This window comes from Aquila chrysaetos, chromosome 24, assembly GCF_900496995.4.
Source record: "Aquila chrysaetos chrysaetos chromosome 24, bAquChr1.4, whole genome shotgun sequence".
In the NCBI taxonomy this organism is placed as follows: Eukaryota; Metazoa; Chordata; class Aves; order Accipitriformes; family Accipitridae; genus Aquila; species Aquila chrysaetos.
In genome coordinates this window covers 2,619,426-2,756,891 of record NC_044027.1, presented here as the reverse complement: position 1 = coordinate 2,756,891, position 137,466 = coordinate 2,619,426, and the positions used below count along the sequence as shown (strand labels likewise).

General features: G+C 50.4%; 8 protein-coding genes across 17 annotated transcripts in view; 1 reads left to right on the top strand and 7 right to left on the bottom strand.

Moving 5' to 3' along the window:
- Positions 1-9,017, bottom strand: part of RAB29 (RAB29, member RAS oncogene family) — a 9,792-nt gene extending 775 nt beyond the window's left edge. Inside the window, exons 1-5 of the mRNA XM_030000699.2 lie at positions 8,839-9,017; positions 6,688-6,759; positions 4,755-4,936; positions 3,475-3,596; positions 1-2,788 (exon numbers count right to left, since the gene is read on the bottom strand). The exon at positions 1-2,788 is cut by the window's left edge and continues 775 nt beyond it. Of these exons, the coding sequence (XP_029856559.1) occupies positions 2,671-2,788; positions 3,475-3,596; positions 4,755-4,936; positions 6,688-6,759; positions 8,839-9,010 (666 nt within the window). The 5' untranslated portion in view covers positions 9,011-9,017 and the 3' untranslated portion in view covers positions 1-2,670. The remainder of the gene's footprint in view (positions 2,789-3,474; positions 3,597-4,754; positions 4,937-6,687; positions 6,760-8,838) is intronic.
- A 2,191-nt stretch (positions 9,018-11,208) lies between these two features.
- SLC41A1 (solute carrier family 41 member 1) lies at positions 11,209-33,901 on the bottom strand. Of its 8 annotated transcripts, none has more exons than XM_030000575.2 (12): positions 33,660-33,901; positions 32,411-32,492; positions 31,254-32,018; positions 25,430-25,537; positions 21,193-21,264; positions 20,729-20,873; positions 20,485-20,631; positions 19,567-19,714; positions 18,849-18,928; positions 17,895-18,029; positions 16,722-16,870; positions 11,209-15,017 (listed from the first exon to the last, which is right to left on the bottom strand). In XM_030000575.2, exons 3-12 carry the CDS (start codon positions 31,629-31,631, stop codon positions 14,832-14,834), a joined length of 1,548 nt encoding a protein of 515 aa, XP_029856435.1. In that variant the 5' UTR covers positions 31,632-32,018; positions 32,411-32,492; positions 33,660-33,901; the 3' UTR covers positions 11,209-14,831. The 8 variants fall into 8 exon arrangements, with proteins under 8 accessions (XP_029856435.1, XP_029856437.1, XP_040975828.1 ...); XM_030000577.2 differs by having other exon boundaries at positions 31,254-32,015; XM_041119894.1 differs by lacking the exon at positions 33,660-33,901 and adding an exon at positions 33,286-33,333 and having other exon boundaries at positions 32,167-32,492.
- Positions 33,902-40,539: 6,638 nt separating this feature from the next.
- On the bottom strand, positions 40,540-53,213 carry PM20D1 (peptidase M20 domain containing 1). 2 transcript variants are annotated; one of them, XM_030000246.2, is made up of 13 exons: positions 52,988-53,213; positions 51,482-51,568; positions 50,647-50,879; positions 49,122-49,208; positions 48,188-48,321; positions 47,626-47,745; positions 46,773-46,848; positions 46,478-46,539; positions 46,152-46,230; positions 44,986-45,057; positions 43,921-44,089; positions 43,108-43,207; positions 40,540-42,279 (listed from the first exon to the last, which is right to left on the bottom strand). In XM_030000246.2, the coding sequence occupies exons 1-13, from the start codon at positions 53,196-53,198 to the stop codon at positions 42,150-42,152; spliced, it is 1,560 nt and encodes a 519-aa protein (XP_029856106.1). In that variant the 5' UTR covers positions 53,199-53,213; the 3' UTR covers positions 40,540-42,149. The 2 variants fall into 2 exon arrangements, with proteins under 2 accessions (XP_029856106.1, XP_040975794.1); XM_041119860.1 differs by lacking the exon at positions 52,988-53,213 and adding an exon at positions 51,007-51,362.
- An 843-nt stretch (positions 53,214-54,056) lies between these two features.
- On the bottom strand, positions 54,057-78,129 carry SLC26A9 (solute carrier family 26 member 9). Its single transcript, XM_030000245.1, has 21 exons — positions 77,768-78,129; positions 70,406-70,532; positions 69,235-69,374; positions 68,793-68,903; positions 68,311-68,486; positions 67,698-67,862; positions 66,955-67,107; positions 66,471-66,553; positions 66,039-66,186; positions 65,213-65,326; positions 64,680-64,757; positions 64,245-64,340; positions 61,862-61,968; positions 61,221-61,290; positions 60,886-60,978; positions 60,313-60,429; positions 59,414-59,731; positions 59,129-59,183; positions 58,585-58,730; positions 57,714-57,791; positions 54,057-57,083 (listed from the first exon to the last, which is right to left on the bottom strand). The coding sequence occupies exons 2-21, from the start codon at positions 70,528-70,530 to the stop codon at positions 57,036-57,038; spliced, it is 2,421 nt and encodes an 806-aa protein (XP_029856105.1). The 5' UTR covers positions 70,531-70,532; positions 77,768-78,129; the 3' UTR covers positions 54,057-57,035.
- RHEX (regulator of hemoglobinization and erythroid cell expansion) lies at positions 74,719-111,363 on the top strand. Its single transcript, XM_030000252.2, has 6 exons — positions 74,719-74,879; positions 106,250-106,352; positions 107,536-107,624; positions 108,508-108,615; positions 109,000-109,061; positions 109,357-111,363. Exons 1-6 carry the CDS (start codon positions 74,828-74,830, stop codon positions 109,558-109,560), a joined length of 618 nt encoding a protein of 205 aa, XP_029856112.1. The 5' UTR covers positions 74,719-74,827; the 3' UTR covers positions 109,561-111,363.
- Positions 88,421-94,217, bottom strand: RAB7B (RAB7B, member RAS oncogene family). The gene is made up of 6 exons (XM_030000251.2): positions 92,165-94,217; positions 91,013-91,074; positions 90,735-90,861; positions 90,234-90,449; positions 89,707-89,832; positions 88,421-89,209 (listed from the first exon to the last, which is right to left on the bottom strand). The coding sequence occupies exons 1-6, from the start codon at positions 92,336-92,338 to the stop codon at positions 89,129-89,131; spliced, it is 786 nt and encodes a 261-aa protein (XP_029856111.1). The 5' UTR covers positions 92,339-94,217; the 3' UTR covers positions 88,421-89,128.
- On the bottom strand, positions 95,902-100,887 carry CTSE (cathepsin E). 2 transcript variants are annotated; one of them, XM_030000249.2, is made up of 9 exons: positions 100,411-100,887; positions 99,598-99,754; positions 98,722-98,839; positions 97,641-97,759; positions 97,349-97,548; positions 96,965-97,087; positions 96,730-96,871; positions 96,523-96,621; positions 95,902-96,331 (listed from the first exon to the last, which is right to left on the bottom strand). In XM_030000249.2, exons 1-9 carry the CDS (start codon positions 100,467-100,469, stop codon positions 96,167-96,169), a joined length of 1,182 nt encoding a protein of 393 aa, XP_029856109.1. In that variant the 5' UTR covers positions 100,470-100,887; the 3' UTR covers positions 95,902-96,166. The 2 variants fall into 2 exon arrangements, with proteins under 2 accessions (XP_029856109.1, XP_029856107.1); XM_030000247.1 differs by lacking the exon at positions 100,411-100,887 and having other exon boundaries at positions 99,598-99,903.
- Positions 111,364-111,820: 457 nt separating the features above from the next.
- AVPR1B (arginine vasopressin receptor 1B) lies at positions 111,821-115,632 on the bottom strand. Its single transcript, XM_030000343.2, has 2 exons — positions 113,879-115,632; positions 111,821-112,959 (listed from the first exon to the last, which is right to left on the bottom strand). Exons 1-2 carry the CDS (start codon positions 114,855-114,857, stop codon positions 112,652-112,654), a joined length of 1,287 nt encoding a protein of 428 aa, XP_029856203.1. The 5' UTR covers positions 114,858-115,632; the 3' UTR covers positions 111,821-112,651.
- Between the last annotated feature and the right edge of the window lie 21,834 nt (positions 115,633-137,466).

The window sequence follows — 137,466 nt, the reverse complement described above, 5'->3', positions numbered from 1 at the left end:
TGGGGCTTTTGAATCTGTTTGTTTTGCAGGACTAAATCAAGGGGGTTTTTTTGTTTTGTTTTGTCTTGCTTTTTTAAGCACCTTATGTGCCACAGAGCAAGCTCTGAAAAAACACATCTGCACAGTAAAATCGTTTTCCTGTCTGGCTGGGTTTTTATACCAATCTCAAGCAATGACTGTTTCTGTAGTGCAGGCTTGTTTTTTGACACTTGTCTACTGTGTCTATTAAGATGTTAATAAGCAGTAAGCAGTGTGGAAAAAAAAAAAAAACCAAGGCACATACCGGTAGCGGAAACCACCAGGCAGAACAGAAATTATGTATAATAGAAGAAAACCTTCAAAGATCGGCCTTTGGCTTTTTGTTTGTTTCTGAGAGGCACTTATGAAAAAAGAGGTCCAGATTAAGAGGTCCAGGCACCAAAGAGGCACTGGTACCTCTCAAACTGACATGCAAAAGGTATAAAGATGCCCTCCTGCAAGATGCACGGCCTGGCAGCTAGGCCATCGAAACAGGAATCAGAAATTTTCCTTTCAGGGCCAGGCTCTTACTGACTTGAGTAGTTAGTTGGTCCTGGGCAGAGATTTCCACTGCGTGCCTCGGTTTCTCCATCTGTTAAGGACAGCTCTAACACTTGACCTCTTTGCTGAAATGCTTTGAAGTACATATACAGAAATCAATAAATAACACAGGAATCTTAATGGTTTCATGACAGATCCTTTAAAAAAATCAGACCCTTCTCCCCATGTTCCATAAAGAAGTAGAAATATTTATAGGATTAAAAAAAATATTCTTTTTCTTTTTAAACACAATGTTTAGGAAGTAAAATTCAAGACAACAGTTCAATTTTGTTGCTAACCAGTTCTACATGTTTCACACGTTTCTACAGTGAATCCAGCGGTGCAGAAAAGGGTATATTTAAGCGCCTGTAAAACCGAATTTGGCAATATTTGCACAACAGAATCCTAGCCCAGACATTTTAGCTTTTAATTAAAACAGTGGAACACAACACTAGTTCTAAATTTCTTAGCCCTTACTTTTACTTATCAATCATTTTCAACTCCAGAGAATGAAAACTCAGAATTTGTTGTGCTTAGTGAAGGCAGTCGGTTCCTCTTCTTACCACCTTCTCCCTCCATAGACAGTATAAAGTAAGGAAAGACCAACAGAAGGAATACTTTGCCAAAGAAAAGCCATCCTAATTCAGCAGGAATTGGGACAAACCAATTTATACTCCTGTTTCCAAATGAAACTACTCAAGAAGGGAAAAACATTATTGACGACCACTTGTTCAAATCCTAACCTGAAACACAGGCAAGACAATTCCATAGCATAGCACGCTTATATAAAATGCATACAACGCTATATAACTCCAGCCCTACAGACCGCGTTTCCTGTTAACTCTCCTGAGATAACTATCTAGTACGATTTTACCAATTTTTTTGTTGTTGTTGGCAAGAACCGTTCTCAACGAGTACCTGGGGATATGCTAGGAAAGCAGGCACCAAAAGGCAAGCGGGGAGCAGTTCTCTTCATTTCCTTTTGTCCTGCAAAGTCTTCTCCTTTGCTTCCCCCTTGCACCACTAAAACCAGCAGGTGGGCTTTCAGAGAGCTGCCTTTCCTGCACCATCCCTGCTACCAAATTCACTCATCGCTACAGAATAATTGTGGGAAGGCAATTCATCGGCAGTTGCAAAGCTATTCGAGATGGTAGGATACGGCGTGTTCTAAAAGTGAAAAGGACTGTTGTTCTGTCATACAAAGGAGTTTACAACCTATTCCTCATTCAGCTCTCCGTGCCCTAATAAAGTGAACAGCAGAACAGAATACGCAAGATTGTGCTAGACAGAGGGTGAGTGAGAAGGAACAAACAGAAGGCAACTGGGCAATTCTTGACAAAAATTTGAGGTCTCTGCTGTTAAGCACCACAGTCAGTACACGCGGAAGTAAGGGCTGTGCTACACCATTTCTCAAATTCACACTGATAATTTTATAGGTCTGGTTACGTGGGACACCATGATAATCCACATCTGGCTTCACATCTTAAGGACAGTTAGTGGGAATGATGAGGTGTGTTGGTCTCTCCAGGACACATGAGCAGACGTATGTAGTTCCAGAGCATGAAGTAAAGAGTTTGCTGTAATCCCATGCTGGGAATCCACAGGCACAGAGAGACCGCTTGAACTCTGTGTGTGTCAAAGAAAGGTCAGTGTGACACTTCGGACTGGTGCCTCTGTGTATGGTGGGTGCAGGCAGTGGGGAATAAAAGGTGCAACAATATTAAAAATATACCTTCGACATCCTTCGCCCTGCCTGAGACAGGCCATCACATGTCAGAAGATGAAGTGCTCAAAATTTAAAAAAATATTCATCCAAGCCATCTGCTTGAACACGGACCGTGCTACATTACTAGCAGCAGAGCTCCCAGTTGCTACTACACTAGAAGAAAGAGGAATCTTCTCCCTCCTCTCTTCTTTCCACTCCTCGCTCCAAGTCATTGTAGCAATGCTCTATTGAGAATGAATATGCGCTAAACAGAAGACAGTTCACGATCATGTAAAAAAAACCCAAACAACCCCAAAACAGTGACAGCCAGTTTAGGAGAAAATGATGATGGTAATAATAAAAGGACATTGCTGCTAGACCCAAGGCAGATGGTGTGGTCAGTGCATCTAACAGCAAGCCCAGCCTGGCGGGGTTGTCTCTTTTATGTTAATATAATCCCCACTCCCGGCAGCAGAGGAACTTCCATCACCACTGGATGAGGACATCATCTTTTCAATCAGGACTCTAGAAGACAAGCATATGTGAGTTTGTTTTGGTTTTTTTAAACAAGTAACATCGGGCCACACGGTTTTTCAGCAGTACAAAAAAGAAATAGCAATTCATTCTAGAAGGACACAAAACTCCAGAACTTTCATGACTCAACGCTCAGGTTAAGGAACCTCACAGCACTGACAACAGCATTACTGCTATTACCTGGCAGCATCAGAAGACTCTGCAGTGACCAGATAACTAACAACACATACAGCAACCACCTCACCTCGGGTCCAGTTTAGGACTGGGACACAGCAACAAGCTTCCTAGGTACCAACTGCCCAACCTCAATATCAGGTGCAAATACCTAGTCTAATACCTTTCAGAAAAGGCCAAATTCTCCATCAGAGGATTGGTGCATCAGAGGAGAATTTCTAATATCTTTGCACAAGAAGTCCCATCCTCCTGGTAGAGGCCAGCATACGAAAAAACATCCCTGGTATTGTTCAAAGAATTTCTGTTTCCAAAAGCATGTCAGAGCTTAACAAAGGAGAGAAAAAACTTCTGACCTTTCAGAATTCAGTTTCCCTTCGGGAGATTTACTTGCATGTTATTGCTGCTATTTGTTACTTACTGACAGCATCTCCCTTCACCTCAAAGATGGCTGTGTCTGAAAGAGGGAATTAACTCTTAGCTGTATCACCAGTCATTGTGCCTACCTCATGGACTCATTAATGTTCTTGTTTTCCTTGACAGATGTCTCCACCCAACCAGAAAAGCCGTTTTCTTTGCTGAACCGATCCACTTCATCTCTTGTCACTGCCCATGGGGAAAGGTCGCACTGTAAAACAGGAACCAGTCATTTTAAGTTTAGCCTTTTAATTTTTAAGCTGGGAGGGGAATTCTCCCTCTCAGCCATTTTCTGCCTGTGTGCAGGCAGGCAGGCAGCAGGTAAGCTCAGCCCTTCACATCTCCCAGATTGCAAGCTGATAGAGAGTTCTTCGGGCAAGGTTCTTAATGGGATGTTGCAAGCAGCAATATATCTATCTCATCTGAGATACTGACACACCTCAGTCAAGCATGCATGGAATGGAGGTTCATCCAGCACAGGACAAGAAAGCATCGTCACTCATCCAAAATCTGCCCGGCCTCTCAGCAGCAAGGAAACGTGCTACCGGTGCGGTGCCACCGCGGCGGCCACGCTGATGCCAACGGGACGTACGAAGAGGCAGTGAGGAAACCTGTCCCGTAACAGCTTGCCATAGTGTGACTGCCGTGCGTACAGTCACACAGATTTCCCTAATGCAGGCGAAAATGTTACCTTAAAACAGCTATCGGGGGAAAGCGTTATTTGGGAAGAAGTGGAGAAGAAAAGCCACTCTCCTGCCCACCCATCACGTTTTTGAGTCGTCTCCAGTTTTAGGCTCTCTCAAACCAGGCAAGTCTCAAACTGAATCTGGAAAGGGCTGCTGAGCCAACGTTGGCATGTGAAGAACGTAAAGGTAGTTTTTGAATGAAAGAAAAATAAATCATTAAAAGACAGCAACCAATCTACACAGTGAAACTTGACGCTGCATCCAAATGAAAACTAGACATCCCTCTGGCAGCTCTGAACCTTTACCTGCAGCATCATACACAACCTTCCCAGGCTACTGCAAGTTAAAGGCCCAAAAAGAAAAAGAAAAGCTTTATAATCCAGCAGATACAGAGCTCGAGCTCCGACAGCACAGCACAAGGCACTGCCTCCTAGGGCAGAGCAGTTGTTAACTTCTCCTAAGTGCCATCCACGCATTAAGTCCTACCAGTGTCCTAGTTACAGAGGAGAATCCTTGCTAGAGAAAGAAAATCCAAGGAGAGTTAAGGGAAGGATTAAAAAGACCACAGGCTATGGGACAACTCTAGGCGAGGCTTAGTGCTAAGGGCGTCTCCTTCCATCTTGCACTCCCCTGCACACACGTGCACACATACAAACACACAGAGCGTGTCTAGGGCTGCTCACTTTGTTAGCCAGCAGTAGGCAAGGCACAGGGTTCCCATCTGGCAGCACAAGCTTGCTGTCCAAATCCTGCTTCCACTTCTGGCTGTTGCTGAACGTGCTGATGTTGGTGACATCAAACATGATAATGCAGGCTGACGCTTCCCTGTAGTACAGCCGGGTCATAGACGTGAAGCGTTCCTGCCCTTCAGGATCAAAAGGAAAAAAATTTTACCCCCCAGAGTTACCATTTTTAGATTCGTTCACGCAAATAACATGCTTATCACGGTACATCGTTTTCTAAGTTGACACTAAGAATATCCACTTAAATAATGAGGAAATACAGGCACTGAGATGCGTCCTGCCTGGGGTACCTCAGCAATGCAGCGACAGAACTGGAACAGACTGGGCAGCTCTTAATCCTGACCCAGACACTCAGATGACCCAGAAATACTTGCAGTCCTCCCAGTGTAACAATTTAAATTTAGTGTCCCCGACCACACATCCACCTCCCCCTGAGCACAAAACCACCAGCAGCAGGGTACCCGGCCACCACCAGCCGTCCCCGCTCCGGCAGGACCGTGCCACCAGCACTGACACGTGCTGCTGCCTGCTGCGGGCACAGCGCTACAGACCAGGCTCTCCGGAGAGAAAAAAATCAATACTAAACAGAAAGCATCACAACTCACATACGCTGTTATTACTGTTTACACCTTACGGCCTGCCTGTACTACCAAAACTGCATCCAGAGAGTAACTCCGCCACGCTGCTGCGTGGTTTGATTGTACTTGTGTAGACGGGGACACATCGCAGAGCAGTCACATCGCATCACACAGGTCAGGGGCAGGGCGAAAACCAGCGTTTCTGACACCGGAGAGATTTCACTATGGGCTCCCATGCAGCCCTGTAGCTGGTCAACAGGCTTTTTGCTCTGAAGCCACTGAGAACTGAGCACTTGAGTTACCTCAAGCCATCCGACTGCCTTTGCACACCTCTGAGGTGGCAGGGACTGTCGGTGCGTGCGTCCCCTTCTGCTTGGGGCACGCCAAAAACACCGTGACCAGCGCGGCTCCTCTGCTTTCCAAATCTTAAACGCCTTTTTGGGGCTGAAACTGAAGTTAGTCTCTTGCTGCAATCCTCTTGCTGCAAACTTCTCCTTCCTGTTTTCTTTTTAAGGATTCCAGACACACATGTCTGAGCAGCGAAACCAGGGGAAACCACAACCCTGTTTTCAGCACCCTTCTAGATCCAGAGGTGCCATTTTAGAGACGCTACTGCACCAACCTGTCCTCCGTCTTCTGGTGCTAGGGAGATTCGGGAACCACGTTTCTCTGCGCCTCTCCAGGGAGTGGGTGCTCCTCGCTCCACTTCATCACGTATAACACTGAACCCCGGAGTGTGCCCCACTCCCGGCCCAGCCCCACCACCTCGGGGGCACCCAACGCTCTCCTCTTGCCATGACTGCTCCCGGGGGATCTGGTCACTGAGCAGCCAGATCGCAATCCTGATCCCGGCAGCCAGAGCAGCGCGAGGTCAGCGGAACTGCTCCGCGCAAGGTTCAGGCATTCCTGGCTATCATGCCAGAAATCAGGGTTTTAACAGAAGACTTGGAGCTGAGAAGTTACATATCCAGATAAAAATGAGCCTCTTTCACCATTCACTCTGCTCTGGCTTTGAAATTGAAAAGAAAGGCTCGATAGGATTTATCATCTGCGCTGCTGCATTCTTTGCAGATGGACTTTTGATTAAATATTTAAATTACTACTGCAAACGAGAGACAGCACTACAAACCAGAGCAGTCCTACCCCTTGATTCGACAGGCTTTTAGGATTTATTTTTGTAGCAGACTCCTACTGAAAGAAAAAAAAGGAGGAAAGGAGGAAAGGAGGAAAGGGGCCAAGACATTGAGAGCTTTAAATTCCACTACTGACCAGCTTTGTGGTTCATGTGAACATACCTGCAATGTCCCAGAGCTGAAGTCGTACCGTCTCCGATTCCGACCACTGGACCACTTTCAGAGCAAAATCCACTAGAGAATCCCCAAAAAAAGAAAGGAAACATACTTAGGGGCATTCTGCACCATGGGACTTGCTCCTCTGCAGCCTCTCACCATTTCCCAGTGCAGGCCAACCCAGCAAACGCTTTCACATCCATGGCAGTTTGTACTGGACCATCACCCACGCCAGCACAGACCACACACAGAGCAGGAGGGGCTGCAAGGGCTGACTCCTCTCTTCCATTGCAGAAAGCTGCAAAATAAGTGTTAAAACCAGAGGGCTCCACACACTCACTGCTCCGCACCCTGCAGAGAGGACGACCACAGGCACACAAAATGCCTTCAGATAAGCAGAAGTCAACCGCATTATCAGCATCTCACCCCTCCCCGGGATGCTACGCTGGGCTTGTCCCTTCCAGAACTTCAGATTAGAGAGCTAAATAACACAACGAATGGAGCAGCATTTCTCCCTGTTTCGCAAAGCCCAGCCTGGCAGGTCTGCTGTCAAAGCCCTTGCAAATGGTGGCAGAGATGCTGCTCTGAAACTCTGGGAAGGAAGAGAGCAAGGTGGAATATTTCCAGCAAACTCAGCACTGGGTGGACTCCACTCCCCCAAATCACGGGGCTTTTCAAAATCCTGGACCACCAGGGTCTGTAACCATCCCATACACAACTCCCTGCTTGCGGCAGGGAGCTCAGACACCCATTCTTGATCTCTGGAGTTGTAACACCAGCCCTAGAGACACTAACCAAGAGCTAAGGAAGCAGAAATTAAAATGCTCAGGACTAAGAATTCCTCCAGCACGTAACCCTTAACAACCACGGGCAGATGAAAGGATACTGGAAACCTTATTGCCTGGAGAGCTTTAAGGAAAGCTTCCCTTGCCTGACTCTAAATGCCAGTAAAATGCTGGATTTGCTGCTGTTGCCTGTCTTTGCTCTGCGCTGCCTAAACCATTCAGTCGCTGGTACGTGGAGCTCCGTGTCTCCTTCACAGCCACCGCTTACCACCACCTACACCTCAGCTGTCACCAGCGCAGAGAGTCGAAAGGGGAAACACTGCGTTTTTCTCAGATTACGATGCATCAAGTTTTCACTGCAGGGGGAAAACTGTCCAGCTATGCTGCCAGCCATGCTCAGCAGGGCTGGAACTTATTGAATCCAGGAACTAATTAAAAAAAAATTAAAAAGAAAAAGAAAAACATCTGCAACTCTTACTGCTGGGAGTGACAGTGTGGGCACAGCCCAAGCACTCTGCCCCAGTGGGATGTGGCTCTCCAGTGTTTTCAACTTCTAATTCATCCCCTCTCCATTCACGAATAAGAAAATTCAAACAGCTGTGCTCGGCCCCCACTATTTTGGGTCCTCAGGGAGATTTACTGGGTAAAGCCTTGGCACCTCCTGCTCTTTGGAGGTTATTCATTTACACTGATGTTAAACAAAAAACAACCGATCCCACTCAATCTTGTTCCCAGCCTCCTTGTTACAAAGCTGTTGGTTCCCCCATCATCTTCCCAGAGCCCTGCCGATACTTCAGCACTGGTTTCATGCTGTTAAATAAACACCAAAACAACACTGCTGTTGTTTTTGCTAGGAAGAGCCGAGGCTGTAACCTCCAACTCTCCAGGTTAAACCTCCCGGGGGTGGTGGCTGTTTCCAGGGGGGAGGGATGGGGGACCCCGAACCAGCCGTGAGGAGGGACAGGAGTCACTGGTTTGTCCCCGGGGGCTCACTGAACACGGGCTGCGAGCACACCCGGCGCTACAGGAGCCGCAAAATAAGAGTAACTACCGACGGGCGGTTGTTCCTTCTCCAAATTCTTGCCTCCCCGTCCGCAGGGAGCGAGAGGAGCGACTTTCCCACGACAGCCTGCGAGCCAGGGGTGCTTAAGGCTCACAAACGCCATAGTTCCACCGGCGCTTTGAGCCCGACGAGGACCCCGCTGCTCTTCGGCGGAGAAGACAACCCGCGGCCCAGACCGCCCCGGCCAGCGCTCGGCTTGCAAACCGGACGACAGCCCCGCCGGCCCTCGGTGCCGGCCCTCCGGAGGGACCCGCCGGGACCGGGACCCGCCGGGACCGGCACCCGCCGCCCCCGCGGAGCCCCGCTCACCTCCCACCGTGGACTTGTAGTGCCGGTTGAAGCTGTCGTTGGCGTACCGCTGCACCAGCGACGTCTTCCCCACCGTGGCGTCCCCCACCACCAGCACCTTGAACATACGATCGCGCTGCCCCATCCCGATCCCGGCCCCGGCCCCGGCCCCGGCGCCGCCCGGCGCGGTCATGTGAGGGTCAGGTGGAGGCGGCGGCGGAACCGCTGTCTGCCGGCGGGGCTGCCGGGACCTGTAGTCCGCCCCGACGGGACCTGCCCCTGCCCGCCCCGCCCCGCGAACCCCCGCACCCCCGGGCTCTGCCCCGCCAACCCCCGCACCCTGTGCTCTGCACCCCCGGGCTCTGCCCCCTGCACCCCCGGGCACCCCTGCACCCCCGGGCTCTGCCCCGCCAACCCCCGCACCCTGTGCTCTGCACCCCCGGGCTCTGCCCCGCCAACCCCCGCACCCTGTGCTCTGCACCCCCGGGCTCTGCCCCCCGCACCCCCGGGCACCGCCCCGCGAACCCCCGCACCCTGTGCTCTGCACCCCCGGGCTCTGCCCCCCGCACCCCCGGGCACCCCTGCACCCCCGGGCTCTGCCCCGCCAACCCCCGCACCCTGTGCTCTGCACCCCCGGGCTCTGCCCCGCGAACCCCCGCACCCTGTGCTCTGCACCCCCGGGCTCTGCCCCCTGCACCCCCAGGCCATGTCCCCTGCACCCCCGGGCTCTGCCCCGCGAACCCCCGCACCCTGTGCTCTGCACCCCCGGGCTCTGCCCCCCGCACCCCCGGGCACCCCTGCACCCCCGGGCTCTGCCCCGCGAACCCCCGCACCCTGTGCTCTGCACCCCCGGGCTCTGCCCCCCGCACCCCCGGGCCATGTGCCCTGCACCCCCGGGCTCTGGCCCGTGAACCCCTGCACCCCCGGGCTCTGGCTCCTGCATCCCCGGGCTCCACCCTGTGAACCCCTGCACCCCTGCATCCTGTGCTTTTCACCCCCAGGCTTTGCCCCATGAACCTCTGCACCCCTGCACCCTGTGCTCTGCACCCCCGGGCTCTGCCCCGCCAACCCCCGCACCCTGTGCTCTGCACCCCCGGGCTCTGCCCCCCGCACCCCCGGGCCATGTGCCCTGCACCCCCGGGCTCTGGCCCGTGAACCCCTGCACCCCCGGGCTCTGGCTCCTGCATCCCCGGGCTCCACCCTGTGAACCCCTGCACCCCTGCATCCTGTGCTTTTCACCCCCGGGCTTTGCCCCATGAACCTCTGCACCCCTGCACCCTGTGCTCTGCACCCCCAGGCTCTGCCCCATGCACCCCTGCATCCCTCGGCCCTGCCCTGTGCACCCCCGGGCTCTGCCCAGTGAACCTCTGCACCCCCAGGCCCTGCCCCATGCACCCCTGCACCCCCAGGCCATGTCCCGTGCTCCCCCAGGCCCTGCTCTGTGCACCCCCAGGCTCTGCCCCCTGCACCCCCGGGCTCTGCCCCTTTGCAACCAGCAGACAAATAAAAAGAATCCACAACGTGCCCACACGTAGATACATACTTTTTAAAGCAATGCTACACCACTGTTGGGGATTCCGTCAGGGTCTTCAGTTAATGCCAAAATGTTTCCCTCCGTCCTACCTGTTCAGTAGCTTCGCCCAACACTCTTTTTCCCCAGCCAGAAAAGGAAAACACAACCCTCCCCGCATTCCCCAGGAGACCAAGATATCAAATGACCCACCCCGCGCATCAGCACTCTGATATTAGCGTGTGTGGGAAACGACCTGCAACTTCGGGTAGCACAGCCCAGGGCCGCAGGAGAAGTTGGAGCCAACAAGGCCTCGGTGGCTGCGCCCCAGTCCCTGGCGCTGCTGGGGCTTTGTTTTAGGACTCTCCGACAAGATCCTTGTTTGGGTGAGCAGCCAGAAGGCACAGCCCTACAGGAAAACAGCCCACAACAGCAAATCCCGCAGCTGGGGAGGGTGGGAGTCCTTCGACAGCCACTAATTCCTGCAAATTCAGGGGCTTAGTACGCCCCCAAAAGCGTGCAAAACCCTTTTGTCTTTGCATACCTTAACGAACAGTCAGAGGCAGAGAGGCCACACATAAGCCAGGGCAGGGCTTCTGTACACAGCAAGCGGCCGAGAACAAACACCCGCGGTTCCTGCTGGGAGCCCCCACGCAGCTACCTGGATCCAAGCAAGGGCACAGCCGAAGCCAACCTGCTAATCTGTCATTTACACAAATCACAGTTTGCTGCGTGCACAGCAATTTATTTGATTTTCTTAACTCTCATTCCACTGCGCATCAAAAGAGTTTCAGTGTAAGCTAAAATAAGCTGCAAGATGTGAGAGAGAGACCTTTAACCACGTAGAGAGGCGTTTTGAAGGAAAGACACCATAGTCCACATAAATAAATGTCATCTTTATTTAACCAAATATAATTTATCAGTTAAGTTGACATCTGTCAATTCAGTTATAGGAACTATAAATAATTAAGACAGTCTTTTTCCTTTAATAAAAAGAGTAAACCAGTATTTTTCATTTGCAGTCAGCTGTATAGTAGGCATGCATTTGAGTGCAACTGGTGGGAAAAGTTTTTGACCATCCATATTCTTCAATTTTAAATTAGTTTCTTCCCTGACCTATTCCCCCACCATACCTTAGACCTTATATAAATGTACGGACACCACCAGCCCAGCAGCACGACAGCTCTCAATCACCTCTGGGTCTCTTCATTTTACAGGAGACCACAAATGGTAGATTCTTCCTCTGGGGAATCTTTTCTTGGGAAACTAAATAGTGATGTGACACCTAAAAGACCAGGAGAGTTTCTCATATATATACATAAAAGCTTAAGTGTTAATGGAAGGAAGTCTCATATCTATTCCTCAACATTAGGCAGAGAAATCAGGTGAGCAGCAGAGAATACTCCAGAAGTCCCTGGGCTGAGACTTCAGTACAGCAGGGTGTGAAGGTTGGGGTTTGGTTTTTTGTTTTGTTTTGGGTTTTTTTTGTTTTTTTTTTTCTCTTGAACAGAGCTTTGGCCAAATGAGATCTGCGAGAAGTCACGTCACTAGGGTGGAGAGCATGAGGTTCAGAGCTACAGCCATAAAGGACATGTTGCAAAGATGGGAAAGGGGAAAGCAAGCCTGATGTTACATTAGCAAGAGAGAAAGGGGAAAGCCGTCTCAAAAATATAATCACCTGCTCTTCTGAGGGTGTGAGAGCAAGCAGCCTGACTGGGCAAGGATTCCATCTCGACCTCCTGAACACTACAAACAGCTTAGGCAGTAGGAGAAGAACCCAGTATACACCCACTGAAGCAGGAAAGGATTCTTCTACAGCTTCAGAGAGGTCCTTGAGCAGGCAAGAGCCTGACTGCTGTTTGGTTTGGATACATCTGCTCCCGTGGCTTTCCAGAACTGGTTTCACACTCCCTAATCCTGACCTTCCTTTCCAACACGCTCGTCTCCAGGGTAGGGACGAGCTCTGCAACCGGGTCTCTGGGTTGGGACAGCGTGCAATCCCCCACTAACTTTGGTCTTGACTTGGACCATAAGGGGTGCATTAGCTCTCTTTTCTGGGGAGTGGCAGGAACCGTTCCTAACAAATTGCTCCTTACCCTAAAAGCAAAACCGCCTGCACTTAGGCAGGGCTTTGCAGAGCTCAGCTAGTTCAGGCATTGTCCAGAGTAACAAACAGATCTCCCAACCTGGCCTTATTTCAGATGAAGATCAGCATTCCCAGCACCACATCACACCATTTTCCAGCTGAGCAGAGATGCCCAGCGTTGCTGGGACAGAAAGCCAAAAGGAGAAGACAAGCATTGGTTTGTATGAGAAATACAGAAGTTAACCTGAAGGAGGAAATTAGGCCAACCAAGGATGGTCGTGTTCTGCTATGAGGAACACACTTAAAGCAAGAGGAAAAGCAGACAACCACAAATCCAGCAGCTTTCAGGTTATGTTCTAGAGCTGCAAATAAGCAGGACAGGCAGTGTCCAGACCAGGGGCAGAACTGCATCACTCCGGGCCTGCACGGCTAACTAAAATGAGAGCTTTTCTGTCATTTCAGGATCAGGATGCAAGGTGCTACTATGCTGAATACTGTAGGCATTCCCCCAGCATTTGGGAAGATACTGGCAGCTCCCCAAGCTTTGCGCAGTGCAGCACTGAAATTAGGCTCCATGGCATATACTGTATTTTCTCCATCCTTGACAGATGTTAAGAGCTTTCCCCCCATGCACACTTATGCATTCAATTTATATTCATGCATTAGAGCCTGTTTAATAGCGCAGTCTGCTTGAGCACATCATTTAAAACTTGGTGTAACTGGGTGAAGTTTCCAAGTCGATAAGACCTGCTTACATCAAACGCCACTCAGTTTACTGAATTGATTTATATCCAAATGGGAAAACTAAAAAGCGTTGAGTGCTGACAGTGTTCAGGAAGATCATTTACAAACGCCTTAGTCACACAGCCAGAACAGGTTTTCTCTCATTATGCCACTGCAGACTGCATGAGAGTCCTTCCAACACACTCTAGCAGCAGAAGAGAAGGCATCTTGGCCACCACCGAGCTGAACAGCACAAAAAAGCAGAGGGGAAAGAAACAGAGCAGGGAACCCTGCACTCGTGGTGCTTGGCCAGTGCCTGCAGCTGAGCTGTAACCCTGATGCCAGATTTTACACGCCTTCTAAAGGGCAAGCGGGTTCCTTTGCTACAGTCCCGTACAGAGAGCTGCACTTAGAACCAGGACTTCAGAAATCTGTCTGCGCCCACTGACCTGTCTTCCAGCTGGCGCCTACACAGACAGAGAAATCCAGTGGCTGAACATGGATGTCCTTTTCTAAAAGACACCAAGAGCTTAAATGCTCCCAAGTTTGAAATGCCTCAGGCTCGACTGGGAGAGGTATTGGGCGACTTCTTCCCAGCTGCAGTGGACCCGTCAGCAGCACTCAGCAACTGAAAGAAAATCTTAACACGCAAAATAGGACCTATTTTTCCATCCACCCCTCCAGGAAAGAAAAATCAACTGCACTGAGCAGGCTGCCATGAAAATAGTGCTGTGCCCATACCAGCACGAAGGAGAGGCTTGCACACAGCTTCCCTGACGGCTCCAGCAGATCCTCCAGCAGAGCACTGGCAGGCAGAAGGGGAGAAGGAAGGACGGGGAGAGCTCATGGCCTCTTCAGACAAAGCGCGGAGCGTATCCCTTTGCACGCAGCAGTAGCTGAACTCAGTTCACGACGAGAGGCAGAACAAGCAGTCTGCAGTTTGAGATGCTGCCGGACGGTTGGCAAAAGGGAGCCTAAATCTGTCAGCAGAGACCAGCCTGCTCACGGCCAGATTTCGGGGCTCTGCAATCCTCAAACCCAAGATCACTCACTTTCCTTGTGCGCACACAGGAATGGGTGCCGAGGCATAGAGGACCCTTCCTCGCCATCTTCGCTAATCCCTCTACCAGAGACTCGCGTGTTTTGGATGCTAGGCACAGGAGGGGGATTCAGAGAGTGAACACAAGGGAGGAGGGCGACAGGGCAGAGAAGACAGGAGATACCCCATGCCCTCATCCATGAGGTTGTACTTTGCTAGAAGGTGCCTGTTCAGTAAAATAAATCTGAACCTTACCTCCAGTATTTAAAACGCTTATGAAGCGAAAAAAGCAGCCCTTCACCTCTAGTGACCGGGACAGGGTGGGCTCCCTGCATGATCTGACTGATCAGTATCTTCACTGTAACCTTGGTTCAGACATAACTACTATGAAATTGCACTTGGTGATTGTCTCGTTACACTTATTTTGTCCTTCCTAAAACTAGATTTATTTTCTGTACAAACTTGGCTTGAAATATAAACCACATAAAATTCCCATTGAAAATAATGAGAATCCAGTATCAAAGATGAAGTCTCAAGAGAGACAGGGTGGCAGGAGAAAGCAAAGAAGAGCAAGGGTGGAGGAAAAGAAACAACAACAACAAAATGAAAGGAGGAGGAGGAGGAGGAGAGCTGTAAGGGGGAGGCAGCAGGGAGAGCTAGTCTCCCACATCGGAGTCCCGGTCACCGATGAGCCAGAGGATGTGAAAGCTGAGGGCGAGGAGACCTGTTCCAATCAGGTCCCCCAGAGCTGTCAAGTATGGGATGGAGAAGTTGTCAGGATCGAGGTCCCTGCCCCACATCCAGTGCACCATCCAGTCAGCAATGTACAGAAGAATGAGAACCTGGGAGGCAGGAAGAAAAGAGCCACATCAGCCACAAAATCCTGACCGCTGCAATCCCAGTCTTCATAGAGCATCAGCTGGGGCAACTGCAGCTGGGCAGGTCAGGCTCAGAGAGGCACAACCTCATCCCGAGGAACAGAGCTGGTGGGAGGTCAGATCCATCTTGCTGAGCGCTGCACTCCAGGCATTTAATGCGGGCTGCATCCCCAAAGCAACAAGTACAGCACAAAGAGGAACCTGGCGAGTTTCAGTGGGCCCCTGGGCATCCAAATCCCCTGTATCCCTGACAGCCTCTGCCCTATCCTTCTTTAGCTTCACATATCACCGTCAAATTTAGGCTTAGAAGGGAGAACACTGGCATCCAAACACCAAGAAGTCTAGATTTTGCATCTCAGTTTTCAGATCTAACCAGAACAAGCTTGAAGACATATGGGGCAAAGAGGGGACTCGGAAGCACGCCGGATGCTCGGGCAGGGACAGCAATGCCTGGCTTCCAGAAATAAAAGAGCAACTGCCCAGCAGCTGAAACTACCAGAGTGTGATGTTCTCCCCCATCTGCTTCAATGCAGTGAGAGGCTCATATCATTATCTGAAGACAGAAGAAATCTGCACTGGATCCTCTCAAGCCTTAGATCTCGGACAAGGTTTGAAGTGGCCACAGGCCTGTTGCTAATGCCTCTGGTGTCTCCAGGGCTGGGAGAGTCTCGCTCAGGACACAGCGGAGCTCAGGACCACAAGAGTCAGCACATGGCGGTCCCTCTGCTGCCAGCTCTTGCTCCGGTGCTCCAAGCCTGCAGGCTGCTCATAGCAGTGGCTTTGCAGAGTGGCTGTGAGCGGAAGCCCCCTCCAAGTGCCCAAGCACCCAGCAGGAGTTCACAACCTAAATTTAGCCTCCTGGATGACAGCACTCTGCTCTTGCCTCTGATGGATGCTCTGACTCATTTCCTTACGCTGGCTTCAGTTGTTGATTTTCGGGGACACTGAAACCAGGCACAGCTTCCACAAGCGGAGGGGGTGAGCAGGGGGGAGTGTAGCTGGGCTTAGTAGTAAACTGCCTAACCAGAGTGTCTCTCCGTGCCCTCCAATGCAGGCAGCCAGACTCCTGCAATTGGCCACTGGATTTCTGTAGCATGAATACCCTGGTCTGTGCATGACCCTCAGAACAGCCATCGCTACGGGCTCACACAGCTCCTGCGAGGAGACCGGGAGCCCCGTGCGGCAGAGCTGGCAGGTCTCTACCCTGCAGGGGAGGCAGGGAAAGGGCAGGACAAGCCACACAAGGCATGGGGTCCCTGCAAATTCCACATCCTGTTTTCTTCACCAGCAGTTTTAAGATTGCTAAAGCACCTTACAGGATAGATTAACACACACAAGGTAAACACTTCTGCTGTCAGAAGGACTTAAAAGAGACAAAAGACAGATTAAAAACTTGCCAAGAATGGTAGGAAGCAAAAATTGTGTGTACAGGTATCAACAAAAAGATTTATGCAGTTTGGTACTGGCTCATTTGACAAATAAAAATCTACCTGGCATACCTCTCCCCAGCACATAAATCTCTTACCTAGGGATAGGGCCTATCGCTCTGCCTTCAGCAACTGCCTTCTACAACTTAACTGGCTGAATACGTCCCCACTGCAGATGACATGGCAGCATCCCCTTATTCCAGCCTGAGGGGTTACAGCCCCTGGAAGGGCTCCAGCTTACCTGGAGAAGCGCAGCTGTCATGTAGAAGACTATGAAAATCAGGGTGAGCGTAGTATGTCCGCCTTGCATGGAGCTGATGGTGTAAAGAAAAACCAAGTGTCCAGGCACCACCAGAAGAAAAAGCACACGAGCAGAGCGGGAATTCACGTCTGCAAGGAAACAAAGATGGAGTTCAGGCTTAAGATTAGGCTTGAACACACAGGAGCTCTGCAACCTTCCTGGGCTCCAGGGGACAAGGCAGCACAACTATGGTCAAATCAGAAGTAGTGACGAGCACACTGAACCCTCATCCCCACACTGCAGATTTAGGCTGGAAGGCAGCACCCTGAACGATGATCCAGCTGTCAGGACACCCAAGGACTCTTTGCACCAAGCTCAGTAGGAGAGCTTAATTCTGTACCCAAAGCAAAAGCTGTTCTCAGACCTCAGCTGCCAAAAGGACTCATGTCCCACCTCTGACAGTGCTCAGTACAGAGCTGTCAAGAATTTACCGTGAGCATTGAATTTCCTCGGAGCTCTGTCTCAACTTTGTCTGGTGATCAGTTTTCTAACAGATCACCACCACATTGGAGACCTCTTGCCCCTCCTTGCTCTTCAGGGACAGCCTTGGCCCAGAAGGCCAGGAGCCAGGCTGCAAGCTATCAAGCCTCTCTAGGAAGTCTGGAGAGTAATAACCTCTGCCCACACTCTGTGCTGGAATGCAAGTTTGGGCTGTGCTCTGCCACACAACTGCCACAAATAAAAGAGCTGCTAGGAAGCCTTTGTAAGTGAGAAGCTTTCTGTAACGGCAGCTCTGTAAGCCCAGCAGAGCTGCAACACTCGAGCAGCCTCGAGGCAGGCTTCAGTATCCTGGACACATCTGGAAAAGATTTAGAGGGTGGAGGATTTACAGTATTAGACAGTCAGGGCACAGGACTTCTGCACCATGTTTTCTTCATCCAGCAGGGCTATGTCCTCTCACACAGTGGCTTTACTAAAGGTCTGACCGTCTCTAGAGGGCAGGGCAGGCCAGAGGACCAGCCACATCCGTGAGCTAACAGCTGCCTCTGAGCAGACTTCAGCCACCGTTTCCTGTGACAGCGCTCCAGCGACTGTCACAGACAAGTTCAGCCAGGCAACTGCAGCAGCTGCTGCTGGCAGAAGTCAATATATTTCAACACCCGACTTGGTTACCTGAGCTGAAGAAAGTGCTGCAAGGGCTGGGGCACTTGCGAGGGGCTGTTTCAGAGCTCTCTCCAGGCATCCCACTCATGTGCAGGTAAGTGGAGATGCGACTAGCCTGCACTGCCACCAGGTTGCCACCCACACCTGCAGATAAGGAGAGAGCAGTAAGATGATGTCTCAAACACTTTAAAGGAAAGGGCTATTTTCAACAGCCAGCAGATCTGGAATTGCCAGGTGCTGCAATAATGTAGGACAGTCTATTTTTGACCTGAATTCCACTTTTGCAGGATGTAAAGAGTTGAGACAAAGCACACCGTTCTATGGTTTCCCCTTAGGCCCCTTGGTAAGATAGATGCAATTCTATTACTGCAGCTTTCATTGGAAGAAATACGTGAAACAAAAAAATGATGAGTCAGTCACCAAAACAGACACAGGAAGTTTAAAACTACTATTTTTTGCATGAGGAATAATGAAACTGTGGAACCCACTAGCACAAGATACACTGGCTGAGAATTAACTCTGTTTATTGCAAAAAGTAATAAAAAAAACATTTCCCTGGTTCATTAGGCAGAAAGGAGGCCCAAGCTTTATACCAGAAGCAATTAGATTTCCTGACTCTGAGTTGCAAATCCAAATCTTTACATCGCCAGGTGCCACAAGGCACATATATTGGAAGATGGGGGTCTTCCACCAGCCAGGAGGAATCAGGAAATGAGGACAGTTTTTGTTGGAAAACATGTCTTTTAGGCAATAACGAACATCCCAGGCCAGTCACCCTCTGGTGAAAGGCTGGCACCAGGGGGAGCCACGCTGCTGTAAAGCTTGAGTCAAACCCCCATGTCTCACTGACAATCAAAAGGGAATTAAGTCTCCTTAAACTGCCTGAAATAAAGCATACGGGACAAGTCCACTGTTTGCCAAGAGTCTCCAAGAGCTGCAATACCAGAGTGGAAAGGAACTCACCATTAATAACGGGTGTGAAGACAGCCATCCCAGCAAAGTTTGGATCTGAGACTGTTCTGTCCAAAATTAAACCCCCAACACTGCAGAGGGAAGAATGAAGAGGTCAGTGCTGAAAGCTCATTAGCAAATACTCAGACAAAGCACTGAGGGTTCTCGCTGCTGCAGTGTGTGCACCCAAGGGTGATATATACACCTATTAACATGCACCTATGGTTGCGGTTGTTGCACATGATTTTAAGCCTCAATATTTGATAACAGAAGACAGTTTTAGCACGGTCTTTTCTCATTGCTGCCAAAAAAAAATCAGAGACTAAATCCTCTCATGTACAGTGCACTGCAATGCAATAATCAAAAGCAATCCTGCCCTTCAGAGGGCAGAGAGGGGTCCTGTGCAGAAGACTGATAAACGGGATCTGTGTTTCCTCCGTGGCCATGCCAGAGTCTCCCTGTGCAGCAGCTGGGACATTGCTAAGGCCCTGGATTCCAGCAGTCAAGTGCTTAATCACTCCTCTGCCTTGGGACCTAGAACCCCATTGACTTCATCTAGAAAACACAAAATGACCTCCAGTTTCCTGGCAGTCCGGACCATGGAAGCAGAAGAGGTTTGGATCTCTCTTGGTCTGGAATCTACCAAGGGCTAAGAGATTGAAAGGGCTGGGGGAAAGGGTGCGTCGTCTGCCTGTGTTTGGGGGAGAGGAACTCTTCCATGCCTTCCTACCTGCTAATAGCCATTGCGATAATGACTGGCTCCCAGCCAGAGTACAGCACCTCCCGTGTTGCTGCATTCTTCTTGGCAATGATGATCCAGATGGGCAGCAGAGCTATGAAGAAGGCGCATACCAAAGGATTCACGTAGGCTTTGCTCTCTGAAGGGGAAATAAGCAGAGGCAACAGATCAAGGACACATCCCACTGCAGTGAGGTGGGGTGCTACTTCAGCTGAGTTCATCAAGCCTGCCTACAGACTGCTGTCACCCCTGGAGTCAGAAACTCCAGTAAGGGCAGGCAAACTAGAGCAGACCAGCCTCAGCTCTGCAAGACATGGCATTTCCTTCTCCTGGTATACTCACAGGGGCTTTATCAACAGATCAGAGTGAGATCTCTTCAATTTCAACTGCTCATTCCCACTTCCCACTCCTGGGGAAGACCTCCCAGCCTTGCTTCACCTTTGGCTGAACCTGGCTGAGTCACATCCCCTGCATCCCAGCCGCCAGGGAAGGAAGATGGAGGGGAGGGAGGAGGAAGTCTAGAGTCTACAGCTGCAGCTCTGCACTGAGGGTCCCCAGCTGGTGCTGACAGTACAAAAGATGAGATCCAAAGCTGCCTTCTCCCACTGCTTCAGCCACAGTCAAGCCCCTGGCACTTGGAAGAGGACAACCTCTCCCTTACCACTTTACCTGGTGAGAAGGAAGTATGCAGATCACTGCCAAGACTGTCTGCAGCTACAAGGCAGTAAGAACGTCCGTTTCCTCCCCTTATCAGTTCTGACTAGGTCTCACTAACTGAGGTAGCTTCCAGGCCAGGCATCCTATATACCCCGAGAACAGAAAGGGTAAAGGAAGAGGGTGAAATGAGAGGGAGACGCAGCAGCACATGGAAGGACCAGAGAGAGACAAAGGCCTTTTGTTGCTTCTCACCCAGCTCTTTGTATAAACCCCAGCTGATTCCTGAAAGCAGAGCCAGAGTGATGAGATCCCCCAGGCTGGCAGCAATTGGTGTGGCGACGTTATCGGGATTGATCCCCATCTTTCTGGATCCAATGATGACCCCAATCATAATCATGCCTACAGCCAAAAAGAGGAAGAAGACAGGATGAGGCCAAGGGGAGCCCAGCATTTTAGGAAGAGTTGCATGGAGGGTGTGCGGGGTCTTATCTCTCACCCAGAACAAGGGAAGCAATGAAAGCAGTAGCCACACTGCTGGCACAAAGCAGGACAGCATGGTCAATGCTGAAGTGCCCATCTGGGATCCATCCGAACACTACGGCTGCAATCGAGGCCAGGAAGCCAACCACAGTAGCCTGAACCTGAAAATAAAAACTAGACAGTCACCAAGAGGATTAGAAAGCAAAATGGTCCGAGGGTGAGGAAAGAGGGAAACACCACCCAGGATACCATTTCAGGTGGATTAGCATCCAGCAGGGAAACATCAAGTCTAACCTATAGGGCAAACCGTTATGGTAAGGTGACTCTGGGACAAAAAGGTGCCATTTGCCTCCCCGTTAGACATGCAATACTGACAGTTGATAGCAAACACCAGGCATTTAAACCTTCTGACACTTGTCACAGTTGGGCTTGCACCAGTTACCAATATTTCCACTTTCTTCTCCTTTCGCTTTTTCTTACCTGTATCAGAGCCATGTTCCCTGTTATCATCCTCCAGAGCTCTTTGGGTGTATCCATTTGGCCAATATTAGCCTGCAAGAGGACATCACAACATCATTAAAGACTGACAGCATTTTGCACTTGCTAACAGTCCAATTCCTGCCTTCCAGCTATGCAAGTTTGTGCCAGGAGCACGAGAGAATAATGACTTCAAATCCTTAGCTCTTATGGGAGAGCAATTCAGTAGAAAAGGCGCACGTGTCTGTGTGTGCACATATGTGTGTACAGCTGGGGCACAGCTCTGCAGTAACACTCCAGTCTGTGACATGCAGTTCTGTGAATGTCGCTTGGGCTATACACCCTGGGTAACTATGGTGCCTCTTCCAACAGTTACTCTGGTCGTGTACTCCAGAACACCAAAGCTGTTCCCAGTTTCAGCTTCAGCACCTTCTCCTTCCCAGCTGCAGGAACAGGCTGACACCCTCCTACGCAGCAGGAGTGGAGCCAGACCCACTACAGAGGGAGTTTTGAAGGGAGTGTAAAGGGGAATCGACGTCAATAGAACGTCTGATGAAAATCTTGCAAAAGCAACAAGATATACTTTGTCCCCATGCACAGTCACGCACTGCTGCTTATTTACTCATGGAATTCACTCCACTGGTGAACAAGCCAAGCCTGGCTCAGGCCCATTTGGGTCATGCTGCCCCTCAGGTCAGCCAGCCGGGAGGGAAATAGGGGTGTACCGACTCTCAGGTCAGCTCTGTGCCCCAGCTCCAGTACAGACCAAGGCCAGAGTAGCATCATGCGGGCAGAGGAAGCTGGCAGCAAGAACGACTGTTTCAGTCAAAAGCTGAGTAAACAAGGCTAATGGCACGTGGAGACCTACTGAGTAGCGGGAAGCAGTCGTGGCACACGGGTCATCTGGCACCACTACAACTGCGGGAGATGCTAATCAGACTAACCAGAAGAGATGGAAAGTTGCTTGAATTCCCTGGCATACAATCCAAAATAACCCAGCAGAATCACTGCAGGTTGCTGGTTACGGCAGAGCATAGAGGTTCTCCTCTTCCCTAGCACCTTCTAGGTCTTTATGGAAAGTTGGAATAATGGATAAGCAGAGAGTGTAAGCTTATATCCAATCTTGTATTATTAGAAGCTGATAAACACAAAGAGGAAACAAGGGAGAGGCTCAAACAATCTGAAGTGGTAAATGCATGTTGGAGTTACTGGCTGACAGCATCAAACTCAAACTTCTGTACAATAATACAGCAGCAATTTCTTCCTCTCAGGTTTCCTTGCTGGTCTCCGCAAAAACCACAAAAGTCATCGATCAACTAATCCTTCTGCTCTCCTTACTGCATGCGCTTGATAGAACTGCCAGCTCTTTTCAACCAGCATTGAGATGCACCCATCTCTGGAGTGAATTATTCTGGTCAGTTTAGTGGAGAGGAGGAAGGAATGGGGAAAAACCAACAAAAAGTTGACTGGAGTAGCACTGAGCACATCCAGCACAGGAATTTGAGCTCCATGTGAAGCCTGACCTTAAAATTCCAGCCACATGGCAATTAGGTTGGGATTAACATAACCTAGCTGTAGTCACTGGCAACAGGATTTTAATCCTTTAACTAATGGGAGAGTTTTGCTTCTTAATTGTGAAAGGAATTTCTGAGGTGCCTTAATGCAGCACTAATTAGAAAACCACAGTCTGAGAAACCATTCCAGGCTGCTTTCCTGTGGAGAGAGCACGAGACCCACACCGTGAAGCCCTGGTCAGAGGGGAGCTCCCTCTGCACGCCTGCACGTGGGTCCCTCACGCTGAGGGAAAAACAGGGCAAGTGAAAAAAAAAAAAGAATAAAAAAAAAATAAAAGAAGGAAAGCCCAAGAAATCGTCCTATCCCACCATGCACAGATACAAGGAGGTAGAGTGCAAGGCTAGGGGATTCGTGTAGAGGCAGCACAGCCTTCTTTCTTCCCAGGGCACAGGAAAGTAGAGGACAAAGCCTAGGTGTTGGCCCACGAGGCTAATGACACCCCACAGTCATCAGCTCAGGGGCAGGAGGAGGCACCAGGATACCAAGCTGGTGCAAGGGCAGCAGCCGCTTGGCACAGACGGGCAGGTGAGCCGGACGGGCGTTCTCTGTGCCAGTTTCCTCGTGATGCTGCTGCAGCCACCAGAGCAGATAGGGGAAAGTTTTGTGTTCCTGTGACTTTCTGCACAGTCTCATTTCTCTGCCAAGCCTGCCCCAACATTGCTCCATGCCAGCCCCATAAGGGAAGAGGACGGAGAAGTGCCGTGTTGCCTTAGTCCCAGGAGAGCCAAGCACTCACCCCGATAAGCCCATGCTCAGAAAGTGCAAGCTGGCCAAGGCCAAGAGGGAGAACGGCCTGTGTCTGGGACAGCAAGGATCCTGACATGATCCGAACAATAGAGAGGGAATAAAACAAAGGGATTTGTTTCCCAGAAAGAAGGGGCAAACAATGCTCAGCCTGCAACACAAGCTGCAGTGCTCAGGCTCTGCCCCTGCAAGCCCTGGCACCGGAGCACAGCTGGGCCAGGGGCAGCACGAAGCCTCCCGGCAGCTTTGTCCTCCCCAGCAGTGCCTGGGGAGAGAAGACCAGCACGGAGGGCAAGCAGCCACAGCCCACTTCTTGCCAGGTAAGGCTGGCACAGCCATCCCCCACGCAGCTCAGTGCCCGGCTCCTTCAGAGAACAAAGAGCGAGGGCTGAATCCAGGAAGGAGGCAGTCCCCACAGTCGGCAGGAATCGGCAGGCAGGGGCTGAGGTGCAGAGACCAAGCCAAGGGCTAGTCCAGGGAAATGCTGTTTGCCTTTCTGCTCCCCAGGGATTGCAGGGACAACCTCAGACCCTACAGAATACGATGCTCATGTGCCACTGGTTCAGTGGATGAGAGCAGCACCCCTTAGGGCACATGCAGGGAGCTACTGCATGAGGGACAAGAGGGGCTGCTGGTGACAAAGGCTGCAGGAGCAGCTCAAGATGTTGGCTCTGCCACCATTCAGGAATGCACCAGAAACCTTGGGCCTCAGAGGCCAACAAGAAGCTACCGAGGAGCAGAGAGTCACAGCTGGCATCACCCCATTGCTCAAGATGGAAGAACAAGAGAGGACCCAGGAGAGCAGATATGCAGACCTTTTCAACACTCTCCTGTCCTTCTCCTGCAGTGAAAGGAAGGCTGAGAGGAAGGGAGCATGCTAAGCAGCAGCTCTCCGCTAGCTATGCTTGCTGCTACCACCCAGGCAAATAGTTCTCCATCCCTACATGTCAGTGAGCACTTCCCGAGTAGCTCTCTTGGGCCAAGGCGCATCACCTTGTTTGCATTGTCAAGGCCAAGACCAGGCTGCTTGCTGCAAGGGCTCTCTCTTCCAGCAATTCACAGCATAGAGACAGTCGAGTTAAAAGCTTGACAGCAGGCAGCTAGCACCTTGCAGATATAAGATTCAAATCTATATGTACTCCTGTCATGGGAAACACAGAAACATCAGGCAGTCACTTGCTATCATGCTTGAGCAGAAGATGCTTTGCAGAAGGACGGAGCATTATTGTCCCTGTTAGGAGAGGATGTCAGTCTCTCTCCAGCGCTGCTCAGCTACAGAGACAGACTGCTGTGTTATAGAAACATTTAAACACAAAGCAATTCATTTACAGCTGGACTAACACAGTATTCTTAGGAGCTAACAGAGCCTGCCCCCGTCTCTCACAGGGAGCTCACTGTTTCACAGGAATTGGACTGAATTCTAGCAAGAGAAATGCCCAGCCATGCCTCTCCATCAACTTCAAGAGGCTGTCAATCCACCTGCTAGCTCTCATTGCAAGGTCCCCTCTGTTTTAGCCTTTGCCGTACAATTCTCTGCAGGCTCTCTCATCTCCTAGCTCTTCTGAACCTGGCTTGTTTTAGCCTGCTTTGATGACATGCTTGCACCCAGCTTCCTCATGAAGAAAACTGGATCCAGGAACATTAAACTGCCAAAGCCAGCTCACACACCGTGCCTCCAGGCCCGCGAGCAGCTATGACAAGGAAGTGAACTGTCAGCAAAGCTTAAGGACTATTAAGCCTTCAAATCTGATCAGTCCAGTGGAATGAAGACACCTTCCTAGCACACTAAACTCCAGGCTCTGGTTTCTGTGGTCACAAACTGAAAGATTTTTGTCTGCCCAGCCACCACACACACATATGCCTTCCCACCCCTTCCCAAAACAGGTATCCCGCTCCCTCCCTCAACTCCCTGGATACTCACAGCTGTCGACAGGCGAGATGCCAGAGTCATCTCTAGGTTCCCCTTCAGGCCCAGTAATGCAGGTACTAAGATAAATACCTCAGTCACATATTTGAATACGTCCCAGTGCTGTAAGATTAAAACAAAGACAGACCATTAAAAAATAATCATGGCTGTTAGAAACCCTTGCTTTGGACTGAGTGCCACTTACTTATCCGCCTTTGCAACCTGGCACTGCCAGTGTGCGGCTCTGAGCAGAGACAACCCAGTTCCCCTTCTGGTGCCACGCTTTGAATTTTGCAGCAATTTTACTGTTTTTGACATTCATGTAGTAGTGACCACATGTTCCTGCTGAGCTTAAAAACCGGATCTCAGCCTGCAACTTTCAGTTAAAAATCCCCCAAAGATTAACCACTGACAAAATGTTTACGCATACAGAGGCCAAAATAGGGAAAGATGAAGAGACTTTGCCCAATACTTGCAGTTTTTGGCAGAAACGAGTACTGAAGTTCGGTCAGTCTCAGCTGAGAGCCATTCCCTACACTTACGTCTTACAAATACATTTTGGAGCAGGGCACTGCTGCTCCCTGATCCTGCCAGCTCCAAAAAGCAGCACACTGTGGCCTCCGTTCCCCCCTACCTCACCGAGGAGATGTGTGCCCTCCCTCACCTGGCACCTACATTACTCAGGTATTTACTAACTATTCTAGCTCTACAAACAAGTCAGCTCCCTTGGGCATGAGGCAGAAGAGGCAGCCATGGTTATTTAGGAAAAAACGAAGAGTAATTGCAGGGTAAGCAGTCTTATAGGAGAACAGTTGGCTTCCACGAAAACACAAAACCACCCCAAAAAACCCTTACAACCGCATTTAAAAAAAACCCTGCAATCTACACAAACCTCATTGCCCGATTCTTTATTTTCATGAATGTTTTGCAAGAAGGCCCTGTGTCCAAAATAACTCCTGCTTCCCACATTGCCTGACTGCCATACTGCTTAAAGGACACCGAGCACGGCTGGAATTGCACTCTCAACAGCAGGCTGCTGCGCTGAACGCGGTAACAATCACGGCTCTCGCAGCTTTCTTCCTGCAAGTGTTACCTGCAACAGGCTCCATCTCTCACAGCACTCTCCTTGGCAGTGTCAGACCATCAGGCTAACTAGCCAACAGGACAGTATTTCTTTCTAGGACAAGGAACACTATCGGCCAACACCTTACAGCAAATACGAGTCACTCTACCTGCATGACTAATACCTTCCTGTGGGGAAGGACTTCAGTTATTTTTGTTTATTTTTCCATCCTTTGTGCTGCTTGCCTTCACCACAGAGCCAACAAATTCCAGTTTCCTGCCAGGTCCTCTGCAATACCACATTCAAGCTGCACTCGCTTGAAAAAACATTTGAGAGAAAACTGTCATCACAGGAGGCAGGTAAGTGCTTGAGACAGATGAACCGGGACCATTTTTCCTCCAAGGGAAAAAAACTGTTTTCCAGTCAATAAAAATCCCCTTAACATTTCTGACGGCTTGGTAAGACAAGCTAGCCATGCTCTCCAGCTCCCAGGTGCACAGATGAAAGCTGCTCAGCTATTTCAGGCACAGCCACAACCCTTTCTCTGCTCGAGGACAAGGCTCCTGAGGATACCCCGTTTCCAGACTCTCCCAATGCAATGAACACTCCTTTCCCAGCCGCTGTGATAGACAGCGCCTAAGGAAACCACCACGGTCCTTGCAGCCCCTGCTCCAACCACCCTGCACCCAGCTAAACTGAGCTCCTGACTTAGAAGACTTTTCCACCTCAGCCAGAGGCACTCTGAAAGGGTACGGCTCTGCATGACTCTCCGAGCAGGGGCACATTTTAGTTCAGTGCTGCCCTGCTCAGCAGGGCAGGAGGGAGAATCAGTCTGAAATACTGCATCCGACACAGTGGCACATCAGGCTGTGCTTCCTTTAAGGTCACGCCTAGGAACAGGCAAGCTCAGCTCTCCTCAGTCTATTTTTAGGCAGGCATTATGATTATTTTGCTGCTTGTTGTACCAGTGAATCCTTTGCTACAACTTCCCTTAGCAGCATCTAGAATTCAATCAGCAAGCAACATGCTCCCACTTCCCGCAGGACAAGCTGGGTGTCACCAGAATCACTTAATGAAAGGAACATCGTCATTAGTCAGACCGCAGGCTGGAAGCGCTGTGCAAAAGTTTCCTGGCTCTTTCTGTCTCCAGAGATCACAGAAGCAGGATCAGGCAATAGCTAGCACAAGTTCACAGCTCTCCCTCACCTTGTCCCAACCCTGGCTTTGTAAATTAACCTTTAAAGGAGGCTGCACTGCAAGCCGGTGCCAGAAGCTGCTGTAACTGGAGCCTGCTAAAGCAGCTCCCTGAGCAAGACAGGGGTGTTCCTGGAGAAAGGAATAAAAGCCATCTTTGGGGAAGGAAAACAAGGACATTTCTGCAGACATCAGCAGCTTGCTCACTGCAAAGAGCAGGACCCATGGGCTCCTGCCAACTTTCTTAATATAAGATGTTATACAACACTGGTCTACAGGCATTTAGTACGTCTCGAAGGACTCCCTGGCTCCTGCAGAGAAGAAAGCTGCCTGCAGAGACGTGTGCCCACGATGTGGCTCCAAGGGGAGAACCTGAGCCAGGCTGTTTGGGGAAGACAAAAAAGGGAGAGAGAAGAGGAAATATGAGTTTAAGTTCAGGACATCGAGCTGTTAAAAATCCCTTTCCCCCCTGCAACAGCCCCTCTGAGAAGCACAGAAATAAGCTGTTTTCAGGGCCGAGGAGGGACGCTAACACAGCACAGATTGTCCGGTCTGCTCCATGCAAAGGGGAACACACTGCACTGGGGAGCAAGGGGGTTCCCAGCTGGCTTTCAGCAGAGCTGTGGAAGAGAATTACAGGGAGAGGCACTTCGCCTCCAGCACCTCCTCCCTGCCCTCTGGGGATGGGGAGCAGAGAGACTATAAGCAATCTAGGTTTAACTTATTTCAGCTTCATTTTCTACTAAGCCTGCGGTCCATTTGAACAGAAATCTACCCAGATACCAGAGCCACCAAACCCCAGTCTCTCCCATGCAGCACTGGAGGGGCAAGATTGGACTCTAGCCTGCCAGAGGTTCTGGAAGAAACATCAAACCTCAGGTGGTGTTTTGCAGTTTCCTCCAGGCTTGCTGCCTTTCAGAAGCTTTGCACCTGCAGACAAGAGATATTTCCAGGATAACAGCTGCCTCTCAGCTGCTGTCATTTTCAGTCACCGTGTACAAAGTTAAGGCTTACAAGAGTCATGAGTAACAGCATGGTTTCACTCAGATTATAGCGGGACGGTGATTCATGACAGCTCAGAGGGGAGGGATGCACTATAGGTTGGAGCTATGACTGCCTTGGTGTGGCTGCTTCACATATTGCACTTCTCCCAGCACCGCCCCTCCAAAATGGCAAGGAACAAGCGGTCTTAACAGGAGAGCTACAGCTCCAGGGCTGGCACTCCCCACTGGCCCCGGCTAAGACCCACCCCAGAGGGATGCTAACACCAGAGGTGGTCAAGCAGCGGAAACGAGCAGACTCCCTCCTCCATACGAAATACTGTCCATCCCATCCAAAGAATCTCCAGGGAGCAGACAAGTCTGGAAAACAACAATTGAGGCTCTGCTGGGAGAGGGGACTGTGCCAATAGTCCTCTACTGTACACAAAAAAGCAGCTGGTATGCTCACATGTCACCTGGCCCAAAGGCCTTTGCAATCCCAGAGGGAGCAGAGGCAAATTCTCCTCCCAGGAGGCAAATTCATAGGGATGCATTAATGGGACAGCATGGCCAAAGGCCAGGGCTGCTTGTTTTCACAGTGGGGAGACCAATTACAGCTGGCTGATTAGTCCATTTATCCAAAACGGAGGAAATTGAGTGTATGGAGCCCTCCATCTATCGCAAACCATGGCTGCATCCAAAGCAATGGGACTCCAGTCCGCCCCAGTGCACCAGCTACCCACTCCACATGCTTCCCTCTTTTCATCCAAGGCTTTGAGTCGCTGGGAAGCCAGTTATCAAGATCAGCTCCCCAGACTCTGCAGGCAAGCAAGCTGAGACCACACACTTCCCATCTCACTTTTCCACCCTACAGCATTTAGATGCCTCATTTAATCCCAAGGCTAAAGGGAGTTAGAGGAGTTGGCAGAACAAGCTGCATAGCCACATGCTGAGCTGCTGTGGGACAGAGGAATTATGAAGCTTTATTTCTAAAGGCCATGGAAAAAAAAAAAAAAAAAAAAAAGGGCAGGAGAACACAGCACTAGCTGCAGTATCCCACTCCTGCCCCACTCCTCCCCAGGCAGAAGGGCTGTTCCTCCTCCGGGAAAGGCTTTAGGTTGGGTTCAAATCACTGGCTCTGGGAAATTGCCAGAATATCCACACACAAGTTTACAGGGACCTTGCGAAAGGATACATGCTTGAAATGTCTTTCTTTTTAAGAGAATTATGCCAGTAAATCTCTCCCGGGTTAATTTAGCACAGCCAGCCTTTCCTGTTTTGAGTCACTTCACAGCTCTCTCAACACGTTGCATCAAGAGAAACCATAAGGATGACCAGCGTGCAAAGGCATGCAGGGAAGTAGCCATTAGGGGCAAGAAAGCAAGAGAAGTGTCTGCTTGACCACCCACAAATACAAAAAAAGCCTGACTTACCCTATTGGCACACAGCTCGGGTGGAGATGATCGTAACTGCCAGCAATATAGACAAGTGACTGGCATTTGAGTCTTTCTACACCAACACTGTGAGGGCTTGTTTACCCCACTTAAGCAAACAGAGGAGCTTCAAGCAGAGCATTTTTGGTTGACCACAGCTCCAAAATGGCTGCCTCCTCCATCCAAATAGTTTCATAAACCTACACTGCACAGATGATTGAGTTTTGTGCCTCAGTCACTGTTTTGGGCTGGGCATCAAGACAACTCTGCGCAGTCTGTCTTTCAGAGCAAAGGAGAAGAAGTTAAGCAGCTGATATGCTGCCAGAGACACACATGCTTGGAAAACACACGCTAGAGACCGGCGCAGGAGCCACCGTTTGCAAAGTCATATTTCTCACATAAAAACCTAATCAAGCTGCACGGCTGCTGGGTTCCCACAGTGTCATATACCATGAGACCCCGAATGATAGATCATGTCTGGTAACACGTCAGTTTTCATCCAGAGGTAACAGCCAGCTCTCTGGCTGGCCTTTCCTAAGGATCACCTCCACACATGTCTCAGGAGGAACCACCCTGTTAACCCAGTCACCCCTGGCCATTTCAAGAGCACGAGAAGGCAGCGTAGGGGCCACTCAGCCAGCCTTCAACCTTTGGAGGGAGCCACAATGCAAGTGTCCCACACACACTGTGACAGGCAAATCATTGACCTGGCTGGCACGAGCCCAGCATGCTGGAACAGTGCAGCAAACATCGAAGATGGAAAAGGGACACAGGACCCGTGGAACTAGCAACTGGAGCTGGGATGTCTACAGCCACCATCAGGGAAGTGCTTTATTTCCAGCCGTGATGCACAGAGCGGTCTCAATTCCCAGGCAGGTGCTTTGGCTGCAGCAGGTATGCCAGCTGCAACCTCCTCCTGAGCCGGAGCTGGGCAGCTGCGGTGCAGGGGTGCCTGCAGCCTCTCCTCCCCTCACTCCAGACATCACTGAGGTCTCCCCCTGTCTCCCCCTACCCCAACCAGCATACGAGGTAACTGGTCTCCTCCCCTCACAGTTGCTATCTGCTGAAATAGCCTTGGCATTTGAGTCCCTCCTGGCTTGGGATCAAGCCATGGTCTACAGAGACAGGATTCAGAACCCAGTGCTATGCTAGGGAAGTATCAGTCCTACCTGCACAATGTCCAGCACCATTCCAGCAGCAACTGTCCCAAAGCCTGCCAGGAGGAAGGGAAAGAGGACTTGCAGCCCGATGGAAAAGGAGGTCTCCTTGAGGGGCGAGGCTGGCTCAGGGCCTCGGTCTGTGCTGGTGTCATCACTTTCATTGCTCTGGCTGCCATTTTCCAGCAGGGCATCTTCTTCTCGCACCCCTTTAGCATTGGCACGGGACTCCAACACCACCACTTCTACCGTGTCACCATCAGGTCCCAGGAAATCTGAGGGCTCCACCAGCTGCCCCCGGTCTGGACTGGTGAGACAGTCCACAGGCACAATGGGCAGCACAGCCCCATTGGCCTGGTGGGTGTCCTTCTGCTCTGACTTGGAAGACATGCTGCAGAGAGGCTATCCTGACCCTTGGGTTGGTGTGCCTACAGCCAGCAGCTGTTCCAGAAGAGATCTTCTGCCAGGAGCTTATACAAATGGCCTTTCCGGCATCTAGAGGCAACCTCTCCTATCCCTGCTCGCCTGCCTTTGAGTGCAGAGACTGTTCCTGCAGCAGAGATCCCCATCAAGCAAAGTCCAGGAACAGAGGACACCAATCACTGAGCTAGCAGGGAATACTGCAGGAACTGGGAACTACAGCAAATTCACTCTAGTTCTTCTCCCTTCCAGCACTGTGAGGTACAGCAGCCACCGAGACAGGATCCAAGCCTTTCTTCTTTGATGTATGACAGTTTAGTGCATCTTTCTCCAGGTCTTCTTCCAGCAGCACGACTGCTGTGATGGGGCACACAAGGCAGAGAGAAAAACAGATGAAGTAAAGACCACTGAGTAACACAGAAGCTTAAAGGGATGAGGAAGCAGAGAGTAGGTATGAGAGGGACTGGCTTTTAGAGGTGATACAATCCAGAAAAGCTCTTCTTACTACCAAGGCTTTGTCACTTTCTCCAGTGGCACTGTCCCTCTGCAGAATCTGAGTCTGAAGGCTCCTGTGGGCTTTTGCTCTCTTTCAGCCTGTTTTGTGCTCTCTGCCAAAAGAGCCAGCAATACCAGCAAGCTCCAAGTGTCACTGTCGTCCTCCTCTTCCAGAAGAATTTCTCACCTTACAGCACGAGGCAACGAGAGTTCTTATTTAAAGTAACAGCAAGTTCCCAGTTAAGGTTACTTACTGAGCTGAGCAGGCTGTAGGGTGGGAGCTGGCATTTAGAAAGCCTTAGATTTAACGTCACTCTCCAAGAACTCGTCTTTCACCTGAAATATACAGGAGGAAAACAGACATTCTATTGGGTCTTGTGGCAGTCAGCGTAATGGCTCATTCATTCAACAGTATTTTCATCCAATGTATGCTGAAGGTACGGCCTTCAACGTACAGCCGTTAGCTGTACTATCTCTTGACTCTTTAAACCTTCTCTCACAACCCTTCGGAGGGGCTGTATCAGAGGACGTTTCGGGAAGAGCAGCTCTCTGCTCCCCGTGCCCCAGAAGCAAGCACCCAGGAGGGACCCCCAAGCCGCAGGACAAGGGCACCCTGCCCGGAGGCCAAAGCCCCGCACGGAGCCACCGGCTACAACCGCGGCAGCCGGCGCTGCCTCCCGTGAGCCCAGCGCAGAGCCGGAGGAGGCCTGCGGACGGAGCGCGGCCCGGGGCTCTCCCCGCCTCTCCCGGTGCCGCAGGGCTGGAGGTGCCGCAGAGCCCCGCAGCCCCGTGGAGCTGGGCGAGCGCGGGGCCAGCGGGCGGCCCGCACTCCCCTAGCCCCGCTAGCCACCACCTCTAGACCGGACCCGGCCGAGGCCCGGCCCCGCCGGCGGGGACAGCGGCCGCGGGGAAGCGCAGCCCCGAGCAGAGCGGAGATGCCCCGAGCAGAGCGGAGATGCCCCGAGCAGAGCGGAGATGCCCCGGCCGGCCGGCCCGACCGGCCCCCTCCCTGCGGCAGGGGTCTGTCGCGGATCCCCCGCTAAACCCTGCTGCGGCCCCGGACCCCCCCACGGTCCCGCCACGGCCACCACCCGCCCGGTGCACCGGGCATCTCACCACCGCTGCGCACTCGCGGCGCTGCCCGCTCCGCTCCGCTCTGCCCCGCCGCGCTGCGCTGCTGCCCCGCACCGCCCTGACATCACCGCCCGCCAATGATGGCCCTGCCCAGCGCTCTGCGCGCCTCCCCCATTGGCCAGGCCAGCGTGGCGTCAAGCCTGACCCCGCCCCGGCGAGGAGCTCACTGCCCACGCAGCCGTGGGTGGGCCGGGAGGTCCCGCCCCTTCGCAGCGCGGAGGCGTGGCCGGGGGCGGTCACGTGTCGCTGAGCCCACATGGAGCCGGCGGGGCGGCCGCCATCCCGCCCCGTCTCCTTCCCTCTCTCCCTCCGCCGGGCTCGGAGCCCTCCCCGGGGCTTCACCTGCTCCCGGGGCACCCCGACCCTCACCTGGGGTTCGGTATTGGAAGGAAAGGCTCCCACTTCCTTCTCCCCGCCGTCCGCCCGCTCTCGCTCTGCTGAGCTGGGGGAGCCACTCGGCGGTGGGGCATGGCGGTGCCCCCGAGGTCTGGTTCTCCTCACCTGGGGAGAGGGGGTTCACAGGTCACAGAGCGTTCCCCGGGCCAGGCCGGGCAGGGGTGCGCTGCCATCCCACCCCCAGAGGTGTTTGGATAGGTCCCCTATCCAGGGAAAGGCGGCTGGACTGACGCTCAACCCCTCTGCAGGAGAAGGCTACTTCCAACCGTACCAATCCCTTGGGTCAGCTTAAAATAACGATGAAATAGCAACCCAATGGCATTTCATCATTTTAACTCTGTAAATTATTAATTAAGCGCAGCTTTGGTACATTGTCTTACCATTTTGGGACTGAGGCCCAGGAGCACCGATACGGTACAAGCAGTACCTGCTGGCTTTCAGGCCTCTGTGCCAGACTCAAAGCCTTCGCTGATGTAGTTCAGCAAAGAAAATCGGGAATACTGTCACATTACTCGCTTCACATCTGTTTACGCCAAGTCCCACAACAAATACAAACATAAAAGGCAGTAACTCCTGCTACAGAGGTCAGTGCCTCATTGCTCTGTAGAACTCTGTATTCTTGAATGAAACCAACTCTTCTGATTCAGGTTTTCCTTGTATTTCCTTTTTTTTCTTTTCTTTTTTTTGCATGACTGGAACTTTTGACCAGTTGTTGTTTCTCCTTCCTGCTTTTCCTTTCCTCCCAGGAAACAGTCAACAGCAAGTTATTACCCAGAATGATTACGTGATCCCCAGCTCCATGCCTTGGAGACAGGTCTTGAGCCAATAACGGTCGCTGTGACACAAGCATGCGTGCGAGGGGAAGAGGGAGGGCAGCGCAGGAACTGCATTCCCCCACAGATACACTGAGTCAAGTGTGACTAGAGCTGGTGACTTCATTTCTTAAAATAAGGAAAGGAAGGTAGTCGTGGTCAATGGCAGCAAGAGACCCACTGTGATTGAGTCCCCTCTGAAGATGTGGGCTGTGCTACTTCATTTCTTTCTGCTCATATTAAAAATTGAGCATGGGGAGCTTTCTTTCCTGAAATACTTGTTGCTTTGGAAGAAAAGGATGACTAGCACACTTGAAGCAGAGCGGGATATACAATTATATAAAGCAGCACAAAGATAGCTCAGATAAACCCACTTAGGTCTTCTAATTTTTCAGGCACAAAAACCTTTGCAAATGTGTCTCTACTAAGAAAGCTGAATTTCTTGAGCAGGTGAGCAGTGCTGCTTTCACTGTGATAAAGTAACTGGCAAAGTGCACTGGGTTTTGTATGTAACTGCTGCTACACAGTCTACTTGAACCCAGTATTTCAAGGGGTGAGGAGCATCTGCAGTCATGTAACTAATTCTCAGGACCTCCTGCTGGGACACCAGCAAAGAGACATCAAGGAAATCTTGAGACATACAGAGATGATGTCTTAACTAACGCCACAGCACAGTTCCACACTCAAGCTGGGCGTGGAGTTCCAAATCCTACCTCCAACCCTAGCCTCCATTTTCCTCTGTCCAAATAAACCTGGTCTGTAAGGCTCTCTTTCTGCCTTCATCTTTCCTTCCTGACTTGGAAAATCCATATCTCCCCGGGAGCAACCATTCTTCCCCCACCCCGCTAAAAACAAAGTGCACCAAAATGTGACCTTGTTGATTAACAGTCCGGCCAGCTGCACGCTCAGGAAGTGGAAGCACGGAGACAAAAGCCACCCGAGACAAGAAAACAGAAATAGATAAAATCCTCACCAGCGACGTTGACGCGCTGAGATCAGAAAGGCAGAGGATGAAAGGGCAGGAAATGGGTTTCCAGTTGCAGGGTAGCAGGTACCAAAGGCAACAAAATGCTTGGAAAGGAAAGATTTTACCACTGAGCTACACTAGATCATGGAATGTCGTGCCCATGTGTTTTACAGCAGCCACGTGACTTTAGCACTACCAAGCTGTCCAGCTCTGGGCAAGCACTCAGTAATAGCCCAGGAGGCCACCATGTGTATAGGATGATTTTCCCCCTTTTATGGAAGAATCCAGCAAAATAAAGTGGTTCAGCCAAAGTCACTCAAAAACCCGTCTAACATAGAATTGATAGTGTCCCGAGAGGTCCATTTGCTCTCCGTTCTAGCTCCACTGCTCTCTGTCACAGATCTAAATGCTGATCTGAATGGAGTCCCAGCTGCCTTTGACCAAGGATTCTGAGGGAACCTAGTTCTTAATTTCTTGTAACCAGGAATCTCAACAGGCAAACTCAAAGGCTGAATAGGTTATGGATAACGACTTATCCCTACAGATGTCAGTCCAGAACCAAAGCAGTTCATGGGGGCAGGCAACAACGTCAGAAGCTGACCCTAATCTGGTCCTGATCTGGGAGAAGAAATGCAGACCACACAAGTTCTGTTTTACCAGCCTGGAAGCAAACAAAACCATCACCATCCTTTTTTCCAAGGTCCAAATGACTACCATTCCCAACTGTGTTCATGTGTCACCCATGTGCTGTGCCTGCTGCGACAAACACAGGTCAAGCTCAGTCAGGTACATCCCTAGGGCTTTTCGCCACGTGAGAGCATCTGGCAGAGAGGAGCTGAAAGGTCCTCGCTTCCTGCGCTCCACAAGGCCAGCGGTTCCTGTGTCAGCAGCTGCTGACCCAGCGATAGCATGGACACCTGTCACGGAGGCATTGAGGACATGCCTTACATTTCTGCTTTGTTCCGGATATAAGCTGTGAATTCATTTATATTCAGAAATTAGGCCAAAGAAAGCACTAACACCACAAGGCTGATCAGAGCAGAGACTGATATGAAAAAAAAGTATAAATTAAATTCACCTCTTAACTCCGCCCTATTTCTTACTCTGTGAAGAACCTCTCACTTCCCAAAATCCCAAAGAGGATGTTGGATTAACCTTTTCTGATGTCTATATACAACTACACAGTACTGTAGTAACAACGTTTAAAAATCCAAGTGGACTTGGAAGGATAAAAGTGCTCCAGGGCAAATAATAATTATTCTTCCTGAGTACTTATACAGCTTGTCAAGTAGGCTGAACTCAGACCTATACTGAAGCTAGGCTAAGACCAGTAGGTGAGCTAGTAAGTTTAAAGGTAGTTTAGATATGCACGTCAGATGTAGTGGCTGCAGTACAGCCAAAATAGTTAGAATTTGGAAAAAAAAGTTCACGTTTTCTCCTGTGGGCTTTCTGGAGGAGTTCATATCCCTTACTCTGGCCATTGGATCAATCTGTGATGGTAATCCACAGCTGTCCTTTTCTAATCATCTTCACCATACAATATTTGTATACATATATAAAAATAACCTATGTAGCTGTGGTAACTGGACAGAGAGCATGCAGAGAGCCTCAGCACTGACACACAGTCAGCACAGTTACCAAGCAGAGGATTACTGCCATGAACTAAAAGGAGCTTTTTTGGTTACTCTGTTAAATAGCTGAACTGCAGCCAGGCCCCTCCATGTGGTTGCCTTTCTAGTGCAAGATCAGGCACAGTGTTCAAGCGATCCGAGTATTTACAGGGCTACAATAAACCACACAATTGTGTTGGATTAAAAATATAAATTAAAAGATGTGTGAAAAGCCCCCTGGGATATGCTACATGACTTGCATGTTGCTTCTCATACTCCACTGCCCAGGCTGTGACCAACTCTTGGGTAAATCCATCAGCGACAAAGAGCATTTACCCTTTGTCCCCTGCCCCCTGCATTAACCACCCTTCCATGTGGTCATTTTCCTTCCTGCCGAGAACTGACTGCAGCTTCCTCTGGGGCCCACCATCACAGCTCTTAAATCAGGCAGAGTGATCTCTCCTGAGTGAAGCAGGTCACTCCCTTCCTCACCATGCTGAGCTCTTTATCTCTGCCGCCCCTGCTACCCTGGGAAGCTGTGGAACCGGAAAGCGGAGCCAAGCCCCCTGCATGGCAACTCAGATGACACGCAGCCTTCACTGTGGTGTTCAGTTAAGGAAAATAATTCTCCAAGCAGCACTTCTGCACACCTCTAGGCCTTGCTACGGGCAGTGAGAGATGTTAGCATGCAACTACAAATGCTGTACTAGAGACCTCACAGGTCATGGCAGTGCAGTTTCTTTAAAGGGTTATTGCGAGAGCCTGAATTTGGGGACTAAAATGACAAACATGTCTGTAAAAATTTCAGAGTGCTAGCAAGCTCTGCATAGGAGCTGCGGATGAGGACTGAATGCACTGGCAAGAATCTGTGCAGGGTTCAACCTGGCAGCAGCAGGTGGAACTGAAGACCACTGAAGGTCAGGGGCACAGGCTAAGCTACAGGTGAGGACTGCTTCTCTGTAATGGCAAAGGACACTGCAGGCTGCCTGAGCGGTCTCCACATTCCTCAGTGGATGTCTTGCTCTACAGCACTGGTAAGACTAGGGCTTGGTGGCATGGGCTGAGCTGAGCAGGGAAGTTTTCACAGCACCTGCTTGAGAAAATGGATTTCACCAGCTCCATGAAATATTAAACAAAATGGCAAAAGAGGAGCCAAGAATGCAAGTGTCAAACGCAAGGCTGGAGGAAACAACTTTGTAAACACCTTGTTCCTGCATTCTCCTCCAGCTCCATGCCTGAACTCTCCATGGTCACTCAGGTCTGAAAATAAACCAAGAGCTTTTAAATAGAGGCCAGCAACAGAGCTTTCTTTAGGAAATGCAGGTGTGGAATGTGACCTTTTCTCCATCGTGTAGCAGGCCCGCCATGACCCTAAATCAGGTGGTCTGCTAGCAAGCAGGCTGCTACGGCTGGACAACTACAGACATGTTACTTTGAGTAACTGTTGTCAGAAGAATGGCAGCTTTGTAGACTTGGCTACAAAGCAGGGGAAGAAAGGAATTTGCTATGGATATAACACAGGAACATGTTAACACACTGGAATTGGACTAATACAAACACCGTTCAAAACCCCATTAGGTATGACACCAAGTTATGTGCCTTCAAGAGCAGAAAATCAGGCTTTTCCTTCTTTGATGAATCAGAAGTAATTGCTGTGCATGCTGAAAGCACAGTGACTCATTAAAAAAAAAAAAGCTAACAGAGCTATTAATCTTGTGTTTTCATGACATACTTGGCATTATCAAGTAACTACTCATACAATGTGAAGTTGTATACGATCTTAACAGGAAAGCCCAGCACATCATCCTTACGCTGTTATTTACATGATGACACTAAGATTTCAAATACCACTCAAGATGAGAGACATTCTCTGAAAACATCTCATGGGAGCAGTAAAACAGGGTGGAAAGAAAACTCTTCTGTCAGGAGAGGTGTGCAGATACCAAACCTTCAGAATTGTGCAAGATAAGCATGACATGGCAGCTAATACGATAAAATAAGGAGACTTAAGAATACGAAGGGCAAAGCTGCTGCACAGAAAAAAGCATAGACAATTATCAGAAGTGACTGGAAAAATGAGCAGAGATGAGAAATGTGCTTTTTCACCATTGCATCCTGCAAGATACAGTCTGTTTAAAGCACTTCAGTTTAGTGGCTTCAGGTTGCAGTAAAGCTCTGTTGAACATTTACTCAATGCAGAGGAACTGCATGATTTCAGCACTGGCTGATGAGCAGCACTTAATGAGGCTCTGCAACAAGCTGCATTAGCGAAACCTCACAGCACACATTTGCACAGTACCTGCCAAAACCAACCCTGTCTTCCCAGCACTGTTTGCCCTTCACATTTCCTTCAGCAGCAAAATGAATCTTCAGATGGATGTTCGTTAAAGAAACAATCCTCACCAAAACACAGAGATGAGTAATTTTTGGCTGGGGACAGGAGATTACAAAATATAAAGGATGCTTTATGTCTTTAGGACCCATTTGCTATTACAAGAGGCAACAAATCCCTCCTTCCACAACACTGCCTTCACGGCACAACAGCATGACCCAAGTTAGGATTTTGGCAACCTGTGTCCTACAACAGAATCACAGAACAGTTGAGACTGGAAGGGATCTCAGGACATCATCTAATCTTTACACCCAGGATGCTGTTGGGCTTCTTTGCCTCCAGGGCACGTTACTGGCTCGTGTTCAACAACGACACGAAGGACCTCTCTGACCTTCTCTGCAAAGCTGCCTTTCAGCCACCCAGCATGGGGTTATCCCTCTCCAGGTGCAGGACTTTGCACTTCCCTTTGGTGAACTTCATGAGTCCTGTTTTCCCATTTCTCCAGCCCATCAAGGTCTCTCTGAATGGCAGCACAACCACTGGGTGAGTCAACCATTCCTCCCAGTTTTGCATCATCTGCAAATTTGCTGAGGATGCACTGTCCTATCACCCAGGTCATTAATGAAGATGTTAAACAATATGGACCCCATACTGCCATAGTCAAAGTGAAGGCTTTAGACTCAGTCGTCTTTATAGAGATTTGCCAGAGAAAAAACAAACAAAACTTTCCTCCACCTCCCACTCCCGGGAATGTATTTTATTCTGTGCTGTATCCTGACACATCACTTTTGCTGTGTCTGCAACAGGAGTTTGCAAGAGGAATGACACCTTCACAAAAGAGCCATAGACATGCGGCTAAACAAATTAATGACGTTAGGGCACACAGACAAAAAGCAATAAACCGTAAAAGATGCAAGCTATTTACTACCCAGCAATACACAAACAGAGTTAGCTAATTTTGTATAGAAAGGGGAGCACCAGGGAGGGTGCAAAGATTAAAGCAGGCAGGAAAATATGTGGATTTGTTTTGATGGAAACTTTATGACTTGCTCTAGTGTAGAATCAGGTGTGGAAGTGACTTCACTGCAATTATACAGTTACATAAAAAGACTAAATAATAATCAGAAAAGAATCTGCATGCCTTGTTTTATTAGATGAAAATGCTGATCTGGTTTCAATTATTTAGTAGATTGATACAGTTTTAGCCCACTGGCCATACTGATAAGATCAGACTGCAAATAAATAAAGAGAATGGTGAACGGAAAGAATAGGAATCACAGTTCCATCGCTGTTTTTCTGGATACGTTTCAGGATATTTCCTGTACATTCCAGTACATTTTACAATATGAATTTAGAGCAGAACAACTACCCATTCCAGTGTATAATTCAAACTCTGAAAGAGACACACATCTCTGCAACAGTGCAATAGGAGGAGTTGCACTAGTACGTGCAGCACAGTCTGCATGTCAGTATAACAAAGCAGCTTTCACCCAGTTTTTACTTTGGCTAACATCTGGTTCTTGACTCTTTCTTTCTTTAACTAATAACAGTAAACCCAAGTAAAGAGACTATCAAGGCCAAAAGAATGCTTAACCCTTTAGTGCTAACAAAGATAGGCATGCTAGTGCAAGAAGTGCAAGATGAAATAGAATCAACATCCATGGCCTGTCTACACTAGGATTCCCAAAGAGCTGAGTCAACAGAAGTGCTGCAGTAAAGTGAAAACTGCTTGCATAGGCAGTGAAGGAACAAAGACTCTCTTGCTCCCACTGAACTGGAAGAAACTGAATGGCTTTGCCATCTTTCATAATCAAGTTCTCAGAGAAGCAAAAGAGAAACATCCACTACAGAAACTGATTCAGTGAAAAGAGAATATATATGAGCAGACAACACTGATTTAGTTTCTTATTTAAAGCTGCAATTCCTTATTCTGACACCCAGCTGCACAACATACCCTGGGCCATACCTAAGATTGAGAAAGGGGAAAAAGAAAAAAGTCACTGAGAAGACAGGAGGAAAAGTTTTCAGCACCTCTGATATCAGGGCAACATCAGTTAAAGCAATATAGCTAGAACTTCTGGAGCTCAGTATTTTAAGAGAGAGTCAGAAATCAGTGCATATATGGGAGAACTTAGCGGTATCAAGTTAACACTGACACTGGTTGAGAGCACCGTTGATGCCGGTTGAGAGCATCACCTGGGGAAGAAGCCCATACCAAGCAGCAGTGCAACAAACTCTTAGTGTAACTCTACCAATTACACGAAACCTATGCTCTGTCACGAGCCTTTCACGTGAGCTTTTGACAGAGACATCATTTGTGAAAAATCAATTAACTGTATAAAATGAGTTTGTCAAAAGCACACATAGGAAGATTCACCTCTTTTACTGATAGGTGAGTGACTGATGATTATAGCTTAGATTTTTAAGTGCCTACCAATTTCAAAGGCTTAAAGAAAGCACTGAAAGAATTAATACCATCAGATTAATGGCTGCATATCAGACCAGAGAAGAACAGAAATTAGGGTCATTTGTTGTATTTTGCCCAGTTTCTTATCACTTTCCAGCAAACAGTACATTTGCCTAAAGCAGCAACCAGCAGTTTTTCCATCTGTACATAAACGACAATATACAAAACCCAAATTCCAGACGCAGCTCAATATGCAACACACAACTGAGTCTTATGGCCCAGACCCCTGCTATCCCAGAGTCCACCTTAGTAGCTGGTTGTCTCTGGTGTGTTTCTCACAGCTCGTGGGAGTTTGCGTGAGGGTCCGGAAGCTTGTCAGTATCACAGTTCTTTATCAGCTGAAAGAGGAACTCGACCTGTTTCTCATAATTCTCAACTGAGATTCTCTCATTCAACCCATGGATCCTGGAAGAAAAAGAAGAATGTTTTTCATTCCAGTGTGCATTTGTGACCCACCTGCATATACCCAGCACCTTACTTGCCTGTTCACTTCATAAAGCAATGCACAACATAAAAATATAGCAATATACAACAAATACTGTACTGTAACTGCAATGTCTGTTCCTTAGGCCAACCAAATTTAATGATCTAAGGCTTAGAGCACAACAACTAAGTCCATGGTGTATGTGGAAAAGAAAAAACAGTATTCCAGCTCTCTGCCCATTTCTTGGCCATTTATGTCACTGTCCTGTACAGTTACAAGAACACTCTACTCCTGTATCATCTGCACCTCAATAAAATGACAAATCAAGTACATGCTAAATAAACAAACAGTCCCTTGCATGATGATGTTCTTTGTTATCACTGCTCCAGGAAACCTAACTGCCAGCTTTAAGGAGCAAATAAATTCAGAGGGGCATGTGTCCAAACATACGGATAAATCTCTTAAACAAGGCCAACCACCAGAACACCACCTTTCACACTGCTGCACTATATAAAGGATCCAGTTAGCTTCACAGCATTGGTGTACTACCGAATGGGACACCTAAATGAGGTCTTGTATGCATTTGAAGTAAAGAAGGGTAAGGGCTAACACTCTCCCAGTGTAATTACCATCCCCTATTTGTGCAGCACCCAAATCTGCAGGAAATGGGTGGCCTAACAGAATGTGAGGCAACACCACCACCACGCCAAGGTATACAAGGTTGGGTTTCCTTCTTCTGCCTAACGCATATCGATTTTCTCTTTGTCCCCACCCCAAAAAGCTGCCCACATGCAGCCAGAATACAGTACCTGGGAAGATCATCTGATTTCAAGAGCAGTGGGTTAAATCGATAAATGGCATTTGTGACGTTAGTGAAATGCCTGCTGTCTGTGTTTCCAATACATGTGCCTGGAAAACAAACCTCAGGTTTACTTTGCATGAAAGCAGCAATTTAATGACCCACACTTTTCCCAGGAGAAAGGAAAGGCATCTGATAACAGTTCTATATAACCTCTAGCTACAACAAAAGCAAAATCACTGGAAACAGTTTATTGGTACATCCTGGAAGAACATTCTCTCTATGAACAGGAGGAGCTGAACATACAATTCAATCATTCTAAGAACAGCCATGATACTCAGCCTCCACAAAAGTTTAACCTTAAAACTGCAGTCCAACAAACAGTACAGAACTAAGAAGGAGCTGCGAGAAAGGGAAGGGGCTGGGATCATAAGGAACAATACAGAAAAGCAGCAATGGCTTTGCCAGCTATGAAAACAATAAAAGAAGAGCTAAAGCAAGAAGACCTCCTACTCTCCCTCACAATTCCTTTCTTCCCTGAAGAGATTCCTTTGTATGTGCAAAGAGTCAAATTCAAGGCTCATTGTTTCTGTCAGTTTCCTGTTTGCTTTTTTACTTCCACTACTAAAAAACAACATTAAAACTTTTAAAACATAAAGAGGGAATGGAATAAAAAGAGGAAAAAACAGCTGTTTCCAGCAGTTAACAGCTGGGGTGGAGAAGTACACAGAAAATGGAAACAAGTCAATATTGGGGGATGGGGGAGAGAAAAGCAGGGCGGAAGCTGGAGAGGAAACAATAATCATCATGTGCTTGCTGTTACCTGGGACTACACTGTCAACATCTGGGAAAGTATCCAGAATGGTTCTTTGAAAAATATGGACTCCAAATGTCTGGTCATCCCAAGGACTGATGGGGAGTGGGTCAAAGGCCTCTACTACATCAATCTTCACTCTGTCATCAGCAGCTGTGTTTCTAACTATCTCTAGTACCTATGGGTAAAACACAGAGATTAAATAAGCAAAAAAAAAAAAAAAAAAAAAAAAAAAAAAAAAAAGAAGAGAGAGCACATCCCTTCTAGATATCAGCAAATGTTCCACTTTCCAGAAAACATTTGTCCATGATCTACCAACTGTGGCTGCAAACACAGATGGATACTTAGGACTGAAACGGTGTGGCAGTCTCTCTTCCTCTTACTCAGTGGATGGCTGATACTTAAGCTAATTTTTTTAACCCCAGTGCAATCAGATGCACATCACTGTCTCAAGGTATTCCTGAACTGCTTCAGTCCTGAAAGGCAGGTGGTTAACCTGCTCCTACTTGGCAGTTAGGTCATCCAAGTAAATAATCCAGAAAAAGCTTCCAGAGAGGCAAACTTTCAGCAAAGCCTTGGGAAGGAAACATATTATTTACTGACAATGTTTCACAGCTGTCCTTGGCTGGACAGGCATGTATGTCGTACCTACTGAAGCGTGCAAGATTCCCATATTCTCACAGGTCACAAACCTTAACGCTTCCATTCCATAATCACATACGGTCCATGTGCTCTTTGGCACAAAAAGACTTCTGAAATCTGCTCGATGCAACTGCAAGGCATGCTTGCAAGTTTGGTCTGCCTCTTGCTCTGCTCCACATTCAAGAAGCCATAGTAAACAATGCACTTTGCAATCCATCTCAAAGGAGGAGAAAAGACCTTAGATAAGCTGTGTTTCTGACAGTCTCCATAAAAGAGCAATTCCCAAATCATCCCCTTCTACTGCTTGTATGAATACAGGGAGAGACGAAAAGAGTATTCTTACAGAACAGATCTGCTGCCACAAATGGCCCAGTGCCACTCTGCTCAGAAAGAGATGGAGAACAGCCTCGCATCTGGGGGTACAGTAAGTACCTCAGTGGCCTTCTCTGCAGAGTGGATCCGGAAGTTCACGGTTGCTTTTGCAGAAGATGGGATGACATTGATCTAGAAAAAATGAAGGACCAAAATTTAAAAGGAAGTTAAAAACAGATTAAAATGCCAACTGAAAACTCAGAAACTGCTCAAACAACTCCAGGCCTCAGACTAATGCTTCACCATTTCCACTAAGTGTGATATCTCTTTCTGTACTCTGTGTCAAAATACCATAAATCTCATCTATAATGCAGATAACTACACAAAGAAATGGTCATCAATTCAACAAAAATGAAGTTAGCTGTTATATAGAAGTTTTCTTCTTAAGATAAGCCCTCTCCCTTCAGAAACTTTATATTGACAAACTCTGAAAGTTTGTTGTTTTTTTAAGCAATATTTTTACCTCATTGTCATATTACTTTTCCCCAAGTATGTAAGTCACTTAACAAATGATGTTACTGAACACACGTAACTCTTCTTTTCTACAGAATGAGTATTTATAATTTTGTTAAACAAAAAAGGTATCTTTAGAAAAAAAAACAAGAAACCAGGGTGTCACTTCTCTCCTGGCCACTCAGTGTCACTGTTCAGCCACTGCATCTTGTTTTCTTGTCCAGTGATGCTTTTCAGTAACAGATTTTTTTCAGGGACACACCAAACAGTTGTTTATTTTCCAGGGCTACAATATTTTTGGATAGCTACACCTCCTTATCAAGGCAAGATCCAGCTGTATCAGCCAGAACCTGTTATCTCTCAGTCCAAGGTGCACACTAATGTTACTTGAATGAAGGTAAACGCCAGACTTGTGCTCACAAACACAAGACCCCATCTGGGCTAGGGAACTGTTTACAAATGTGACAGTTTCAAATACTGTCATTGATACTTTGTATGATTACACAGAAAACTCTCTCTCTTGTCCATCCTAAAATATAAACAATCTTAACACTGGTTTACAGAGATCTTTTTGTGACAGAGATCAGATACTTCTGAAAGACTTCAACTGTAGCTAAACCCAAAATCTAAAGTAAAAATGAGACTGGTGGTGACACCACACAGGGTCTAACACCAGGGCCTGTACTCATCTCATAACTGGATATAAATAGGTGGAAAGCAAACATCCTAATTGTCTCATCGTACTACATGGAGAAAAATCAAAATGAAGCTACCTTGATTCCTGCATTAAACATTGTGACTGCTGTAGTAGTTCGAATCAAGGCATTGGTGGAAGGTTTCCAGGCAAGAACTCTGAAAAAAAAAAAAAAAATTTTCAAAAATAGTAATATTGATAAAACATAAGCACCACAATTACATAGGCAATAAGCTGAATGATGGCCTATTCAATTAACAAAGTGGTTATTAATGGTAAAGCACTGACATTGTCTAAACTATGAAATGGTATAACTGATTTCCTGGGAAGACTAGAAATGGCTAGTGGTCTTCATCTTTTAAGGGCGAGAGGCTGGGAATGGTCATCAAGGATATATTTTCTTACCTGCTGACAATAGGTGAAAACAGCCATAGATTGCTCATGATGAGATTGAGAGGAAACCTGAACTAAGTGGAAGAAACAAAACCACAAATCAGAAAGTTCCTAGTTTTTAAGAAGACAGTGTAGTCACTTGGCTATGGTTGAAACAATTCCAGCAGAAACAGTTAACTGGGAGAAAGGCCAGCTCAAGTCTTCTCCTTTCCAGGAACTACGTAACTATGCTCTAAATTCATATGCTGGGTTACTCTTCACTTACTAATATGAAAATCTGAGAATGAAATCATAGTTCTTTCCTCACCTCTGATGCAAGGTGCTCCACAGTCATGAGTTCTGGTCCATGGCCAAACAGATTGCGCAAGGGATTCTGCTCCAGTCTACAGCAAAGCAATCAACACTTGAAATTTAAAAAATCTCTGACTATTATTGCTCCAGAAGGTTGATAGGAATTTGATTTCTGAAATGTATCCATGTATTTGAGATGCAATCACACTTTCCTCTCCTGGTAAGTATATCTGTGAGCACACCTCCACGACAGATTTCTGAGCATTCCAGTCACATGCAAAGGCTTTCTTTCAAGAACAGCTGAAAAAATCCAAAAGCCTGACTCTTGTAAAGAATACATGGAAATCTAGAAAAATATCACACCAAATTCCATCATATCTGGACATATTAAGTTTTTCTAAAATATGTACTTATTAGCCAATTTTATACCTACACAGAGAGGTAATGAAGATTTACCCAGTCACATTCTGACTTTACACCATGTTTACTGGCTTGGATAATTACCAGCTAGAGGTAGCAGGTATGTGCAGGAATAAATTCCAGAGAAATTCTGCAACCCAATCAAAGCAATCTCTATCACTACAAAGTAAATTATGGTAGACATAATGACGCAGCAATTGTCTTGGTTGTAAACAATCAACTGACACTAGGAACAGTTGAAGTGAAAAGACACTTCAGACACTTGGCAATTGTCCCGTTGCTGGGGATTGCATTTCTGCCCTTCAAAGTGAGCTACAAATTTCAATTTCAAATATATAAAGGGAATTGCAAAATACTATAAATACAAATATTAAAAAAGAAAGTCACGTATCAGTGACTTAGGAGTCTGCTTGACTGTCTTTGACGTCAGACAATAGCGAAGCTCTCACCTGGACATCGCTGCTGCAAGAATGCCAATACTTGTCTCCTTAGGAGGAAAGGATGAATGTCCTGGCTCTTTTTCCACAGTGAAGTTCAGTGTTAATGAACCCTTTTCTGTGACAGCAATTCTGTTCAATGATAAATAAGTACAACATTAATGCAACTCCAAACACATGCACAGACTATAGGTAAAACGAACTACTCTGCCTATTTTTAGTATCATAAAAAACACCAGAGAAGCAGCAACAACAAATCCTTAACACAATCTTTAGATGTTTGGAGTACTGATGTCTTGGCTGCTTCTCCAGTGAGCAGACTCTACAGCATAAAATTAACATGCTTGCACTGGCTAAGTGGAACATTCTGCTTTTGTCAGCACAGCTGTGATGGACGACAAGCAAATGCTGAAGGTCCTTTGCTTGCACTTTGCACCACCGCTGTAGCTTTAGCAACATGAACACTGCCACATGCCTTGAAAACATATTTTACTGACATTAGCAAGGTCATTTCCCACAAATTAATTACTGAAAATGGATCACTTTCATCATGGTCAATTGCGTTCTCTCTTACACAGCTACTGGCTTCTTCACGCCTGCAATGATGCCATCTAGTATTGCGCTTCCCTCATCTAGTAAGAAGGAGAGCTTCACTCCTCTAGCTTCCAACAGAGCTGCAATCTTCATTGCTCCCTTCCGACCAAACACCTGTGAGAATCCAGAGGAACCGATCAGATTAAGCTATGCCATTGGGAAGAATTCTGGAAAACATCTTGCTGTTGACAGTGATCAGTGCTACAGTACAAAGAATGCAAGAAATCCCCTAATCAACAGCTCTAGAGCACCCTGTCAATAAAAGATTCTTCCTAGCAAAATTCATTGGAGATCGTTAACAGCCTAGTAGCAGATGAATTTATATCCACACTGAGGAATGCTCTCATTCACAAGTCACTGAACGTTACTTTGAAACCTACTAGGTCTTGGACACAATGGTATCTCAGAGCTTTAAGCTCCACAGATTAGTCATTTTAAAGAGGTATTAATTTTAACTATTAACAATTCTTTGTCTTTATATTTTGATAATTAATAAACAAAACCACCTCATCTGTCTTTGTACCTTTTACTAGTGAGCATACCCACAACAGAAGTGGAACATTTTTGTTAGCTCTTCCTGATCATTTGGAACACCTGTGTAAACCTTAAGCCAGGTTTTCATGTACTATACTCCAAAACGCAACTCCTGCTGCACCTTCCATGCAGAAAAGAATTTGAACTAACATTCTACTGTGTTCTTTTCCCTTTGCTCATCACACCAAACCCTTTGTCAATGTCAATTAAAGCCAAACAATCAATATATAACTATCACCACGTGCCTGACACAGTATCTACCCACATAACCAAGAAAAACAGGAAAGACTTTCTAGCTAAACAATGTTTAAAAATTAAGCCTTGCTACATACACGAACAACGCAAGCAACTCATTATTTCGATGAAATGAAAGAAAATACCTCTTCATCATGTCCAATACCAACATAGAAAGATCTGCGTGGTCTGTAATGTCTTCTCAGCAAAAATTCTAGAGCTTGCAGAATACCCTGCAGAAAAAAAAAGCAGAATGTATTGTACTACTATTGTGTGTTAGTAAGAAGAATAAATGTAAAAGAATGCAATGTAACGTAAAAGAAATATGATGCATCCACAGCCTTTAAGGAGACTTTGTCCTGTTCACAGTTGAGCTTTTATTTCTACAGCTCCTGCTGATGATACTCGTATTCTCTGGAAAACACGCTGCAGTTTTTTTTGATCAATAATGCTTAAGACTTAGTGTGCTACACAGTGTCAGTGTACATACACAAAATACAGTATAGGCTTGTTCTTGCTACTGATGAAGTCAGTGACAAACTGCACAGGAAGCACAACAGTTATAATTATCCAAGGAATTCACTGTTCCTTTAAACTGCCTATCCTACACACAGTTTGGCTCTGACTTGAGCTACCAAATCCATTTATTTTAATGAGCAGTATATTTTGTACAAAAAATGCTAAGATGACAGAAACAGAAGAATGAGAAACTTAATCTGAAGAATGAGAAATGAAATCTACCATTTGCTATATTATTCCATCTCACCTGTTTTTTCAATTTAAGCTAGTTAATTTTTTACATTAGGAGAAATTGTATCGCTTCTACCTTGTCAGCACCCATTTTTGCAGTGTTCACTGAAATTGCTGATTTTTATTTTCCATTTGTGGAGTTACTTGTGCAGTTCACAGTAGAAGGAAGCACCAAAACAAAGTTCTAAGTTGCAAGGCTTTGAGATTGATGATTAAACAACCTGAAGAAACTTTATAGGAGTATGGCCTATGCCACAATAAGCAGTCACAGCATCTATGACACTGGTTTGCTAAACAGCTGTTTAAATTTAAATACAGGGCTGTCATGGAAGTAATCTTTGCAAGTCACAAAGGACTATTTTCCTTATTAATTTTTCCACCAACCTTTTCCCAAATAAGAAATCCTTCACAGATCAATCTTTTTTGTACTTTATTCCTCCCAAATGTACTTAGTACAACAGCTCTTTGTTCTGCCACAGACTAGATAAAAGATACAAGGTTATTTGACTGTAATATTAAATAAACGTTTATTTTGAAACTCAAGTCTTTTCAAAGGGCCAAGTTTGGCTTTGAATGCCCCTATGACACCTGGGAAAAAGTAAAAGGTCTATCCCTGATTTCAAACACAGCATTTGACATAAAATTTAAATATGTCATTTAACCAAACACATTTGCATCTGTGAATATGTTTTTCTGTATCTTCTAAGAGCTTTAATTCTGCTTTCTTCAGTGACAAAAGAACATCCGCTTCATCTCTAGGAAAAGTTGGGAGAAAACTGCAGGGCTTAGGCATTTATCACTAATATCCTGCATTTAAAGAGGGGTAAGAGAGACAATATAGTAAATTTCAAGAGAATAGATTCCTCCAATCTGCCTTTTTCAAGCTTTGTATCTCTCTGAAATATTACCAAGACGACGTACTATGGCAGAGTTTTTGTTATCCAGCGTTCCTCGTCCATAGATGAAACCTTCATGCTCTGCAGCTGAGAAAGGAGGGAAATCCCAGCCCTCTGGGGGAGCAGGCACAACATCCATGTGTGCAAGCAGCATATAGGGCATCATTTCAGGGTTAGAACCCTGAACAGTAAAGAGATGGCTGTATTTCCCAACAATTTCATGTTGAATGAACTTTGAAGAAAATACAGCCGGGAATACTGTTAAGAAAAAAATTAAAAACAAGTGAAAAAGAAAAATTAACAATAACGTCCAATTTTATCATTATACACTCCATAGAATAGTCACCTATTTAGCATCAGTGGGAGCCCTGTAAATAAGACTGACCGCAACAAATTTCCTTCAGGAAGCAGATGTGCAGCTTCGTTCTCATACTTCTACCAATCCACCTCACTTTGTATTTAAGACTTTCCTAAGCAAAACCAGGAACTGTTGTTCACCAGTGCTGCAGCTGTTTTGCAGGTAGCAATGATGGGACTGCCAAAAAAGTAGGCTGAAGCAGGGGTAGTCCTCCTTTTTTTTTTTTTTTTTTTTAATGGCAAAGTCATTTAACCAGCTTGAGGACCAAAAACCACCACTGTAAAAAGACATTGGAACCTTGTCTGTTCTAGCTTTGGCCATTGCTACACCAAAGTACACTGTTGCAGAGGTGACTTATGTATGCCACTTTTGCCAGTCCTTTCCTGAGGAAAAAACAAAATAAAAATCTGTTCCATTACACTCAAGAACCATATATTATCTTTAATTTGTTTACGAAAATAAAACTGAGCAGCAGAGATTGCTAAGAATGAAAGTTCAGTACCTTCCTGAATGTAATTCCCAAATTCTGCCATGGCAGTTGTATTAAAGTCCTCTGGAGATACGGAAACAGTTGGGATTTTAATAGCACCTTCAATGAAATACAAAACAGAAATCATTCGACACTGCAATCAGTCAAACAATACTTGAATTGCATTTCAAAAGGGAAAGTATTTATGTTCCTGAATATTTTCCAGGCTTTAAAGATTATTTCACAGATAGCAAGAGCTGCCACTATCCAAAAAGACTGATGTACTCCAGCTGAGCTGTGCGCATGCAGCACACCGGTATTTCTTCCCAGTTTCAGCCAAGGTATTCCTCTAGATACTTCAACTCCATTTTTAAGCCTAAAGTGTTGAATGATATTGTTAGAAATGCTACTGTCCAGAAGGAGCTGCATTTTGCTCGGGTGACCTGATTCCTCATAGTCATAAACTTCTGGCAGCTAAGCAGGGAGCTTAGTTGGCAGTTCAAGGTTCTTTTTCAATAGTAAGTCAAGGTTGTGATGGCAAGATTGTTTATAACACCTTCTTTCATACTGCTCCAACCTATTAAGACATATAAACACACAGGTCTTTTGTTGGTCCTTCTAGTCTGCTCTGTCATTTAAACAGGGTCAGACAAGGCTGCTCTCCAACATCCAGCGACTGTCATGCAACACACTGGTATAACTTAGTCCCAATCACAGCTGCCTTTCCTAAGACCATCTGTCAAGTGAGGTTACAAATTCTTTTCAAGGTCGTGTTATTCAAGAAGAAACACAAAAATAAATATCTTTTGTATGCCTGCATTTTCCCATTAAAAAAGTATGTAAACAGAATTTTCTAAGCAATAAATCTTACACGCCAGCAACGTATGAGATTTACAGAACCCAACTCCTACTTGAACAGTCCAGGACTATTGCTTCATGCCAGATTGTGGTTTCCTGCAAACTGCCAACCTCATGAGATCCAAATAGCCTCAAAGGCTTCTGCATAAGACTATGTCAGAGAGCATAAACACACCCTTGTTACAGACAGGCTGCCTGCAGCGAAGCAGTGTGCAAGGTTTCAGCCAGGAAGAAAGAAAAAAGAACCTGACAATGATTTATCCAGTGGACAAAAAGACGCCTAGCAAATGCAGTCACGGGGTGCCTGGAGCATTCTGCGGGTGTGAGAGGGAAACACTGAAGAAAATCAACACAGGAAGAAAGCTGGCTTTAGGAGAACAAACAACCGGTTTCCTCCAAGGGGAAAGCACCTGAGGAAGTGTCCCTCTTCAGTGGTGTCCCCGTTCCCACCCGTGCCCCGCAGCCGGCCCCCTGACGCCGACCTCTCTCCCTGCGGAGAGGGCCGCCACAAGCCCCAGGGCGAGCTCGGGACGGCCCAGCCGCGACGCCGGGGAAACAGGGGGCCGACAACAACCCCTGACCCGGGGGCTGGAAGAGGGGCACACAGGCTGCAGGCCCCCGAGGAGGCCCGGTGCGCCGGCAGAACGGGGCCAGCCAGGGCGGCCCGCCGGGCCCCCTCACCTCGCAGCGCCTCCTTGAGCTCCAGCCTCTCGCCGGCACTGAAGGAGACGGTGCCGCCGCGCCTCGCCCACAGCCGCGGGATCGCCGGGGAGCGCAGGAGGTAAGCGCGGAGCAGCACGGCGGCCACCAGCGCCAGCAACACCGCGCACAGCCCCAGGGCCGCGGCCCACGCCGCCACCCGCCGCCGCCGCCGCCCGCTCCCGCCCGCCATCCCCGGCGGATTTCGGCCGCCGCTGCCGCCCGCCCCGCTGAGGAACGGACGGGCGTAGCCGAACGCCAATCGTCACGCACCTGCCCGAGAGGGTGGCCAATGGGCGGCTTGAGCCCGCCCCCACCGCGAGTGCTTACGGGAGTTGTAGTTCTGCGCCGAGGCCCGTTCGAAATGGCGGCGGGCGGGAGGGTGAGCGGGCGCTTCGGTTCTCTCTCTCCTCTTCGTGAAATCGCATGTTCCTTATCTCGAGGGGACGTTTAGGAGCTGTGGCGAACTGTGTCTGGTACCCACAGCAGCAAGCAATAATGGGAATGTCCCCTCACCCTGGCTTGGGCTGTGCCTGGAGCCCACTGGGAGGCCGAGAGCGCTGGGACTCAGGATGCTGCTCCCAAAATGAGGGGGCCCTTGGAGGGAAAAGGGATGCCCGTGGGGAATAACCATCTCCAGGTTCGGTGAGAGCCCCAAGTTGGGCAGGAGGATGCTGGTGAGGACCAGGCCAAGGGACGGGCCTGAGTCGGGCATGGTGGTGTGCCCTCGGGTGTGCCAGCCCCACTCCTGACAGGGTTTAAATCGGCCTGGTTTTCAAAATGCATTCCTTCTTGCCTGGTTTCACCAGGGAGCACGATGGAAAAACTGTTCTTCCCTTCTTTACAGCTCTCTTGTACTGAATTTGAAGATTTATCCCATCTTCCCATGGCATAAACTGTCCCAAGATGCTTGATACTGGATGGGAGCTGCTATGGAAAGCCTGCTCTCGAATCAGCAGAAGCAGCGGATGATTGTTCACACATTCTTTATTATCAAAAAAGAACAAAACCAATATTAAATTAAATAAATTACAAACATTTCTGAGCTGGTTATACATCATGCATTTATCAAGTAAGGCTTCAGAGCCATTACACATCAACATCAGTGTTACTTTAAGAGCAATAAAGGGACACTGGAAATTAAAACTTTTCTACCCCGGCGTGAATTCGAGCTTCCCTAATTCTCTTGCCTGGGCACTTGGAAATTAAGACTTTGAGCTGGCCTCCAGCAATGCCATTTGCCCACTGATATTACATTTATTGCTAGAATTGGCCCATGGCTGCAGAAATGAGGTATTCTTCTTCCTGGGTCATCAGAATCGCAGAGCATATAGTCACTGCTGCTACTTTCAAGCCGTCTCTCTTGACATCCCATCCATTATGCTTGTAGGAACTTCAAGAAATACAGTCTATTTTTATACAAGGTCTGTTGCTCTGAGGCTTCCTGCGTTTGGCCTGTTAGGCCCTGAGACTGTGAAACCAGGCTCCTGTAATTAACCCTGAATGAAGAGCTGGAAATTGGAATTTTCCTCATTTAACGTGATGCCACCTCAGAGATACAGAAATACTGATTAGCTACTGTAGGATAGTTTCTTGTTCCATTGCACCAATTTCTTTGTTGCTTTTTTTCAAACGAGCAAGTAAAAGAAGCACTCAGGCAGTAACAAAAGACCATGAGTAATCACCCTCAAAGATAATTTAAGAGAATTAATCTCTTGATTTTACCTTATAGAACAAGCTATACATGGTTCTGGAAAAATCACTGCTCTCTAAGATTAAAATAAGTAATAACCATTAGTTAGTGGGTTTTTCCTTTTGGAAACTAACCTCCTTTGGTTTTATTACTCTCTCCTGCACCACATAATCAGAAACTGAGGTAGAGAAATGGTGACTTAGTTAATGAGGTGTTACATAAAACCAAACTGGCAGGGTCCTGATGTTTTTTCCTTTAATGGTTGTCTAGCTGTGATGGTTCATGAAGCTCTATTTTCCTTAAAAATGAGACATCTGGGAGCTGTAGGAAAGCCCCACTTTCTCTCCCCAGAAAGCCTCCTAGCAATCTGCTAGTGAATCAGCTCAATAATGAATATGTACTTCAAAACTGTACATTAAAGCTTGCTAATATTTTTAATATCTTAGAGTAATAAAATAGAAATAACTTTTAAAAATATAATCTACTTTCATTATTAAGGCCACTCTTTATTTTTTGCATTCATGGAAAGATAACAGACTGTCCACTTTTGCTTCCATTACTGTTCTTTTTTTCTTGTTGACTCTTGCATTTTATCCCAGTGCTGGAAAGACTTTGTAGGAAGACTTGAAATTCAAACAAAAGAAATTGTTTTCATTGCAATTGAAGACATACCAGTATGTGTCTTTATCTTATTTTTTTTATAACCTTATTTTCATAAAAGCCATATTTGAGGTTGAAATGCACTGAAGAAATATTGTCATCTTGTCATTACTGTCACAACATCAGCACCGGGTAAGAACGGAAGGCATCAGAAAAGGAAACTAAAATAGCAGTTGTTATTAGCATCACTCAAATATAAAAGAATGTCAGATTTTTAGAAATTATTAAGATCTCATCTGTCTGTCTCTGGGTTAGTGAGGCAGGCTTGTTTGCCTGAGAGGTAGATGGTCCTGGTAGCATCAGTCTGTGGTGAATTTTAGTGAAAATCATCAACCATGTAGTAGAGAATTGTTATGGAAATATCACATACTATACAAGAGTTTTCTTTTGCTGCACAAGTGACCATTTGAGAGCTTGTCACCAGAAGACCTGCATAGCACAGGGTGTCACGTGGGCTGTTCCTTAGTTGCAGGCATAAAATACACTCAAATTTCAGATTTACTGCTCTGGATCAATGGCATCATGAAAAGCGTGCAGAAAGGGCTTCCTTCCCTTTCCCTAGAATTTGCTACTTGTGATCAAAATTATTTGGGAAAAAACATGTTTCCCCAAAGCAGTCATCCATGTTCTGGTCTAAATCTTTCAGTTGCTCCAGTCAACAAGAAGATGGAAGAGTCAGAATGCCCTTGGGATTAATGCTTTCATGCCATTCACAGTCTAAGAGCCTTATCTGAAGCGCCATTCAGTCAGTAGAAAGATCCCTAAAAAACTTCAGAGGGGATTTGAACTGGACCCTGGGTCTTTTGAACACATAGTCAACGCACTGGACAGGCAGGACAATATGTGCATGTAACACACAGGAACAAGGAATTCTTATTTCTGGTTACAAGCTAGTCCTATTAGTAAGAAAAGAAAAATGTAATCCAGAAAGTAGCCCTACTGAGAGATAGTACCAACATCTTCGGGATATCAGAAATACAGCATTGGTTTGAGGCAGTGGTTTCTGGGATGCTGGGTCACAAAGGCAGCAGTGCAGGGGGTCATAGAAGAGGGGTCACAGGAAAGGCAGAAGTGGTGCTACACAGACACGCAGGGAAATTCAGGGGTTTGCACTTACTGCGCAGACACCCCGAAGGTCAGTGCACATTTTAGAACAACATTGCCTTACAAAGCTGCATCGCTGCACCTTGCAAGAGTTGCTTTTGCTCGTGAATCAAGTCCGTGAAAGGCGCTTGATATTTGCTTGTATTTCACTTCATCAGGAAAAGAGGGAGGAGGGAAAAGAAAGAGGGGGGATGCCTGAATTACGTAATGCCTATGTGGGCAGAAGGGTGCGATTGTGTGAGACAAAGGAGAGCACTTGGCAATAATGACTAATCATCCCATGTGTTAAGGCACCTGCCTTCGAATAAACTTGCTTCTCTTCTGTAATTAATGAGATGGCATTTCCTGAGTTCCAGCTTCCGTAGATTTCTGTTGCCTGCTCCAGAGTCCATTGCTCTGAATACCAGAAGCAGAGCAGGAAGGAGGGAGGAATTTATCAGTTCAAGAGGCGCGATGGCCCCTTGCTTTGCAAACTTATTGTATCCCCAGGTGGAAGTGCAGCTCTTCACGAAGGGATGGGAGAGCAGAGTCTGTTCGGGAGGGTTTGCCCGCATGCTGACGCTCCCTGTGTGCTCACAGAGCTGTCTGGGTCTCTGAGTGGAACATGCTTCCAAACATCTCCTAAAGGGCACACAAGGCACGCTGGGTTAGGGCTGATACCGTGGCACAAACCCAGCAGCGCAGCTCAGCAGTCATTCAATCACAGAGAAAAACGCCACCAGAAACTCCAACCCTTCCCAGTCCTCCTCCACAACGGAAAGCTGGTGGTGGGGAGGTTGCTCTGCTTCCAGCTGTGCATGAATCGCATGGGGAAGGTCAGCATTGGAATAGATCTCCTCCCAGGGACCTGGGTTCAGTGGGTGCAGATCACTTCAGCATTAAGAAAGTCTGTGCTGAAAAACTTAAGCAGTGACCCTTCTTTTGGGCTTGAGCTAAACCTGGTTCTCCAAGTTTATCCCAGGGCATAGAGACCACAGGTCTGACTGTGAACCTGAGCTATGTGGCCCAAAATGGATTAAAGGATTCCCCTGTGGGGTAACCTAGCTGCTCCTTCCTCCAGGTGCCTGCCAGAGCTCCTCATGACAGGGATTTTAAATTATTTTTGAGACTAACTTTTCAAAGCTTTACTGTTGCTAGCAGTTTGCCTGGCAGTGGCACAGGGGACTTCCCATCTAATCAATCCCAACCATGACTTCTGATTTCCACCTTGTGTCCACAGCTGAAGAAGTGACCCCTGGCACTAGAACTAACCTCCTCCAAGTTCTTGAACTCTGCACTGCTTTCATCCACGGACTCGTCATAGATGGAGAGCTCTGTCTGATTCGGCATCTGTGCAGGAAAGAATCAAATCCACAAATTAGCAGAGCGCAGGGTTGAAAGGAATGAAAAAAATTACTAACCCAGGCTTAAAACATCAGACGTGCTCAAAGGGAAATGCCCAGGAAGAAGGGGCACAGAAGGAATCCTCTTTCAATTGTTTATCTCCTCTGACTGAGCTGGCATTTACATATCTCTCTGCCGAGATATGAGATACTTTAACTTACTCTCATGAGATAACTGGCTAACACTGCCCTGGTTCCAACTCCAATTACCGTGCAATAAACCAACCCATGTTTGGGGAAATAGCCTGTCTGACCCTGTGTTGTCAGCATGTGCCACATTCCTGCTTCGGCCTTTTCTCCTCCCACCAAGGGAAGCATTCATGGATGCTGGGGCTATTCAAGGACAGGGACATGTGCTTTGCCTTCATTTCTGAGGGCCAAATTCTGCCTTTGTGTGCAGCTGCATGTTCCAGCCAACACCAAACTGACAGCATAGTGCTGGAACAGCTCTTTTGGCTTCTCCAGGCTGGGACAACATTCATCTCCCAGCTAGGGGTTTGCAGAAGACATTTACACTTCTGAATTCCCATTGAAATCAATTCAGTCAGTAGGTACTTGGCCCATACATGAGAATTAGGAGATGAAATATTTTCTTGGATTTAGAACTTTGCCACTTGAGATAAATAAGAAACTTATATTAGGTGCAGTATTGAGTTGTTATTCTTCCTTTCTGCTGATGCAGTGTGTAAACCTAATAGTACAGTACTGTGAGCTGGAGAAAGACTGGGGAGCAAATTTACCTCTTCTAAGATGGGCGGGTGGACAACTTCTTTGATATTGGCCAGTGCAAACAAAACAGCATCATGGATCGTCAAGAAGATGTGACTTCGGTCCAGGCCTCCTTCCTCAAAGACTCCACCTGTGCTGATGTCATTGTACACCTGAGCTGAAGAAATGAAAAGCACATGAACAACAAGGAAACCAAAGAAGGAAGCCTTTGATAGTGCACATGGCTGACGGTGGTCCTCTGAGCTAAAGCAAGGCTGGGATGCATAGGGAAGAAGCAGGTTTGCTATAGAAAGGAGAGTGTAGGGATCTATTTTTCTACGTGCTAAATGTGGTGATGTTCCAGTCATATCACTTCCCAAATGAAAGGACCTATTTCACACACAGAGAACAGTGTTTCCTTTCTTCTGTTCTCTTCTTTCATCTGTTCTGGTTTGGTCCAACAAAAAGCTGACAGCTCACACAGTTTGCATAAAGAAGACAAAAAGATCTCCTGTCTGTCAGGAGCACATAAACGGGGGAAGATCACATGGAAATGTGTTCTTCTTGGATTCTTACCATGCACGTTTGCCAAGAACACTTTAATCCCAATCTTCTGATAACTGGAACACAACTAGAAGGGATGAGAGGGGAAAGAGAGGATTAATAACACTGCTGCTCCAGTTTTGTGTTTAGACATAAAGTCTTTTATCCAGGGCTTTACACGTGTCCTGGGGAAGCTGAAGGAGAAAGCCACACAAACCTTCTCTTGAGGAGGGTAAACATCTTTATCTGAGTTGCCCAAGAGAGTAGAAGGTACCTGGTTGATGTGTTGCTTGGCTATGTTTGTAGTACAGAACTAACCTTGCCCAGTGCTTTTGTGCCCATGAGGTCAACAAAACACACTCCACTCATGTCCAGGATGATGGTGTGAAAGCTGATATAGGGCGGTGCTGTCATCATAGGGTCAACATCTGCTGTGGGCATGACACTGAATGTGCTTCCTTGCAGAGTAGTGGTGCTGCCCAGCTCGCTGGAGGTGTGCACTTGCCCAGCACCGTTGGCAGGTGGACGGAATGTGACGTAGGAGATGCTGGCACCATTAGCAGTCGTCTGGTTGTTATTGGTATCTGTTGGAGAGGTGCTTTCAAAGTCTTTCTGGAGCTCTTGCAAAGACAAGGTCTACAGCAAAGCAGAAATGCACAGTCAGGGCAGGGCACAATTATCAGCACAAGCTGAGATCCTGACATGTGAATGCACCTATTCAGTGGCATGAAGTGTTTTAATCTGGACTAACTCCAGACTGGTGCTAGACTTGGGCTAGACTGAATGTCCCTTGGGGTTGGAGTATGTTAGGTTAATTTTAAATGATTCCTGTTCACATGCTTCAAGACTGCTCAGCAATGCAAACCAAATGAAGCTGGGATGGCTGGGAAATGTGCTTCAAAGGGGCACTTTTGAACTGAAATGCTGACATAGATGCATCCTTAGAGAAAGAGGGCAAGCCCAGTTTCTAGCAAATTGTTTACCATGTTTCCATTCTAGCCATCTCTATGGCTTTCTTGCTCCCAGCCATTTCCAGTTCTCCTGCATCTTAAGGTTTTGGCTATTGGGAGGAATGGAGATGTGGATGGGAAGGAAAGAAGGCAAGAGGTGGTAAATGTGGCTAGGAAGACAGTGCAGAAAATCCTATGTCAAGAGGAACTGTTTGATGGGGACTTGAGGAGTCTTATTCATCAACACAGGAACCCAAACTGAGTTACCTTGTTCTGCCTCAATAAGAATTTTGGTAGCTTTGTTGGTGGTTGTGCTGTCCCCTTCTCCTGCCGTTTCACATATTTCTTCCTGGCTAAGTACACTTTACCAGGATCCACCCCGGTCTGTGGAAAAGAGAGGGAGTTTTATCTGAAAAAGTCCATTCAGTCCCGTAGTCAGGGGCTGCTGTTTCTTTCCTGCTGTTTCCCAGCCTGTGGCATGTGGCACAGGAGGACAGCACCAGCTGTACACCGGAGTGAGGTGATCCTGATGGCAACCAAACAACATCTTCAGTAACTCAGGGTATCTGCACATGTAGGGAGGAGAGACTTGCAGTAGCAGGATGACTCTGCTCTGGCAGAGCTTGGAGGAGGATACCTGCCAGGATGCAGGCATAACCTCTAAAACGAGGTCTACAAACAGTCCTGAAGATCAGGGAGAAAAGGATGGAAGAGTAGAGGATGGACGTGACCATCTTTCATGAACCTCCTAGGCTTAATTGTCTCCACGGAGCAATACAGGAGAGAGCAAGGGCCATTTGGGATTGGCTGCAAGCAGAAATTTATTAGAGCACTGCTCACCTTGGCTATAATCTTCTCACGGAATATCTCTGAGTTGGCAAAATACAGTGGCGAGCAGTAGGTCACAATTTTAATCCCATTAAGTTCGTGTACCTGCAACAGAGACAAGAGCTCAAACCATGCCTGACGGGGTGTGTGTGACGTGCAGGGTGGCTGGGATTTTGGCCAGCAGATAACTGGGAAGGTCAAACTGAACAGGAGCTCTCCTGCTACCCCTGAAACAGGCAGCAAAAAACCTCGCTGAGACAGAAACATGGACTTGAGTTTCCTGATCACATTGGGTACCAGTGGCAAAGAACAGCATTTTCTCTGAGGATGCTTTAGTTTCTGCTTACCTTGTTGTAGGCTTTAGGGTTCTTGTAGATGTCAGTGGAAGTTACTTGGCCCAGGGCAGAGCCGTTACGGCTAGGAGAAAAGATGCGATCAGAATTAGAGTAAATGTTGCAAGGGAAGAAAACTACTTTGCTTCACATTCCATACCAGGATTTGAAAATTTGCTTTATGAAAATACTTAGGTTTCATCCCTGCAGAGTCTACAGGGCAAAAAAGAGTCAGCAGTTTGAGATCCCAGGCTGGGAAGTATTAATAAAGGGCTTTGATGGATTAAAAATGGTGTGAAAACTTCACGCCAGTCTCTGCACATATACGCGGCTCTTTTTATGAGCAGGATTTTCTGCTGGGAACTATGCAGGTAGCTTTTCGTGCTGAAGTAAATACCTGCAGACTTCCCCCTGCCTTGGGATGTGCACATTGCTAACTGTGCGCAGGAGTGAGAATGCAGGCAGTAAATTAGCGCCTGCCATTCCTGTTTGCACATTCCAGGGGCTGGGGAGGACACCTGCACTCCCCCAGGCTCCTGCTGCACGTTCCTTCGAAACGTGGGCCAGAGGTCGGTTATAAAAATAATCTGTCGTTTATTCTGCAACTGGGAGATTTTCCTTCTCTTTTGTTTTTTTGTAGCTACACTGGTACTTACAACTGGGTATGGAAAACCACAACCAGCACGGAAAATCCCACGCCCACCGCAACTCCATAGGGAAGGCTCAGGAAGAAAGCGGACAAGAAGCTCACCAGCCAGACCAACTGCAGAAAGAGAAGAGCATGGCAGGTAATTTTACTGTACCACAGGCTGGAGCATGGTGTTGGATGGAAAATGTCTATGTGCTGATATTCTGGACCTCAAGAGCTACACAGCTGAGGATCAAAAGACCAAGGCCTGAATTCTGCGGCTATTCTAATGATACAGTTTATTGCACGCTTTCGTGTGAAACATCACTGCTGGGAAGCTTGCCAGAAGCCCCATTTTTTCAGCCGTAAAAGCAGCTAGTGCATAACACCCGCACCACTCATTCAGTTCAAAAAGCATCAGCCTAACTAGTCAGGAGAAGGCTCCTGCAGATCAGACCATCTGATGCTCAGTAACTGCTCCTAACCCCAAGAAAGCTCCTGCTGTCAGAGCATTTCAGAAGGAATGAGCATCGATCTGAAAACCATCTGAGCACCTACTATAAATGACCTGAACACAGAGCAAATTTGATGACAAAGTATGACAGAGCATACCAAATCCTGCTCCACCTCTCAGCTCAGAGCTCTGTCATTTGTCATTTTTATATATTAGCACTTGAGCATCTCCCTCCGTATGAAATTAGTCCTGCCTAAGCATATAAACATGCCCTCTGAGAATAATTATCAGGTTATTACAATCCCATCCTCAAAACTGATAAAACCTAACTTTGACCTTGGACAAATCAGGGTAACTTTGATGACTTCAGCATCTTAATTTATATGCATTGTGCATATAAATGGCAAGTAAGGGCTTCCCTCCATCCAGACTTCACACTGGGCTGTATCTGTGGAGTGATCCCTGCAGTTAGCGCTGAAACACAACCAGACTTGAGGTAATGAACACTGATGGTCTGACATCACCCAGAAATGGTGTTCCCCATTTTGGGACAGGACACTGAATCTAGTTCAAATTCCAGGGAGATTAAGGTCAGGGGAATGCCGTTCACTCCATTGGCATCTGCCTGGTCCCCATGCTCCCTACACCTATAGGCTGTCTGTGGTTGCTGGTAGCAAGAGCTTTGTTCCAGCAGCTCAGTGGGAACAGCACAGCTGGGTCAGTGGGTCTGGCTGTGCCATGGAGGAGAGATGATTCACATGGGGGAAATCAAAGAGGTTTCTGAGACCCATTCACCTCCGCTGTGGTGACCAAGTCTGGCAGAGACACACTGGCAGGGTGTTCCCCAGGCAGCACCATGCATCTCCGCTCAGCCCAGTGTCCGCTCAGGTGTCTGCCTGGACTTTGGGCTGGGGGCTGTTCAGCCCGTAGGGCCGGTCTGTGCTCCCCTCTGCGAGCTCTGATAAAAGGCAATAACTTCACCTGCCCTCACATGAACTGCCAGAGCCGACTGAGACCTTCCATCCTACCTACCAGGCATCAGCAGAACCCATTCAGAGATGTGCTTAAACTGCCATAAACGATTCCTGACAGAGAATTGCATCTTCCCATCAGCAACTTTCCCACTCTGCTGGTTCTTGCCTGCATAACCATGTCAGCTCAGATGTCGCACATCCCTGGTCCGGTTAGTCTGCCGGGATCACTCCTAAGCATGGACCATTTTTTTGTAGCTCATGCCCTGTGCTGGAGTGTGCCTTCATGTCATGATCACACTCCTGTGAAATCTCTGCCTGGACTGCTAACCCATCTCTTCTCCAGCACCTGTTTGAACAGTATTTTGGGAAAGCTCTTGATGACTCAGGTCAGCCCCTTTGGACTCCTGATTTCTCCGATAAGGCGGTTTGTCGGGACCTGACAGGATATTGGCTCAGTGTCCACACACACCACTCAGCCGTGGGAGTCCTGTTCAAACACTGTCTTTTTATGTCAGACATTTCCAAATTCCGTTCTCACTCCCCTGCACCCCCTGCCTGGGTTTATACATCAACCAGTGCCTGGAGTCCTTATCGCTGTGAAGGGCTCTCCTCACCCTGGAGGGCTATTGTGTGAGTTTTTAAGTCATGACTCCCAGATATTGAGCAGGGCCGGTTTGGCTAGTTCTGGGCAAACAGGCTCCCGCAGTTGATTGGCATTTAAACAGAGCAGGTAATAGTTCAGGCCTCTCTGATATGTGCGCTAAGCATGAGAGTGCTCAGCTGGGCAGGACAGGCTCCGCCGCTGCTTGGGACCTCGTTGGCGAGTGGTTGGAAGCAGGATCGCACCGAGAGAGTGAAACCCACCTTCTGCAAAAGCCTGCCGGGGGGCTAGTCTGCTCGCCCTGCCTCTGCCTCACGCAGCCGTGGGCTGAGCAGCCAGTGTAAGGCAGGCGGATGCCTCCCACCCGTCCCCAGGCACTCACGCAGTCCAGCTTGCTCTTCTTCCACAGGTAGAAGGGATCAGCCAGCTGCTTGAGGGAGTTTTTCAGGTTCACCGCGATCAGGGCTCCCAGGACAGACTGTGGAGGAGAGGGGAGCGTATCAGCTAGGATGCGGATGTACAGTGTGGATGTGCCACGTTTTGCAGCAGGTGCTTTCTGCAGTGTCTGCCTTCCTTGGTCCAGTTACCACAAGGGAATGGGAAAGGGTGATGCTCACAAAGATCCCACTTGGAGCCGAGTATGGTAATTTAGGCTATTCTTGCTTCCAGAGACTCAGTGCAGACAGGACCCCAGGCCAGGAGCAAACCGTGCTGTGCAGCAGTTTGCGTCAGGGGTTTTTGGAGCATGGCTGTGCCTTCGCTTGGGTGTGTAGAGTATGCGATGCAATGGCCACGCTGTCTGCACGGTTTGTGTTACCTTTGGAAGAGGTTCAAGGTAGATCCCCAGAGCCAGCATGGTCACCATAACCACCAAGGCCACAAAGAAACTTGCCACCTGCAAAAGAGAAAGAAATCACTTCAGCAAACGTCAGGGTCTTCCTAAACCCCCTCTGGGTCTTTCCTCTCCTGCTGCTTCAGCCAACGGCAAAACTGGTCACTGCAGTATTTTATGTGAGCAGATGATTGCCTCCGAGAAGTAGGCTAGGATTTTGCAGATCTCACAGATAACCCCAAAATTCCCTCACGTGGTAGCTCTGCTCAATCGGGGGAGCCAGACTGGGAATGCAGATTTACAGCCCTACATCTGTGACCAATCCAAAGAACCATCCAGGGAACAAAATGGGGTTGGGGAAGGAGGAAATTCTGCTTTAACAACAGCAATGTGAAGCACTTATACATGGAGCTTCTCCAGACCTGCAGCAGCGATGTAAGGCTGGCAGCTTGCAGCAGCTATAGGGGTTTGTTGTCAAGTAGGGTCACGTAGGGAAGAGAGGAGAAGGAGGTACTAACTTGTGATTTCCCTCCTGCCCCATCGACGGCGAGAGTGACAGAGAGAGCACAGCAGATCACATGGATTTTGAAGAAGGATCCAAAGAAGTTGCTGCAGCCCAGGGCCAGCATTTCCTGTGGAGATGGGGAAACATGGTCATCAGAAAGGACAGCTGCCCATCCTGCCCTGCCAATGCACGCAGGCAGGCTGAGCAGGTACCCGAGTCTGGGGTTTGTGTAGCCAGGGAAGGGACCTGGGTTCTCTACGCTGTGTCCCAGACCCTTTCCTTCCAGTAAGAGCTGGGATGGGCTCTGGTATAGCAGGGAAACCTGGAAGCACAATTCCACATAAACACGTTGTCATCTGTTGACACACTAAGGGCAGGGCTTCATGTGGTATGTGTGGCTGTTATTGAAAACTGCCACTGTGCCAGTGATGACAAAAGAGGATTATTTAATGTCCTGCCTCTTACAGTATCTGGGTGACACACCAGGAATCCAGGTCTTTCTCCACTCAGTGAAAAATACATGTGCCTCATTGTGCTCCAACAACCTGCAAAAATGCCATCTGTGCCAGCACTCAGGGCTGAAGCCTCAGGTCAGGAGGGAGAGCTCAACCTAAAGTTTTCTTCCCTTTTGCAGTCTCTCTCCAGTCCATGGGAGATGGATCTGCCATATCCTTTCAACCCCCACATGGCAAGCTGCCACGTGAGCCTGCATGCATGGGAGCAGCACGTCTGTTTTAAGCAGAGCACGTTTGAAAGCTTCCCATTCATGCAGTGAGGTTTTCCTTTCACGCCTGAGAGCAAGGGGAACGGTCTTTGCGTCCTTCCAGACCAAGCGTTACCTGGTTGGGGTCCACGTCGTAGCCGTGCTTGGCTGCCAGCGTTCTCCCCATGGCTAAGTTGATCACGTAGCTCACAATGGCGAGTGAGAAAGCTGTGCCGATCATGTCTTTCCACTTGTTCACCAGGGGCAGGGTTGGTGCTGGGAACCTGTACTCAGAGTGGAGGCGAGAAGCAGTTGTGACACTAGTGTCCGGAGGCCGGTGAAGTGGGTGAGGAGCTTGTGTGTTCAGGAATGACATAATCCGTGTCTACACCGTGGACAGCTTGAGTGGATGGTGACAGTTGTGTAACAGGGAGCAGCAGTGCTGCCTGACAGTCCTGGAAGGGGACTGTCATACAGCAGGAAAGAGTGAGCTGTTTTCCAGGCTGCAGGAGGAGGAGGAGGAAGGAAAATTATCTGGAAGTTGAGTCAGACCTGCACATGCACTTACCCCATGCTGATCTTCCCAACTACTGGCATGCCGTACTTCTCGGGCATGTTGAAGCTGCCAGAGATTGCAGTCGCAACTATTACCTGGAAGTACAGAGAATAAAAGAGCAGTAACCAGAAAGAGCATGAGCTCTCTCAGAAGCACTACGCTTGCTGTGCTCCTGGGGCTGACAGTAGAAAATTAGCACCAAATTCAGGCTTGGAAAGGAGAGAACCTCCCCAGCAGGAGTTATGTTCCTCATCCTCAGCATCACCAGGATGCAGGTACAGTCTAACAGGGATGACTTGAGCATCAGAGGTATCCTCCATGAGGATGGCCCAATTTCTGACCCCAACCCACATGAGGGTCACGTCGTATTCACTGTGTAGATGGTCTACATGATGGACCCTCTGTGAGCAGAAGTGGGTGTCGTGTCCCAGGCCTGTAAGGTGAGGGGAGGGACTGTCTCCTGGAGGGTCCGAGGGACAGCTCACATGTCACTTACAATGATGATCTCCATGGGGATGGGCATCCGGATCTTTTTCATGTACTTTAGGTTGAGCTCCTTGACAATGATCAGGAGCACAGCACTGACCAAGGCATAGACCAGGGAGGCCACGTTGGTTTTGGGCAGACCTTTACAAATATCAATGAATGTCTAAAGGGGAGAGAAGAGGAGAAGGTGTCATGGGGAACCAGAGACTCTGGACAAGCACAATGGAGAACACTTTTTACCATAATCAACTGCAAACACCCCGAGATGTGACGAGGGTGAGAGAAATGCTAGAAACCCTGCTGCTGAGAGACCAGCAGCCAGCCCTGAGTCTGTGCTGTCCAGTGAAATGCAGTTTCAGCTGCATCAATGGAGGATGCATCCATGGAAGATGCAGGAAAGCCCAGGAATGGGTAAACCTGTCCATAGGAAAAGTTTCTGTTGCTAACAGTTTTGCAAGACTCCTGTTGTAAAGCAACACAGTTCATATTCTCCCCAAATTGCAGACCCATTTCATTATATCTGATTAGAAACTAGCAGACAAGGGCTCAGATAATACTGTATAGGAAATACAATGGCAGCAGCGTAGGTGTGCTGGGCAGGGAGTGGTGCAGACAGACGTATTCCCCCTCCCTCCACCCTTTCCTTCTCTCCAAGCCCCCCTTTCCCTTGCACGGGTGGCAGCGATGCCTGCGGTGTGGTGGTCGCTGGGGGAGGAGGTGCAGGGAAGGCCCTTGTCCAGAGCACCCACTTACATAGACGATAGCTAAGGGCCCGGTGTAAGATGGGACTGTCAAGCCGAAGACGTACTTGAGCACGGAGATGAGGATCTGCAACCCTGCTGCTGTCATGAAGCCCCTGATGAAAGACTCTGAGAGGTAGATAGCAACAAAGCCAAACTGCACGAATCCCAGGCACAGCTAGGGTAGGACAGACAAGGCGTTATTAGAAGCGTGCCAGCCCAAAAGGGCGAGGTGCAGAGCCTGAGCGTGCCTGTGTCGGGCAGGCTGCTCAGCTGGGAAGAAGGGTGCATCCCTCCCACGCAGCCACGGCACGGGCTGGGCTGAGCAGACCGGTCCGTAGCAGGGGTGGGGAGAGGAAAGCTGCAGGGTGCTGGGGTGTCATCACTGGCTGCGATCCTGCCCCAGGAGATCACCCTTGGCTAGTCCGTTCGGAGAATTTCACACCAAGGCTGCAGCTGGGGTGGGATCCCCAAAAACCTCTATGCTGAGGCATCATCCACTTAGAAGTGGGGCCTCTTCTAGCATCTGCTACCACCGTCTCTGCTCCAGAGAGAGCGTTTGGCTGACTCCGTGTGGGTCAGCTCTGGCCAGAGGACACAGCACAGGCGGTGCAGCGAGTCCTTACTTGTATGATGGCTGTCAGGCAGGCTAACGTGGCAGAGATCTCCAGCCTGGCTGCTTCCAGGGCTGTGGTATTCACACTGGTCTCATTGGTAGTATGGTTGAAGTACTGGAAGTCTGACTCCGGAGCCAGCTCATTGCAGACGTTGCCAACAATAATGCTGATGACTGCAAAAGTACCTACAGCACAACACAGTGATGTCAGTAGTTTTCTCTGGAGAGCATCCTGTCCTGGAAGGCACTTGGACAGGTTAGGCTCTCCAGACCAAACCACCCAGCCCATCACCGCAGACAGCCCCGCGGCAAGATGCGGCAATAGTTCACTGGGGTGAGATCCTGCTGTGCAGCCAGAATCAGGGATCCCGTAAACCCCTGAAGGACCAAACATACCCAAACGTCTCTGTTCTGGGACACACCAGTATTTGTATTGTATTGCCAGCCAGTATTTAACTGCCCTGTGCAGACAATTGCTCTGCAGGCTCTTACCTGGGACCATCTGATGGATACCACCAAGGAAGAGGTATGTTACCAAGGGGAAGAAGGAGGAGTAGAGCCCATTGACGGGAGGCAGATTGGCCAGCAGTGCGAAGGCCATCCCTGGAAAACACCGAGGAAATGGGCAGGTCACCCAGGTCTCTGCAGCTGGTGTCAGCCCCCTGCCCTGCTCACACTCACATCAGCTCCAAGAAAGTGCCGTGGCCAGCACAGACTGCTGCTTTCTGGGCAGGAGAGGCCAAAGAGGGCAGGGAAGGGCACCGCAGAGAAATATGGGGACAGCCACGTCAGAGGTAAAGCTTAGGTTTATATATGTCAGCAGTAAAGGTAGCTAACCCCCTCCAACCGGACATCAGCTGTCATCTGCAGACCTTTACTTGAACTGGCAAAGTGCTGTCCCCTCTTGGTGACCCAGAAAGTCGTTGCGTCTCACCTTGTGGCACTTGAATCGTCCCCGCACTGAGCCCACCGAGAACATCAGGCAAAATGTAGTCCTTAATTTTATACTTGGGAAGCCACACAAGTATTGGGAACAGGCTAAAGAGGATGAGTTTGAATCTGGAAGCTGAACATCTAAAGGAGATTAAAAAAAAGTAACGCAAATAAGTAAAGAAGGAAGGAAGCAACTGAGCTGGGAAGTGAGCAAGCAAGGGAGCAAGGAAGAATCTTTCTAGGAATGTCTCAGCCTTTCTCCCACACCAAATCCTGAGCCCAATATTTGGTGCACAGCCCTCCCCTGCGAGTGTGAGGCTCTTGCAGTTAACTAGCTGGACATGTCATGGAGGATTATTGTAGGGATGTTGCTGACTCGGTGGAAGGTCTCCAATGCTGCCACAGCTGGAAGGAGAACCTGCACAAAGTGAAGGATTTTGCTCCCCAATATCATGATACCCTTCAGACAGGGGATAGGAAAGCTGTAGAGAGGAAACACAGCTCAGAGATTCATGGGGCAGTTGGACAGAGCCAAAGATGAACTTTTTCAGGTACTTGTTCAAAAAATCCCAAGTGTGTCTGAAAGAAGAAGATTGTTTCTGGGTGGGTTGGCACATGCAGCATCTCACATCTCTGCCTGCTAACACATATGTTCGCTCTCTTTCCTGTATTACTGCCTTCATTTTTCCAAGGAATGGAGCTAGATTTCCGAGACAACATTCAGCAGGATTATTCATCTTTCTTTGCATGATTTTTCATCTTTCTTTAAGAAAAGCCAGCACTGTTTTTAATCAGAAAGTTGATAAAAGGAAATCCCAGCTGGAAAGTTTAAAGAAATAATCTGCACACCCATACCTACATCACCAATTATACCTTTTTCATTCTTAAAAAAATTTGGGAAACAGAACCCCAAATCCCGAATGTACTTGGTGCAAACTGTTCCGCTTATTTGCCCTACAGTGTAACAGCTGAGGCAGTGAAAAGTGTAACCAGTTTCACTTGCTTCAGTACAATTTGCATTTCTCCTGTGCCTTTGATCCATCAAAGCCCTGAAGACCATGGAGAATGTTTCCCAGGATAAAAATGGGAGCTATATCCCCAGGTCTGAATTATATCCCAATTCCAGACCAAATCTGATTTACATTTGCCCCAGCTATAGCATTCTATGTTACCTGAAAATGTTTTTCAATTTTTCCCCAACGGGGTAACTTCTACTTTTCTTCTCAAACTCTTCATCGAAGAGGCTGACCGAATATGCAGGACGTTCGATGACATAGCGAGGCCTGGCGTGGTTCATCTCTGGATCATTTAAATTTTTCCCAGAAAAAAAGAAAAAGCAAAGCCAAGAACGTGACTGGAGCTGGCCCCACCTGCAGTATAACAGACCGGACACCTCCAGCGTCTGGGAGCCCTCCCCGAACATCTCCACCCTAAATAGTTTCCCCGTGGCGCAGAGGCAGGTCCTGGGAGTGGCTTCTCCCAGCACCGGGGGCTGCTGCTCCCCGGCACAGGGAGTTTTTACCAGCTATTTTGAGGTGATGCTAATGAGCAATGCCGCATGAAGGGGACCTGAGCGCGTCCTGGATTGTCTGGCAGATGAGCATGGGTGTTAATCTTAGCTCTGCCAGTGACTGCCTTTTTGCCTCGGGCAAGTAATTTGACCTTTCTCATGCCTCAGTTTCACCATGTGCCGGTGGGGTTGGCGAGACTTTGCAATGCTGGGCAGCCCTGACACAGTTTGCGATGGTAGATACTGGCACTGTGATTAAACACAGTTTCCATCCGAGATGTTCCTGCTACGCTGCTGAGTGGTCTCATTTGCATTCAGCAGCCTTCCTATCTCTCACTTGCCATGGGAGGCTGTGGATGACTCCTTGGTTTATTCTAGGAAGTGATGTGCAGAAAGATAACTGTTGCTAATTCATTTCAGTGGTGAAGATGTCAAAACATCTGGATGGACTAGTCCTGTCCAGTATCTGGGTCTCACCAAAGAAAGGTGATGAACTTCAGAGAACCCTTCCTTATTTTACTATGACCAGCAATGCCTAGGAAGTGTGGAGAATCATTACAAACTGGAGAGGCTGGGAGTGGAGGGAGGAAGTGGTCAGATATAAAACAAGGATCTTGGTAATTATTTGTGGTATGGCGTGTATCTAAGTGGGTCATCGCCCAACACAGGAGTAGAAGAGGGGGTGGAAAAAGCTGGTGATTCAGGCAGGAGAATGTACCAAGAAACAACATCCAGGTTGCTGAGAGCTTACGGAGTGATCTGAATGTACCAGATTCTCCTCTCTCCCCTTTTGGTATCGTGAGTACTGCTGAAGTCAGTGCACACCTTGACACTGAGTTCATTGGAACCAGGATGAGCAAAATGTTCATCCGTAGGACTAATGTCAGTCCTCACTGATAAGCGGTTACCTTGGAGTGGGGGCTGGAAGACATGAGTAATATGTAGCAGAGTGGCCCAGCAGTCCAGGACAGGAAGGAAAGTATGATGCAGGCAGCCGAAACTTTTGGGAGAATTTAGGTCAACAGAATCATTATGCAAATAGGAGCTAATGGGTTTAGAAAGGGAGGTCATCAACCCCTCTCTTGCGGTGGATGCTTTAGTGATCACAGGGGCAATCGAGTGCAGTTTGCTGTAAAACAGCTCCAGCAATGGTGTGTTTCTCATTCCAGGCTCTGATGTGCACCCGTGCTGCCTCGGGAGGGACCCCAGCCTATGTCTTTGGAGGGCCAGCTAGGTGCCAGCTAGCTGAAAGAGGAGACATGTCCCTCTTCCTGCATTACCAGGTGCTTAATCCAGTGCCCTCTGCAGGCATGCACACACTGGCATCCCTGCTGCTCCTTTTCAGCTAGAGATACCCTTCCAAGAGCAATTACAAGCTTTACCTTTTGGAGGATTGGTGCAGGCCAAGACTAAGCAGTGTCCTAGGCTCTTTCCCAGTCCCTACGCTCATGCCAGAAGCCCATCTGATAAATGGTCATTCCCTGGTTTTCCCACGTCAGTCTGCGCAAGTCTTGTCCCTGCCTTGCAGCCTTGCTCCAGATCCCATTGCTGAACAGATTCCCAGCGTGCCGCGGCTTTCTCCAGGTCCCAGCCCCACAGCTCTGCTCTAGATTTCCAGTTGTCCCTTGTGAATATTTTGTAGCCCAGGTCCAGGCTTAGCAACAAGCTTTTAAGGCGTGATAAACCCAGCTGAGTTTCGGGTGCAAGAAGTCTCGCTCAGCTTTATTTCTCGGCTCCATCACTTGCTGAGCAGCATGCCTGCCATCAGACAGACTGAATCAGCCAATTATATCACAGCTCTTTAATGAATTTCTCCTGCTGAGCGAAAGTGCCTGCAATCAGGAAAAATAATAAACAAGGCAAGTATAGAGGGAAAAATATCCCCATGATTAAATTCCATCTTAAACAAACAGGCTAATGATGTCAGCATCTCGGACAGAGTCAAGTTCTTGACTTGGCTTATCACTGGCCTTGCCCTAGATCAAACACCAGGTTAAACCTTTGAGATTTCGGAATTAGAGAGAATGCGCTGTGTGACTGCTCCTTGAACAAAAGGCAAAACCAGCTGTCCTGGTGTTGATGGGATATGACCACAGCAAGCTGCAGAGCTGGTTTAAATCCTGCAGCTGGGGCAGGACACTGAAGCAATGCAATATGTGTGGAGAGAAAAGCAGAGTGCCAGTAAATTGCTGCGTTGCAGGGACCAGGTTTTTCAAGAGCTCTGTTCCAGTATGGGCATGGAAATAAAGGACGAGGTCTGGGGGAAGAGCTCCAAGTGCAGAGCCCCCGTTACAAGCTTCTCAGGAAGCCCATTCCTCCAATGTGTCAGCTAGCGTGGATGATGCTGAGAAATGTGAAGTTTGGCTTCACTGATAAGTCTACTGAGCCTGGGGTCTTGGAGAAATTGTGACACACTGAATACATAACTGTGATGTGATACTTGGAGCAAGCGACAAATGAAGGCAGAACTGCTTCACTCCAAAAATATGAGGTGGGTGAAATATATGGTCCCAGTAGGTCATCAGCTAAGAGTCCCATCAGTTCATACCTGGCTGATCCCTGCCCTGTCAGTCTCAAACCAGCCTGTGCATGCCAAGCACAGACCTTTTTTCCCAGTGTTCATCTTGCAAATGCATTTACTAAGCCCTTATCTTCAGTCCCTACGCTGGTGATAGCTGTGTTTGGGAAGAGGAAAGTCACATTGAGGTTTCTGGCTAGTGTTGATAGGAGCAATTGGCATAAAGCCACTTTCCTGTGCTGGCATAGGCATAGAAAAGGGACACCAGTCCAAGGAGTGCGAGTCAAAATTTAGTGGGAAAGTGATCTGATCACTGCCTTATTCGTAATACAAGGGCCCAAACTGATCCCAGTGCAAGAGCTGAACATTCAGGGAATGCCTCTGCTACATTTTAGGGAGAAAAAATCTGCTCTGGAAATAATGTTTCCTCCTTTGTCTGCCCCCTCTCCATCCTCGCTTCTCCTTGCACAAGGCGATGCACATGTAGATCTCCTTGCTGATTGCTTCTCAGCTGATGGAGTTCAGAGGTCTGGTCTCTTCCATATCCTGGGCGAGTCTTCATTAAAAACATCTCTCTCCCAGCTCCATTGCCCAAGGAAGGGTTATAAAAAGCAACTCTCCCCTACCCCAGGAGACAAGGTCTGCCGGGAGAAGGCAAGCACAGGTGCAAGGGTTTGGTTGCGACACTAGGACAAGGTCTTGACTCCTGTTCCCCTGAATCAGTGCCTTTAGCACCGTGTCTGCTGCGACTCCCAACCTCCTGCTCCCAGCTCCGGCTGCAGGTGCCATGGAAGCCCTGGGGCAATACGGTGAAAGGGCCCAAGTCCTGCAAAGTCAGGCAAGGAAGCCCTTACCTCCTCCCCTGAAAACTGCTGTGCTTCCTTGCTGAGGCATGGCATGGGGAAGGACAGGGCGGCTGCAGCGCCGAGCTCTGCAGTGCCAGATGCTGCAGTGCCAGATGCTGCAGTGACAGGCTCTGCAATACCAGATGCTGCAGTGCCCGATGCTGCAGTGCCCGATGCTGCAGTGCCAGGCTCTGCAATGCCAGGCTCTGCAGTGCCCGATGCTGCAGTGCCAGATGCTGCAGTGCCAGGCTCTGCAATGCCAGATGCTGCAGTGCCAGATGCTGCAGTGCCAGGCTCTGCAATGCCAGGTGCTGCAGTGCCCGATGCTGCAGTGCCCGATGCTGCAGTGCCAGGCGCTGCAGTGCCCGATGCTGCAGTGCCCGATGCTGCAGTGCTGGATGCTGCAATGCCAGGCCCTGCAGTGCTGGATGCTGCAGTGCCGGGTGCTCCCCCAGACTGAACTCTGCCTCACCCTCCTGCCGCACACCCGCTTCCCTCTCCCTTTCACGCCTCTGGTGTCGAGCTGGGCTCGCAAAGCACACAGGCAGGAGGAAAAGGAGGTTTCTGCTGTCAGTCAGTTCAGGTATTTCAAAAGGATGTTGTATAATTCACCTCTGCTATCGGGCGCCGATCAGCCCAGCGGATCCGCCCCCACGCTCCTGGGTTGTTCACTCTCTCCGACCTTCTGGCATCAGGGACAGGCCAGGACTGAGTCCGGCTGATGGGCCACACTGGGAGCTCGTCACCAAGGGACCCCCGACACGTTCATTCAGGTTAGTGTCTTCAGATGGGCCCTTTGACTGGGCACTCTTTTTTGCTCACAGTTAAAATTGCTTTGATCCGATTTAGTTTTCTTTTACCTTTGGCTCTGAATTGCCAGGGTTCATCTGCAAATGAACTGATTCAGGAAGAAAGCACCTTGGGGTGGTAAAGCCAGATCTATAGTCCCACATTTCTGGCCCAAGTGTATTGGTAAAAAGATCTTTCCTAGTAATCTGGGGAAGAGGCAGAAGCAGGGAAGTGGCAGTTGTGTTTCAGGGGCTGGGCAGCCAGCTGCACGCATGGTGCCACACACTGAATACACACAATTTGGCCATGGAATTTAACTTTTTCTTAACCTCTGCCCTTTGGAAATAGAAGAGGCTGATGCTAGGAGAGCATATAGATCAGTTATGCAAAATACTCTATCCCAAAAATGGCTTTTAGCCTCAGGAAAGGCAAAATGCCAGTCCAAAAAGTTCAGTCAGAACTTTGCTGTTTCAGTCAATTTTCCAGGAGCAGCACGCAGGAACCATCATGATGGCTGGTGGAATAAAAGCCAGAAAGAGAGGGAGAGGGCGAAAGAGGGAGAGAGGTGCTGGGAGCTGCTAACCCTGCCTGACCGTGGTGAGGCATAGACGGAGACGTATGCCATGGGTGCAGGGGCAGGGAGGAGACATCTCTGCTTCTCTCCGGTTCCCACCTTCCCATCTTGTTGCACCGTGCTGCAACCTCGGCTTTAACGTCCCCCTTGGGAGCAGCCGTCCCGTTCCTCCACTCCTGTGCTTTTGCCACGGAGCAGCCAGGCATTAAATCTTTTTGTTTAGATTAAATATTTGGTGTGTTAAATAGGTGATTTCCATAAGGCAGATGGCCCTTTTCTTGTTTTAAACGACCCAGCCCAGCGCAGGCACTGGGCAGGAGCGCTGCACTGTACTCTTGTTCCGCCGTCGCTGGGCCAGTGCCAATGTTTGATGTACCACTTCACATGAGTTTCTAACCAAACTAGCTCTGCACTTGGTAACCAGAATAATAAGATCTGCAGACATCTGCCAGCTACTGAAGGTGAAGCCAAAGTGTTTGGCTCAAAGGGTGTTTATTAAGTAAAATGCTTATATTCAGCAGCTCAGCTTCTGCTCTTTTTAATGCTGTCGTAAATGCACCAAATGCTGTAGGCACAGGGGATCTGCTCTGCACTGACACGGGGGTAAATGAGCCCAGATTTTGCCCGCTCTTTCTGTCATTTGTTTGATTAACCCACTTATTCCCAACCCCACCCTAACTCTCCATTACTTTTGTAGTTGCATCCAGCGCCGTACCTCGCCGAGGGAGGGCTGGGCTGGGGTGAGGCAGCAGGCGCATGGGCTGGGGTGCTGCGGTCCAGGATGTAGATATGTCCCCATCATCGTCCTCCGAAAGCCCCCAACTTCCCTGTCCTGCAGTCCCCCAGAGGTGTCACCTTTCTGAGTGTGGCACAGCGGTGCTGGGATCAGGCTGCCGGCTCCTTGGCAGGCAGAGAGCAGTGCCTGACCTTAATGGCATCTGAGTCTGTCCCCTGGAAAGTAGTGTGTCCATCCTCGCCATCCCCTTGCGCTCCCTCGGCATACAGAGCCGTTGGGATGGGAAGGAGGGAAGGCTGGAAAGTGCACTTAAAAGAAGTGAAACTTTGGTGTCCCTGGCTGCCATGAGTCTCTGCTCTCCGCACGCCTCTGACACAGACCTTGCCCTCTGCCTTTGAAGAGCAGGTAGGCAATGCAAATCCCAAGGAATTAAAAAGTTTGCAGACTGCAGCATTCTTGCACTGCCTGTGAACACTTATCCGGGATCCTGCTGAGAGCTTGCTCCTGCACGTGCTCCCCGCCCCTCCGGATTCTGGGGTCACCCAGTCCATCCTCCCCCAGAGGCAGAGGACGGGACAGCATTTCTCTACTGGAAATCTCTGACCTGGGGCAGAAATACTGTGTGGACAGCCACAAATGTCACTCCAAGGACTTGTCTTCAAGGGAAAGGACTGGTCCCCAGCTTAAGTTTTCAGCTTGCTTACAAATGAGGTCTGGACAAATTTTATCAGGGCAGAGCAGAAAGCATCCTAGCTGCATGAACAGCAGTTTACTACAACGGAGCAGGTTTATGGGGATATTTTCTCTTGCCTATATATGAGGGAGCCTGCCCAAACTGGACCTAAACATCCCATGAAATGGAACTGGGAGGAGCTGGAGACCCTGCACCCAGTCTGACAGGTCTCAGTCTGGGAGCACTTCTCATTCCCAGCTTTAAAATTCCCTCCTCATCTGATTGCATGCCCACAGCCATGCATCCATTCACCAGGATCTCCTGTGCAGCAAAGACCCCTTGCCTAGGTTAGATTCCTGTGCACAACCAGTGCTCCTCAACCATTGCCTACAGGCACTGGGCTCCACATCCTTTCTCACTACGCCTGTATGCGTGAAGTCTAATTTGGGCTGCAACATCCTCGGGGCAGGGACCATTTTATATAGTGCCACGCACAGAAAGTTCTGATCATAACAAGGATCCAGAAACAGAGGGTCTCTCATCAGTATTGCCTCTCCTATACCAGGCAAATCCCCCCCACAGATCTCAGCAGGAGCCAGCCAGGATAAGATGGCAGGATTTATTCTAGTAATAATTAATTCACATATTTGGCTCTTCCAGCCTCTCTTCATAAATCAAGCTCTTGGATCGTTGGTATTGCTAATTCCTCAGTAAATCTGCTGCTGTAAATCCTCTTTGCAAAAGGAGGGAGAAAAAGAGAAGGGGGGAAAAAAAAAAAAGAAGTACCAGTTCTCCAAATACTGAAACTCACACCCAGTGGCTGTGCAACCAGAGTGTAAATCCCCCACGCCCACCCAGACAAAGAGCACGATTGTTGGAGCTGGGTTACCTGCGCCTCGCCGGGTGGAGAAAGGGCCGATTCTGCGAGGGGAGCTGCAGATGTGGCAAGAAAGCCCAGGCAGAGAGGTGCTCCCAAGGAGGTGTGCAGAGGTCTGTGCTCAAATAAGCCAGTGAGTCATTTATAAATCACCTCAGTCAAGGGGACCGAGGGCTGTGCTCGGCGCCTGATTGGCTTGGAGGAGGTAATTGCAAGCAAGTACACCCAGGCTAAGCCCAGGAGATAGCCAGGGGAGATAAGGAGAGATCTGAAGAGGGACAAGGGCTTTTTTGGATGTCCCCCCTCACCCCACCCCTTCCCGCTCAGGCCTGGGCCGTTTGATCACCTTTGCAGGTCCCTCCGTGCTCCGGGCTCTCGGTGACAATAGCTCATATTCACCGTCACCCCGGGCCCCCTCCTTCGCCTGCTTCGGACTCGGGGCAGGAGAAGATGCTTTTGTTGGCCTGGGCGAGCTTCCCGGTGCGGTGGGTAGCGTCTCCCCGGCCTTTGTGCTCTGGCCGACTCTCCGCCTCCGGAACGGACAATGGTGCGCTTTGTGCCAGCGCCGGACCCCGCCGCTCGGGCTTTGAAGATGGGATTGGCAGGGGAAAGCAGTTTCTTTCTTATTTCCAGGTTCAAAGGGATGAGAGGAGTGGGAAAGAGAGGCGAAGCCCCCGCTACCTGCCCAGGAGAGAGGGCGCGGGCTCCGTTCGTCTGCGTGGGGAAGAGGTCGAAGCCCTCAGCGGCGCGGGGATGTGCCGGTGCGGATCGGGCTGGGCTATCTGTCATCAGCCTTGCAGGCACGGTCCCCAGGCGGGAGCCACACCTGCGCCACGTGCTCGTCTGGAGGAGAGTTTGACAAGTTCTTCGGATGCCCCTGGCAGTGGACAGGGATGGAGCAGGGAGGTGCTGGGATGGACCGTCTGGGAGCTGCAGACTTGGGGGTCACCCCCCAGAGTTACCGGTCCACCTCCTGACCTGGGGTTTCGCCGTTGTCTTGGGAAATGCAGTGTCTGGAGCTGAAAAAGGCACGCGTGTGACGTGCGTGTTGGCAGGGAGCAGCCAGCTCAGACTAGGGGAACGGGCTCGTCCCCTCCTGCCGCCGTGCCGAGCTGTGTCCAGGCTCGTGGTCTCCTCTCCTCCCAGTGGGATTCGAGAGTGCAGGAGCCTGGCACCGGCCAGGATGTCAGAGATGATGAGATGGATGGGGACATCAGCAGGGGACATCACTGAAGGAATAGGCCACTAGAAGGAAGCTGTGGGGGGTATTTGCTGTGGAAGGAATTGATCTTTCATGTTCCCATCATCCCCAAGGACAGCTCGGCATGAGCTGTTTATAGGGGATGGCTCTGCTGCCCTCCCTGCTCTGGGCTCAATCCCAAAGTGCAGACACAGGGCGGGTGGGATGTGCTGCGACCTCTGAGTGTTTGTTGGCCTGCGTATGGGGAAAATGATGGGAAAAGGGAGAAGGGAGAGAGAAGGCAGGAGATCAAGAGAGTGGGGAGAAGGAGGGGGGATATGGCTGGGATGGGAGGAAGGGAGAAGGCAATGATGTGGCTTTTGCTGACTCCCAGAGTCTGTCAGAGTAAAAATCTCTGGTACCTTGTGCATGCACAAGGCATCAGCGTTTACTGCCAAGAAACTTCATCTTATGGGAATTGATCGTTATGTCCGGAGCATGCCAAAGGAACACCCTGCTGGAGGGTGCCAGGGGAAAGGGGGCTGATTCATTGCCATCTGATAGACAGAGGTAATAATTGCCAAGTGGTTATCCTGTAAATATCATTAATAACCCATATCAAGTGTTTTTTTAAAAGGGCAGCCTGATATGCCCAGAGCCCTTTGAAACGGAAACGCATGACATGGCAGGAGGACCAGCCCACACGTGCACGCGGTGGTCCCTGCTGTGGGGCAAATCCAGGGAACCCAGAGCACCAGCACCTGAAGATCCCAGCCACAGGGGTCCTGCTTGCAAACACCACAGAAAGAAGGGAAACAGCATCTCTGCTGCAGAGGTGATGCTGGCATTGATAAACTGCCTGGGCAGTCAACTAATGCTAAAAGGGACTTTTTTGCCATCATTGAACTGGTGCTTTTCCTAGCAGAGCTCTGCCAATGAAAGATATTTTTTCCCCCTCGCTTTCCTAAACTTACATCCCAGTGTGGGCAGAGCTGTGGAGCTGCAGAAGTGGCCATGGGCATGGGGGGTAGGTAAATCACTTGTGTGAGATCAGTATCTGCGCTTGGAATAGGACCACAGAGCCCTGAATTTAAGTTTCCACTCTAATCACAGCCATCTGCCTTTGAAAAACAGAAGCTGCTAAGCAGAGGGGCTGTGAGCCAGTCTGTGCATCCAGAGAGGACAGGTCTCACCTTGCGGAGCAGCCCAGCTCTGAGCTTTGGGAGCAACGTCACCTTCATTTCAATCTAGCCGGTGTGAAAAGTAAAATCCCAAAGCTGGCTCGCTGCATGAGTGAAACAGGAACAGGTCCAGGCGAGGAGGCTGCGGGTGCTCCTCGTCCTCCGAGCTGTCTGCTCTTTGCATCAGGCCCTGGACAGGCACGTTGTGTAGGACCTGGCAAGATCAGCAGTGGGGATGCCAGGACCAAGGGAATGTCAGCGATCCCTGTCAGACAGACAGTAAAATGCAGTTACACTGGGATGCAAAACCAAAGCAGCCAAAGGGACCCAGTGGTGCAGTTGCTTGTGGCTTGGGCTGGGACATTGGCAGGGCAGAAGTCCGACTGGTTGGGTTTCTTGCCCACCCAGTATTGGCAAAACCCGAGGAAGTTCTCAATCCTGTGCAACCCAATTTGCCCACAGGAGATGACTTACACAAGGCCTTCAGGCTTGCTCTGTCCCCTCCAAATCCAGGTGTCCCTTCCGTACAGACAGACTCACCACTGGTTCCCACTGCACGGGGACAGGCGAGCTCGTGGGGAGGGCTGGCGGCTCCCCATTGCAAGAGCTGCTATTCCAAAGTCCCGGTGGGTGTGATCAGGGAACTGCAAGGTCTTGCCCTATGGAGAAACCAGCCCCATAGAGCCACCAATGGTCCTTTGGCATTTCTTGCAACGGGAGGTGCAGTCCTGGTCAAATTCCAGTTTCAGTAACTATAAATATAACTCTATTCTGCCTCTTTCTGCTTTGGCCAAACTCACTGTGCGTGGCCCAGGCCACTCTGCTGGGATGTGTCCACCAACAGACCGGCCAGGACGATGTGTAGGGCAAAGACAAGTGTCTGGGGAGCAGTGGGGCTGCCCGGAAAGCTGGGAGGCACTGGGAGATGGAAAGACACCATACAGACTCCCCTGAGTCAAACATGGAGCCCTGGGTGCAAGGACTGCTGAGCTGTTTATCTTCTGGTCCGATAACAGCATACCAAGTGCTGGAATGTGTGTATTTATTTGCAGATGATTAATATTAGCAGATATATTGCACTTAATGAGGGTAATGATTCAGTGGTAATTTACTGCTGGAAATTATGAGAAAGGTTCCTTGGAGCCCTGAGGTTAGAGTCGGTGGGGAAAGGCAGCGCATCCCCCGGGGCGGAGGGGGCTGGTTCCTGGGAGCTTTGCTGGTGGTGGGACCTGCAGACAGCCTCCCCCCCCCTCCCTGGGACCTGTGGCTGGAGCTGCTTCTTGCTTTTGGACAGTTTTGCCAAGGAAGCGGGGCTTGTGCAGCCACAGGCACGGGTAGGAGCCAGGGTCTTGATGGAGATGCTGCAGGTGGAGCGGGAAGCCTTTGTGGAGAGAAACTGGTGCTTCCAGGTGGATCTGGAAGGTCCTGAAGGGCTGTTGCTCCACTTGGCTGATGTGTCGCTCAGGCTGTGACACCTGCACAGGGGACATTTGAAGTTAGGTGGAGTGTCCTGCTTCTCTCTCTGTCTGTCCCTTCAGGAGCTTTTGAAATCAGTAGTGTACCTCAGCCAGATGGGAAAGCAGAGATTCAGGCTGCCAAATTCCTACAGGAATGAGGAATGAGGTGGCCGTTCCTGGAGCAGGGCGTTGGACATGCCCCGTATTGTAGGATGCTCTGGGCTGCTGGCTGCAAGCAGAGGGCAGGCAGGGCTTGGTACCCGCCGGGTACCCGCAGCGTGGCGAGCAGTGTCACCTGCGGGCACCGTGTGTCACCGCACAGAGCCTGGCTGGAGCAGTGACATTCCCAGGGCTGGTTATCATCGTTTCCTTCTCTCCCAGGAATGCAGCTCCTGGGGCCGGGCTGGACGCCATGCTTTCGCTGGCAGACGTGGCTGAGCCGCCGGCTCCGCGGTGCCAGGCGATGGAGACACAGGTCTCGCTTGAAAGGGAACCGCCAACTTTTAACGCTTCCCAGGCTTCCCCCTTGGCTGCAGGGACACACGGTTGGTCTCACCAGCTGGCACAGGGGTCAAGGGCTTTATCCGGGGAGGAATGAGGAACACAATGTCCTGGAGGGAGACAGCGGGATTATTTACAGCACCAAAATAAAGGGTGGAATGCAGAAAGGCATCAGGAGGTTCAAAGCTGCCCCTATGGCTCAGCACCACGTGGATGTTTTGTGCAGTTTATTTCATGGTGTGAACTTAGAGCTGGGGAGAGGCATACAGCTTTCTGGTTATCTAGCAGAGGGAATTGTCCTGTCTCATCTGCGCACAGCCTTTACAACCTGCCTTAGCCCTGCAGGAACATCTCCAAAGGCAAGGGAAGGGGCAGCCTCCTGATGAGACAGTGTCCCCTGCACGTGTCTTCTGAATAATCCCTATCACATCGGTGCTGGCCCTTGTCTTCAGAGGGAGACCTCCTCACGGGAGAGCCCTGGGCCACAACAGCAGGGCTGGCACGAGTGCACCGTGTGAGTGCATCCCCCAACTGAAGGCTTTGCCGTGTAAGACATCCTGGCTCGGGGAGCAGAGCACGTTCTGTTGGTTAGTCAACCCCACCAACTGTGATCTCCCACTGGAGCACAGCAAGGGTCTCCGGAGCAAACATCACCCCTGAGAAGACCCTGCCCAGCACAGGGGCAGCCCCCGGAGAGCATCGTGGAGCAGGCGTGGGCTGTGCGTGGCAGACGCTGGGCTGTTTGTCCTCGGCAAAGTGCTGAGGCTGGACGGCGCTTTCCTGACAGCCCTCTTCCCAGCTCTGCCTCCGGTGACCTTGAGCAAGGGCTGTTATCTTATTTGTAAAATAGGCGCAAGATAGCTGCCTTCTCCGGGGGAACACACAAGTGCTCAGCAAGGTCTGCCCAAGGCCCAGAAACACGAACGGTGCTCAGCAGTGTGGCGAGCTGCTCCCAGGGGCTGGGTGGGGAGCAGCCCCAGCCCACACCTTCAGTCAAAAATGCATGGCGTTGCAGCAGCTCTGTGGCCGGGGGGCCTCACCGGTGGCAGGATCGCCCCCCAGCCCGCAGGCTGCCGTGCGGAGGATCCCGCTCGCCTGGAATCCGGGCTTGGGGCTGGCTCCGGGCTCTGCTTCCCCCCCCAACCGCTCATTGCTTCCCCCCTCGAGGCTTTCTATCCACTCTGTGAATTAGGAGAGTCAACCAAAATGAGGCTTTTTTGCACAATTGAATTCCAGTAAAGGGAGGCTTTCCAATTTGAAAAAAAAAAAAAAAAAAGAAAAGAGGAATCTTTGCCCCCAAAAATGTGGGAAAGTGTGCGGAGGAGTTTGGGAGAAGCTCAGCAACATGCAGCTGCTCCCTCCTTTACGCCAGCGTTTGTGCAAGGCAGTGCAAAGCCGGGGAAGCCGCAGGAGCAGCGGGGGTGTGCGTGGAAAGCAAAGGGGGTCCTGGCAGAGCAGGAGCCATCGCGTTTGTACCTCACTGCCTGCTATGTGGCCTTGGGCAACTCATTAAGGCCAAAATGCTCAAACCTCAGTGATGGGAGATAAAACATCTCATTGTTCAGGTCTCTGAGGTCAGTATCTTCAGAAGTACTCAGGTGTTTAAAGTGAGGATGGCTGCGATGGAGGTCCTGTCGCCCCTGGTTAGAGAGATCAGGATCCAGCTTTTAGATGAAAGAGCCGGCAGCCCGCTTGGCCTTTTTCAGAAGTTTTAGGCAGGGTGTTGCCGATGGCCCGGTGCCGGTGGCACGAGGCCAGGAGCCAGCTCAGGCTGCCAGTCTGCCTCGAAAGAGTCAGTGGGCAGCAGGCATTTAAAGCTAAATAAATCATTTTGGGCCAGAGGGATGCAATGCCCAGGTGAAATCTGGTGGGAGCGTGATTCTCTGCCCTGAGCCTCACCCAGGGCTTGGAGGGAGGCTGCAGCCTTGGTCCATGTGTGCCCGGGCTCCTGGTCTGGTCTGGCCGTGTCCCCAGGGATGCTGGTGGCCTCATGCAGGCTGTGCTTTGCAAGACCCAACGGTGCTCAAGAAGAAGTATGTCTGCACTTTCCCTTCGGTCAGCGTGAGGGAAAGGTTGCAAGTCACCATGGTTCGCATCTGTCCACTCTCTGAGGAGCTGCTCGTTCATGCAGGACAGAGTCTGGCCCATCTCAAGCCAAAAGGACGGGAATTTGGGGGCAGTGAGCTCCTCATCAGGCAGCAGGTACACATCAGCAGGAGGCTGAAGCTGCTCCCACTCTCCAGGTGCAGATAGCACTGAAAGTCCTTAGCGAAGACAATGTCCACCCCTGCGCAAAAAGCCACATCCACGCCGTGGCGAGCACCGCTGCGCGCTCGATCCCGCCTCGGTCACTGCCGAGCTGCCCACTGCTTTTGCTTGGATTTCTCCAAGTTGCTTTTGCTGCCGTTACTCCTGTCCGTGCCTTGCCCGTGGGTCTGGCCCACGCACAGGACCCTCTCCACAGCACTCGGCATTTCTGGAGGGCTTTGCAAAATGCACATCGACTGCAAAAAAGGGTGGAAAAGCCCTCCAAGCAGAACACTGCCCTAGCTAGTGCCCCACAGGACCGTGTTGCAGCCCCGTGCCAGGCTGGCTGGGGCAAACCTGCCCGTCCCAGCAGACGGCTGGCAGCAGACTGCACTTTGCTGCTGTCCCGTGCGCTGCGGGAAGGACGCCCGAGGCTCAGGCTCGCTGCTGACTTCAGCATGTACCTTAGCTGACTGGGGGACTGGCCACAGCCCTTAATCCTCTCTACGTGCTGGCTCGCAGACTTGCTGCGTCCCCCGGCCCTGCCGCTCGCAGCCCCCGGGGCTGGGCAGAGCCCTGCGGCCCCGCACGACCCTTCAAGTGGACGCTCGCCGCAGCTGGGACGCGGTAACAAAAGCTCCCGTGTGATGGGTTTGAAGGAGAAGCATCAATATTTGCCGTGAATAGGTGGACAATGAAGCAGAGGGCAAGGGGATGGCTTCAAGCAGGGGCTAATTGCGCGTCCCTGGCAGTTGCGGGGGGGACAGTCACACAAATCCCGTTGGTGTCACCCGCAACAGGCTCACTGCTGGTCGGTTGAGGTGGAATGATGGGGCAGTGATTGAAGAAACAAAGAATAGTCATTCAAATAATTAATAGCATCAGCCGTGCTCATGTAAAGAGGTGCCAGCGTGCCGCGGGATGCTCCGGCGCTGCTCCGTGCCCAGCCACGCCACGCCACCAAACCCTTCGTTAATGAGCGAGCGGTGCCCGGCACGGGGCTGGTGCTGCCGCACGCGAGGGACCAGGCGCGTCCAAGTACGGCACACGTAGCCTGCAAAAATGTGGGCTGACACCCTGCAGCTGCAGTTGCATACTTGCTGCCCGGTTGCACTAGAGGGCAGAGGTAAGGCTTTGCGTGATGCCATGATTTTATTTTTCGTGTTTGTAGTTCTTGAAAGGTTACCTGTAACTTTGAACCTCTGGGGTTTGTCAGGTTTGCTTTTAAGACCAACATCTTGAAGCGACTGAAACCGCTGCGTTACTCTCAATCGCAGCTCCAGGTTAATGGGGCTTCTCCTTTGGAACAGGAAAACTTGGTTTTTTAAAATCTGCTTTGCAGCTTTTTAAGCTACTTTGCAGTGCCTTTATTTTAATTGTCACAAGTTCAGTATGAGAATTTAATTCCACCCGGCACCGAGTGCCGCAGGCTGGGGTGGACGGACAGACACTGCTGCCTGTCCCCGGACTGCTGGGACATGTCTGCAGGCAAGGAGCTGCAGAGGAGCCGCTATCTGTCAGCTCTGCAAAGAGGCAGTTTGCAATGCAAACCCACAGGCTCTAACCAGACTCCCACACCTGGAACCAGTCAGAACTCAACCAGTCTGGTTACACGAGATAAAATGGAGCGCATGCTGCATTTTTAGAGCACATGGGATGGCGGAGGGTGGAAGAGCTGTTAGGAGTAATTAAACCTCAGAAGTGCTGAAGCAAACTGCAGTGGGGAGTCAAGGATTTAGGGTGAGTGTCAGGTGCTAATTCTGCAAATACCAAGGGCAGCTCTTCTGTACGTGCCGACAGGGTAGGGATGGTTTCCGTTTGGTGATCAGCATCCTCAGGCTGGGGTTTTACCCATTTTTGTGTGTAGCTTTGATCAGTGAATGAAAACCTGTAAAGGCAGAGGTACAGCCTGGCTGAGCTGGCCAAGCTGAGTGAAGCGCACAGCCCAGCATCACGGCTGCAAAGTATCTCTGACTTATTGAATACGGCAGCGTGGGGTAGGACAGTGGGAGGGCAAGAGCTCGGGTTGATTTGGTTTCTTCACTATCGCCATGGGCCAGGCCCTCCGCTGGGGTGAGCTGGTACCACTGACTGCACAGGAACTCACTGAGTCACACAAGGCAAATATTTTTCCCTTTTGATTTTCACCCTGAGAAAATCTTGAGCCGACCTTGTTAATCCCGTGCGTTACAAACCTCCCCCTGTCCTTTATCAAGTTTCGGCCACGGGATAGTATTACCAGCTTAGCACCTCTGGCCGCTCCTGCCAGCATCCTGCCTGGCGCGGTGCCACCCCATTCAGTCTCCCAGTCTTCCTGGAGGAAGGATTCCCGGAGCGATCCTGACTGTCCCAGAGCTGCCGGGCTGGCAGGACCACACCGGTGGTGGAGGGAGAAGAAAAGCTGGATGGCTGCGGTCGGCTCCAGCGTGGTGCTGCACATCTGCAAGGTGCGTTAACCGGGGTCTCTATAGGGTGGTGATGCCATTAGAGATCCTGCCAGCTCCCGAGGTTGCAATCTCTTATGCAGTCTTAATTCCTGTGTCTGGAATGATGCTCCATGGCCACACAAAGTCCTTGGGCCCTGCTATTCTCCATCCCCCTCAATTCAAGCCCAGCATCTCAGAGCCTGAACAAGGGCTCTGGAGCAAGCTGTGCCTGCAGTTGAAGGTCTGACCCCAGCTCGACTGGGTGCTGCGACACGCTCCTGCCCGTGCCTTGCCGGAGCAGCCCGGTCTGCAGGCGGACCCCAAGCCAAACCTGCAGCGCCTGCCTGGCTCCGGCTCCTGCCGCTCACGGGCTTCGGCACCCACAGTAGCCCTGGGCACATGCCAGTGGCTACTCAGCCCCGGCTGAGGGAGCACTCGCTCCACTGAGTGCTTTTGTTCGACCTGCTCAGCACTGTGTGTCCAAATAACTGCTTGCTGGAGTAAAACAGATCAAGTTTGCATCTGCCTCCAGCACTGAGAGCTGCCAGAGAAAGGGTGTAATTAGAAACAACATCGCTATTGACACAGCCTGCCATCCAAACAGACCTGGCCGAGCACACTGGCTGATGCTCAGCCCAAAGCTGTGCCGGGATGGGGGCTGCGCGATGCCGGGCGGGAGGGGGGCTCCGGGCAGGCTGCAGAGCCCGGCTGGGGACTGGGGCTGCACCAGCCAGCACTGGGGAGGTGCCTCGGGGGATGCAGGGGGAAAGAGCGTGCAGAGCTCGGGGATGAAATAGTTAATGCCCCTCTCCTCCCAATATTAAGGGACAAATCCTCTCCCCGGCCTGGTGCCCAAATAAACAGGCTGAGTGTTGCATAAGGAGGAGGGTGGGAACACCTCTACGTGCCTCACTGGAGACTGGCTGTCTAATTACGGCGTTGTGGCCCCCCGTGCCGAGCCCTCCCTCAGGTTTCGCCCTGCCTGCACCCACCCGCCAGCCCCGTGCCCTGCCACTGCCACGGATGGGTGCTGTCCCCAGCTGGTGGCACAGCTCGATGGTCCTGGGTGGGGAACAGCCACGATGGGGCTGCTGCTCATGGAAAGGTCTGGGCGATGCCAGGGCAGAGCCCCCACGGCCCCTGGGAAGCTCTGCGGGACCACCGCAGTCGGCGTGGATGGGTCTGGAGGAGGGTGGAGAGAGGGCAGGAGGACCCTTGGAGACCCACGGGGCAGGGTGCCCACCCGGGGGTCTCCCTGGGTCCATCCAACCCTACGGCTCTGCAGCGAGCCACTGGGAAAGTGGCACGGGGTGGCCATGGCCACCTCGCCGGCCCCAGCCTGTGCCTTGACACGGCTTCTGGAAGGTGCCCAAGCACCAAGCAACGGGATGGATGCAAGAAGGGAAGCCGGTGCTCGGCTCGGCTCCCAGCAGGCTCCCTCTGCTGACAGCTGCCCCGGCCAGGCTCCCACGCCACCACCGCACATCCTTGCACTGGAAAAAAAATCCAGCCCCAAAATGCATCCCTTTGCCCCAAGAAGCTGGCACAGGCTTAGAGCTCCTGGCCTCGCCAGAGGAAAGGCTGGAGCATGGCCCATGGGACAGCGCAAGAGTCCGGAGCCCCCACCCCGTCCTCCTGCTGCCGGACCACAGGAGCATTTTGCGACACATATATATAAATAAAAATGAAATATTTAATTTCCTTTTTTTAAAAAAAAGAATCCCTGACAAAGTGCTTTACAGAGCATCCTCACCAGTGAGGCAGGAGGTGGAAGGTGTTTGACAGGGGGTGTGCATGAGAGCAGGGGAAACTGAGGCACGGAATGGTTACGTCCACAGCGGCTGAGCCCGGGAGGGGACCCGGCTGCTCTCACGCCTGTGCCGTGGCCACCAGCCCCACTTCTCCCCCCAGGACAGCCCCTACGCACCGTGAGCACCGTGAGTGCCGTGGGGACACCAGTCCACGCGTGGGGAAGGGTCACCCATGGGGCCAAGGTCGTGGTCTCTGGAAAGGCATCAGGAGCACCGACCAGCTCCCTGGCACCGTCACCGCAGGGGGATCGCCCGCTCGGGTGCCAGACGGCAGCGGATCGAGGGGGACAAGGCCACTGTGACGCAGCGGCCATTTGGGAGGCTGCTGGTTTGGGAGAGCAGCTCCAGAGACGTGGGAAGCGGCAAGTCCTGGGATGCGCAGCCAGCCGGACCCGGTGCGTCGAGCAGCGGCCATCCTGTGCCCTGGCTTGGCCAGCCTCTGTGGCCAGGCTGGGGCGGACGGGGGGCACGGACCCCCCGGGCAGGGCTCCAGCCTTGGGCATCGTGGGGTCCAGCACACCTGGACCGTGTTTGCACAGGACAGCCCGGAGCGTGGCAGAGTGCCCGGGGTCAGCAGCAGCTCTTCTTGGGCTTGTCGTTGGGAGTGAGTTTGATGGAGTCGGTTAAATAGCTCTCAAAAATTCCTTTATGCTGGAAAAAAAAACAGAGAAGAGAAAGAGTGAGTGATGCCAGCTCAGCGCCAGCCTGAGTGGACTGAAGGACTGGGGAGCACAGGTTCAGTCCCGATTCGTGATTAAAGACAAAATCCAGGGAAAAGCCACCTGGCTCAGCCCGGGAGCAGGACTATCCCGCTTGCTTAGTGTGGGGACACGAAGGTCCCCGTGGGGTGGCCGCTAGAGGACAGCGCTGGCGCGCTGTGCGGTGCTGCACGCCCGGTCCCATCACCACGGGCAAAGAGAAATAGCGATTCTTATTCTTTTCTAAATGGTTTAAGATCTATTTTAAGAAATCAAACGCTGATGCATTTCTCTTTCCTGAGGCTCTCCTACACGTTATAAATAGAAGATATTCTGCATCAGAGGGTGAGCTGGGAGGGTCTGTCAGATCAGCTCGGGGTGGGTGGCTGAGTCCGGCTCCCACCCAAATCCCTGCTGCCGGCACAGGCTTGGTGCAGGAGCGATGCTCACCGTTGTTAACGCCTGCTTTGCGAGGGTCTCGAAAGCCTCTGCAACGTTGATGTTGTTCTTGGCACTGACTTCAAAATAAGGGATGTCTTTCTCCTTGCACCAGGTTGAGGCAATCTCCTTGGGTACCTGCGGGAAAGGAGGATGGAGCCACAACCCAGCCCTGCGCAGGGCTGCCTGTAGCTGCTGGCGAGTTGGCAGAGGGGACCCTCCTCGCCCATCCAGGCACTGCGGAGAGACGGCAGGGTGCTGGCAGTGCAGGCAGCTATCTGAGACACTTAATTCCTGCTGTCTTCAGCGAGGACAATCTCTGCCGCGAAAGGCAGTGGGGGGATGCTGCTTATGCCCTCCGAGAGGCATGGGGGAGGCAGCAGCACCGGGTGCCCAGCAGCTCCTCGCCCAGAAGCCCTGGTTTTCATGTGAGCATCAGAAGAAGCCTGGTTCTGCAGGCAAAGGATCAGCGCTCGTAAGCCATTGGGGCACTAAGGCGTCCCAGTCCACGCACCCCGCTGTCTCTCCTCCACCCTTACCTGCCGATCGCAGATGTCTATTTTGTTCCCCAACACGACCATGGGGAAATCTTGCTCCCTTGGGATGACCTTCTCCAGAAAGTCATCTCTCCAGTTGTCTAGGGACTCAAATGACTCCCTGTCTGTCACGTCGAAGGCCAGCACGCAGCCATCCGAGCCTTTGTAAAAGGTTGACACCATGGACCGGAATCGCTCTTGTCCCCCTGTGTCCCAGATCTAGGGAGAGAATGGCATGGGTACAGACACACGGCATGCACGAGCATTTGCAGCCCTGTGCTCTGTTAAGCTCTGGGGACCAGCTTCAGGGAGTGCCGAGCCCCCAAAACTCCTGTGGGATTTCAGTATGGTTCATGGATGCTCAGGGCTGCTGAAAATCAGGCCGTGCAAATCCAGCCCCACAACTCATGACACCCGTAGGCATTTGGGGACAGCAGGACATGGTGGCACACACATGCCCACGGGATCGGGGCGGGCACCGGGGGCAGTCCCAGCCCCTCTCACCTGCAGTTTCAGGGGGGTGTTGTCCACTGCGAGGACTTTGGTCAGGATGCTGGCGCCCAGCGTGGTGCGGTAATCTTCGTAAAAAGTCTTGTGCACATACTGGTGCAGGAGGGAGGTTTTGCCCACGCTGGCGGGAAGGAAGGGACGTGGGTGAGGATTCGCACTGCAAAGCCAGGCTCGGGGGGGCTGTCACAGCAAGGACAGGGGCTGCGTACCCACAGGCTCCCGGACCAGTGCACACGTGGGGCTTCCCTCCCATCACCAGCACCGCTCCTTACCCCAGAGCTCCTATGATAATTATCTTCAGATCCACCTTCTTGCTGGCATCCATGGACAAGCCCTGTGGGACAAGAGGGGGGGGTCACCCGGCTGCGGAGATGGGACCGGCTCCCGGCGAGCCCTGCGGCTCTGGTGGAGGTGTGGGAGCAGCCACTGCTCCCCACAGCCTCTCCCCGCTCCCACCCCAGCCATCCTGGGGCCCTGGATGCCGCCGTGTCCTCACTGTGCCAGCACCATGTCCATGCTGTGCCAGCACCCAGATGCACTCACGTCCCGGCGGTGGTGGGGGCAGAAACCCCCGTGCTGAGCCCGGCGCACGTCACCACCCGGGACCGGCTGCCGAGGTGCTGGTGCACGTCCAGACACGCCACCGCACCACACCAAATCATCGCCATTAAAAGCTGCTGTGAGCAACTAACTTCCCTGCCTCTCCCTCTCCCTCTAAAGTGCAATCCCTCCCCCTAAACCTGGCACACACCGGGGGTCCTGGGGAAAATTACGGTTATTAAAGAAGACCATGGTCGGCTGGACCTTTCTGGGTACGCCAAGCACAGCCCAGGGATGCCACCCAGCCCGGGAGCACCCCAAAGGACTCCCCACAGGCTTCATCCCCAACATGTCCTGGTGTCCCCACGTGCTCTATGCCCAGCCATCCAGAGGCAGGAGCCCCAAGCACCTCCAGCAAACCCCCTCCCCAGGCGGGGACGAGCATCCTCCGGTGGTCTCAGCAGCCCCGTCCATTGTGGCAGCGTCAGGCACAGCACTGGCCAAGGTGCAGATGGAAATACTTACTGACAGCCTCATCTCTGCATTTTTCCCCGATGCGTTGGCCGGTCCTGCGCCATTCCCCCTTGGCACATCGCCCCTGCCAGGGCGGCTCTCGGCCGTGGGGTCTAGGCTCTCCCGCACCCCCTCTGCCACCCCAGCCCGGCCGTGGGCAGCATCCTTGGCACAGGCAGAGCTTCATGTCTCAGCATACACAAACTTTCCGGTCTTTTTGCCAGCGCTGGACAGCTTTCTTGGAGGCCAGGCGGTTTTAAACTCAAAATGGAGTTCCCCAACGTTTTTTCCCACCGGCTGTTGCTCTGGGGGTCCCCTGCTCAGCCGTGGTCTCGGCTGCAGCCCCGGGGGCTGGAGGGCAGTGCACTCACCTGCCGGGGCATCCGTCTGCCGGGCGGCCAAGGCTCTCGGCTCCTTTCCAGCCTGCGTCCCGGGGAGGGAAGAGACGAAAGAGGAGGATCCAGGAAAGGGCGGCCGGCTCCGGCGCTGATTCCCGCCTGCTCGCCGCCCGGGGAAGGCGGCTGTGGGGCCCCGCACCGTGACATCAGCAGAAAGGGGCCGAGATCCTGCCGGAGCCGGCGGAGGAGCCACGGGCGGGTGCTGGGATGTCACGGCGTTTCCCTCGGCTCTGGGGCTCTGCCAGGCACTCCCCGGCTCGGACTCCGATAGAGGAAAGAGAACAAGGCTCCCTTCGTCCCCTGGGCTTTGGGATTGACTTTTGGCCTCTTCTCTTGCTCAGGATCCCCCAATACCTTTTACCCACCTCCCCGGGACTCCTTATCTGCGTTCCTGCCGGTAATTACTTAGGGCTGAGAACAAAAGCCTGGCAGGGCTATCAGGAGCATCCCTGGAGCCTGTGGGAGCCACCCTGGACTTTGCTCAGGCAGCTCAGATGATAGCATGGGATGGGATAAGTGGCTTCAGGAGCTGGGAACAGTGGGGGATGGTGGCAGGGGAGGTTGGGCTGGGGGCTTGGTCCAGCAGAGAGGGGGGAGCAGATGGGCAGGGGTCCCTTTGAGGGGGCTGTGGGCTCTGAGCGGCTTCGTCTCCTTTTGCAGGCAGGAGAGGGGCAGGGTGGAAAGCCAGAGTGTTTGCAGCCCCTCGGTACACTGGGCCACGTCCCTGCAACCCCCAGTCTTAGGGGCTCCCACCCCACACCCACGGTCAATGCCAGCATCCCGTGAGCACCCCAAAAGGAGGGGACCATGTCAGGATGGGAGCCCCAGTAACCAGAGCTGGTGGCAGCTCCTGGAGGTTGATGTGTTCAACCCTCAAGTAGGATTTTGGGGATCTCAGCTGCCACCATGGAGCAACCGAGGAAGCCTCTGGATGTGTCTCTGAGCATCAGGCTGGTGGCCACAGCTCTTTGACGTGGGAAAACCCACTTGGCTGTGGCTGCAAAGGTAGAGCTGTGCTCCCCGGTGTGCAAGGACAGCTCCTGAGCCTTTGCCAAGCATTCAGTAGGATTTGGGGTTTGCACTGGGAGAGGGGTGTCCCCTCCATCTGTGAACCCTCCTGGCTCCCTCAGCCTGAACAACAACCACTGGTGGCATCGGAGAGACCCTGCGCCTGGGGACACAGGGGGAACCTGGGTGTCCCCCCCCATCCCCAGGCATGGGGTCCCTCTGAGACCACCAGCTTTTGCTTTCCCACTGGCTGCCTCATTTTTGTAGACTTTTTTTTTTTTGCTGTAGTCATCCCTTATGGGAGCTCAGGGAAGATCGCTGTACTCAGCAGGACAGCCCTCCTCCTCCTCCTTCCCAGGTGTAATTTTGGGACCTGTCTGGCCAGAAAAATCTGTTTTTTCCCCCCACAGGGCAAGTGCAGGGAGGAGCTGGGATGAGGCAGGAGAAGCACCTGAGCCAATTCTCACCGGTGGTGGGTAAAAGGCTGATGTTTCCCCTACTCCCTGTTTTCAGCCTATTTTCATCATGCCGCTTCACCTTTGCCCTTGCAGCAAGACTCTGTTGTCCAACCTCCCCCCCGGCTACTTCTGCCCTCATTCCTCTCCACGTGTCCCTCCAAGCCCGGTGGGATGGAGGTTGCTCACCCGGTCAGATGATCGGTGCCGCTCCACGCTGGTGGAGACGGGGTTTGCTGTCACGTTGCTACAGCCAATGCTCGCAGCCACTTCTGCTTCTGGGCAGAAGGGGCCATACCAATTAGGGTGCCCAGCCTGGGCTCAGCGCCAGCTCCAGCTTTTGTTTGATTTCACAAGAAAAGGTGTTTTCCCAAAGCTCCTGCTCTCCTTACAGCTCCTGGTGTGAGCTTTGGCCCACATGAAGGCGGTGGGAGCAGTGGGAGCAGTGGTTTAGAGGAGGTGATGGCCAAATCGTTGCTCAGCAGCTCCTGCAACCACAGCTACAATCCTGTCCTGATTGCTTCACCAAGTCAGCAATTCTGAGGAAAAAAAACGTGGGGTTTTGTGCCCTGTGACTATGAGGAAGATCTCGCAGCTAGGAGACGACGAAACACAGACTGGGACTGTCACGTCCAAAGGAAAGGCTCGTGTGGACAAGGAGAGGACGGGCTGTTCCCTGCAGCAAGGCTTGCAGGGCAGTGGCAGTGAGGGAAGGGGAAGAAAGCTAAAAGGCATCCAAGTGACTATAAACTGTTCCCTACGGTGGTTCGGCCACCTCTGCTCCCTGGGGGACAGCGGGAGGTGGGTTGCTCCCTATTGGGATGCTCTGTATTTGCTGGAGCAACATCCCCTGAGCATCTGCTGTGGGTGGGGAGGAGGGCTGGAGAGGAGCCCCCAAAACCTGCCAGGAAGACATGGCATGCTCTGGGATCCCAAGAGCACGTGGCACCGGAGCAGTCCTGATCGAGTCCAGGCTGGGCCACCTCTCGCTGCCGGCCAGTGTTCGGGGACACTGGGTGGTCCCTCGTCATGCTGGGGAAGCTGGCTGCTCCCCCGCTGCCTACAGCTGCGGTGATGGGCTGGTGCCCAGCAGCACCTTGGCGTGCTGAGAGTTAAGCTGGAAGAGGGAGAGGAGACCTTTGTCCAGCTGCCCCGGCATCTTATCTGTGCTGTGCCTGGGGAAAGCACAGCTGAGGTGAAGTCAATACAGGAACCGGTTACAGAAACCGTATGCTGGTCAGTGGCACAATCAATGTTTCTGAGTAAGGCAGATATTTTCTTCTATTGCAAACAACAAGGCTGAGCTGCAAAGTTTACAATCAGATCTGAATTTTCCAGCACTCGCAGACCCAACCCTGAAGACTGCTCCGGTCTGGGAAAGATGCAGCAGGCACGAAGCCTGGCCCTGGCCACGGGGACCCTGGCACCTCGGCCTCGATGCCAGCCCACTGCAGGGCCTCACTTCAGGAAAGCTGAGCAAAGGCACGGATAAAAATAACCCTTCTCTGTGCTTCCCTTTCTCGCTGCCTTCCATGCATGTTTCGGGATGCATCATGCATGAGCCACGATTGCTCATGCTTTCTCCCGCATCTCTTGCACCATCAGCAAGTCACATGCGCCGCAGTGACTGCTGGGGTCCCCCGTGGCCAGCAGCCCCCGCAGCCCCCCGCTGCCCCTCACACCCCCCCAGCCCCTGCCACCCTCCCAGCCAGCCCAGCCCGCGGCCGCAGGTTGCAGAGCTTGGCAGCTGGTTTGCCCTCTCTCGCTTTCGTGCACCCACCAACCACGTTGTCTTTGCAAGCGCCCCGGGGGTTCAAAGCAAAATTTACTGCAAATCACCTGTTGTTCCGGGAGTTTTGTGGCACAGAAAGAGCCCCAGGGTCTCTCCAGTGTCCTGGTTACCTTTCGGGCTCGGCGGGGAGCTCAGGGATGCCCACAGCTGCCTCTGGGGACTTTCTGCCCTACCTGAGCAAAGTGTTCTCTTCTGCCCGGCTGGAAATCCCAGCTAAGGACCACGGAGGCTGACCTGTCAGATCCAGCATCTCCTGCACCACCAAGGCTCCCTCCAGAGCAGGGAAACTCCGGTAACACCGGGCACGCAGCCCTGGCAGTGCTGTGGGTGCACCGAGGCTTTTAGCTCGCCAGGGAGGAGGGCAGGGTCTGGGCAAGGAGGATTTAACTCTCCAGTGCAACCCAGCTGAGATCTGCAGGGTTGCTGCTGTGCTAATTACAACATGAGCGTGGCAGGTTTTGTTTTATTAAAGCTTTTATTGACCCGTGTGTGAAAAAAGAGAATCTGCAAAGCAGATCACAGAGCTGCTCAAGACATTTTTATATTCGTTATTAAATGGCTTGCTGGTGTGGACTGAAGTTCTGCTGGGCTCTTCAGCCGCAGTCCCCAGGTGTCTTCATCACTCCAGGGACACTGATGCAGCGGTGAAATCCCCTGCCCTGCCCGAGGGCAGCAGCCCAGTGGCTCCGTTCCCCTCCTGCCCCATGGGATGCCACAGCCCTAAGGGGTGGCAGGGGCCAACCCCACCCTGTTATTTCCACGGTCAAAGACGGAGTAAAACTGACGGATGAAAACGTCACCCAAAATCCAGAGGGGTCCGGCAGGAGGGGCAATGTCCAGCCCCTGGAAGCCACTGGTGCAGAAGGCCATGTTGTCGCTGTACTCCTGGGGAAGGAGACGTGCAAAGCTGGGGACAAACCCGAGAGCCTCGTGCACATGGAAACATGCAGGAATGGTGACTGCAGGTCCCGTGCACGAAGCAGCGGGGCTTGTCACCCACTGGGACTCATGGCTCAGCTCCCGGCGTGGCTGTGGGCCACCTTTGTCCCCGGAGCCGTTGGGAATTGCAGCCGTACCGTGAGGGTGTAGGCCTGGGCACTGAGCGTGTAGGGGAGCCCGTTGATGGTGAAGGTCACGTCGGGCATCACGTTGAGGTTGCTGCACTCCACGGCGTACTGCGAAACAGCCGGGCGGCTCAGCGGTGCTGCTCCACGGCAGGTCCCTCCTGGCGGGATGGGGGTCCCAGGGCTTTGCCCCCCTCCTCTCCCCACCCTCGCTCTCACCTCTCCATCCACAGGTGTGGCACCAATATAGCTTTGCAATTCTTTTATATCCTTGGTGGGACCTGTGATGAGCGACGTCCCGGTGTCCACGATGGCCTGGCAGCCGCTCACGCAGAAAGCCACTGTCCCATCCAGCTGGATGCTGGAGGAGGAGGAAAGAGAAAAGCACCAGGAGGGACTTGTCCTGCTCCCCTGCTCCAGCCCAACCCTTCCCTCCCTGCCCAGCACCACTCACTTGTCCAACTGGATCTGCCAGTACCCTTGCTGGGTGACCGGCACCCAGTTCAGGGTCCCCGTGAAGCGAGAGGGGTCAAAGCCACCAAAAAGCAGTTCTCCTCCCAGGGAGGATTCAGGATTCCTGGAGGGAGGAGGAGATGTGAGGGATTTCCTCTCTTTTACTTTGCACATTGCATTTTAAACGGGTGGATTTATACCCACTCGCTTCCCACAAATGCTTAAGGTCATTTGCTTTATTCCTGTAAGGCCTGAACTCTGCGATGCTCGGCACGGTACCAAAAAAACCTTTTACTATCTCAGTAAAACATCCTTATTTTAGCAGCTCCCTCTAAAAGCAATGCCTGAGTCTAAGCAAAAGCCCGGAGCAAAGCCGTGTCCATACGTGCTCAGGTAGACGGAGAACATGGGCAGCTCCACCAGATTTTGTGCTATCATGTTGTCAAAGACGGGGGTCACCCCGTCCACGGCCAGCGAGGGGTAAGCCAGCCCCAGGATCCCGTCAAATTCGGCATCCAGGAAGGTTTTTCCTGGCTCACTGACGCTCTCTGCAAACTGCTGGTTGCTCACGGTGAGGCCCTCAACCTGTGGGGAGGAGAAGGCTTGATGGTGGTGCTGAGTCTGTAGGCAAGTCCCAGGCATGTCATCCAGAGCAGGAGAAACCAAAGGTGACTCACGACTACTTGGTCAGATCCGATGACCCCCGTCAGACTGCCGGTGCCGTACTGGATGGAGAAGGGGGTCCCTACCGCCTGGTACGTGCTGGACTGTGACGGCTGAAACTTGGTGTGCGTAGCTGGGGAAGGAGACGGGAGCTGTCAGCAGAAATGCTATTTATCTGCGTGGCCATGCATGCCAGGAGCTCCGGCCATGGCCGACGGCAGCAACCGGCCTCGGAGCAAACCGATGGGGCAACGTGGCGTTGCCGAAATGCCTGTGTCGTGGGCGTGCTGCTGAGGGAAAGGGCTGCTCATGAGACAACAGGGCATGCTGGCATTTTGAGGAGGGATAAAACTTACCCTGTTTCAATCTGCCTGAAAGATGCGAGGTTTGTTAAGGGGAGCGGGATTAGCTCGTGCAATATTTTTATGAGACCTGAAGATCAGCACTGCTGTTCCTGTTTTACAGACAGAAGCAGCCCCACGGGCACTGCTGTATCCAGCTATTTTTCCCAACCCCTCTTGGGCTCTGTTAGAAGAACCCGAGGAGCCCTGGGGCTGCTCGGAGATGCTCCACGTCCCGGGGCAGCAGGGCTGGACTTGCCGGGGCCGGCTCATCGCCAACAGCCCGAACAAGCCCAGTGCTTGTCACCCACCGAGCCCCTGGGCAGCCAGCCCGGAGCCGTGCCATGCTCTCTGTGCCCGCCTTGTTCCTGCCACCCAGCCCCTTGCTGACAGGCTATATTATGTGCTATCATCTTTGCTTGTTTGTTTAAAGGCTCTCCCATAAGAATGGCCTAAAGACCACGTCCGATATCTCCCGCGGGCTGATGGTGCTGGTGGTGTGATTGCCGCCTGCGCCTGAGCAAACAAACGCGCTGAGGCTCCCCCCCGCTCACCCCCTGCCCTGGATTTCTGTTATCCGTGTGTACCTTGGAGGGCTCAGCTGGGTGGGGAGGTCCCCCCGAGGTCTCTGGGCTGTGTGTGCTGATGACCCCCCCCCCAGCCTTTCTGGGGCCACCCCGGGGGTGTCACCCGGGGTCCCACTGCAGCCGGCTGGGGGGGGGGGGACACGGCCGGTCGGGGAGCCCCTACTCACCGCAGGCTTTGCTGACGCAGTAGACGGATGGCACCCAGAGGTTGGAGGAGCCCGTGTCGAATATCACGGTGAAGTTCTGCGGGGGGGTCCCAATGGAGATCTGCCCAAAATACTCCATCTAGCAGAGAGCGGAGCCGTTAGCCGTCGGCACGCCAAGAAATCCTGGCAAAGGGGAGCCTGTGCCAGGGTGTCTGCAGAGGACTGATGGGGTTCAGTGCACGGGATGGCTGGTACCGGGGCAGTGTTTGATCTGTCGTGGCCACATCATGCCAGGTGAATTAAAGGAGACAAATATTTAAGGCAAGCCGAGAACAAAAGGCAGGACGGCGGGTGTGGGCACCATCCTCTTTCCGCTGGAATCAGTGGGAAGGCTGGGCCCCGAGGGGACCCTCATCAGCGGGATGCAGACAGTGGCAGGGGCTTTGGGGACAGGACCCTCACGCTGTGGGGAATGGGAAGAGCCTGGGGAACACCCTCCACCTCTGGCTCTGGGTCCTTTGTGGTGGGGTCTTCTCCGATGCATGTGAAATGTGTTAGTTTTGGAGAAAACCTGTCTTGTCGCCGTGTGCCTGAGAGCACTGCCGGCTCGGGGAGTGCAGCAGGCAGGGAGAGGGCTGGCAGCGCCTGCCATGAATGTGCTCCCTTGTCCCCTCTCATCATCACATTCCCGGGAACAAAGGAGCAGGCAGGAGCGAGCAGGCAGCAAGCCCTGGCACGCTGGGGCACTGGCTGCAGGCATGCTCTGTTAGCAGGCGTGGGCTTTATGGGAAGCATTTGGGCATTGGGGACCGCTCATGCAAACTAATGTGCTTTTGGGGTGTCTGCGGCACGCTGCTGGGACTCGGTACCCCCAGCCCTCGATGCCACCACGCTTACGTCCAGGTAGTTGATGAGGGGCTCGTTGGCCTCCGTGAAGGCAGTGCAGTCCTCGCTGTACTGGACCATGTCCAGCCTGTGGGCTTTCCAGAAGTGGGAGAGCTGCCCGCGGTCCCGCAGCAACTTCCTCAGGGAGGGGTACCGCTTCAGGGTCACCCTGGGGGAGCAAGGGTCCTGGTCACCGACCCATGGCCATGGATGCTGCCGATGTCCTGCAGTCCCCATGTCCGCCCTGAGGGTCCCAGCACAGCCAGGATGCAGGTCCAGAGCCCGCTCCCCTGCATTCCCCACCGCAACGCTTTCTGGCCGAGGCACAGCGAAACGGGGGACTTGATCTGTTTTACGAGACAGCAAATCAAGGGCAAAGCTGGCAGGAGAGCACGCACGCCTCAGTGCAGTCCTGCTTGCAGCAATGGGGCAGCCAGGAGCTCAACCGACTGATGGAAAAGGACCTTCAGGCTGGGAGAGGGGACCAGGGCCAAGGTGAATTCATGCTGGTGTTTTCTGCCCCGTCTGCTTGCACAGACCTCGGCTGCGGCTGGCTGCTCGTCCTGCAGACCTCACCGCAGCCCACTGCTGCTGACGGGGTCTGCCCAGAGGGACGGAGACGGCCACGGAGCCGACGGACTGATGGGAGCAAACCGGCAAAGCACGGCGTGGTCCCTGCGTGCCGGTGCAGCCGCAGGGTGTCCGTGCCGGGGGAGCTCAGCTCTGCCCGTTCATCACTGCCGCGCTCGGCGCTGGCAGGACCCTGGGGGCAAAGCCCCTCCGAGAGCCCAGGGAGCTGGGGTGCACCCTGGGGGACCCCCTTACCTTTTCAAGCTGCTGGCCAAGGAAAGGCAGAGCATGGCAAGGAGGAGGAGGTGCTTCATGTCGGCGGCTCGGCGGCCGTGCTGGTCTCGGCTGGGCTCTGTGGGTATGGGCAGCACCGTGGCTTTGTTCTTATACCAACGGGTACACCCTCACCGGTGTACCAGCGCCCGCAATAACACCCTTTCAATGTCAACACGGGGCTTTGGCAGCAGAAATGAATCACTGGCCGTGCCCCAGGCGAGGCAGAGCGAGCGCACCGGGGTCAAGTTTGCTTTTGTGGGCGAGTGGCTGGTGGCGGCCGAGCAGGGCGGCACACGGGGACCGGCCGGGCGCCGGGCTGTGTCGGTCGCTTTTGGGGCCAGCGAAGGTCCCGCAGCGGGAGCAGAATGGGGTGTCCGCCCCGGCACCAGCCCCTTATGCCCTGGGAATCGCACGGCCCGGCTGAGCCGGTGGAAGCCCCCCCAGATGCTCTGGGCGAGCGTTTCCCCTTGCCTTTGCCCTGCAGCCGCCCCCGGGGACTTGCCCGTGGCCGTGGGGTGCCCCACAGCCCGATAGCTGCAGGGAGGGTGCAGGAAAGGGATGTGTTCATAGCACGGGGCAGCTGCTGAACAAACTTTAAAAGGCAAAGACTAATTAGCAGTGATGAACTGCTCAGGAATCTGCAACCTTCCCTTTTAAATAGCAGTCAGTGCCATCAAAGCACGGTCGGGAAGAAGTGGCTTTGCATGGGAGACAGTTACACGTTGCTTTACAGCCACTAATGGGCTCTTCCCCAGTGGCTGATTTTTGTTTAACACAGGATGGCCGTCTCATTAAGCCTCTGTGAATGCAAATAAAAAATGCTAATGAACAAATAAAGCCTTCAGATACGGAGGGGAGGCGAGTGGGGGAAGGCGAGGATTTTCTTGCTGCCACCATCTCTCAGACACGCGGCTGAAGGCTTGTGATGATGCTGTGTCGTCCTTGAGGTTGTTTTCCATGTTTATGGCACTATAGTAACGGGTGGCGGGTGCCACAAAGAAAGGTGTTTTACCCAGTGAGCGCTGTTCATGTAACTAACAGGGTTTCTACCCTTAGCACTGTGCTAATCGATTTTGCATTTATCCCGGTTAGTATATTTTATCTAATTAAAGTCCTCGCCCTGGGAAATTAAAGTCCTCGTCTGTGAGGCACAGGTACCAGCGGGGCCGTGAGCCCAACGCAGCCACACGCAACCCCGGCTAATGGGGGACGGCCGGGGAAAGAGCCGAGTCCTGTCTCCTCTTAGGGGGGTCTTGTGTCCCCATCCCCATCCCTGGGAGATGCTGCTGGGCTCCTCCTCTCCTTGGCTTCGCCGGCAGCTTAAGCTTAAAAAATCTTATCAGAGGTTTCTTCAGTGTGAGCGCGGAGACGCGGGGCACGGCAGAGTCGACGCTGATGGCGGATGCAGCCATTTTTTTTCCAAGCCAAATGCAAATTCCCTACATTTCCCCATGCCTAGGTCGGTAGCTGCAGTGTTCTTTACTGAGTAGCTTTTACACAAAGTTATTATCTATTTCCCTTTTAAGATGCAGTTTAATATACCGGCCTCCCTTCTTGTCCTAATCATATATTCATAGAAGGGATTTAAAAAAGAAAAAATCCTAAAACAAAAACAATTGCAGCAAGTGCCAGATCAGCCGAAAGCAGCAAGACGATTGTTACGGACATGGTTTATAACCTGAAAATCCTGTAAGAAAATCCAGCCTGAAGGATCACTGGGCTTCTGAGATAAACGTGAGTGTGAGCCGTAGTACAGACAAGCTGAATACTTCAAGCAAAATAGTTTATTTAGTGGAAAAGATCCCTAATTGGATCATCATAATCTGCAAACTCGTGACAGTAGGTTCAGCGTTAAAATAGGAAGATGAAAGAAATAAAGAGGCCAAACCTTTCATTTAGAAATTTTTGAAGTTAAGCAAAACTATTTCTACTTTTATTTAGTTATTTTAAAAGTAATTTTAAACCCCATTTTAAAAGTTTTCTTTAAAGTCAAACAAAATGTTTTTTTTCTCTTTCTTTTGGGAGCCAGTGCAAGACGTGGCCGTATTTGTCCAGAACATTGGAAAAAAAGGCTTTGCTTCATACATACTTTCAGCCGTACCTCAGTGTTGGAAATACACTCCGTTTGCAGATGGGAGAGCTGCACCATTTTCAATACTTGGTGCTCCTCCCCTCAGCAGGGGTCTGCTGCGGTGCTGCCTGTCCCTGCCCGTCCCTGCCCGTCCCTGCCTGCTCCTGGGGCATCCGCGCTGCCTTTACGGCCCCTCCTGATGTGGCAGGGAAAGCCCAGAGTGACGGAACCAAACATGCAGAATTATTTATAAGACCGGGGGCCTTTGGACCCGCCTCATTAATAAAACAGCAGAAAAAGTGCTTACATTCAGTAGAAATGTAATGAAAGGTGACTTCCAGCTACTGGAACATCCCAGGTCTTATAAGTAATATATGGCCTATATATAGTCCTGTATTGCTTAAAGGCAGTAGCTGTCATAAAGTGTATCTTACCCCATCCAGCTTTACATACTTGTCCTCAGATATGTTAGAAATAGGTTATGCATCTTGTGCGGAAAACATGCCTCTCGCCGATTCAGCATACAGCGCTTTACTCATGTTAAGAAACCTGCTTTCAGGCTAAAAATATGTTATCAGTATTCTTTTTTTATATTTCCTTTAGTTTAGCCACTTCCACGATTAGCTCTGACTGATTCAAATCACACCCAAATAGGGTTTTCTGAAAAGCCTTTTTTCTCTGTTTATCAAATACTTCTTCCACCTGTTAATCTGTTTATACATCAGTGAGCACTTGAAAGAGAAACCCTGCAATAGGAAACACTTTTTTTAAAAAAAAAAAAAACAACAAGCAAGCTTCGGTTAAATATTTACCCGTGGCACAGCAGCTCTGGGTAAAGCAGGACTAAAATCCCCCTGTGATGGAGCTGACGGATGGCGTGGTCCCCGCGGTCCCAGGGGATGGGGGGGCAAACACGGGCAGCGATGGTGGGGACCTGCCAGGGGACCCCAACTCACGATGCAGCTCCTGGGGGTGAACCCCAACGGCGCCTGGCAGCTGGGGGTACGTAGTGCTTCTTAGGGGTCGGTCTTCTCTTTGCCTTTAGAAAGTCCAGGGGGATTCACTGAGATGCCAGGATGTTATCAGCCCAGGAGAGGATTGCTATGGGAGTGTGGGGGCGATGGAGATGTTTAAAAGCCAGCGGGCACCGTTCCGATGAATCAGGAACCCCGCGAGAAGGGGAATCTCTCGCTCCCTGCCCATCTCCTGCCCAGGAAGAAGCACAAGAGAGGTTGGGCTGCTGCAGGGCATCTCCAGCACCAAAACGCTGCTTCAGTGCGAGAGCTGCAAAATCAGTTCCTATGGAGCAGTGGCCCAGCGCTCCCCAAATCTGCTGTGATCCAACGAGAGTGAGTCTGCCAGTCTGCTGTTTGCACCCTGCCGTTATTAAGTGATGCTGCAAGTTACTACTGACCAGAAAATTTTTCGAGAAAATGGACAGGTGGAGGCCCATTCACCCCCAGCTGACACCAAGCCATGCCAGGCTCTGGGACCATGTCCCTTACGATTTAAAATGTTTTACCACTATAGAAGACTTTAACTTGGAAGCACCCAGAGCACTTTTTGGGTGGCAGCTGAAATGCTCAGGGCTGAGCCAGCTCCACTGCTGCTGGCAGAGCTCTCTGCCCTCGGGGACCGGCTTTGCACCAGCGAAGCTCAGCTGCATTTTAGCACAAAACTGCTGGAAGATGTTTTGGGGGAAGACCTCCAAGGAGAACCGCCCGGGGGATACAGCGTTCCCAGCCCTGGATCAGAAGTGACCGCAGAACAGCAGAGAAACACAAACCAAATATATTTAAATGAACCAGTTGACAGAGGGGAAGCGTCATGGAACCTCTTGTGGGCTCGTTCCTGCCATCGCCTTCAAGGTAGAGCGAGACCGCATCCGGCACCGAGCCGGAGAGCGCTTCTGCTCTGCTGGTCCCCTGTGGCTGCACAGCCACCAAAAATGCTGCTGAAACGTCCTTAATTCCTGCTCCCTCCAAGGCTCCGGCTGCCCAGGTCCTGAGGAAAGGGAAGGTACGGAAAGCTCTGGTGCCCCAGGTAAAACACCGTTGGATATTGCACTCCATCAGCTGTTGCACGCGATGCCTCGGAAAGCAGAGGGGTCGTACATCGGGACGAGAGCTGGGTTTGGTGACCGTGTCCGGGCGATGTCTGCAGGCGTGTGTCGCTGCCAGCCTGAGCTTTAGCCTTAACCTGGGGCATCGAGGCCCGAGTCAAATGGGATTTAAATAATTTGAGGCATTCCCATGATTTTGCTTACCTTTTGACTGAGCGTAGATGTCTTGAATTCACTACTTGGTAACCAGCTGAGCAGGAGCTCTTTACAAGCCTTGATTTCAATAGGGCATCTTGCTTGAGAAAGAGTTAATATCCTGGGGGCTGGTGGGAGGGAGGCTCACAGCAAGTTACCTGATTGATACACCAAAAAAGTACATGTGCTGCCAGCATCGTGCTAGCTGTTATCTTCAAAATAGATATTTCAATACGCATATGCATATCATCTCTTCAATCTCACCATACCCCATCTCAGCAAAGAAGCTGCCTGCTACTGATATTTGGATTTGGGTCTTATTTTGCAATTTCCTTTTGAATACCTCATTTTTCAGATTGTTATCTGCTGCAGCAGCATCTCCTGCCCCACTGTAGGAAATGAGCCATTTAAGAATGACAGCCATTTGAGAAGGATATTTGGGGACAGATCAGTTCAATAAGGGAGGGGGGAAAATTCCAGCAAGAAATGGACTTCTAGCTTGGCAGTTCCCAAACTGTTGGGGTAAGTGGAATTTCACAGGAGATTGGTGAGGTTATCGGAAAAGCTTTTAATGAATTACTCTTAGAAATGTGTCATAGAGGAAATTATAGAATCTGATCCATAGGATGGGTAATGCCTTTGCTCTAACTATCAATCTATCTGTCAGTCTATCAATCATATTATATGGTTCCTTTAATCATTGTATCAAAGCTTTAGCTGAAGGTACCTCCCTATGTTAGACATCTATAAATAGTAAGTATATAGGCATTGAGTGAAAATTTAAAGTACTTTTTTGGAAGTGAAAGCTCACAAAATGAATGACCCTGATTGCCGTCCTTTATTATAAATCTCTTTAGTATTATGGCCAAAATTCCCAAGCAAAGGGGCCCAGTTCAGGCATATGTGTTTTCTGATTATGTGCCTTAAGTTCCCTTAACTTCAAGAGGATTTAAGTGCTCATCTAGAATTAAATCTGAGGTGTTTCAAATGCAGAGGTGTTGAAGGGCCTCTGACCTTTCTGGCTGGATCTTGACTGATGCAAGAGCCTGCCACGAAACCCGTGGCCTTCTTTTGGTTACTTTCTTCTATGGGGTTTTTTCCAGATTATAGTTATCAAATATTTCTCATGGATTAAAAAAAAAAAAAAGAAGCGTGAGGGAGGATAAAAGCAAGAAGAATAAATTTCAGTTCTTGTTACTATCAGCACCGCGGTGGAGCTCAGAAGCTCCTGTCAAGTATCAGATATGACCGAGGCGACAGTGTATAAAAGCATTAAGCTCGATGATAACGGCAGGGAGAGTCTGGCTGTGTAAGGGGTGCATACAAGAAGGACGTGCACATACAGTAAGAGCCTCACGCAGAGGGAAGGCCGGGTACATTTATTTTACGTCTGCAATGTCAGACCACTGCTTTCAAGTGGCGAGCCTGATCTTCAGTTGATGAGGAGCAGCGTGAAGCTCAATGGGACCATTTTGGTTGATTGCCACCAGGGCTAGCTGCCTCTCTCTGTCCCCTCCCAAGACCTCCAGCGCTTCGCTGGGCGTCACGCCGACCGCCGAGGCGCCTCGCAGGGAGGATGAGCACTTGCGAGTGGTGAGTACAACACGCCGGGCTAAAGAGCGGCGGGCAGCCCTTCTGCAGGGAGGGAAACGCTCTAAGATGGAAGGATAACCGCTGCTACGCGGCACCTTTCTGCTAGTTTTCTCAGTCCTCGCTTGGCCGGGCTCTGGCTGCAGGGATGCTGTGCCGCGGGTCCGGGAGCAGCGGCGGAGCGCGGGGATGCTGCAGCCCCCGTCGCTGGTGACACCGCGCCGGCTTTTTGCGGTGCTGGGGGCAACTACGTGTTCTCGCTGGGTGGCCGTGTTTGGCAGACACCCGGGCGCGAGTCTCAGAAAGGGCTCGTGATTTTGGCGGGAGCCATATTTGTAACTTCTCTCTTTCAGCAAGCACTGCGCAACCTCCCCCCCGCTGGCAATGAGGCTTTTGAAAACCCTTCTTAAGACGGGCACCCAAAAATGAAGTGCGAGGAGCACTAGTCATTTTTGAAAACGAAGCCCCAGATTTTTGGGCACATCGCCTTAAAGACAAAAAGCAAAACCAAAAACTGTACCAGTGTCGTGGTTTAACCCCAGCCAGCAACTAAGCACCGCGCAGCTGCTCGCTCACTCCCCCCAACCAGTGGGATGGGGGAGAGAATGGGAAAAAAAAGTAAAACTTGTGGGTTGAGATAAATACAGTTTAACAGGACAGAAAGGAAGAAAATAATAATCATAATAATAATAAAAGAATTGGAATATACAAAACAAGTGATGCACAATGCAATAGCTCACCACTCACTGACCGATGCCCAGTTAGTTCCCGAGCAGCAATCTGCCCCCAGGCCAACTCCCCCCAGTTTATACACTGGACATGACACCACATGGTATGGAATACCCCTTTGGCCAGTTTGGGTCAGCTGTCCTGGCTGTGTCCCCTCCCAACTTCTTGTGCCCCTCCAGCCTTCTTGCTGGCTGGGCATGAGAAGCTGAAAAGTCCTTGACTTCGTATAAACACTACTTAGCAACAACTGAAAACATCAGGGTGTTATCAACATTCTTCTCATACTGAATCCAAGACTATACCAGCTACTAGAAAGAAAATTAACTCTATCCCAGCTGAAACCAGGACAACCAGCAAACCTCGGTCTAAAACATGCTTTGAAGCAATGGCAGCTAAACAGATTTAAAATAATTTGGTTATTTCTTTCACTTAGACAAAATACTTTTCTCTTGTTCAGGTGGGTGCTTGCTGCCATCTCAGCTGTCACCTTGATCCTATACGCTCTCCTCTTGCTGACACTTTACATCATGCTCAGCAGGAAAATAGGTAATTTACTATCTTGTTGGCTTTATCTGTTGTGTTCCTCATTCTCACTCGCAATCGTCCAGTTCAGAGGGGGAAAATAATTTGCCCAAAGCTTCAACATCCCCCAGTTTGTAAAGCACAACCAAGTCCTTGTTCTGGGTCTGGTTCTCGCTCCCGCTCCGGGGAGCGACCGGCACCGCGGCGGAGCCCGCATGGAGCGAGTGCGGGAGCTGGGCCCCCCCCCAGGGACCCGCCGGACCCCCAGGTGGATTGGGCACCGGTGTGGGATGGGAACGGGTCAGGGCAGGGACTGACCACCAGCATCGCTGCCGGGGGGCCAGGCTGTGGCTAAGGGAGGCTACCCCTGTGAGCGGCTATAGGTGGTGTGGGCAGTATCAGATAGGGTTATACAGCCTTTTGTTGTTTCAAAAACATTTTCTTTTATTGCTTTTATCAGTAAAGTGGTGGTAAAATACCATCAGAACCCATTTGCAAAATATTAATTCGGATGAAGCTACAATTTCCAGCAGGAAAATCTTTCATGCAAATCTGCTGCCCACATTTGTACACAGACAAGCTCTGCTTGGCCCCGTGGGTCAAACTAATTTCAGACTTGCACAGGAAGAGGCCCTGATGCCGTGATTTAACACTGGAGTCTTTCATCATGGGAGAACAGGGCACGCACTTAATCATCCCAGTAATTGAACTGATAGATATTTGCCTGCTCCAATACATAATAATAATTATTGCCGTGCCAGCGGCTTGCACTGAACTGGCTTTGCTGTGGGGCAGTGCTGGGGCTCGGAGAGCGGGTGGGGGTCCGTGTGGCATGGAGTGTGGGGTGCGATGGACACAGCCGGCGTCTTGGGCTGGAGCAAGATGCTAACTCACCTCTTGGTTGCAGCCAGCCATTCCTGCAGCAAGCAGGCGAGCAGCAGCCCTGCAGCACAGCCCCAGCAGCCTCTGACCTCTTCAGCGGGAGGGGAAGGGGTACAAAGACCGACCTACATGGGTAAGGGGATCCTGCAGCAACGGGGTTTTGTCCTGGCACATGAATGTAAACGTATGGTATTGCACTTGTGCAGTACTCTCTTCCTTAACCAGCTGGGAAGACCTCACCTGCTGGCCTCGGGGTGGAAGAGAAGAGGGAGCGAGCGGCCGGGCGAAGGGCAGGCGCAACAGCCGCTCGCAATTCCAGTCGCCTCCTGCCTCCTCCGGGCTTGCCCTGCCCGGTTGCCCACGGGCAGGGGGGTGACGAGGGGAGGGATCACACTGATGCCTTTTGGATTTTCAATTTTCTCTCTCGAGTGTGTTCGCTTTTTCTCCCCGATTAGTTTTTTTCCTCTAACCCCCCCCTCAAGTAGCGATGGAGGTGGTAATGTTTCCTCTTTTTAAGGGAGCAGCGACACGTCTTCAGAGACCTCGGATGACTCGGACAGCAGCCCCTCCAGCCCGCAGGTACGACCGCGGGCAGAGAGCCTTTGCCAAGAGCAGCCTTGAGACTTGCAGAGCAGCAACGGGGGGATGAATGCATCGAACCCTATTGAAATACTGGCAGTGAGGCTGGGGTGATGGTTGTCACCTGCCATACACAACATTCCCCGTTTAGAGGGAAGCATCCCCAGGGGCCAGGGAGATCCCTGGGCACATCCGGGGCACCTTGAGCGGCTGCACGCCTTTGTGTGGGTTCAAGGGCAAATCCATCCCCAGGGGATGCCAGTGCCTGACTTGGGGTTTATGTCTGGTTCTGCAGGGCCCTCGCTCAGAAAAGCTCAATTACACCTCCCTGGTTTTCCCGGGGAAAGGCTGCGGGCCAGGCTCCACCAGCGACTACGAGAACATGAAGACCGGGGCGGACTACGTCAACGTGGACCCAAAGAAGAAGAAAGCAGATTTCTGGACCTGCTCCAGCCCCGTGGCATCCAAGTCCATCGAGTACACCGAGGTGAAGCTGTGACACCCAGGATGCTGCTGGCAGGGTTTCGGGTCAGACCGCCGCCGGGACGGGGAGATGCCCGAAGCCCCCGGCAGCCACACGACCAGGGCTTCCCCTTCCCCTCGCCTCGGTCAGCGCCTGGCACCGGCTGACGCCTGCCAGCTTTTATTCCTTGTAACACTCTAACCCGCTGATACAATTTGCTTGGTATTTTACTTAAATGCATCACTGTTCCTGAAGGCTGCTGAGTGTGGGATGGCGCAGAGAAGCGTTCCTCCTACCCAGGCTGAAATGTGCTCTCCAGTTTTGTGTGACAGCCCTTTTTCTCATTTCATGAAAGCAAATGAAACATCCCCCCCTGCCCCTCAAAATGGGATGTAGTTCGGGGAGGGAAACGCAGTGATCTTCAAAATATCCACCCAAACTGGCTGGCAGCTCCTCTGAATGAAGCTTTCTTTGCTGATCGCTGTCATAAAATACTTTTATATACGGTTCCTCCACCAGCTTTGCTCTCGCTGCCCAACAAGCCCTGACTCATCACCCTCCCCTGCAGCCCTTTTCCACTGATGCTCAAAATCTTTCCAAGTCCCCATCACTCCCAGAACTGTCACTGGGGCTGGGGTGGCTGCGCAGGCAGCTTGACCTCCCCGAACATGCATCAGAGTTTCCTCCCCCAGCTGAAAGCCATAGTCGTCAGCCCAGCTGGCAAACAGCCGATGGATTCCCAGGGGATTTATATCCCCCCTCCTCAGCTGGGGAACAGGGGTTGGCTGCTGGTCCCCTTGGGCTGTGAGGGGCACAGGACTGGACCACAGGTCTCCATGTGAGTGTAGGCAAGTGGAATCCCACTGTGTCTTGTGGGGAGAGGCACTATTCCCTGTTTCCCAGCTTTTGCTTTTCCTGCTTTGTTCCTGCACCGAATGCCCTGGGTGCAGGAGCCGGCCCCTCCTCGCCTGAGCGATGCCTGCACCCAGCAGAGCTGCAGCGGGGTGGTCAGTGCCCTGGGCTGGGGCACATGCTGCTTGCCCCCCCCCTGTGATCTGGCACCATGTTTCACATTTTCCTTAAGTATTGGTTTAATTTCCAGGGGACTTGAAGTAGAGCACTGCAATTTTCTTTAACAAAACTGAGTTGGGGGCCTTCCAGCTTGCAGAGATAAGCTTGGGATTGTGAACTGAATATGCTTGAAGGCTGTTATCTTCTCAGAGGTGCTGTTTCCCCTGCTTGACAGTGATTATATTTGTCAGGTCACCTTCATGCTCCCGAGGTCCAGGAGAGCCAGTGCCTGGCCAGCCCTGCTCACGGCTGGGGCTCGCTGCCCTCGCTCTGCTGCAGCAAATCGCTGCTGCAAATGGAGCCGGTTCCTTCCTATCACTCTGCATTTTGTTACTTATGATTTTTCAAGAAATAACTTTCAACGTGCTGGGAAAGGGGAACTGTGCAATAGCTGGGAGCTCTGTTAGGGGGATGGAGCCGCTGTCTCCCAGCACAGCCCCCCTCCATCAGGGATGGAGCTGCCCCAAGTGCATTTCAAATCGGCTCAGCCGCGATGTGCTTTAATGAAAGGTTGTGAGACAATTGATTTAGTATCGATCCTGGGGGCGTCAGGCACTCTTGGGTTTATGACCTCGTTGTGCAGATCTGGCCCAACTTGAAGGGCACATGAAGGAAAATGTTCAAAACCCCAAACAATCTCTGGGAAACTTTGCTAAAGGCCAGGAGAGGTGCGTTAATGGAACTGGAAATGAGGTCAAAAGCAGCTAGTGGGAGTTTCTGGAAAAACTGATTCAAATGCTTGGTGATTAAAAAGTGAAAATAATTTAAGATTTCAAAACACTTTACTCTTAATGTCTTATTTTTACAGAGTTAGCCTGTGATAAGAGAGGGAATAATGCACCTTTCTTGCAGGGAATCCGGTACCTTCGTGCTTGCTGGGGCACTTGTACATCCCCCATCACTAGCTTTTGAACTGGACTCCCAGAGCAAAAGGATGCTCTTGCCTGCCTCACTCGTGCTTTCTTCTTAAACCAAACAGCTTCTGGGAGACCCACAACACGCAGGGGGAAGGATGGGGGCCGGGCTGGGACTGCAAGGCCATGGCTCGTTCCTGGCTGCCAGCCACCCCTCCTCTGTGCTCCCAAGCTCCCTGAAGCCGTCCCTGAGCCCTGGGTGGTTTCAGCACTCTGATCTCTGCTAAATAACACAAAAGCAGCAGCAATTTGAGAGCAGCTCTTTAATGGGATGCAGCAGCTGTTGAACAGCATGGAGCAGCCCTGCACAGCGGCTGGGGGCTGCAAATAAACCTGATGGGAAGTGTCGGGGCACGGAGGGAGGCAGGATCTGCCTGGGCAAGCTGGAGCTGGGCCAGGGCTGCTCCGAGCAGCTCTCTGGTGGTGTCAGTGCTGCATTTCGGGTGCTTGCACCAGCCCGGTGCGATGCCGCTGTGCGCAACTGGAGAGGACATTTCTGCCCTGTGGCTTTTGCTCCATCCCTGCCCATGGGGAGGTGGGAGGGGGTCCAGCTCCAGAGCTGCCTGTCAGCTAGAAGGCAATGCTATGCTGCCCAGAGGGGAGAGTGTGGGGTGCCCCAGGGCGTGGGAAAGCTGTGTCTGCTCTGCCCGCAAAACCCTGAGGATGGGAGATTAGTAACTTGCTTGCAGGGAGCTCTCGAGCAGATGTAGCCACGTTGCCTCCTGCTGTGCTCAGGCTGCTTTGCTGGCATCTGTTAAACACCCAAAGCTCGAGTCCCTCCAGGAAGATGTGCTGGTGCAGCATCCCCTGGCAGACACCTGGGTTGTGAGGCATTCCTGGAGGAGAGCAGCCAGGCACCGAGAGGCTTCCTAACGTACGAGGGAGGTGCATGCTGCGGTCCGGCAACAGCTGACGGGGCTCTGTCTGTCGTCCCCGATGCTCGCAGCAGATGCAGCGTGCACAGTAGCAAGCACGCAAGGGCAAGACGGACAGCGATGCTTTCTGGGTGAAGCACACAGCTTCCTGCAAAATGAGATGCTACCAGGTGGGGAGAGACACAGCTCTGGAGTGACAACGTTCGTGGTGTCACATCTGGTGGCAGCTGTCTCCAATGGAGAGATGTGCCTGGGGACATCTGCAGCCTAGAGCGTGCCCGACTCGGTCACCGCCTCCTCGCAGGGTGGGTAGAAGTCCTTGGTGCTGCCCCCGTGCAGGGGGAGGCTGGCGGGGCTGGCGTGGTGGCTGTGGCTCAGGATCGTGGTTTTCCTGCTGCAGAGGCTCCCGGTGGAAGCCTGTCTCCGCAGCCCGGGCCGGGGGCCGCCCCAGCAGGACAGGCAGCGTGCTGCGTCCTGGAGCAGGTGCCCGCTGAAGAACATGTAAATCCAGGGGTTGCAGCAGCTGCTGAGGCTGGCCAGCAGCATGGTGATGGTGAAAGCCACGTTGGTGGACTCTGGGAAGGCAAGAGAGAGAGCTGAAACATCTACCGGGCTGGGTATGATCTGGGCAGGGTCCCAGTGTGCAACGGGCAGGACCTTGGGGGCTCCTTCTGGCTCGGGCACGTGTCCTTTGTCCCGTTGCCATCCCATCTGACGGGCATTTCTTTGGGTAGGAGAGTTTGCAGTGTGGCGGGCAGAGCTGGGCTCTAACGTTGGCTGTGGGTTGCAGGTGGGTGATGTACTGTTAATGGGGATGTGCTGGAGCACATCCTCAGGGAGAGTGCTGGGAGATGAGACCCAGCAGCTTTTGGACCTTCCTTCAACCTGTTTGTTGGCCAAAGCATCTCCCAGAGGCCTTTCGAAATCTTGGATAAAGTTCCTTCTACCCGTGAACAGGCAAGAAGAGCTACTGAAAATTTCCAGAAAAAGTTAACCTATGAAACCAGAAATCCACTTCTGAAACCTCTGCAGCTGGCTCAGCAAAAGCCTTATGGGCACTTGGTGTTCCACACGAAGGACCTGCTCCAGCAGCACGGCTGCTCCGTGAGGCTGTGGGAGGGTGGGAGCAGCAGGCACAATTCAAACCCTCCCTGCAGTCACACAGCAAACACAGCAGCTCCTGAAGCAAATTCCCGCATGAGGGGAGAAACACACACGGCAAAGATATTCCCACATCTTTACACATCCCTACAGGTGATGGGCAGAATCCATTGCTTTTCAGTGGGTGTTCTGGTGAAAGCAATGATTTGACTCTGCAAACTGTTTTCTATAAATACTACTGGGGAGCAAATCTGTAGCCATCCCCATGATTTTTAAAATGACAAAATAAGACAGCTCTTGTTTGTTAAAAATGCAACGGGTGTGTTGTGTGCGTTGGGTGCCCAGGGCTCTGCCTGCTGCGAGCTGCAGCCCAGGATCCCCACCGCTACTCACCATCATCAGGAGCATCCTCGTCCCACACCGACCACATCTGCATGCTAAAAAACGGTGCCCAGCAGGCGACGTAGGCCACCACAATGACAAAGGTCATCTTCACCGTGCGGATCTTGGCACGGGAGATGGTCCGCACGCTGCTTACCCGTGAGGGCTGCCCGCTGGGGCATTGCCCGCTCTTCTCGGAGGAGCAGGGAGCAGGAGGGGCAGCTGCTGCAGGACCCCCCGAGCTGGGGGCACCACTCTGGGTCTTGCCCTTGAGGTTCTTGCAGATCTCGTAGCAGATGAGGCTGTAGCAGACGGTGAGGATGCTGACGGGCAGGATGAAGATGCACAGTGTGGTCCAGGTGATGTAGGCTCGGGCTCCCCATGGGTACCTGAAGTCTGCCCAGCAGTCCAGCACCCCCGAGCCCTGGCGCACCTCCCGCAGGGAGAAGATGAAGATCTGGGGCAGGCTGAGCAGGCAGCTGAGCAGCCACGTAGCCCCGATCATCACATAGGCCTGGCGGCTGGGCTGCTGCAGGGTGTGCAGCGGGTGGCACACGGCCATGTAGCGGTCCAGCGTCATCATGATGAGCATGTAGGTGGAGGCGAACATGCTCAGCACCTGCAGGTACTTGACCGCCCTGCAGAGAGGGTCTGGGCCCAGGAAGCGGTACGTCACCTCCCAAATCATCTGCGGCAGCACCTGGAAGAGCGCAACGCCCAGGTCGGTCAGCCCCAGGTGCAAGATGAAGAGATGCATCCGGCTCATCTTCTTCCTCAGGCGGTACATCGCCAGCAGCACCCCCACGTTGCCTACGGTCGCTACGGCCAGGATGGTGGCCAGCACCCCGATCTCTGCCTTGGCCAGCTCCTCATCCCGGGTGTACAAAAGGGTCAGGTTGGGGTCCCCTGCCAGGGCCTGGGGGCTCAGCATCTCATGGCTGTGCCCAGACCGGCTGCGATGAGTGCTGTTCCAGCCCCATCCTGGCTCCATCCCTTCAGGAAGCTCTGCAGGAGCACAGGCAGCTATAATGCTCGTCTCCGATGGCCTGTTAAACCCTTCCCTGCCTCCCCAGGGCTGAGCTGTCGGGGTCAGTGCTGGCCCTGAGCACTGCTGCGCCAGCTCCTCTGCCCCCGGCCGCGGGGGGGCTGGACATGCCTCCTCCAGCGGTCCCCAACGCCGGTGCAGGTTGTCACCTCCTCTGCCTTGTGCTCCTCAACATCACACTAATCCTGTGCTGCGTGGCTGCGATTCCCCTCTCTGGCTGGGCTGCTCCGTGCAAATATTCCTGATAAGTGAAGAGGTGCAAGAGCTCCCGGCTCAGTCCTTGATCTTTTTCTCATCTGCACTAAACATTCCCAAATCCCTGTTTCCCCCTGGACTGCTCATCTTGTGTGCCCCCTCTACGCCCTGCGCTGGTAAATTGAAGGGGAAAGGGGAGTCGTCTTTGTTGCTTCTTTTTAGTGCAGTAAAAGTAACAGGAAAACGCTACAGAGGCTGCATGTCTTTGGCCTTCTCATTCCAAGAATAGCAGAAGTCAGGCGAGCAGTGTCCAAGTGCCCGTGTCTCTGCGGGAAGCGGAGCGGCCGTCTGCCGGCGATGGCTCTTGGTCTCCGTGTGTGTGTGAACGCCGTCCGCCCTGGTCCGGGTTTTATAGCCTGGCAGCTCCCCTCCCTGGCTGGCCCCAGCCTCCTGGCTCCACCACGCCGGCTCTGCCGCCGCGCCGTGCCGAGCACTGCCGGACGCTGCGACGGGCAGGTGAGAGCCGGTTCCCCTCCTGCCGTTCTCTCGGGAGCTGCTATCCATGGGCTTTGCCAGGGGCTTTTACCAGACGCGATTTCTGGGCGAGAGCCAAAAGCTGAGAATCCTCCTGCGCGTCCACCCTTGTCCCCCGCATCCCCTCTTCTGCGGCGTGTCAGGGCTGGGGATGCTCTGCCCCCAATTTGCACTGTCCCTACTGGTCAGACCCCCCAAATCTCTACCCTTGGCTTCTCCGGGCCCAACAGGAGAAGCCTCTGTCCTGAGAGCCTGTGCACGGGGGGACGAGGGGGTGTGGGTCCCCCAGAGCGCCTTGTGCAGCAGGAGTCAGACGTCCAGTGGCTTTGTGCGGCTGGGTCTCAGCCCCGCAGCAAAGTTGGCTGAAACATCATTTACTGGCTCCACGTCCTGTTTTGATCAGCTGTCCCTTTCCTTCTGTGTAGGAAGGGGATGGAGATTGTCCCTGGGACATGGCAAAAGCCCGAGTCTGCCTGCTTAGTCCTCAGCTAAACACTGTTGTTTTACTCCACCTGACAGAAAACCACCCCGAAGGTGGGGAGCGGGATGCTGCTTATCCGCAGAGCAGGCTCTGCCTCGGGTCGTCAGTATTTGTCCCATCCCTCATCTGCACAGAGCCTGGAAAAAATTCATGGGAAAGGAAGAGCTGATGAGGAAAAGTGAGCTGAAGGGGCCCCAGCAGATGCAGACTTTATGCAAAGGTGTGGTGTGAGCCAGAGGTAAGGTGATGGACAACAGAAGCACCCCCAGCCAAAGGACAAATGCGCTATAAATTCCGTGGCAGAAAATACAGATTAGACTATAGCTGAAATGGTCTTGCACCTCACCTGCCTCGGCTGAGCACGGGGCCGGGAGCTCGGGCACCTGCTTGCCTGTCTCTTCTCCTGATCTTCCCTTCCCACTCTTTTTTTGAGCCTTTAATGTGTCTTCCCACACGGTGTGTGATTGCAAAATATTTTCATTGCATACATATACAAATATATGTGTGTGTATACACAATTTCACTTTTGTTTTGCAACATTAAGATTTTGTTTTTCCCCTACTGGCTATGGAATGATGTCAATAAGAAATAAAGCCACACATCCATTTCCAGCATTCTTTCCTTTCTCTACTGGAGAAAGACAACAGCAGCAAACAAAAGAAATGCATCGACACAGGCTTCTTTCTAGCACTTGTCTGCTTGACACAGGCTTTGCTGCTTGCAGACCCTGCTCTGGCTCGCTGGCTGTGATATTACAATTAAGTTGCCTGTAAGAAGGCTGTTATTTGCTGAATAAAGGTTTGCAGATCACCTCTAATAACCATAAATGAGCGCAGTTTGTATCTAATTAAAAGACATTCATCCTTATAAGAGACCCTATGGATATAAAGTACCCATCACAGGAAAGTGCCTGGCTGAGGTGCTGGAGTTAGAGATAGGAAGGTATTTCAGCGAATAATGTAATTTTCTATGTTTGTGATCAGACAGCTGATTTTCTGGAAGATTAATAGAGGGCAGTGCAAAAAAACTACAAAGCAATGAAAAGCTGAGATGAAGGCAGAGATGGAAGGGCAGATTCTGCAGAGAGAAAGAAACATTTAAAAGGTTTTGGGGACAGACTCAGCTTTCACTAGCACCAGTTTGACTTGGGAGCAATTCCCTCAGAGTTAGAGCTTTTACTCCAGATTTACTTAAGTTTAGTTGTGGGGAGAATACTTCTGCAAAGGTACTTAGAGGAAAGTGAAGCTAATTCACAAAAGAAAAATGATCCTTGGAAAATAGAAATTCATTTTCTTTAGAGAGATTATCACAGGAAGGAAATTTTTCAAGCAGATGGATTTAAAAATAAAGTCATTTTCTTGCATTGGTTTCCTGAACATTTTGACACATCACTAGTATTGCCAGGCTGGACGTGTTTCAGCAAAACCAGAGCTGGGTTCTCCAACTCAGCAGCTTGGGAATTACTCGCCGAGCACGGTGCTGGTTTGTTTAGTGCTCTGGGAACCCCTGGGTGGTGATGGCCCAGCTGTGCCCAGCTGTGCCTGGGCAGCCCTGCCCCGCCCAACCCGGCCCCACCCTGCCCCGCCCAGCCCGGCCCCACCCTGCCCCGCCCAGCCCTAGCTGCAGCTATTTAGGCTGTTTCCCATAAGCCAGGCCCTGGGGGAGTTGGGGTGTTGTAGGGTGAGGGGAATGGTGCTGTTTTGTGGTAATGGTGGTTTTGGGGTTTTTGTTTGTTTGTTTTGGGTTTTTGTGTTTGGGTTTTTTTGTTTGGTTTTTTTTGGGGGGGGGGGGGGGGGGTTGGTGCTGCAGTGGTTTGTGTCCCCAGTGGAGGGAGGATGGGTGTGTGGATTGGAGATAAGCCTTAGGGCTCTGTGCTGCTGGCTATTGCTACTGTGGGGTGATGTGAGCCCTGAAAGACTGTGAAAACTGTTGTCACGAGGTCTGTGTTTCCTCCCTTACCTCTGGGTGCAATGCTGAGGTATGGGACCATGTAACTGGATTTCTAAGCTTTTAAGGTTTGGCTTGTCAAGGTAACACTGTATTACGTAGCTAATTTTTGGCAGCTGGTAGCATCAACACACCATGAAGCATAACATGTAAAATGCTGTTTCTAGTGCCAGTTGGTATCCTGCACTCTTTTACTGTAGAGCACAGAGGTAGAGGTTTTGTGATTGCTAAATCATTTGGCACAGTAGCTGGTTACTTTGCTTTGTGGGTAGCTTGCTGGTTAAATAAATAAATAAAATTTGTTGGCTTGGGTTTATTTACTGATTTGGCTTGCATTTCAACACAAATATTTTATTTGTGGTATGTGATGGTGTTAAACTTATTGCTGACAGCACAAAGCATACTTGGTCTGTCTTTAGCATTTAATTACTGAAATGCCTTCTGTGGTTCAGGTCAGGAAAAAGCAAGATCTGGTCATTTTGCACTGGTTCAGATGCTATAAAATTAATGGTGTTGCAACTGCTTTATAGCAGCTTGGGATCATCTCCTTGGAAAAGCTGAGGACAGGAATGAGGGCTGGGAGTTCCTGGTATCTAATGCTACTTTTAATGCCAAGTCTCTGTCAAAATTAAGCCATGAATGAATTCCCCTCTACCTCCTGAAAATAGAAACTGCTAAGACTTTCCAGTTCTTAAAGGCTTCAGGACCTTTAAAAGCCTAGCTCGCTCTTGCCATTGCTCTAACTCCATGTAGGACCGTCCTTTGTTTTTCTCAGACTTGGGGAGTTTGGAAGCTGAAAACTTGATATGATTTGATTTTTTTTTTATTATTGCTTGCGATGTTTGTGAAGAGTTCTCAGAAAGTGACTTTGCTGTGTCTGTCTTGTTAGGGAAACAAATTTCTCTGCAGTGTGGTCATTAGACAGAGGATGTGACTGCAGCCTTTACTGGGAGTGCTGAAGGATTTAGCACAGCCTTGGTCCATCCTGATACCATGTGAAATGCCCCCAAATATTAAACTGTTTCTATATGGACACGTGGTTCAACACTTGCACCATGACTCCCATTACCCTCCAGAGGGAGAAAACTCTGCTGTATAGTTGGGCAGCATTATCTGTCATACAGCTCTGGGATCTGAAGACAGGAGCTTCTATAATTTTAAGGTAATTATAAGCCAGATGTGTCAGTCAGTGTCCCCTTTCCTCCTGCGTTTCCCTCATTCAGATTTGGTTTTTCCATTTAATTAAAACGTCTGATCCTGCTTAATATTAGAGAGCATGGCTGGGTGCATAAATAAATATGCTAAACACATGGCAAATGCCCCAAAGCGGTGCCTGTTAGGGACACTGCTAGGCAGAACAAGCAGTTTTGATTTTAATGGAAAATCCATGTGAAGCTGTAAAACTTGGCAAGTGGAATAACAAAAGCTGACAGTGTTGCATTAAAGAACTAAACTTTAAAGTATCAGTACTTAAAAACACTGCCTTGAACATAAACTTGGGGGGTTGAGCTGCTGTCCCTGGAGGTGTTGCGTCCAAGCTGTGAATTTGACTCAGCCTAGCTTGTCTCAGAGCATCGCTCCCTTCGTCCTCCATGCTGCTCCCCCTGTCTCTGCTGCTTGGGGACAGACCTGCCCACGCAAACACTCCGTGTCTCCCAAAACTGAGCCCAGAAGCACATGTGCCCCCCCCCAAAAAACCCTGCAGAGGCAAGCCAGCCTGCACCGGTGGGGTTTGGACTGGCCTCTTCTCCCTGGCACAGGCAGCAAGGTGAGCCTGAAATGCCTTGCAGGCTGGTGAACAGCACCAGGGGATTTCTGCTGGATAAAATAAATCCAATCCTGGGGTGTTATTGCAGCTGATAACTCTATTACAGTTTACTTTTTCCTTGTTGTTTTGCTGTGTCTTTTCATTTGACCCATATGTGTGGAAACAGTCTGCTTAAGTAGAGGCAACTGCCAGAGGAAAAATTGAAGCTACAGACATCTTCGAGATAGCAAATTACTTGTTTATCATCCTTACGTTCTCCCTGTGGGTTTCCTTGTGTAGCCAGGGATGTTTAAAGACTTTGGTAGCTGTGAAATGCTTCAATTTACTTCCCCACTCCTTCATCTCCTTTTGCTGTTATCATCATTAGCATTTAAACCCCAGACACAGCCAGAGCATTTACAACCTTAAAATCAATAATAAAAAACCAAAATTACATTTCAAGGCTGGAAACAAATGGCTTTTTCCTGTCCTCTCCTGACAGGCTGCTGTGGGGAAAATATATGTCTGTTAGCTCTGGTGTGGACAGACAGACAAGCCAGTTAACAGCCACGAGGCAGCGGGGACAGGAGAATTTGCCCGGGTTAGAAGTCCCATCAAGGCAGCAGTGATGCCGTGGCCAGACTGGGAAAGGTACTTTCTTTAGGTCCTGTATTTTGCTTTATACAGTGGAGGTCTGATCAGTGCATGGGATTTTCAGGCCCTACAGCCTATAGAGACAAGATGGTTTCTGTTCTTTTTTTTTTTTGCTAGGAAATTTGCATTGGTCGCTTAGATAACTCCCAGGCTCCAGTCCCGAGCGTGGCTGCGTGGGGACAGGTTTGCGTGGGACTGGGCTGGCGGAGCTGGTCCCACAGGCAGTTCACGGCAGGGCGGGTGCTTGGGCTGCTTCGGGCATTGGCACCTACAGCCGCTTCAGCCCACGTCACCTTCCAGCATTCTGGAGCTGAAATCGGGGTTGCAATAGTCCCGCTGGGCACAGGGATGCTGGAGGCATCCTGTGCCCTGGAGCGGGAGATGAACCGCTGGTCTCACCCTCTTCCCTCCCCTTTGGTGCAGACAAAGAAGAGCCCAGGATTTAAGATACATTTAATTGAAAATCTCAATACAGGGGGGAAGCGCACAAGAACCTTTCCATGACCTCAGATCTGCTTTGTCTACTGTTCCCCTGCTTGCGTGCTGCAAATGCTGCAGTTATTCAGAACCCATTGCCTTCCAGGTAAGAGAGGCATCAATCAGGATTGTGAAAGGAGAGGAGCAGCTGTTTCAGGACAATATATTAGAAAATGATGAATCATAGGGAAAATGTCTGCAGCGATCTGTACTCTCCCTGCTAAAGCAAAGTTCAAGGCTTCGTGATTAAAGGTTGTTCTTGCCAGTTTGATAATCAGGCCCAGGTTATGCCCAAATACAGGGAAACTTGTCTGGGATTGTGCAGCTGCCTCGGTGAGTCCACTTCCCACTGAGTGATCAGCACTGAGGTCAGCTTATATCATTCAATTAAAACACTGGGTATTTCGTACCTGCCCTGACATTATTACCCTGAAAGCTCTTGGAGAGTCAAGCTAAGGGACTTTAAGGTGCTGAGAGACAAGTTCACAGAACCAAGGCTGAGCCACTAGAAGTACTGCTATTAGGCATGCTGCTTCTCTTAAGCTGTTTGAGCAACTTCTTTCCTTTTCTTGCTGCCCTTTTGTGTATGTGGAGAATAGGACAAAATAAGCCCAATTAAAGCACATTATTGTAGTTTCACTAGTAGTTTAGCTCAACAGGCTTAACAGATAAGAAATGCCAGTGGAATTACTACCTTCAGCTTGCATGAAATGTGGGGTGGTTTTTTTTCCCCCCTATCTTAGTGTGTGAAAATCTCCTAGGAAACGTAGCCCTAATGGTCTGCCTCCTCCCTGTGCTGCGGTTCTTGCAAACGAAGCAGAAAGCTGTGCTCTAAATATGCTGTCTGGTTCTCCTAATTAAATGGCTGTGGGCAGAAGATCCTCGTAGTGTTGATGGAGTTGTAACACCAGGATGATGGCTTTGTTTGGCAGTTTCTTGCCGTAGCTCTTGATTCTCGGGCATCCACGGTTCATTACTGTGCTCTGACAATCCCTGCTGTCACAGGAATTGCCAGGGTGGAAGGTCCCAGACGTGGAGGTTGGGGAGCATCCCAGCTCTGCCTGCCGAAGGAGACGCTGCCCCAGATCTGTTCTGACTGTGACCCAGGGGAGCGGAATTTCCTGGTGTGAACTGGGAGATGCAGCTTCAGCCCTTTGGGCAACAGCAGCGGGTTTGGTGGGAGGGGACACCGCACCGGGGAGTCCTTCCCCTACCCCCCCAGCCCGCTCTGCCCGAGGCTGCGGCACCGCCGTCACCACTGCCGGGGCTTGGCTGGAAACGGGCACCAGCTTTGAGGGCTTGCACGAGTGCGGTGAGCCCTTCCCCTGCAGCTTCATTAACACCCACCCACCACCTCTTTGTCCTTTGGTTAGGGCAAGAGTAGTTAATCCTCAAACTGCTCTCGTCTCGGTTCTCTGGCAGGCAGAGCGGCAGGATGGGAGCCCTCGGGAAGGCAGTTAATGCTGTTTAATCCTCTCCCGATGTGGGGTGTCTGAGGAGAAGGTGATAAAGTACAGCGGCTGCACGTAATGTACTGCCTGCCTGGGAGATGGATGGCTGGGGTCACATCAGGCAGCCCAGACCTGTTACCGGCAGCGGCGCCAGCGCCGAGGCGAAAGGACCGGTGCGGGCTCTGCGGGACGCATCCTGGACCCAGCTGCAGCACAGGGCACTGAGCTGTGTTGTCCCTGTTCTGCCCCCAACGGACACCATTCCCCAGCATCTGGGATGCTGAATGGGCACTGGTTGAGGTGGGAATTTAGGATTATTCCTGCTAATGTTAGTGTTATAGGTGGGTGTGTTTGTTGTCTAACTCAGGTGTGTGCTCCAGTGTTCAGGGGATTATTCAACTCAATGGGAAATCAGGTTTAAACCTCCCAGGGATCCATGGGTAAACATCTGAATATTCTTCTACATCTCAATTTTTACTTTTTTCTTTTTTTTAACCTGAAGTTCAACCTCCGATTCCTTTTGGGGTCTTGTGAAAAACTGGCAGAAATTGGTATTTTTGGCCTAGAAAGCAGGAAGCTTGTCCATCTGTTTCCCAAGAGCTCCTTGCAGACCAGGACTTCTCTGGGGAGGCAGCAGTTGTGATTAAGAACGGTTGGTTGCTTTGATGGTAAAGCCAACAATGCAGAGCTCTTATAAAAGCAACTTGTTTCACTTCATACTGATTGTCCAATAAGGTATTCAAGCAGCATGGAAGAGAAATGATTCTGCCTCCTCCTCAGAAATTGATTTTGAGAAGTATCTGACTTGGTGCCTCTAAGTGCACGATAATGGTGAATGAAGGTAAAAGCCATGGCGGGAGTATAACTTATTTTTCAGGCAGATCATAGATTGAAGGGATTATTTTAGTCGAAGGTTGGACTAGTCTGTGGCAGTCTGGTTTGTGTGCCTCCAAAGAACACTGTTTAACATTACCAGACAATTGCTTTGTCCCTGACTCTTCCCTGCATGTACAGTGCTAATTGCCAAGGCATCTCTTAAAAGCTATTTTCATATGCATTTGCACAACAGATTTGAAAGGCCATGAGGATGTACTTAGCACTGCTGCAAATGGGAAATGTTGCCCTGTGTTTCAGAATAATGACATTTTGGAACCTGCCAAATGCATAGTTTTATCACTTATAATTCAGATGATCTGTGGACCAGGATTTTTGGCTGTAATGGATTATCACTTCATCATGCAAGCAAATCACAGTCTGTAGTGAGAGCCTGCTGGTAGGGAAACCACAGACTGAAATCAATGGATTTCTTCATTGGCCTTTACATTATCTCCCTGTCTCACCGAGCTGCTGTCGTCTAGAAAATGAACCAAATTAACATGCAGGTCAAGCATCAATGGGTGATTTTTCTTTAGGGTTTCTGTATGGGCATGAGAATATGGGTATTGCTGTAGCAGCAACAAAATAATTACATCTGTTCTGCATCCCGTCTTCAGGGGAGCTCACACGCTGAGTTAGCTGCAGAAGTGGGTGAGTGTGGGGAATCTCAGAGTGTGTTCAAGGTGGGGGGTGGGAGGGACAGATGCTTCTTTTTTTGTGCATTGGTTGTTTGAGGTTTTTATGGTGTTTTGTTTGGCGAAACAAAAAAACCTGAGAGAGACCTTGCTCTGATCGTAGTTCTGATATTTCCAAATTAGATGGGGATTTGTGTGCGTGGTTCTGCCCTGGGCCTTCCAAAGCCCTGTATTTGCTTGTGTTTAGTAGATAGTCCGTACCTGGTTATATCTAAGGAGCTTTTGCCTTACTATCCAGCACCAAAGAGAGATCACCATTGAGTCTGGCTGGAGTTTGGGACTATAAGCCAGAGAGCTGTTGGCTCTCCTCGCAGACCATTCATATCAATTCAGGGCATCAAATCCCACCCTGAAGCTTAACGAAGCATTGTGCCTGTCACACCGAGGTGAGAGCAAGCACAGCCTCAATGAGGGGGGTGGATTTACAGCTAACTGTTGGATTAAGATGAAATGTGAAAATCACTGCTAAACCCCTTGCATTTAGCCAAGCGAGGCAAGGAGGCTTGAACCTGCCCTGATGCCTCATGGGTCCGGGGTCTCTTTGATTGTTAGCTTCAATGGTGAGACTTAAAAATAATTAAATTAATGTCTAAGTCCTCAAAACCTAATTGGGAAAGGATTATCCTAGAAGGAAACCAGAGATGCAGAGGAAAAGGGACAGCTCCCTGATGTGACCTGTACTTGCTGCTTCAGTGGGTGATGAGCCAGATGCTGTTTTCCCTCCTGGTGATTTGTGTGTAACAGAATCCCCTGCTAGTCCCAGCAGCCAGGCTGGGGTCTCAATGAACCCTGGACTCGACTAACAACCTCTTGGGAAAGCTGGCCTTGAGACATCTCGCTGGATGTCTCAGCCACACTGGGATGGAGAGCAGAGCAGCTCTGACAGTGCAGCAGTTTTGAGGGGAATTATGACACTGGGCGATTTCTGGAGCAGCAATTGGTATCTGACCTAACATGTCTTGATCTTGCAAGCGTGCATTTGTGCTAAGTGCGGGAGCAGTCCCTCTGCCTTTAACGGGAACAAGCGCAGCTTTTGCTTCACTCGGGGATAATTCTCGCACTCTTGAACAAGTCGCTGCAGGGAGCCACCAGTTCTCTTCTCATCTGCCCCACTTGAAAGACCACGTTCAGGATAGAAGAGCACGAGGTATTGCTTGGGAAGTTACAAAGGTCCCCAGAGCCCTGGGCAACCCCATTCGACTAATATCCCAACTTCTGACAACCAATATCCACTGTCCTGCCCCCAAACTAATTAATTTTATACATGAGTGAATTTAACACCATCATTTAGCTCTGTCTGCTGGCGGAGACTTTGAAGTACAAACTGATTATGCAGGGAACAAGCTGGGAGCTGGTTAATAAGTTCCAACAAAGTGCGTACTGCTGGGAGGCCGTGGTAGATTAAATGTAGAATTTTATTGTTGTTTTGTCTTGGACTTCAGCTTGGAGACAAGTGAAGCAGCAGCAGAGTCTGTCACCAGAGAGAGAGAGAGAACCACAATGACGGTGTTGGGAAACATTTAAAAATTACATAAGTGTTAATGATCGGGATCTGACTCTGCCTCCTCTGAAAACCTCATTCTTCACCTCATTTCCTTGGTTTTGCTTCACTTCAGGCAGGCTGGTTGTTAATGGAGGAAATCAAAGCGAATCAGCTCAACAAGTCTGCTTTTATGGGGCTGACTGGACTAAAGCGTGAGATTGCTTAGATCCGAGGCGGTCAGCTGAGGGTGCTGGGCAGCCCTTGGGCCAAGGGTGTGTTGCGAGGTCTTGGCCGGTCCTGCATGGGCACTTCCAGGGCCAGACAGTGGCTCCTGATTCCATCCCTTGAGGTTCTTCCCAGCCTGAACAGCTGGGGTCTCTGGAGACTCCGTGTTTGTGGTGAAGGGCTGAGGCACTAATGAGCTCTTCTGCAGAGCAAGGGGAAAGCAAGTCCTGAACAGTCAATAAGTATTTGCCAGGACACGGTCACACTGGGAACTGTTTGTAACCTTCTGGCAAAGCAGCAGCAATGACCAGTCCAATCTGGGAAATTTAAGAGAAGTTCAAGCATCCAACCTGACATGCAGTAAAACAGCACAACCTTTCTGACATCCTAGGTAATTGCCTTTTGCTCCTTTCAAATTCACAGTATGATCAAGGGAGAGAAGGGGACAGAAAAAAGGGAGTAGAATTGCTACGGGGAGACTGTTTTAAGTAGTTGTTCCCACACGGTCCCCAAGGATTGCTCGTTTCCTGAAAAGCTCAGTGCTGCAGAGTAGACGCAAACTTAAATCAAAGCTTGTTAAATTGTGAACACTGGTTTTGGATGGCCTTAAGTCCTGATGCCCATGATTACCTCTGCTGAAGGCCTTCTCTCTGGATAACCCTTCAATAGTCGTTTTCTTTCTTTTTGATAGTCTCAAATAGGTAAGGTGCTACTTAATTGGATTTAAATGGCTTTCCACTACCTATTATCCACTTGATGGCACTTCTGAGGGGAAAACAGACCGGTAAGTATGTGCTGAACTTCAGCACAAATTCCAAGAGAAGAGGTTTGCCAATGGGAAGCCAAGTCCTAGTCGTCATATTCTCCAGGGATTATCTTGGTTTGGCCAGTAAAGGAGAGGTAATGGCAGTTACAGTATTTTGAAGCTGTTTTGGTGAAGGGCAGATTTTCCATAGCCACAAAGTCAAAACACAGCTGCAAAAATGTTTGTAAAGTCAGATTAAAACACTAACCAGAAGACGACTTCAGCAAAGACTTTAAATGAACCATTTCTGAGACTCTACAGACTTTATTTTTCTCCTCATTTCTTATTTTGCTAATGGAGAATGACCTCAGAAGGGGTTCAGCTGCCATTCACGTAGAAAGGGAAAGATGTAAGTCACGAATCAGATTGCCTGCCTGATACGGACTGTTAATTTTCTCGAAAGCAGTGCTCTCCCTCTGTCCCGGCAGTGTCAGATACTGGGGCTGTGTTTCACACAGAAGTGCCACTGAACTATGCTGCCCCAATCAGGCAGATTTCTACGCCACGATCACGGTAAAAAAACCCAAAACAACACCACCCCACCCCCACCCCCCCGAAACCAAAAAACAACCCCCAAAACCAATTTAAAAAGGTAATTCTAAAACTTTCTATCCAGGGCGCGCAGGGGCGCAATCCCCCCGCGCTCCGGCAGGTGGCGCCGTGGTTCCGGCTGCCGCAGGGGCGCGGCTGGGGGGGGCACGGGCGGGGCTGGGGGGGGGTATGGGTGGTGCTGAGGGGGTCAGGCAGTGCCTGGGGGGGTACGGGCTGTGCTGGGGGGGTCAGGCAGGGCTGGGAGGGGGTACAGGCAGTGCTGGGGGGGGTACGGGTGGTGCTGAGGGGGTCAGGCAGTGCCTGGGGGGGTACGGGCTGTGCTGGGGGGGTCAGGCAGGGCTGGGGGGGTCAGGCAGGGCTGGGAGGGGGTACAGGCAGTGCTGGGGGGGGGTATGGGTGGTGCTGGGGGGCGGGTCAGCCAGTGCTGAGGAGGGTACAGGCAGTGCTGGGGGTCAGGCGGTGCTGGGGGGGGGTCAGGCGGTGGTGGTGGGGTTACGGGCGGTGCTGGGAGTCAGGCAGTGCCTGGGGGGGTACGGGGCAGTGCTGGGGGGGGTATGGGTGGTGCTGGGGGGGTCAGGCAGTGCTGAGGAGGGTACAGGCAGTGCTGGGGGTCAGGCGGTGCTGGTGGGGGTACGGGCGGTGCTGGGGGTCAGGCAGTGCCTGGGGGGGTACGGGCTGTGCTGGGGGGGTCAGGCAGGGCTGGGAGGGGGTACAGGCAGTGCTGGGGGGGGTATGGGTGGTGCTGGGGGGCGGGTCAGCCAGTGCTGAGGAGGGTACAGGCAGTGCTGGGGGTCAGGCGGTGCTGGGGGGGGGGGGGGGGGTCAGGCGGTGGTGGTGGGGGTACGGGCGGTGCTGGGGGTCAGGCAGTGCTTGGGGGGGGGAGTATGGGCGGTTCTGGGGGGGTCAGGCAGTGCCGGGGGGGTGTACGGGCGGTGCTGGGGGTCAGGCAGTGCCTGGGGGGGGGGAGTATGGGCGGTTCTGGGGGGGTCAGGCAGTGCCGGGGGGGTGTACGGGCGGTGCTGGGGGTCAGGCAGTGCCTGGGGGGGGTTCAGGCGGTGCTGGGGGGGTATGGGCGGTGCTGGGGGGGGGATCAGGCAGTGCTGGGGGGGCTGCCAGTGCTGGAGGCCGGGGGGGTCAGGCAGGACGGTGCTGCTGGAGGGCTTGGCCGTGCAGCGGCTCGCAAAGCCCGAGGTCTGTCCGTCCCGACCCCGCGGCCGGGGCGGGGGCGCCGGCGGGGCCGCTCGGCTGGGCCGAAGCCGGGCGGGCGGGCGGCTCCCGGGCAGGGAAAAGCCTCTCCGGCTCCTCCGCTGCCCCGGGGCCGCTCTGGCTTCACCACAAGTGACAGGGAATTACCCCTCGGTCTGCTGCTCCCCTTCCAGACGTGGCTGCAGGCGGATGCTGGAAATCGGTTTTGCAGTCTCTGAAAGTGCTGGGATGGGGGGGGGGGGGGGGGTTTGCGGTGGAGCTTTTTCCCTTACGAGCACTGCAGCTTGGCAGGGACGCGTTCAGAGCGTGCGGGGGCTGCAGTTCAGCTGACCACGCCGTTCGAGCCCGTCTTTTCTGGCCGTGGTTGTGCTCAGGTGTCCTCCAAAATGCGTTGTTCTGTGACAGCCAGGGAGCTGGTACCCTCGCATCTGTGCTCGGATGGAGGACGGTGATTGTCCCTCTGGACAAATACAGTCGCCAGCATACGGCCAGACCTGGTGTAAGCTGTTTTACTTACTATGTTTTTAAAAGACATACATTGCTTGAGTCACTTCACAACGTTCAAGGGAAAGGGTGACTTCTTTCTCCTCTTTTGGGCCACATGTAAAGCTGCGCCGTGGGCAGATGTCGGCATTGTTTTCACCCAGCTCCCCGATACTGATGCTGAAGACATTTGCTCCTAGTCCGTGGGGCAGTTATTACATGCCCACCAAAGTATGTCTGATGCCACCAGGGTCAGGATTTCTGGATAAATAAGACTCGCCAAGCAATATTGCTACCATTGCTTTCCCGCTAGTTCATTATGGCCAAATCCCTTGTAAATGAGACAGAGGCCTTTGCCCCGAGAACGCCTGCCATGACATTCTTTTGGTTACACATAAGCAGCTAAACATTTTGGAACTGGTTGGGAAATTTTCACCAGTGTAAAAGACAGATTTGGTTGAGGTTGTTTTGTTTGTTTTTGCACATGTGAAATGTCTGGATTTTTCCCTTGTGTCTGGCAGGAGAGTTGCAGTTAGAGAATATTCATACACTGATCTTGCTGACTTCCCTCAAGCTGTTTTTATTCCTACCACTACCCTATCCATATATTGCTTTTTTTCCCCTGTTCCAACTAAGACAAGAATAATCTCTTACATGCTTCAAACTGTGAGGAGAATGGGTAGGGTTATTTTTGTGGCTGACTGGGCACATGAGACGCAGACGTTGTCCTGATGTGCGCATTAACCATGCCAACGCAATGCCAGGTTGATTCTTCTCTTTTCGCCTTCCTCTGAAGCTTCTGACACAGCCCGTGGCTCCAGCAGGACACGACAATGAGGAACAGGAATATAAGCAACATTTCCGTTGAGTTTAATAGCAGCATTTCTTACCCCTGCTGCATGCCTCAAGAGTGACTCCAGGCTTGGCCGTGCATCTTGCAAAACTGATCTGGCATTCTTAGGAGAGCTGATGTTTTTGGCTAGTTGGAGCTTCTGATAAATGTTGGCACATCTGATTTATTGTCTGACTCGGTTCCCAAGGCGACCACATATGTAGCAGTCTGAGATAAGCGGCTTATAACCTAAAGGTGAATGCCTTAAAATATCAGTGTCCCTTTCTCTGTTTCCATTGATAGTGAGCTCTTGCTTTTTCCCTGCTATCTTTATTTCACTCTGTTATCAGAGAATTAAGTACTTCGTTTTGTGTTGAGGAACAGTTCTGTCTCTACAATTGGCTGAAGTTATAAATTCAGTTGGATTTTCTGTTATCACTCTTAATGCAAATTTGTTGAGCGTAATGCCAGTGTCTTTTATTCTGCGGACCGATGACAGCTATCATGCTGAGACCCAGAGCTGGAAGACCCCTAGATCACCATGGAACGTGCCCATGCATGAATTTGCTGTACTACCCCCACCCCCAGCCCTGCTTATTTGTGTGCATCAACCTCCTTCAGCCTTGGTTAGAAGGCAGGGCGGTTGTCCTGCTCTGGCTGTGGGACTCCACCAGCTGGAGAAGGCATTTGATGTGTGGGGCACAATTTGTGACGGCGGTGATCTTATGATAATGTTTTTCTGGTAGTAACTTCAGCAGGATGTCAAGCTATGTGGCCTCAGCAACAGGGACACTGTCACCTCTGGTGTACGTCGACACCATGAGAATGCTAAAGGGGGCTCTAAGGGTACAGCTGGGTATCTGCGGGGGCTGCGAAAGGGGTCTTTTGGGGGCAACAGACTAGCACCAACTTACAGCAGGAAAAAAAAAAGCAAGCTTGTCAAGCATGAAACGTTATTTAGCATGAAACAATTACTGGTTTGTGTTTAAAAGTGGGAAGAGGGAGGAATTGGATTGTCTGTTTTACAAAGAGATTTGGAAGGTAGTGGGGGAGGCACAAGTGCTCCTGCATGGCTTCGAAAATATTCAAAACCTGTTACTAGAGCTCTGGAAGCATAGGATAGCTATCTGGCAAGATACTGGGGTATTCATGCACTGTAGGAATAAAGGCAGTTGTCTCCTGAAGCGTTAGCCAAGGCAAAGGGATGTATATGAGTTAGAGGGACCAGCAGTGTGCTCGAGCATAGCAATAGACCCAACTTTTGAGTGGCACAAACGTGCTCTCTCGCTCAGATTGGCATGCCCAGACATCACTTGCTACAAAGCCAACCTCCCCACCTCTCCAGTGAGAGAAAGGGTGAGTCTTGTCAACTTTTTATACACCTTTTTCCCCTGAGCACATTCCAACTGGTTCAGCACCTGGGGTCAATTTGCGAAGGTGTGCACAGACCTTGCAGGCTTGATGGATTCACCCGACTAAACCTGTACTTTATACTTTCCCTCCCACTGCTTTGTTACACCCCCTCAGAGGCCACGTCTTGCAAACAGCAGCTTCCCTTGCAGGAGCAAAAGAAACAAGATCATTCTTGACGTTGGTCTGTGTCCTGACCAACAGCCCGAGTGCGTGGTGTGGCAGCCTGCGAAGGAGATGCCATGCTGGCGCGGTGTCCGTGCTATGAAATAGAGCATCACAGGGAATATCCTGGGTTGGCTTTGTCTGTCGGTGGCTACCATGGCCCCATCGAGTCTCCTCTGGGATGTAAAGCACTGGGTCAGCCTGTGATCCCTCCAGGAGGGTGTTCTCCTTTCTCTTTCTAGCAGTGGCCAGAAGATGATGTCAAAAGACTGTGCAGTTTTGGGCTGAAGGGATGCTTCTCCTCAACTCTTATTAGGCAGACTTTTGACTTATAATCCAAGCTGAAAGTCCTATGGCATCATTTGTGAGTTCCCAGCACTGTTCCCTTTTTGTAACCAAGTCAGCAAAAGGAAGATCCCAGTTTCCTGATTTTTCTGCAGTCATACCATCAGCAGCGTCTGTGAAATCAGCAACCCAACAAAGTAGCCATTTAGCCATAAACATCTCCCCTTCCACGAGGCAGATAGACTCCTTTGCGGTGACTGCTGATCTGACCGCTTGCTGGGCAGGGAAGGTAAAGCTCAAGAAATAAGTCACTGGGTCAGTGCTATGGCATCAAAGCCTGCGTTGGTGTTGAGTTTCTGCTCTTCAAAGCAGAGGTTTTTCAGCCAAGATACACTTGGTTGATGCCTCTTCTCCCTAGGTCATTTGCAATCCAAGCTTGTTTTCAAGGAGTAAATTGGGCCAGCATGAGTTTTTTGTGGGGGAGAGGTAAGTGACAAAGAGGGAACCAGTTCTTTTTCTAGCAGAGAAATTTTCAGACCATAATTAATGTGTCTCCTCCATGCATGTATGTGCATGCACACACCCAAACATAGCTGTCTTTGATCTCTGCTGGGAGGCTAGGGAGAATACAGAGACTATAAAATCAAACTTATTATTAGGGACAGAGCATGGGGTTAACTGCACTGCTTTCCCTTGGGCTTTGGAAAACGGCAGGCTTGGATCCACCTGGCATCTCTTGCTAGCCATTATAGTATACGATGAGATGTGACTGCTTTAAATACACTAGCAAGGCATTGGGAGGGGAAAGTAATGCTGCTTTGTTGTCAGGTCTGGCAACGTACACTACAATTAATGCCAAAGCCATCGGTGCCCACGTTCTGAACCCCCTGGCAGGAGCAAGAAGAGGCTCAAGTGATGCAGGAAGAGTGGCAGGTTGTTATCAAAGTGCTGCCACTGTCCAAAAACTGCTTGTTATTAAGTCCTGTGATTTTTGTGGTCGACTTACAGCAAGTGCTGCTCAATTTGCTGAGAATTGCTTTGTGCCATCAGAGTGGCACAAAGGTAAGGAGCAATTCAAGTTCATGCATCACTGGCATGTTTGTATCCAATCAGAGTGGGGACCCAGTTAATAAGGTAAAAGGTTTCTTACCATGGGCAGTGTCAGGTGCTTTTAAGCAGTTTTAAAATTTTGATTTCCCATAAGGAGTGGAATAAAAAAGTGGACATATTCTGCTGAATATATACTTCCTGGCACTTACAAGTGCTGCCTTCTGGTAGCGGGTGAGATGAAAAAATGTATTTATCTGAATTTTAAATTCTAAGCTACAAAGAAAGTAATTTGGACTTTGGGTAAAATTTGAAGTGGAGTAAAATTCACTTTACAGAGTAAAATTAACTTCCAACCTGGGGTCCAATAAAAAGCAGAGCTACGTTGTGGAAAGTCTTGTGATGGGTCTTTGCACAAGAGCAGATTGCTTAATTTTTTCCAAATATTTTAGGCGCTTATTAACATCTGAGTGGATGCTAGGGTAAATCTGCAGTAGCTTTCACAATCTTCCCTCAAATGTGACCCTGTGTTATTCCATCTGCATTTTTAACCAAATAATTATCTGATTGTGTTGGCTTCATTGACCACCCTGTGAGGAAACTGTTGCAGCTTTGGTATTCTGGTGGTCTAAAACCATCTACATCTCTCTTTATGTCCACTTAGACAGTGATGACTCAAGAGAATAAGTGAATTGGTCAAAGCGAGTGGCTCTAAAGCGGCTTAAAAATTTTGTAATTGAAAGGGCCTAGATTTTGTGTCTAGCATAGTAGCCTAATGCATAGTTTTGCTTGAATACACAGTTTTTGAAGGTGCATTCTTAGTCCTGTTTTGGGCATAGATCCTATCTATGCCGTCTTCAAGTGTTTTTGGGTCTCTAGCTTCACGCACTGTGTTTTTAATTTAGGCCAAAGTCTGCTTGCAACACTCACAATGAAGACTGGCACTCTTCACATCCAAAGCAGCTTGCTGCATGCTGCACGCTATCTTGTAGCTCTTCCATTGCCAATGTCTCTTGAAGAAGCTTTCTGGGTATGTTCTGTAAGCGCAGCAGAAATAACAGACCAGATTCATTCTTGTTGAAGCTTTGCTAGTCTCAGAACTAAATATATACTTGTACTTTTCAAAATGAAGACAAGTAAATTGGTACTAAAAGAACAGCTACGGGCAAAACCTCCAAAAGGTGTAGACAAAGGATGTGTGAGCTTTGTATTCCCAGTTTTCTCAGTGTCCTTTGGTCCCGAAACCCCTTTGCTTATCTGGGCAGTCTGTTGCTGGAGCATGGCATTGGCTCTGAGAGGCAGACAGATGACAGGAAGAAGCAAAATCAAATGAAAAAAAATTTTTTATTCAATCCTTATTAACTTGCTTTTGTGTATGGAACTGTCAGATGTGCCCAGTAGACACAGGACCAGTTTCTCTTTGGTTTTATGTTCCCATAGAAGTTAGGATGAGAGTCCCAAAACACCTGTATTTCTAGCATTGTCTCCTCTGTTAGTGGAAATTTCCTATTCCAAAGCAGGCCATATGCTAGAGTGGGATGAACTAATAAGCTTCTGCCATAGCACAGCAGGGAAGAATCCTAGTGTGGCTGCAGTTACGTTGGAGAGATACTGGGTTATTTTTAATTAGCACTTTCCTCCAGGAAATAAGTGTAGCCAGAGAAATGCAAAAGATCAAGTCTTTTTTATCAGTCTTGCTTTATAACTGCCTGCACAAATTTCTACATACGTTGACATGCAGATGGCAGTGCCTAAGAGTGCTATGGTGCTAATTTCCCTCGTGTGGCATTACCCAGAGACATCAAGCTGTCAGCATTCAGATGACATAAGAAGTGAAGCACCAGAGATTTTGTTTGGCTTCTATTTGACCAGCTTTGTTCCCCGTTGTTTTTTCCCCTCATTGCTGTCCAAAATGTGAGGCATGCTTTCTAATGAGAAATCAATGGAGTGCAGACTCACTTTGTTAAGCTTGTCTCACGCATGCAAGATGACAAGAGACACTGCAGACAGCAAAGCAGCTAAAATGTCCCCCTGGCTAATAGCTGCTTGGAAATGCTGATGCTTTTTCAGAGCGTAGTGTAGTTGATATTTCCTGATGAGAAGAGGGAATTTTGGGTGGTGCATCAACAACTTGGAGTTAATTTCACAGGAGATGTTCAAGGCAAGCATCCTGCTTTTCTCTCTCGTCATTCCTGTATACTGCATAAATTGAAGAGCACATCTCTCAGTTCTATGAATGCTGTATCTATACAGATTTGGAATAACCTGTTTTCTTTGTAGGCTTTTTATGGGTGTTTGGCTAGAGGCTATATCCACTTTGTATGCTAGAGCAAGAGAAAAACCTAATAATGCAGTAGAAATCCAGAAACACTGGCACAGAGAAGGATCCTTGCTTTAAGTATGTGATGATCAAGTATGTGTGCTGAAGAGATTAATCTGTTCATAGACTTGCAAATGCCTGTTGGAATAGGAAGAAGTGATCCATAGCTGCAGGAACAGGTATGGCTTGGTTCTCTGTTGTAGTCTTGGAACTAAGGAGACTCCTCTTCAGGCATACACAGTTCGGGCTTTACCTCTGGTCTCTGATCCAGCCAGTGGTGCCGTTCCCTTACCATCCCTTGGCTGCTTTGTTTACAGTGCAAGTTCTCCGAGTCTGCAAGTCGCTATGCTCGTACAGCCTCTTGCACAAGAGGCACTCGTAGTTGTTAGACGATACTAGCCTGTAGACACTCCCTTAACCCAAATAATAGCACACAAAGGCTGTTTACTTGGGATATGCACTCTTCCTTGGGGTATGCTTTCAGAAACCACACAGACTGTGAACGTAATAGGGTATGTAACACTGATCTCTCATGACAAAGTAATTGAGTGATTTATAATAAATGACCATTTTACTTGACTTCCAAAAGCATGCTAGCTCTTACATGCCAGAGAGAAGAGCGGAAAATAAAAGATAGCTTAGTAATTTCTGTCTCTTATAGGACTCTTTCTCAGATTCAAACCCTGGGACTCCAGGTTCTGTCCTAGGAGAGGTGACCCATCTGTCATCTGGCTGGAAGTGGATGAACTGCATTCCAGGCTGTGTAAGAAGAGAGTGTCTTTCAAGTCGAACCTCCCTCAATAATCAGCATATCGGTTTGTACTGATAGAGATCACATACTGAATTTCATTACAGAATGATGCTTACCATGGTCCTTGCAGCATGTTGTCTACTTGGCAGCTGCTTTGCATCCTGGAGTTGGCTGCAGTTCAATGGTAAAAGAATTCTTAACTGTTTGTCATTGTAAAGCACTTCGGGATGAATGGTGTTACATAAATGTAAGATTATGATTAGGCATTAATCTGCACTGGAATAATGAAGAATATTTAAATATGCTTTTTCTAGTAAGCCTTATTTAATATGAAGGGGAATCAATTTATCACTGTCTTTCTATGACTTTCTCCTATGCCTCCAGCTAGTTTTGTGCATTGCAGATTATGCATTGCAGGAAAGAAAATGGTTGACCATCAATGGCAGCATGATTACACAGGTCCCTGTGATTTAAAAATCAAATTAAAGTTAGTTATCCTCAGTGGCTTTTGGAATTCTACTTCCAAATATTTTCATCCAAACAAGTCTGTGACCCTGAACATTCAAGTCTGTATTACACAATATGTTATAGCTGCAGAGCTGCTGGGAACAGGCCTGGTACATTGTGTGACCGATGAGTGCCCCGTGGTAGATGCAATACCAAGGGCATTAAGCCTATCGATTTCAGCTGTGCTGTTAGTGCCAGGAGACTTTGGAAGTCTTGCAGAAGTGCTGACTTTGTGTCTAAAATTTAAGACCCTTTGCCTGGTCTTCAGTACCTTCTGAATAAAACCAGATCTGACTAGAGACACTAACGTTCTTTAATTACTTGCCTTGTGTACCTTAATGAGCAGAAGAGAAAGGCCTTAGGACTCGGTTCTTGTTTTTCAGCTTTGTGCTTTGCTTTTGACTTCATTGGCTGCATGGCAAAGATCATGTAAAATTGCACTGTAAAATCCTTACCAAAGACGACAACAGCTGCCCAGCTTTTTCTGTATCAGACTGACCATAGATCCATCAGGAAGTTGAATTGTGCTGATATATTCATTCTGGAAGTTATCTGTCTTAATGTTCAGCATACCAAATCCCTTGCAACCATCACGTTCCAAATGGTTCACAGCAGATTCCAGGGTTGTACTATAACATATGTATCTTGTGTGTTGAAGAGTACAGAGAAAACAAAAAACCCCATAAAGTAGAGACCTGAGCTGTTTTATTTCAAAGCAAGCTTTGGGTGGGGTGAAGTACTTGGCAGTGTTTCTAGAAATATTGATCTGGTTTTGTGCCAGCTGTTTAGTGTTAGATGTATCTATCATCCTGGAAAGTATTTCCCTACACAGGGTGATCCTTGGAAACTTAACCCAAAACATTAGCACCCTATGAATAAGGAGCAGTGGCTTTACCACAAACTGCTTAGTTAGTTCTCTCTTGAATTTCAGATAGAAAGAATAAAAGTAGCCCTAGCCATGATTGGTTTGTTTGGTAACATTCATGACAGCTGGGGCAATAGATGATGTTTGTTTACTTTGTATATAATACCTACAACTTCTTTATTGTCAAAAAAAAAAGGATTGAACCTACTTAAAAGTTGGCTCATTCTTTATTTCGAGCTGATGCCTGGTTGAGATGAACTAGCTCAAACAGGCCTGTGTAATTAAGGTAGTTCATAGTAGAACTTCCAGTTCTATGTGTACAAACAGATAGGGAGCAAAAACAGAATTATTGACTTGATGTGAAGAAATTATAGTCCTCTACTTCTCTGTGGGAGAATAGCTCTATGGTCAGCTCTGCCACTGACACAGAGTTGGCTTGGAATTGTAAGGGTTATAAATGGCAAGTGTTGAACTTGCTACAAAGCAGAATTATGTTACGGGAATTGTATTTGAACTATTGTGCTACTTATACAAAAACAATCAGATGTATTTTTAGCTCATG

Excerpts from the sequence above, each read along its gene's own strand:
- PM20D1 (XM_030000246.2), bottom strand. The coding sequence starts at position 53,198 with ATGGCGGGCGGGAGCGGGCGGCGGCGGCGGCGGGTGGCGGCGTGGGCC. Across the intron at positions 50,880-51,481 it reads TGGGAATTACATTCAGGAAG|TATTCCCGGCTGTATTTTCT; the intron begins GTACTGAACTTT and ends TTTTCTTAACAG. Across the intron at positions 42,280-43,107 it reads AAATCAGATGATCTTCCCAG|GATCCATGGGTTGAATGAGA; the intron begins GTACTGTATTCT and ends TTTTTCTTCCAG.
- AVPR1B (XM_030000343.2), bottom strand. The coding sequence starts at position 114,857 with ATGGAGCCAGGATGGGGCTGGAACAGCACTCATCGCAGCCGGTCTGGG. Across the intron at positions 112,960-113,878 it reads CGAGGATGCTCCTGATGATG|AGTCCACCAACGTGGCTTTC; the intron begins GTGAGTAGCGGT and ends TTGCCTTCCCAG.
- CTSE (XM_030000247.1), bottom strand. The coding sequence starts at position 99,822 with ATGGGGACTGCAGGACATCGGCAGCATCCATGGCCATGGGTCGGTGAC. Across the intron at positions 97,549-97,640 it reads TCGGATCTGACCAAGTAGTC|GTTGAGGGCCTCACCGTGAG; the intron begins GTGAGTCACCTT and ends TCCTCCCCACAG. Across the intron at positions 96,332-96,522 it reads CCCAGGCCTACACCCTCACG|GAGTACAGCGACAACATGGC; the intron begins GTACGGCTGCAA and ends CTCCTTCCCCAG.
- SLC26A9 (XM_030000245.1), bottom strand. The coding sequence starts at position 70,530 with ATGAACCACGCCAGGCCTCGCTATGTCATCGAACGTCCTGCATATTCG. Across the intron at positions 68,487-68,792 it reads TATCCATCAGATGGTCCCAG|GTACTTTTGCAGTCATCAGC; the intron begins GTAAGAGCCTGC and ends GTTGTGCTGTAG. Across the intron at positions 59,732-60,312 it reads TCTTATTGAGGCAGAACAAG|ACCTTGTCTTTGCAAGAGCT; the intron begins GTAACTCAGTTT and ends GCTTTGCTGTAG.
- RAB7B (XM_030000251.2), bottom strand. The coding sequence starts at position 92,338 with ATGTCACGGTGCGGGGCCCCACAGCCGCCTTCCCCGGGCGGCGAGCAG. Across the intron at positions 91,075-92,164 it reads GCAGACGGATGCCCCGGCAG|GGCTTGTCCATGGATGCCAG; the intron begins GTGAGTGCACTG and ends CTTGTCCCACAG. Across the intron at positions 89,210-89,706 it reads CAAAGCAGGCGTTAACAACG|CATAAAGGAATTTTTGAGAG; the intron begins GTGAGCATCGCT and ends TTTTTTTTCCAG.
- RHEX (XM_030000252.2), top strand. The coding sequence starts at position 74,828 with ATGGGCCACACTGGGAGCTCGTCACCAAGGGACCCCCGACACGTTCAT. Across the intron at positions 74,880-106,249 it reads CCCCCGACACGTTCATTCAG|GGCTAGCTGCCTCTCTCTGT; the intron begins GTTAGTGTCTTC and ends GATTGCCACCAG. Across the intron at positions 107,625-108,507 it reads CATGCTCAGCAGGAAAATAG|CCAGCCATTCCTGCAGCAAG; the intron begins GTAATTTACTAT and ends TCTTGGTTGCAG.
- SLC41A1 (XM_030000575.2), bottom strand. The coding sequence starts at position 31,631 with ATGTCTTCCAAGTCAGAGCAGAAGGACACCCACCAGGCCAATGGGGCT. Across the intron at positions 19,715-20,484 it reads GGGTTTATACAAAGAGCTGG|AGAGCAAAGCCTACGTGAAT; the intron begins GTGAGAAGCAAC and ends TTTCCCCTTCAG. Across the intron at positions 18,030-18,848 it reads CTTCACACCCGTTATTAATG|GTGTGGGTGGCAACCTGGTG; the intron begins GTGAGTTCCTTT and ends CCTTATCTGCAG.